This window comes from Nelumbo nucifera, chromosome 2, assembly GCF_055504915.1.
Source record: "Nelumbo nucifera cultivar China Antique chromosome 2, China Antique-T2T, whole genome shotgun sequence".
In the NCBI taxonomy this organism is placed as follows: Eukaryota; Viridiplantae; Streptophyta; class Magnoliopsida; order Proteales; family Nelumbonaceae; genus Nelumbo; species Nelumbo nucifera.
The window spans coordinates 60,368,821-60,512,999 of NC_142650.1; the positions used below are offsets into that span (position 1 = coordinate 60,368,821).

The 144,179-nt window shown below is 38.3% G+C and overlaps 5 protein-coding genes and 1 long non-coding RNA gene across 13 annotated transcripts in view; 4 read left to right on the top strand and 2 right to left on the bottom strand.

Annotated features, from left to right (window-relative positions):
- Nucleotides 1-12,324: 12,324 nt before the first annotated feature.
- LOC148802261 (mitogen-activated protein kinase kinase kinase 20-like) lies at nucleotides 12,325-18,169 on the top strand. Its single transcript, XM_088897854.1, has 3 exons — nucleotides 12,325-12,422; nucleotides 13,276-13,477; nucleotides 17,539-18,169. Exons 1-3 carry the CDS (start codon nucleotides 12,325-12,327, stop codon nucleotides 17,935-17,937), a joined length of 699 nt encoding a protein of 232 aa, XP_088753980.1. The 3' UTR covers nucleotides 17,938-18,169.
- Nucleotides 18,170-20,543: 2,374 nt separating this feature from the next.
- NUFIP (GATA zinc finger protein) lies at nucleotides 20,544-34,028 on the bottom strand. The gene is made up of 8 exons (XM_010279906.3): nucleotides 33,505-34,028; nucleotides 32,436-33,398; nucleotides 29,061-29,179; nucleotides 28,885-28,961; nucleotides 26,573-26,645; nucleotides 23,175-23,265; nucleotides 23,035-23,097; nucleotides 20,544-21,366 (listed from the first exon to the last, which is right to left on the bottom strand). Exons 1-8 carry the CDS (start codon nucleotides 33,583-33,585, stop codon nucleotides 20,704-20,706), a joined length of 2,130 nt encoding a protein of 709 aa, XP_010278208.1. The 5' UTR covers nucleotides 33,586-34,028; the 3' UTR covers nucleotides 20,544-20,703.
- A 13,171-nt stretch (nucleotides 34,029-47,199) lies between these two features.
- Nucleotides 47,200-75,040, top strand: LOC104612481 (enhancer of rudimentary homolog). Its single transcript, XM_010279905.3, has 4 exons — nucleotides 47,200-47,370; nucleotides 51,288-51,381; nucleotides 72,724-72,844; nucleotides 74,584-75,040. Exons 1-4 carry the CDS (start codon nucleotides 47,368-47,370, stop codon nucleotides 74,675-74,677), a joined length of 312 nt encoding a protein of 103 aa, XP_010278207.1. The 5' UTR covers nucleotides 47,200-47,367; the 3' UTR covers nucleotides 74,678-75,040.
- Nucleotides 75,041-97,588: 22,548 nt separating this feature from the next.
- Nucleotides 97,589-139,249, top strand: LOC104612479 (protein RRC1-like). 8 transcript variants are annotated; one of them, XM_088898314.1, is made up of 19 exons: nucleotides 97,589-97,747; nucleotides 98,222-98,310; nucleotides 98,409-98,544; nucleotides 98,704-98,749; nucleotides 109,052-109,112; nucleotides 109,247-109,387; nucleotides 110,064-110,183; nucleotides 110,304-110,469; nucleotides 115,531-115,643; nucleotides 115,860-115,931; nucleotides 122,916-123,137; nucleotides 123,268-123,326; nucleotides 123,443-123,527; nucleotides 123,946-124,083; nucleotides 130,537-130,761; nucleotides 130,841-131,670; nucleotides 131,786-131,952; nucleotides 138,424-138,528; nucleotides 138,636-138,816. In XM_088898314.1, coding segments are annotated over exons 2-19 (2,763 nt in total). In that variant the 5' UTR covers nucleotides 97,589-97,747; nucleotides 98,222-98,235; the 3' UTR covers nucleotides 138,638-138,816. The 8 variants fall into 8 exon arrangements, with proteins under 8 accessions (XP_088754440.1, XP_088754441.1, XP_010278201.1 ...); XM_088898315.1 differs by having other exon boundaries at nucleotides 138,466-138,528; XM_010279899.3 differs by lacking the exon at nucleotides 138,424-138,528 and having other exon boundaries at nucleotides 138,636-139,249.
- LOC148802262 (uncharacterized) lies at nucleotides 131,978-133,802 on the top strand. Its single transcript, XR_016082585.1, has 2 exons — nucleotides 131,978-132,541; nucleotides 132,685-133,802. It is a non-coding gene; the product is annotated as an uncharacterized LOC148802262 (long non-coding RNA).
- A 4,576-nt stretch (nucleotides 139,250-143,825) lies between the features above and the next one.
- Nucleotides 143,826-144,179, bottom strand: part of LOC104612476 (CDT1-like protein a, chloroplastic) — a 4,015-nt gene continuing 3,661 nt past the window's right edge. The window contains exon 7 of the mRNA XM_010279897.3: nucleotides 143,826-144,179. This exon is cut by the window's right edge and continues 135 nt beyond it. The gene's annotated coding sequence lies outside the window, so the exon portion shown is untranslated.

Genomic DNA, 144,179 nt, shown 5'->3' on the forward strand with positions numbered 1-144,179 from the left:
AATACTTTGGTTGAGTATGCTTCCAACAATTAAAACCATTCACCTTAGAATTATTCTTAGGCCAAAAACTGTTGACTTGGTCAGTAATCTTGTTATTCGGGCTGTTAAATCATTGTAACATCAACCCGAATAATGGTTTTTGATTATTTTTTATTTTAATTATTTATTTTTTAAAATTAGAACAAATCATCTATTCAAACCGAATGATCAGGCCATTTGATCTAAAAACTAGTGGCTAAAACGGTTCTGTATCCGATCCAGTTTTTAAAACTTTCATCTAAATTACAAAGAGGTTCATTTCAAGCAGGGGTGTTAGGGTGGGCTCCAATGAAACAACAGAAAAACCAGGAAATGTTTTTGGGTGTGGGAGGTGAGATCAGATTGGCACCCAACAGAACGAGCCCCATATGCACACCTGATGCAAATTCGTGGGATGTGGGGGCCTGGGGGTTGGGGTAGTTGAGTCAAAATTCCTCAAGGGTCTTCAGGTGTTGCCTGGGAAGCCCTACTCACACGTCAAGCAGTAAGAACAAGAGGATAACCAAGAGATAGCCAAAAGTCGGTCCATGAATCTCTTTTTTCATGTGGCCCTCCAGTTGATTGGTCATGATCCATGTCATAAAAAAGTGGGTTCTCTGTTGGGAACTTTCTCATTTGCCAATGTGTAGGAAGCTTTGTAAAATCATCAAGTATTGAGTCCGTTGGTAACTCGTTGCAAAGTTTCTCTTTTTTTTTATAACAAAAAGAAGAAGAAGAAGAAGAAAAGTTGTGTTCGGATGAGGTTCAGACTTTGTGCTTTTGAAGTCAAAAAGCAAATAGTCTTAAGGTTCTGTTTGGTTTGTAGGAATAGGGCCTAGAATTAGAATTGAAATGGGCTATTCCAGTTCCAACTGTTTGATTGGGCAGAATCAGAATCACATTCCTATTAGAATGGCATTCCTTATCCCTCCCTTAGAAATGAAATTCCATTCCTGCTTATTCTAATTCCCATTCCCATTCCTGTCTGAACCAAACAAACTATGGAAATTGATTTTGATTCCAACTAGGAATGAAATGAACCTTAATTTTATTAGCCTTTATGTATATGTTTGGCATTGATGCTGCAGTTGCGGTGCTGCTGATGTGTGGCTTAGAGCACCGTTTTTTTGTTTTGAATCGTTGTTGCTAGGTAGGACGTTTCCTGGAACAACAATTTTTTCTGTTTGGCACCAATGCTCCAGGAAACGTTTTCTGCACTTCTACCCATTATCCACTACCACATCATTGCCCTATTGGCAGCAACGAGCTGCAGCTCCAGGAAACGCCAAATTTGTCATTGATCCAAGCATGCCTTCCCGATTTCCAAGGCATGGCTTAGAACACCGTTTTCTATGGAAAAACGGTTCCAAACAGAAGGCTATTTCCTGGAGCACCGTTTTTTCCTACACGGCGCTGATGTGGCACCGTTCTAGAGCAACAACAACGTTTCAAACAGACGCTATGTTTTAGGGCAAGTGTAACTCTAAGGCTTAGTTTGAAAGGAGTATAAATGCAAATATGTAGAGTGCAAAATTTTATATTTTGTATTTTGGAAGGAGTACAAACACAAATATGTACAGTACAAAACTTTGCATTTTGCATTATTTTGTATGTATTTATATTCTTTCCAAACTAAGCCTAAAGGGATGTATTCATCAATGTAAATAGTTTAGTTTTCAGTAAATAAAAACCACTGGTATATACACAAAAAATTGCGGATATATTCAATTATTAATAAAAAATCTGCCAATTTTTATATTTTCCTAAATTATTATACTTTCATATTGACCAAACATGCCATATATTCAATTAGATTTTGGTATTAAAAAAATATCTTATAAAAAAAGGTTGGATTGATTAATACAAATCATTAACACACAATCAAGTAGTGCCAAGCAAAATTTATATGGTCTAGGAATTCTGGAATTGATAAGTCCCAATCCAATGGTTTCACTGTTTGAGGCTAAGAAAAGACAAGCTCAACCGTCCTAAGGAGGACTCTCTCACAGCTCATCTATGAATGAAGTTTCAGCCCGATGGCTTTAATCTGACTACTCAGGGAGACTACTCCTTTTTTCTAGGACACCCATATACCCCATCTTTCCTTCAATATTGGGGTCCAACAGCTACACGACACAGTACCCAACCCTACAAAATTAATAATATACCGTTTGGGCCCAAGAAAGTGAAACTACAAGTGTCTTGCATCCAATTAAATGGTTGGGTTAGGTGATGAGCATAGCTACAAGTGTCTCCGAGAATTATTCATTAAGGTTTTGTCATTTGGTTTATAAACTTAAAACATTATGGATCTTGAAATTCAAAGCATGTACAAGCATAGATTAATCTATACCATTTGCTGAAATTTAATTGATTATAATTAAAAAAATAAAATTAGGTAATTACCGTTAATCCTTTGAAAATAATAATAATTACTTTTGAAGCTCATATTTTAAGAAATTTTTGTTTGAAAGTAAGAATAAACCACTTTAAGATCCTCTTCATATATGTTTCCATTTCACGGGAGATGGTGTATTGTAGGTAGATGTGGGCAGGAGATCCGGAGTCTGACAAATAGACTCTGATATATTTTCAAAAATTATTTAACTTTTTGAGTTTAAACCCTTAAATGAGGTCACTGAATAGGCTTTTATTCTTTAACACGATACAATTGTGTTTGATCTAATACACCAAACACGATTCAAAATACTCCTTTTTATGTGATGAATTTGAAACACACCACACTACATCACAACATGTAGAATAAGTGAGGTTTGGGACCATGGTTTTCAAACACACGATAGTGGGGCCCTGTATTTTGGAACAGAACACACTTCTGCTGTAACCATGGTGCATAACACCCACTAAGTTGTTCTCCCAATGCTGACTGCTGCTTGTTGGATTGGGTCTTTTTTTAATGGGTTAATCAATTCAAGTGGAATTTATTAAATTTATGGGTGGGTTTTGATTTGTCAAAACTCTTTCTGTACCACGTCATATTATAGATTTTCCTTTTTATAATATTTAAATTAATTGAATCTATGCATGTTAATGGAGTTGTAGCCATGGTTCCAAAAATGCTATATAATAGGACTTAAGGGGTTTCTAAAAATTAAAAAAGAAAGGAATAAGTTTCAGATGCTGATATTGAACGAAAATGCCAGTACCAAACGTTGCCCTATGAACTAAGAGCCCATTTGGAAGGTCTTCTGCATTGGAGGCAAGGTCAAAGTGGATTGATTCAGTCGTGGTGGTTGAGCACGAGTTCACATCAGCACCCTATAATGCCTCACAACACATCCTGACCTTGTATTGAAAGCACCTTTCAATGAAATCTCGTAATCTCCGGTACTATCGTCGGAAGATGTTCCTAATATAAGGTCGGAATATGCTGTGGGGATTTGTGAGGTTCCCCCTTATGGGACGCTGATGTGAATTGAGCACACGTATTCATAACTCTGGTGTTTCTTTATGGGACCCAAGTCGAAACGCCATAAGCCACACTGTAAAAGCCCTCCCAAAGAGGCACTCAACTATGTAAATGTGGGACGGATTTAGTCTTCTGCCAAGACAAAACGAAAAAGTATAAAACCCACTGCTCTACTAATTTTCCAAAGTTGTGATCGGATCTAAACTATGAAATATGGACTACAGTGGATCTGTCTTTCGGTTCAGTTTACCAATACAAATACAAATATGTATTTGCATTATTTTATATATAGATATAAAGTGCAAAACCTTATATTTTATATTATTTTATATATATATTTACATCCTTCATTTTCACCCCTCAACTTAGGACTGCAAATGGATCCAAATTCAAAATGTGAACCCAATCGGATTGAGATATTTGTTCGGACAAAATCGATTGAATTGGCCCGGAAATTTTTTTTTTTTTTTTTTTATTTACTGCACTGAATTTGGATATTGCATTATTGCTTGATGACTAAGATTCATTAAAACCAAATTGATATGTTTATTATTTTCCATATCTATCAGACATTACTAAAATTCAGTTATCTTGGGTGCCGATCTGCTTACAGTCCTACCTCAAACTCTTTATCTACTTCAGTCTAATCATAACCAAAGAGGGGAGTGCTTTCAATCCAGCAGGTTTACCCAAAAGAAGAATCATCTCATATGTAACAGCTCTTATATCAACTCACAATGACTGCGCCTGGCTCCGTAGATACCATGTCGCCAAGTGTTATTCTGACATTTAATGATCCTGAACTCACGGCCAAGGTCATAACTATGAAAGGGGCTCAGCATTGAGTCCGGATATCTTGCCCACAAGAACTCTATCCATGTCTACCCACATAATATGGCAGTCATATATGGAGAACATCTCATCCTCCTACATAGTGTTATTCAGTGTCCTCAGCGTTAAGCCCAGTGTTTTAAAAACCGACCTGGAGGTCGAACTGTTTTTGCCATATAGTGTGTGTGTGTATGTGTATGTATACATGTGTATAAATATATATTTTTACAATAAATAATGTATAAATATGTATACTCAAATTTTAATTTGAAATTAGATTTTGATTCCCTAATAGAGAATAAAAATCCGGGCCTCACATAACAGTTTAAGCTTTAAGGTTGAATGGTTAAGAGTCCTAAATCGAAAAGTGTGAGTAGGGAATTGGCTACATTAACATTTTTTTAAGAATATTTTGTTGGAATCTGGATTTCTTCCTTATAGCATTTGTAGCATAAGACCAGGAACATCTCCCATGAATAAAAATATACAAATACAGAGATATTCCCGATGTGTGGCTGCATGGGCTGTGAGGTGGGTGTGAGGACCAATTCTACGAGGAAATCCAAATTCTAAATCGATCCAAGCTTTATTGGGCCAGATTGGCTTTTCTAACTGGGCAGTGAGACAATCAAAACCATAAAGAAAACCTATCAACAATAGGTCAAAAACACTATGGGCCCGTTCATTTTTTGGATTTTGGGAGGGGGAAAATTTGGTCAATGGAATTTTGGTTCCCATTGGCCAAGATATCCATGTTCTTTTTTTAGATTTATGTGAGGTCCATGAAAAATTTATTTTCCCTGGGTATCAGTAAGTGATACCCATCTCCCAGGTGGATAAGTATCTTTCCCACCTAGGGGGGAAGTTGCCAACACTTGGATGTGACAAAATTACCCCTTTTAATAATAGATTTTTATGGTCAAAACGGTCATTATCTTATTTACTTTAGAAATAAAATAACATGGGTAAAAGAACTTACCCACCTGGATAAATGCATTTACTTGGATAAATAACTTCTGAAAAGCAAACGGGGTCTATGGTGAAAGTGGGGGCTTATCATGTTCCTATGATCTAGATCACCATGATTATGTATATTTAGATACCAAGTACCGGTTTGGGTGGGCTTTCATGTTGCTGCTTTTGGCTTTGAGAGGTGGTTCCCAGAGAAGCTATAAGCAATGTTTGGTGAAAGAGCCTGAAAAGCCCATATTGAATGTTGTGTTTGTGCAGCCACTTATATGGCTTTTCTTTGAAGTTTCCTTTAATGGTTCTTCATAGTTCAAAAGCATCTAAGCTCCAAGTAACCCTAGCCTTTTTCCCGGAGGATTTTGGTAAATGCTGATTACTGATGGGATCACTCACCACTGGGCCCCGTTTGGAAAGGAAGGGTGATGAGATCCCTCCCTTAAAATCCTCATGAGCTCTACAATTTCCTTTTTAAGATATCCATTCAAAATATAAGGTTTTAGCTCATTAGACCCGCTAGTTTCCAATTTAGGAATACACCAGCAGCCTAGAGAGAGATAGAGAGAGAGAGAGAGAGTTGGTGGTTTGTCTAAAGGATTGGATTGAACAGTGTTTGACAAAGTAAAGGATTCGTTTTCATGATCAAGGAAAAAGGAAAAATGAAAAGACTTAGCTTTCTACTTTGACATGATTAGGCTTTTCAGCCTCACAAACCACTTTTAGAATGCAATCAAGAAAAGCTAAGGGTAGGTTGGCCACCTCCCCCAGATCCTGTCCAGATGTTTTCTGCTCAATTATCAACTCAAACCCTCTCTCCTTCACTGCTCTCTTATTTCCAATCCAACCTCCATTGCTGCATTTCTGTGGGCTTTTTCTTGATAACCCATCACCAATACAAATCTACTTATGGATGTACTAATCCTTGACAAATCCCTCTGGTTTAGGTAGCTTTCCTCTTTCGTTGCAAAGTGTAGTCAAAACATAATTTGATCAGATGGAGACAACCGAATTGCTTTCAGCCTGCTGCTGCTTTTTGTTTTTTCTTCAGACATGCATTGTCCAGCTACATGAATAATTGACAATTTGGCCTTAAGATGCTTTCCATTTAAAATCTATTATCTATGGCTACACCGCATCAGTATAGGCCGGTCTACCTATAGATCACTTTGCTTTTGCATGCTTAATTTATCTTTTCTCAACCTATATTCCATGTGATTGTCAACAAGAATTTTCACCTAACATGGACTAGGCAGATGGCCGGTCGGACCATTTGACCCGGTGCCAATACAAAATTTGGGTCTGAAGCTTAGTGGAAAAGAAGGGCTTGATTTAATTATAAAAGAAAATAATTTGATGCCCAGCGGCTTTTGTAACAAAATCCTAAAGAGTTAACTAGGCAACTGTTCTAGGGTGGAGTTGCTGGTCAGACCAGTGAACCTATTTCCGGCCCATCTCAGGGCTTGGTTTTTGTGTTGCAGTTTGTGAATGAGTTTCGAGATGGTGAATCGGCCCACCTTGGACCTGGTCTGCTTTTCCGGTCTAAACTCCAATTAACCTATGAAATGTTTTCTGTTGTCAGTGTTTGTACAGGATGAAAAATCTACTGAACATGGACACATTAAGATCTGAAGTGGTTCATACGAAATGATGTTTTATTGCCCTGGTGTGTGTACATCAGTTCATGGGCAGGGCTATATTAAAATCAGGCCAAGCCCATTTAATAAATGGACCTTAAAATTTTTATAGCTTCCGATCGTGTATAAGGGTGTCAATGGACAGGTTTATTGGACGGCCAACGAGATATATTGGATTGGATTAATCCAATTCAAATTATTTATTAGATTGGATTAGACTTGGACCGTCCATAATAAATTTATATTGGATTGGGTTGGATTAAGTTAATATCTGGTCCATTGATATAAGATAAGAATATAGGTGTCAATTGACCGGGTTTGGGTTGAAACCAATTTAAATTAAAACAAATTTGGACAGATTGTACAGTCCAGACATTGAATTGGACCAGTCCAAAATGATCCAAAATATTCATTGGATTGGACTGGACCTGGTCCATTTGTAATTGACTCACATTGGACTGGATTGGATTCAACTAAATCCTGTCCAATTGACACCCCTAAATTCGTGTTCAATTCACAATTGGGTTACAAGCCTGTTGCACACACATTGTTTGTAGTAGAATGAAATATGCAGACAGTTACTGTTCTATTTTTTATTTATATTTATTTACTTTTTTTTACAATACCAGGGTTTAATCTAAAGGGAGAATGACTGATAAGTCCAGTTCAAAAATTTTTTAGCCCCACCTTATAGGGAGATGAATCCTGACCGTGGATTGACGCTAAATCCACAGTCAGGATTTTTAGCCCCACCGTCCAGCTCAGAATTTCTTGCCAAAACTAACCTGTTAATGACTAAATGCCCTCTTGAGAGGGCTTTCGGGATGGCAGTTGTGTTCTTTCAAACTGGGCCTTACATGAAAACCTCTGAAGTTGTGTTTGGTGAAAATCCATAAGCATTCTGAATGTCAAAATTGTAGCTGTAACATGAAGCTACTCTGAATAGTTTATTTAAAACACGGGTGCTTAATCAAAACAGCTCACCCAAATGCAGAAGGCGTCCCAAAAGGGGCCTAAGCATGGCTGATTAGATATTATTAACTGTGGAAACATCTTTTATGAGAATCCAGATTAGTTGAACGCTTTAGCTGTGTAATAGACTGTGGAACCAATGGTAATGCTCCACATCAGTGATAAAATAAATGGGGCCTACAATGAAGGGTGAATGTCCAAGGGTCCCATGCATTTTATAACTGATGTGGACCATTATCATTGATTCCACGGCCTATTGAGCAGCTATTGCCTTCAGCTAAACCTATCTCCTTGAATGGGTCTGAGTCCACACAACTTTTCCATAGAGATAATGGGTTTTATATCTGATATTGGCAACATGGGTGGAGCTTTGCTTAGCTTTTTAGACTTTCTTTCTTCCATCCACTTCCACTTAAATATGATCAAATCACATGATGATAATTTTTGGTTCAATAATCAAGTGGGTGGGATTCATCCATCATGATGTGGCACCATATACCTCAGGAAGTGGGTGATACTTTTCTATTGGTATGTTTGTTTCCTACATGGGCCCATCAATTTCTGCCACATGGAGGAATCCTATGGCTGGTCTATACCATCCTTACATAGGGGACCCACTTGATTGACTCTGTCTTTTGTGTTCATTCACATTTCATCACTAAACGACTCAAATGGGAAACCAGTTCTATAGTTTGGAGGATCTTAAAAGTTGAAGGAGGTGGATGGGATGATAACCTTATCAGATTTCAAATTCTGAGAAAATCTGAAAAGAAAGATGTGGGCATGAAATGGCCGAGTGGTTGAAGATTTTTTTTTTTTTTGCAGGGAATGCACTTGCATGGAAAAATTGATGTTGGAGAGGCTGTATGTTGGGTGGAGAACACTACCTGTGACCCAACTGAAAAATCCACGGATGGGACTTCTAGATGCAACCAAGTGGTGGTGGTGGTGAAATCGGCCACAGTGGTGGCAATTTTGCTTTGGCTTTCTGTCATTTCTATGATTGTTTTTTCTTAAAGTGTGGCAGAAATCGGATGGAGTAAGGCGATAATGAACATACTATTTGATTGTCATTTGTGAATGACGGATTTGATGTATTAGGGTTGTAAACGGATTGGATTTGAGTAAGGCGATAAATGAACATACTATTCCTTTAGGCGGTGATTAGATAATCAAAGACTAAAATACCGATACATACAATACCCTTAGGCTGAGTTTGGAGAGAATATAAATGTAAAAATAATATAAAATATAAGATTTTGCATTTATACTGCTTCCAAACTGAACCTTACCGATATTCCACTTATTTTATTATTTTTTTAGTTTTTTTATTTTATTTTATGAACATTAGAGGGATGAGAGAAGGCTTTGGTATGTTTTAAAGGTTTTAAAATATCTATATTAATATATCTATTCAGATTTAAGTAAGTATACCAATATAATATCTAATATTAATATCGTATTGATATTTTAATCCTTATATTTAATTATATATCATGCCAACATATGAAAATTAGCCCATTACTCGAAAATTCAAAATTGTTGCGTCATGACTCAGAAATTAAATTCAAGCCTGTCATGCATCCGTTTTGGCAAGCAGCTAATGTAATAATTGAACCTTAAATCGGGTCGAATTCAATCCACATGCTGCAATTTGCTGTGCAAAACTGGTCCATATCCTGGGAATTAAATGGGTTAGTCTCTCCAATTAGCTATCAACCAGGCAAGGCCCAACTGTAACTGGGCCTCCACTTACTTATTTAGGAATGGGCCAGCCACGCCGCTTCTGTAGTCCCCGTCTATTACATATGTTAGGACTTGGGGGGATAACATTAACAATGTATACTATATTGGGAAATTTAAATTCTTTATTTGGCTAAAAATTTTATCAAATTTTGGATCAAAAGTGATATGTCACAGCCATACCTGGTTATATACAAAGATTCTTATGTTTTTTTGGGTCAAGAGAGAGAAAGGAAGTTAGTCTAGGAGACGAGAAATATTTGGTAATAAATCAATTTATCAAAATTAACTTTGGTTTTTATATCATTCATGGATTCACCCCCTAAAAAATAGTTACCAACTTACCATTGGTCTCTATGACTATGTTCTATTTACTTCATTACCAATAAAAATAGTTCTATGCTCACTCCTATTTACCTACCTACCTATCTATCTACCTGCCTACCTACCTACCTACCTACCTACCTACCTACCTACATACATACATACATACATACATACATACATACATACATACATACATACATACATACATACATATGTATCTATGCATATATATAAGTGGGGATTCTTAGAGAAAAGGGATTGCTCTCTCCATTCATGACAAGTCCCTACAAAGATTGAGGAAATGGGAAAATTATCATCCATGAGTTCACATATGAGAATTGTCATCCAAGGCAAAGCTTTTGTTCTCATTCCTAAACAATGTAGGATTTGGGACAACACTCACTATCCCAACTCCACAATGCTTGGAAATGAAAATGAGGGCCTTGCCTCATATATAAAAGGATAAGTAAAAAAAGTCTGAAAATTAAAATGATGCTCATATGTTATGTTTTGTGTCATAGGTCCAAATCCTAAATCCTAGCCAAGCTTGTCCTAACTTGGGCTTGTACATTTTTTTCAAGTATTTGTACATTATTTAATTTAAAACTTTCTAAATAATTAATTTTTTTATTAGAAGCCATAGGCCCAATGTTTGGCCAAGCCTTGCTAGGGCCCAGGCTTATATTATAGCCCTGGGGTCCAAGTCAGAACAGGCGGCCAGGGCCTAGGTATAACCCTTGGCCTAGGCCCAACCCGGATGAGCCCATGATCACCACTTCTACTATAAGCATCGGCATATGAATCAGGTTACATAGCCAATCAGGACTCAGGAGTGAATACAACATTGTTCAGTACAGATGGACTGATTGATCATCTAGCCTGGTTAACACAGATCCCGACACTTTATTTTTGGCTGCATTTGGAAATGATGTAAATAGAGTGTAAATCCCGGTTCAAGATAAATTTGCACTATGGTTCAGTTTTGCCTGTATTTTGCAACATTACATTTATGTATTGACAAATGACAGACCAATACATATTTACATTGATAATAAGATATAAAAGTACATTAATAAAAAAGAAGTAAATTTGCATTCAAGTGGGCTTTTAATAAAAAAAGCATATGCTTTATTGGAATTCATGTTTGCATCCATTACAGCTAAAAGTCTATTTGGTAAAAAGTAAACTTGTCACTGCAAAACTAACCCAATTTTATAATTTATATGAACCGATTTACACTCTACATATTTGCATTCACACTTATTTGCATCGTTTCCAAACGCAGCCTTTACTTCAGTTTTGACTTTGTCCTTTTTATTTGTCAACGGTAGAATGAGAAGTAAAATTTGGTCTCCAAAAAATATGAAAAGAATGAAGGAAAGGCTTAAGAGGAAGGTAGTTTGTCTAGGAAGAGTGGAACAAAATTAAAATGTTGGCCATGAGAGGAAATATTTGAGGAAGGTGGTACAAATTTTGCATGTTTCTAGGATGCAAAATTGCATTGCCATGAATGCAATGCAAATGAAACAAATTGCAAATTTTGCATCAATAGGAATAAAATCATAATTACAAACAAATGAATACAAATTAAAACCAAGGTTCAGTTTGGAAGAAATACAAATACAAATATGTAGAATGTAAAACTTATATCTTGTATTATTTTGTATGTATTTATACTATATATTTGTATTTGTATTCTTTCCAAACTGAGCCAAAGTAAAAAATTGTTTCTTTCCCTAATCAAATACAAGAAAAAAAAAGGAATAAATTGGGCCAACTCTTGTGCTTGTGCAATTTACATTACTAGAGCAATTTTTATAGTAAAAATCAAAATAGAAATATGCCACAACGACGCGCAATTAAAGTGTACAAGGCCACTCCGACTCCGTCACTGGCGCCAAGTGACGTGTTGGAAGCAGTTATTTATTTGGTCACAAAAACACCCTCAAATTTTCTCTGCATTGGCTAAATTACCCTTGGTGCTCTTACTGATTAGACGTCATAACTCATAAACGCGGGAATAACTTCCAACCGCCACTGTTATCGAAACTCAACTATCATTAGGACTGCTTTTTAGATACAAATGGGTGTATAAATGTACTTCCAAAAAACGTGTTGATTCTCTTCTTGAAGCTCTACTTCTCGACTGGGCTTTCTTGTTCGATCGATTCTTTCATTCTCTGCTTTCAGCTTGTAGTTTAGAGCGGTATTTTCTGATTTCTCTAACTGGGTTTTTCAACTTTGATTATCTACTCTGCATCATTGTTCTCTGCTCTCTCTCTCTCTCTTTCTCTCTCTCTCTGGTTTCTTTCTTCTTAATGCTCTCTGTACGTGAACCCTACACGGGAGTATTTTGAGCAAAGGGAAGGCCGCAACAGAAGCTGCAGAGAATGATTGACGGATATGGAGGTTCAGGGGCAGACATGGATCAGAGGTGCAACGATCGGTAGAGGAAGCTTTGGCACAGTTTCTTTGGCAACCAGGAAGAAGCGTAGAAGGGTGTCAATCGGCCGGTTTTGGGTTGGACCCAATCCGATCCAAACCTTATCAAATCGGATTTGGACGGTCTATATAATTATTGGATTGGGCCAATCCAAAATAAATTGATTCATATTCTTATTGGTCTGAATTGGACCTAAACCAAATTTCCAATAATCCGATCATGAGGCCAAACTCTTGTCCAATTTGAAATCGATCAAAACTGAAGCCAGTATAAAATCACTTTTATGAAAGTACTTTTCTGAAAGCATTTTTATAAAAGCACTTTTACAAAAGTACTTTTACACGAAAATACTTTTACAAAAGAACTTTTATGGAAGTACTTATATAAAAGCACTTTTATGGAAGTACTTTTATAAAAGCACTTTTACGAAAGCACTTTTATGAAAGTACTTTTATAAAAGCACTTTTACAAAAGCATTTTTATGAAAGAACTTTTACGAAAGTACTTTTATAAAAGCACTTATATAAAAGTACTTTTACAAAAGCATTTTTACAGAAGCACTTCTACGAACAAAAGCACTTTTATAAAAGCACTTCTATGGAAGTATTTTTATAAAAGTACTTTTACAAAAGCACTTCTAGAAAACACTTTTATGAAAGCACTTTTATAAAAGCACTTTTATGAAAACACTTTCAAATTTCATCATTTTAATATATTTTTGTAATTTTTATATGTTTCATTTTTTATATATAATTTTTGATATTTCATTTGGATCCAATCCAGTCCATTCACATTGTAATGGATTGGATTGGATTTGGACTGGATTGGGTCCAGTCCATTTGTAAGTGGACTCACATTGGACTGGATCGAGTTGGACCAAATCCAGTCCAATTGACACCTCTATGCAGAAGCCCATTGCCACCACTAATAGCCGTAAAGTGGGCAGAAGTCTCTGAGTCGTATTCTCTTCAGAAGGAGAAAGAATTTATTTTCAACCTCAATGGATGTCCTCACATCCTTCACTACTTTGGAGACTTTGTCACTACTGAGAATAGTCAAATGATCTACAACGTGCTCTTAGAGTATGGAGGAACAATTAGCTTGGAGCGAAGAGTAAAGCAAGGTGAAGACAAAGGCTTAGTGAAGATATTAGCTACTTGATCAATGGAAGTAATAAATTGAACAATGAAAGATTTCTTTGAAACTTGTTCACGTACAAAGTGGAAATCAACCTCAATGTGCTTTGTACACGCATGAAATACTAGATTAGCAGTAAGATAAGTTGCTCCTAAATTATCACACCATAAAATAGGAGGTTCTCTATAGGAGACACCAATCCCAGAGAACAAAGAATGAAGCCATAACAGTTCAGATGTAACAAGAGCTATACTACAATATTCACTTTCAGTGTTCGATCTAGAAACTGTGGGTTGTTTCTTGGAAGACCAAGAAATCAAGTTAGGGCCCATAAACACACAATAATGCATAGTGTGTTTAAGGTAACACAATATGTGTTTGACAACAACCTAATGAACAGTAGTGGGCTTTTGAAGAAACTGGCACACATTGTTTATAGAGAAGGCAAAATCAGGCCTAGTGACTGTGAGATATCGCAATGCACCAACAACACTGCAAAAAGTAGAAGGGTCAGTGAATGGATCATCATCAGATTAAGAAAGTCGAATAGATAATGCCATAGGTGTAGAAATGGGCTTGGCTCCATCCATCTTTACTCGGTGTAGTAAATCCCCAATGTATTTGCATTGAGACAAAAACAAGCCATCAGAATTTTTCAATGTCTCAATGCCAAGGAAATAGTGAAGTGGGCCAAGATCTTTCACTTCAAAGGCATGACCCATAGCTGTAACAAGATCCATAACTTGAGAGGAACTAGAGCCAGTTACAATGATATCATCAATATATATATATATATATATATATATATCAATACGTACAAGACTTGAGAGTTGTTCTTAAGAATAAACAAATAGGTGTCTGCTTTGGAGGCTTGAAAACCAAACTCCAATAAGAAAGAATCCAATTTATGGAACCAAGCACGAGGGGCTTATTTGATTCCATACAATGACTTGCGCAAGTGGCAAACATGAGAAGGAAAATCCTGGCTTGAAAATCTCGGAGGTTGTTGTATAAAGATATCCTCATGTAAATCACCATGTAAAAAAGCATTTTGGATATCCAACTGATGGATGATCCAATTATGTGTGACAGCCAAGCTTAGAATAACCCGAATAGTGGGTTTAATGACATGACTAAAAGTATCAACATAATCAAGTCCAGCCCGCTGAGTGTAGCCCTTAGCAACAAGCCTTGCCTTGTAGCGTTGAATAGAACCATTTGGGTTTCATTTCAAATGAAAAAACCACTTACAACCAATTAAGTTCATACCTAGTTAACAAGGAACAAGTGTCCATGTATTGTTGCATGCTAATGCATTAAGTTCATCTTGCATAGTCGCGTGCCAATTGGGATTTTGAAGAGCCAAAGTGTGTGATGTGGATTCAGCCATTTCAAGAGGACAAGAAGTAGCAAGACAAGTCTTGGGCTTGAAGATGCCACTCTTCCCTTGTGTTATCATTGGATGCATCATTATGAACCAAGGGAAATGGAGGGGTGGAGCTGGTGAGGACAAAGAAGACGAAGATTCGTCACTAATAGCCAATGGATCAGCAAGTGTTCGACAAGTGGATGATGTAGAAGATGTTGGGGATGGAGGTGATGCATGACTGTCAGGCGCAACACTGGTGGATGGTGGTGGTGCAATATTATCAATGAGCTGACGATGAATAATAGGAGGCGGACCAATGGCACACATAATGAGAGATGTCAAAGTGATTGAAGAAAAAGGAAAAGAAGCTTCATCAAATCTAACATGTCGTGAGATGTAAATCCGTCCAGTTGGTATGTGTAAACAACAATAGCCTTTATACTGATCACAATAACCCACAAAAATACAAGAAGACGACCTGAACTCCAATTTGTTTGCATTGTACGGTCTGAGAAGTGGAAAACACTCACACCCATAGACTTTGAGAAACTTATAATCAAGAGGTTTCTTGAATAAAACTTCACATGGAGATTTCATGTTAAGCACCGATGTAGGAAGCCGATTAATAAGCTATACAGCTGCTGTATGGTGTGCTTCCCACCAATAAGAGGAAAGCATAGAAGAATTAGCAAGTAAAGTTAAACCAGTTTCCACCACAGGTCGGTGACGCCTCTCAACAGAACCATTTTGTTCTTGAGTGTAAGGACAAGAGAGACAATGCATGATACATTAGTTTCCAAGAAATTTTTGAATGCATAAAACTCTCCACCTCCATCAAATTGAAAACTCTTAATGCAAATGTTAAACAATTTCTCAATATGGTTTTTAAACTTGATAAACACACTCAAAGCATCTAACTTCTTAACCAAAGGATATAAATCCATTGATATTTCCTAAATGAACGATATTAGGTGCTGGATGTCCTAATCATTCATGCCATTTATTGATTGTGGTTTTCTCGCCCAAAAAAGCACAATGAAAAGAAGTTGCATTTGAGTCCACATTGTTGAGATCAAGATGATAAAGGCCTTCTTTATTCAGTCCTTGCAACAACACTTCCTTGGTCTCCTGATCCTCCACAAGAAATTCAGAAGGATGAAACTCAAAGAAATAATGGTTGTCCCTAGAAAACTTTGCAATTGACAGTAAATTCTTCTTTATACTTGGAACATGAAGTAAATCGTTCAAAACAAATGATCTAGAGTTGGAGATACAAGAAGAACATCCAGTGTATTTAATATACAAACCTGCCCCATTGCCAATGGTGATATTATCTAATCCAAAGTAATCTGATTGTAAATGGAGATTCTCCAATGCAGATGTCATATGATGGCTAGCTCCAGAGTCCAAATACCAGCTACTATCAGTAGGAGAAGAATGTGATGCAGTGTAAGCAGATCCAACAGTTTGGCATTCAACAGGCTTGAAGTCTTTATCAAATTGTGCTCTACACTTGAGAGCAGTATGATTCATTCTTCTACATATCTGATATTTTACCCCTTGGAATGGATTAGTCTTCTTTGATTTTTAATAATCTGAATTTGTTTTGATTTTTTTTACGTCATGCTTAGTATCCTTAGCCTTGTCATAACGTGAAGCAACATTAGCAATAGGATGATAATTATCAAAACACAACTTAGTGTGTTCAACACGAATTTCATGATTCAGTAATAAGGCTTGCATATAATCAAAAGTAAAACCATTAGATCGAACCATAATGATTGTGACCAATGACTCAAAGTCAGGTCCAAGTCTTCCAAGGACATATTGTATAAGTTCTGAGTCAGATATTATCCCTCCAGTGGCTGCTAGGCTATTAGAAATAAGCCTGACTTTTTGGATATAATCAGCCATGCACTGGTTACCTTTCTTAAGGTGTGACAATTCAAATCTCAACTGCATCACCCTTGCATTGGATCTGAATGCAAACAATCGAGCAAGAGCATCCCATATACTTTTGGATGAAGTAGCATGCTCTATGACCTGGGCAAGAACACCTTCTGACAGTGAGGAAAGAATCCAACTTAACAAAAGTTTATCTTATTGTTCCCAATTTGCAAAATCTGGGTTGATAGTCACTTCAGTGCCTTTGTCTTTAACAAATTTGGGCAGAGCAGAGATAGGCTCATCAACATAACCAAGAGCCTTGAATCCTTTCAAGACTGGTATGAACTGTGAACGCCATAGAAGATAATTGTTTCGATCTAATTTGATCGAAATCAAATGAGTAATGGTCAAGGGTAGGTTCAGATTCACAATAGAGGATTGGTTGTTCACTGAGTTTGAAACCTGAGATGATATTGACATATTCACATGTACTTTATATTTGGCTCTGATACCATAAAACAAAGACCAGTTTTTGTAGATCTCGTCTCAGATAAGGCGAGATTAAGAATTGTATATATTTATAAATAGAGGAACTGTACACTTGTCAAAAATTAGAGATACAAAAGATGTTAATTACAATGATAAGAGTTAGTTCTGTCGGTTAAGAGTTAGCTCTACTAGTTGTCCACAAACATTGGTATGCTGTAATTCTATGCTTGAAATCTGGTCATTCTTATCTCCATTATCTGACATGACATGTAACGACACTGATCTTTATCAGGAGCCACCCTGTTTAAGAGGCACGCCTATGTATATGTCGCCAGTATCCATTACTGTCACATTTAGGAGCCTCCACGTGATTGTATGCGCTCTTGGTTGCACTGTACTCGAGATGCTTAGTGGGAAGCTAGTATGGAATGATGGATCAGAGTCTGAAGATGAGGACCATGACTCACCTTTGATACCAGAGGAGATATCAAAGGAGGGGAAGGATTTTCTGAAAAGATGCTTTGTGAGGCCCAGCTTCAGGTGGACGGCTGACATGCTACTACTTCATCCTTTCATTGCAGAGAAGGCGCCAAGCACTGCAGAAGGAGCGAGTATAGAAGTTCAAGGAAGAAGAATTGGAAGACCAACTACTGGAAGTGTAAGGAAAATGGCAAGGGTTTCGACAGCCTAAAAGTGGGAAATATATAGACAGAGTGAATTGTAAAGAAATAGAAGGAATGAGAGAGAAAATCTAAGTGGGTAGCTTTTCTTAATCAAGGAGAGAGATTTTTAACTATAAATCAAGAGATTTTTACAATTCTTTTTCTTTTACTTTTGGGTGTATGAAGATTGAATTGCATTAATCGATTCATTGTAATTCTCTGTAATTTGATTGATATAATGAAATTCTTTGTTTTCTTTCACTTTTCCTTGGGCAGGTTTTCTTGGATTCTGATAGAATAGATTTTTGTGACATTTCATGGATACAAAATGCAATAGTTCTTTACTCGCGAAACATTTTGGGGTTGCGTTGGATCACACCTTTTCAGATGCCAAGAAAATGAAATGATTTAACTATACTCGCTTCTTTTGTACTAAGATTTCGGATGCCAAGAAAATGAAATGATTTCGGATGCCAAAGGGATTCGGATGCCAATAAAATTAATAGATCCAGTCCTGGTTTGTAATAAACATTTGTACTAAGATTGTTTTTGGTTTACTAATGTTACGACGCAGTTGTCTTATGTTGGTAGAATGGGATGCTAATGTGAGGTATCCCATATGGGCAGAATGGGATGATGTGGGGTATATATGTGATTGGGTTCCCTCCCTCTAACAGCTAGCTTTTAGGGGTGAATTTTCCTAAGTCACGTATCAAATGGTATTAGAGCCTACATTATTTGTTATATAAATAGTTTATATACTTTATATTAATAAAATATTTATTTTATATATTTATTAATTATTTAAATAATTAATTAATCGAATCGGATATTCGAATTCGGATATTAATTTTCAATATCCATTAAATATTGTATCGAATTCGAATATCGGATTTTCTAATCGAATTCAAATATTGCCTGATCCGTTCGAATTCGATGCATGTACCCTATATATGTGCTTGGGTTCCCTCCCTCTGATCAGAGAAATAGACCATTTCCGGTGCTCAAGAAGGTTGTTTTTCGACCAAAAGATCTGAAACATAACTACGTTAATCCATACCCTGTCAAATCATATGAATGCAAATGACTCACAGCACCACACAAGCAGCACTTGCAATTTTTTTCTGCTACTCTCTGAATTCTCATCAACCATAGAATTTGTTCCAAATGACAAGAATTCCAGAACTATAGCAAAACTGGTGCCAAATTCCATTCCATTGAGATGGATGCAGAAACAAAATGAACCCATTTGAGTTTTACTCTTAACATCTAAAATAATTGAAATTTCAAGGTGGCTTTTAAAAAGGTTATTATAGCATGTTTAGACACAAATTAATGAATTTTTTTTTTATTTGGGAAATTGTCTAAAACTCACCATGAATTTTCAATATTTCTCATAAACCCACAACTTTTGAAAATGTCTAAAACTCACCATGTCAGTAAACTTTTATTTTCCAAAACTCACCTTCTGTTAGTGCACCGTTAATGCTTCTTAAGAGAGGTGTCCATGTCAGCATAAATAACAATTTTCATGACCAAATTACCCTTGAATGGTGAGTTAGAGGAAAAATGGTCTTTTTCATTTTTCAATTTTCTTGTTTTTTTTTTTGCATTTTAGTGTTTTGTCATAATTTTCAATGTTTTTTATAATTTCTTTTGTTTTACAATTTTCTATTTTCTATAATCCATAAATTTTCCTGTATTTTTTGTTATTTATTTCTATGTTTTTCTATAATTTTTGGTGTTTTTTCTACAATTTTTATTTTGATTTTGTTTTTCAATTTCTATAGTTTCTATAATTTGAAAATAATTTTTTATTTTGTTTGCAATTTCTATATTTTTTTATATTTTTTTGTAATTTCTATGTTTTTATGTATTTTATATTTGAAAATATTTTTTTGAACATTTTCCTTTTTTCATGTTAAATATTAAAATGGTAATATATTAACACCCGTTAATTTATATTAACACCCGTTAGTCTGTTTAACGTCAAGTTAGTGACATGGTGAGTTTTAGACATTTTAAAAAGTTTTGAGTTTTAAGAGAAATGCTGAAAACTCATGGTGAATTTTAGACAATTTCCCATTTTATTTTTTGGCACATATTTACCATCTGTAATTATCTATTCATGATTGTAAAAAAATTACTCTGATGTCATTTCAGGTTCACCGAAAATGAAATTACTGGTTATGATAATTTGTGATCAAATGCAATGTGAAAGAACTATGAAAGAGGAAATCCATTTGACGTGACACCTTATCAGGCTAATTCAATGGGCTTACTTTAGATACATTTACATTTTTTTCTTGAGATAACACGGATTTTAACCTTTAAGCCACTGAGTTCAAAAATTAGTATTTCTTAAGTAATAATTTCTTCCACCATTTCGCATTGTTGGCCAAATTCTTAAGCCATAGTTCACATAAACCACTAGATTATGTTATTTTTTCCAAGTATTTATACCTTATTATGGCCATGTGAGCGCTATTTATGTATTTATGGGATTTATGAGCTCCCCTGGTGTATCTAACCTTATCATTCCACCGTATACTCGACGCTCTATGATAGTGATACTACGAACCTTGCATAAAATAAAGAAATTTTCACCACGCACTAAAAAAGCACCACTTCAAGATAAAATAACCAAGGGGTTGAGAGAAAACGTCCCCAACTGCTGTCATAAAGAAACAAGTGATCATCCCCATTCAGTTGCTATGGCAAAAACATTTTCCTTGCAGTAAATTAAAAACTGTATAGAGACTAATACAATACAACTAAGAAATCATTTCTCCAGTCTAATCTATAATTTCTCCCTCTTCTGCCTCAGATTTCTCAAGCTCCTCTCTGGCACAATCTCTCTTTCCTACATGCTTATAAGCCATATTTTCAACCTCAACATCATGTTTGCCATCATCGTCACTGCTGCCATCACCATCATCTCCGTTATCTGCCAATTGATCATTTGTACCTTGCAATTCCTGAATTATGGAATTCTTACTGACCAAAAGATCATCATTTGTTTGATGTGAAGGTTTCTCAATAACTTCCTTCTCACTCACCATGTCTTTAACTATAACTGATGGGAACTCCAAAGGCTTGTCAGGGCAATTTTTGAAGAAAGAATTCAACACCATGAACCTGAACACTTGTAAGAGATGACTCTTATCTCTCTTAATGTCTGCACTAAGAAGCTTCTGCAAAAGAGTCGGTTTACTCATCTTCAAAGCAGGTTTATTAGATAAATCCTTGCCTTCTAACTTTTGCTTCTTAGCAAACCGGCGATCTTGACCATATCTTCCTCTTTTACCATGATTTCGTAATCTCCCTTTCTTAGCAAACACCTTTTTGTCCTCTTCCCCTTCACAAACCTGCCTATCCGGCTCTGACAGATATTCCGGGGGTATTTCAGCAACTTCAACACCCAACTCAGCCTGCTTTGCAAGAATTTCCTTTAGTTGCTGCAAGCAAAGTTAACAAGTTAATCAATGAGAGAAACTATAAAGAGATTTCCAAGATCCCACATTTTAGATACTGCTATTGAATGGGAGAGCTACCAATCAAATAAAAGAAAAAATATAGCACTAAAATCTGAAGTGTCAGACACAATGTCATTAAATATGAGAGCAATTGTAAGAGACTATTATTCAAAATAAAGTAGTTTTCAGTCAAATACAACCATGTAGTTAGGAGAATTTTTGCATTTTATCCCATGCAAAAAGGACAATCAACTTTCTGAATTTTGCCCATTTCAAACACTAGGACATAGACATACTCATCATTACAAGTTCTCAAAATCTTATGATTTAAGATACAATTCATGATTTGAATCATGAATCGCACGGGTTTTGATTCAAATCTTATGTCTGAATTCTTTTCTACAAAAATCTTACAATTTTCATTTGAATCCTACAATTTGATTCATAAATTTTACGATTTATATGATTCCTTCTATATAAAATCACTTCAATATCAAATTAGTTCTTTACTTTGTCATTTTGCTTTATTTATATTTTTGCTAATGGTGACTTGTTTCAAAGACTACTAGAAATTGATTTATTGCAGTTATTTAAGACCATATGTTGAGTTTATTTTCCATCATATGTAGGATAACAAGCCATTGTATGTAAATTATTAGACTTTCAAGTCAAACTTGATTATGCCATCTTAGACTTCTATTGTGCAAGTGGTGAATTCTATTATTTTAAGTACATATATGGTAGATATAGATTAAAATAGGGTAGAATCTTTTTAGTATATCCGCATTTTATTTTTTGACAAGTTTTTAAAAAATTTAAATAATTATATTTACGATTCAACTTTCTTTACAACTTTACATTATGATTACGATTTTTAGAACATTGCTCATCAAACATGAGATAACTTCATTTATTCAAAAAAAAAAACATGAGATAACTTCTATTTTAGAAAATCATAATTAATTTATATACCAACCACATCTTTGCTAAGTAACAAAATTAAATCAACCAAGTTAATTTGGAACAAAGTTCAGGATTTGAGATCTGAAGGTTGTTTGTTTGATTTACACTACTGCATTTCCTAGAAATATTGAGACGGATGAGTAGGAAAACTAGAAAAGATAGGATTGCAAATGAACATATTTGTAAGAAAATGAGAGTGACCCCCATAGGTAATTAAATGGGAGAAAGTAGAACAAGATGGTTTGTCCGTGTACAGAAGGAGCATCTACAGCCCAAGTAAGAAGTGACCTTTTGTAAGTTGAAGAGTCAGGAAGAGATAGGAGCAGGCCAGAACAGGCTAGTGAAAAACGATTTGAGAACCCATAATTAAGCAATAGATATAACAGTAAATAGAGTGGAATGGCAGAATAGGTTGGATGTAGCCAATACCATATAGTTGGGACAAGGCTTTGTTGAGTTGAGTTTAGTTTATGAGATGAACTGAAAGGAAATATCCACATTCCAGATTTGCTGAGGCTAGTTTTTCTGGTACCTAGTATTCAGGTATGACACTGCAAGGTAGAAACCACATGAATTTCATACATTCCATAAGGTACCCATCTGACAGAAAGCCTAGATTAAAGACCTGATCCATCATTCTGTCAGCCTCCCCAAGTGTTATTTCTTGAGATTAAAGAATATATGTACCTGACGGAATGCTTTGGCATCTCTATCAGTAACTTCAGCATTTTCAGCTTTCTCAGTCAATTTCTGCAATATGCACACAGGATTTAGGGATGCCTGTTTATGGTTCATATATAAGAACAGTCAATCAAATTAAAGCAAACCTTCTCAATGTTAGCTCTGGACGGGTAGTTCCTTTTGCGTGCTTCACGCCATTGTTGGATTTCTTGTTCCGTGTAGTTCAAAGGAATAAACCTTCATTTAAAAAAGTTTAAAAAAAAAAGTCATCATAAGTAATTACAAGTATCTAAAACAAAAAAGAAAAACAAATGGAGATAAAAATAGAAGAAAAGATTTATGAATAACAAATCTTTGTGAATCATTTCAAAACACTCTATGAGAGTCCAAGGAGGTTTAGAGAAAACTTAGAAGACCTGGACTGAAGGGTTGGGAACAGAGAGCTGTTGAACTCCTTGGAAAGGAAATTTGAGGTTCAGGAAGTCAAAAATGCAGTCTTCTTCATGGCGAGATCTAAAGCCCCAGGACCTGATGGTTTTACGATGGCTTTCTATCAAGATTGTTGGGAAATAATTGAGGGTGACTTGATGGAGGTTTTCGATGAGTTCTATGAGAGGGGCAAATTTAACTCAGGTGTAAATGCAACCTTCATCGCTTTGATACCAAAGAAAGTGGATGCAATCCAGCCGAAGGATTTTAGGCCCACAAGTCTGATAGGTAGCATGTACAAAATCAATTCCAAGGTTTTAGCCCTAAGAATAAAATATGTTCTTCCCTCGATGATTTCTCCAAATCAAGGGGCTTTTGTGTTTGGGAGACAAATAATTGATCAAATCCTTATTGCCAATGAATGTGTAGAGGTTAGAAGAAGGAAAAAACAAAAGGGATTGGTGTGCAAATTGGATTTAGAGAAAGCCTATGACATGGTGGATTGGGAATTTCTGTTGGAGATTCTTAAGCGTAGGGGTTTCGGAGAGAGATGGTGTAAATGGGTGAAGGGTTGCATTACTTCACGTCATTTTTCAATTCTGGTAAATGGAGCAGCAAGAGATTTTTTTTCCTGCCAAAAGGGGCCTAAGACAAGGAGATCCTCTATCTCCCTTTCTCTTTACTCTGGTAACTGATGTGTTGAGCGAGTTGATCATAAGGGAAGATGCCAACAATATGATTAAAGGCTGGAGAGTTGGAAGGGATGAAGTGGTGGTTACACATTTACAATTTGCAAATGACATTATTATGTTTTGTGAAGGGAAAACAGAAGAACTCATGAACCTAATAAGGATAGTCCATAAATTTGAGAGGATCTCTAACCTAAAGATTAATTGGGGCAAGAGTTGTGTGGCAGGAATAAACTTAGGAAGTGAAGAGGTGATTCGATTAGCTGGAACATTGGGGTGTGAGGTAGGAGATTGGCCATTACAAGATCTGGGACTACCTTTGAGAGGAAATCCTAATATGGATAGTTTCTAGTACCTAGTGATTGAGAGATTTACAAAGAGACTTGCGAATTGGAAAAGAAACTACATTTCTTTGGAAGGTAGGATAACCCTGAAAGTAGCAAACCAGCTAGAGAAGTGAGACCACCTAGTGAAGTGAGAGGTGGTTTCTAGAAGTAGAGATGAAGGGGGACTAGGAATAGGAAATCTTAGGCTAAGAAATACAACATTATTGGGGAAATGGCTGTGGAGATTGCCTTTGGAACAGGACAGACTTTGGCATAGAGTGATTATTAGCATTCATGGATTGGCAGACAATGGTTGGGATGCAGGAGTCGACCCCAGGGCTTCCCAGTGCTCTCCCTGGAAGGCTATTCATGGTATTTTACCTTCATTCCTTCCTTATGTTAAATTTGATGATTGTGCAGGAAATAAGATCTTGTTTTGGGAAGATGCTTGGGTTGGAGACATTCCCCTTAATGAAAGATTCCCTTTTATTTATTCTGAAAATAAGAGAAAAGTGATCTCTTCAGTCTTTATTGATAACTCTTGGGGCTTGGGTTTGAGGAGAGGTCTAAGGGAGTCGGAAATGACAATGGTGGATGAATTAATTAACCTTCTAGAGTCAACTTACCTAGATCAATCTTGTGTGGACAGTAGAATTTGGAAATCTTCCCCTTCTGGTGTGTTCACTTGCTCTTCCTTTTTTGATATCCTCATTCAATCATCAAACCCTGTAAGGAGCTTTCCTTCAAAGGAGATTTGGTGTCAGCCTGTACCCCCAAAAGTTTGGGCTTTTTGTTGGGAGGTGGTTATCCGAAAAATCAATACTCTAGATATGTTGCAAAGAAAAAGGCCAAATGTTTGCCTATCACCCCATGTTTGTAACCTCTGCTTGGGATCTGGTGAGACAACCACACACCTATTGATTTCTTGTCCATTTGTATGCTTTATTTGGACTTGGTTCTCTTCTATCTTTGGTTGTAGGTGGACACCTCCCCCAAATGTGACAAGCCTTTTTGACCCAAGCTTTTTCAGCCTTTTTGACCACAAGAGCAGCTCTCTTATGGTCAGTTTGGAAAGAAAGGAACAATAGAATCTTTAAAGGCGTGGAGAAATCCAAGGAGGCAATTGTAGAAAGGATAATTATTATGACTATTCATTGGTTGAAAACTTTGGATTTGTTTAAAGACTTCTCAGCTGAAGACATTTACAGGAATTGGGAAGTGGTGGCTTCTACAACTTCCATGAAACCTATTGTGCAGGAATTGTGGTCCCCACCAACACAACAAAGAGTGAACTTGAACTTTGGTGGGAGTTCAAGAGGTAACCCGGGCCCTTCAGGTATAGGAGGAGTTTTCAGAGATGGAAATGGCAGAATTGTGGCTTTCTTTTTAGTACCAATAGGAGTGGGGGACTCATTGAGAGCGGAGGTGATGGCCTTGCTTCAAGGTGTAAGATATGCAAAACAGTTGGGGTTACACCAAATTGAGATTGAGGGAGACTCTAAATTGTTGAGTGAGTGGCTGCAATCTGGTAAGTTGGGAGCCTGGATTTATAGACAGCCCATAAGAGAAACCCACAACATAACAAGGGAGATCGGTGCGTGCTTCAAATGGACAAGGAGATCAGCTAATGGTTTAGCTGACACGTTGACTAAACAAGGGACTGTGAGGGAGAGTATGTTTTGGGCAGTTTTGTAAGAAAGATAACCGGGGGCTCAACACCTACTTAGGGGTTGACAGCTGTACTTAAATCTGGAAAGTTATTTAACGAAGTTACCGTTTCCAATCAAAAAAATAAATAAATAAATAAATAACAAAAACACTATGTGAAAGGAAGGATCACATGCAATAGCTCCATCAAACAAGAAATTTATTCATTAATCAAGCCTAGGAACCTAATGATTATCTTTAAATAGATTTAGTAGTTTATTCAGTCAAACAATGGAGTTACAGAGGGTTTCTATCACATTTCCTGCTATACTTTGTTCATTAGATTTCAGGTCATTGTTCCACTTCAAATAGGTGGTTAGAAATGTAGATTTAACAAAATTTGTTCCAGGAAAAATCTCCTTCTAAGAACATGGGACATAGACTTTTCAGTACCTTTTACATTCCACTTTGGCTTGTTTGGTAGAATTAGCTGGATGAGATTTTCTCACTCCCTCATTGCCACTTCCTGTCTCCAACAACAAAATATTTCAGACCATAATCAAAATTTCATCATGTATATGTGATCAGGCAAGACAGAAAAGTAAACTGGGGACACAAGAAAAACAAAATATAGGATTTTCTATGTGTATCAAATGAATGCATTTTATTTATTTAATTAACTATTTATTTATTTAATTGTTTATTTATAAATGTATATAGACAATCCATTCGTAGAAACTTAGGAGTAGCTCCACTAAGTGCTAAAATGAGAGAGAGTAGGCTAAGATGGTTTGGCCATGTGCATAGAAGACCACCAACATCTCCAGTTAGAAGAAGTGATTTCTTAAAGTGGAAGGGGCTAGAAGAGCTAGGGATAGACCAAAGAGGACATGGGTAGTAGTAAGGCTTGGATGATGATGAATGTATATAGCCATGTGAGTGTGTGTGTGTGTGTGTGCACGCACGCACGCACAAATAAGAACAAGCTGCTATAGAGTCAAGAAAAGGCCGGCTATCTTTCTATTCAAAAGATATAATAATAAAAATTAGAAATGAAACTAATGAAGACCCAAGTGGTTTTGGAAAAATATATGAAAAATACTACAACAAGATAACTTTAAAAATAGCCAAATCTTGATATCATACCTGGAAAGCTCACTGATACTATAGTTTACTAGTACATAGCATGTCCTTTGCACGTGGATGAGTAGGTGTCTGGGACTTGCGAGAGCTCTTTTATATTCAAACTAAAGACTGGCTGGGGTAACGGGTTACCTACAGGCATTCCTCTAGAGGCTTTATGGGTCCCAAGGGCATTCAAAAACAGTGCTTCATACATACCTAGATACACACAGGCACGTGAGTGAAGAAAAGGTGTTGGAAGAGTTGTTTTAGATTTAGAAATAAGTGGCATTACCATGAAACCACTTGGCAAAGCATCTTTTGACACTGTATGCTAAATAAGTTTGAAGTAAAGACTGGCTAAGGGCTAATGCATTTCCTAGAGGCATTCTTCTCTGATGATTCAATGGATCTTATGGAGATCTCAAAATAGTACTTGCATACATATTCATAAATACATGCATATATGTAGTATATGTTTAAGAAAAAGAGAAAGGGAAAGAAACAGAAAGGAGGGGAATAATTTGTCTTTAGTAGGGTTCTTACTTTAGTTTGATTATATTTTGTCATTTTAGATTTCATAAATCTTTTAGGATAAAACTTAGTGGGGGAAAACATATAAACAATATAAAAGATACTCAAATATTACAGGTTTCTTTATCTCTCTGCTGTATTTCTAGTAGTCTGTGCTGCAAGAGCACTATTGTAATTTTATCTCTTATTTGCTGCCGCTCTAATATAAATAAAACACTAGGTGCTGCCAGCCTAGTTTTTTGAGTCTCTAAATGTCTCTCTTCTCTTCTTCCTCCTTCCCTCTTCTTCTCTCACTTTTCTACTCTTTTTCTACTAGATAATACTTTCTTAGCCTCCTTTTTCTTTTTTTTTTCCTCTTTTTCCAAGTATGCAGGGTGATTTAAGACCACCAGTAGATAGTTATTAGCAATGTTATCATACTCAGACAAGACCTGATGGTTGAACCAGTAACTTGGTGACCTGGTAACCTTTTCAGGTCTCAGGTAATTGACAATTATCATGGTAATGAAATAAGCAGCAGTTAACCAGTAAAACCATGGCCCAGTGAGTTTTTTTTTTATCAATAATTTTGAAACTTTTATTGATTAAAATACTTTAGGATACAACAATAAGTTACAAAAGAAATCAGCATAGTAAGCTGACCCAGTACAGAATTACAAGTGTGCCCAAAACATATCTGTTCTGTGAACCCCTTGCTTTGCTAAGCTATCTGCCAAACTGTTGGCAGATCTCCTTACCCATCCCACCCTGAATTGACAAGTTCCTTGACATCCATTTAAATCTTCTGAATTCATTCTTCAGCCATCGCCCGATGAGTATTCCGATTTTTTTGTCCAATCTGAGTTGGACAATATTGGTTATTAGGTTCTGAGAACGGAATATTTGGATTGAGAACAAGAATAAGGTCTTGAAAATAATGTAAGCAGGATAATAAGAATCAAAGAATTATTTTGATTCTTTTAATTATGCGGAGTGAATTCTCTTCAACTGATTATGTGATGTCATCCGTGCCAATTATCAACTTCAATACTGTCATAGATACACTTATAATACTACTTATACAAAATCAAGAAACTAGTAAACATGGTAAGGAAACACAAAGCCTAAACCTTTTCCCCGTTGCCTGTTAAAAGTCCTGAAGTTTCCCTTTGCAGTTGCCATGGGATGATTGCTGGATTTCTGGAACCTGCATAAATGTAACTTCAGTTTGGAGCATATGGCACAGACTCAAATCTTCCATAAGAATAAAAAGGAAGAAATTCACAAAATATTATATGAAATATACTTGGGATGTGCTGAATCTCTTTTCCAAGATTCATGATAGTTCCTTCTGAAGTTCTTGCTTTCAGGATTCCCCTGGATGGTGTTTGGGATATGATTTTCTCTGCCTTTAGCATGATTCCCCTGATAATTTCAAAAACATGTCAGCACTATGTGTATGTATGTTTGAGAGAGAGAGAGAGAGAGAGCCAAATGTCCAGAGTTAGATACCAGCATAGACAACTTACAAATGTTTTGCAGATTTTTTTTTCTTAAAGGGTCAAGAAATTGTGATGTTCAGACAGCATTGGCAAAGAAAAACAAGCAGTAAGCTTCCTGGACTTGCACATTAAGATTTTTTTTTTTTTTGAAAGTTTGCACATTAAGATGGATTTGACCTTTAAAAAGTTAAAATTTTATGCTTTAAGCACCATAAGGCATGTCATTTACTTAAATATGAAAAGGAACCAAATTTTGTTGCATCACAGACGAACTGAAATTGATCCAACCAAATATTTAAATGTTTTTTTTTTATAAGTGAAAATTAATTCATTAATCAAATGATGGATCAGTTACAAATAAACCCAGAGAGAGGCTCGAGGTGCAGCCTCGCTCTTAAGAAGATATCAGATCTACAACAAAATACAAATAACCCACTAGAAGATAGATTAAACAATTACAAAGCTACCCAGAACAGAGAATCCATGTTAACCCCTTGTTTTGCAAGAGAATCAGCCATCTCATTAGCCGATCTTATTACCCAGAGGATGTTCACTATCATATTTGTTAACCAAACCACCTTCTTAAGGAAATCTCTTAAGAACAATCAAGTAATAGCTCATTTGTTTAAATGATTATTCCTTGTTTAAATGCTTATTTGAACATAAAAGATCCAATCAGGTAATAGCTCAACCATCTGTTTACAGAGTCCTCTTTCTCATACAAACTATTAAAAGGAAATTCACTAGCTAAATTAAACCATCCAAGCAAGAGTCCAACTATGGTGCATTCCAAAATTTTTACAGCATGTTACATCAAAATTCCAACCCATCATCACGTTAAAGACGTCACATGGTCTATTTACTTTTCATTGGTTCATATTCCACAAGGTATATTTTCACAAGCCACAAGGTATACTTATCATTAAAGACTTTAGCAACATTAAAAATGTCACTGTGATGTGTCTGTCACTTCATCACTGGCTAGTTCACATTTAAATTATGTTGCAGCAATTTCCATAGAATGCACCATATATTTTTCTTCTAAACAAAGCTTGTCCACAGATATCAAATATAAATAAAGTTGACTCTACCATTATGGCAGTCTCTAATGAATTTAGTTGAATAACACAGATATCATATCAGCTATGTACAACTACTCTAGCAGGAATTCATCTACCATAATTCACAGGTTGCTTCTTCCTTGTTTCCTTCAACCTTTAATATATAAATCAGGAATTCATTTACTTACAGACAAAAGCAAAGAACCTTCCCTAACCCACCACTGAAAAAAAAGAAGGAAATGACACGAACTTTACCAAGTATGAAAGCAAGCTGCTCAATAAGGGTCTTGGAAATAAAGCCAAGCCCCAAAAAGAAGTTTATACATGAAAAAAGCTCCCACTATGGAAAACCCCCTCCCTCAAATAGAACCACCAATTTTAGCCTAACTGTCAGCTGAAATACTATATTCTCTTAGAAAACACATGGAAAAAAATGGTAAGAACATGAACCAATGCTTTTATCTCGAATGCACTGACCAGTTTTCATGCCTAAAGCCTCTCTCCCATCTGAGAGTATTGCTTGAATTGCCTTCCTCCACTAGCAGGCATACTCTAGGGGTGCAAGTTAGGCCTGGTTAGGTCGGGTTTAGGTCAACACTGATCCAACCCAAGTTGTTGAACTCCTAACACTAATCCAACCCAACTTCTTCGGCTTGGACTAGGATTGAACTGGGTTTGGATTGGGCTGGTTTCTTGCATGTAAGAATGCACACATATTTATATAATATTCATAAATACAAATATGAAGGCAGTGTCAGATTCAGATCGCCCAGGGCCTCAACCCTAACCATACCCAAAGTTAAGTAAGATTAATATTTTTCAACCCTAACCCCAACCCAAACTTCAAACCCACCCAACTTATTGGGTTTGGGCCAACCCAGCTCAAGTTGTACCCTCGTACTCTCCCTGACTTGTGCACCCAGAATTTATAGGAAATCCCCAAAACATAAAAATCTATCTTGTTGAGTAAAAGTGTCGCCAGTCTCCTCATCTTTTTTATGCTACATCCCAGTTTTTTCACATACGACAATGAAATGTCTCCAAATAAAATATCTTTATAATGTCTGGTTTTACATCAGAACTCCCGCCTACTACAGGAGCATTATTAACCTACTTATTGCTGAAAGCCTCTCTTTCTTCTCACGCATCATATGACTGAATCATGAACAAACATAACAACCACCTGAGCTATTCTATCGAGAGTTAATAACAGATCTACATGGGAATCTATATTCAAGAATTTTTGAAAGGTCTAATTAGCAATGTGTTTCTTTTGCAACTTTTAAGAGAATGAAAACAAATATTTTCAATTATCTACCCAGAAACCCCATCAAAGGTGTACATCAATCTTTCTTAGTTGTTTGTCTATCTCCATGCCTGGATTGCCTAATGTACTCCCATTTATTGCTTCTGAAGAACAGTTAGCTGATGTCTTGACAAAGTTCTAATTAGCAATGTGTTTCATTTGCAACTTTTAAGAGAATGAAAACAAATATTTTCAATTATCTACCCAGAGACCCCACCAAAGGTGTACATTATGTTCTTCAGAAGCAATAAATGGAAGTACATTATGTTTTTCCTGGATTTACAGGAAAAACATAAGAAAGGTTGAGAGTATTGCAAAGGTGTTTGGACCACTTTCAGATGGGTTAAGAGAACCGCAAATGAGATGGCTAATTCATTAGCAAAGCAAGGGGTGCTTGGGGAACAACTATTCTGGGCAGAGATGTAATTTGGATTGTATATAAACATAAAGGGTGGCTGGGTAACTAATTCCCAGCTTTGAGTTGTACTTTTAAATATAAATTAATGGAATTACTTGTTACCGATCAAAAAACAAATAAAATTACATAGCATGGAAAGTTGAGGCAATAAAAATAACATCTATTTATTTCAAAAAAAAAAGTATGAAACAAAATGGAGACTAAACCCAAAAAAGAAAAAAAAAATAAAAATGACCAGGACAGCATATCCCAAAATTAAATTCAAAACATAATGGAAAATACTGAACTAGGCACCAGTATCTTGTGTAAAAAAAAGCAAAATGAAGACCATTGGTGGAACAAACGCAAGAAATCCTATCAAAAACAGAATATGTATCACTCAGATGAAAGATACCTGTGACTTCTGGAGATTGACTGATTGCAAATTCATCTGGGATTGTTGCTGTTGGGCTAGACCACAAGCAAGTGACGAAATTCCTTGTAAATGTTGAGAAGCAATTGGTGTCTCTTGCAAGCAATTCTGACCGATGGTAGGTGGACCAGACAAATGATCTTGTTTATTTTGTTGTGCTACTTCACATGGGTTCATCATTCCCAACTGTGGGTTCATGAGGAAAGTAGGGTTCTGATTACCTAGGATCTGAGTTGCTTGACTCATTTGTCCCAATGAAGCATTGGAACAAAGAGGCAAATCATGAGAAACTTGAATTGGATTCACAGAATTTTGCGAGCATTGCATGGGTGCATGTTGGTTCACATTTTGCATTTGATTCTGGGGGAAACCCGCAAGTGGGTTCAAATGTTGAGGAATTTGAGGACAGGGCCCCCCACCAGGAATAGTTGCAGCTGCATATGGCCGCATAGGCATAATCTGGCTTACAAATTGTGGGTTGTTGTGCATAAACAACTGCCCATGTGGTTGAGATGGTGCCATCTGATTTAAGTTCTGTGGTAAATTAGAGGATGGATGCCCACGAAGTGGAGATGCTGCAATAGGATTAAAATTGTGCGGGGCATTTTGTGGAAAAAGCTGCCCATGGGATTGAGCAAGATGTTGATAAGGAGAAGGAGAACCAAAAGTAGGCATACCCAGATGACTATTTTGAACCGGAAAGCAATGGTTAACCCCATTTATCAAACAAGGAGAAGGCACCATAGGTGAACCATTAGGCATAGCCACAACATTTCCATTTAAATTATTTAAATGAGTAGTTAAATTATTAAATGGCATTGGGCACTGGGGATTTCTGAAAGCTAACTGATTGTGGCAAGCACAAGAGGAACATGGGAATTGGTGGGCAAGAGGGTTACCCAATAAATTATTCGAATTTGTGAGACAAGGATTAGGCATAATAACCTGAACCATCAAAACAGAACCAATCACTAAAAGAATAAAATCAAATATTTCCATTAAAACCAAAAAAAGGTTAGAAGCTCAAAAGAAAAGGAAGAACAAGGATTACCTGTTGGGCACCCGGATTGTTGCCTCCTTCAGTCTGCATTTTGTTGGGCATATGGGGAAACGAAGGTTGTAAAGGGAACATATTTCTCCAAAAGACAACCGAACTCTACCTACACAGTACTCCAAATTTCTTATGAACCAATGGATTTAGTAGATTCAGACTAATATTTCGTAACAAAAAATAAGCGGAGATAGAAAGAACGAGTCCTGGCAAACAAAAATGTATGCAAGCAGCGCTAAGTCTTTGCTCTTTGCTTAAAGATGAAACTGACCCTTTTTCTATTCCGCCTAAACCACTACAAAACCCTAAGAAGAGGATGAACCCTATCTCTTCTGATCAAAAAGCCCTAGAGAGTTTTAAGCAATTTTCTGTTAATCTATTCCTGCGTGGCGCTTGTTTCCTACTCTTGAACGTCCTTAACGGTCGATGTGATGCGACCGTCGAAGGACTGGAGCTGACACTGGAGTGGCGCGAATGGGTTTTCAACTGAATTTTCTTCGCCGGTCTTTGGTCATAAGCTGATTTAAACCGCCAGGAGGGGCAAGTATTACTATTACGTAGGGCTGTCAATGTGTCGGGTCTACGGAGAACCAGCCCCGAACTGATTATTCTGGACATTAATTGTCGGGTCTATCAGACTGTACCCAATAGACCTGATTGTACTGAAAATTATATTTTCATTTAAATAATACATAAATAATATAACCCTAATAAAATTGATAAAAAATATTAAATTATTTATATGTTAACAAATTAACATTTTTAACTAATATTACCTTACAATTATCTAACAAGCTTATTATTTTAAATATAAAATATGATAAAATTATAATAAAATTAAGAAAATATTATATACATTTAATAAAATAATCAGTTCAGGGTCAGAATCGTTTCAAGACAGGTAAGAAATAAAATTAATCCAATTATGTGGTTTTCACGAGGATAATGGCCTAATTAAACATTCTTATCATTAATCCAATTTCTTAGGCATAAAACGAATGTCATTGATCAAATAGTTATTGGTTCTTGCAAGTGATGATTCACACACGTTGGATGGAGATTTAGTAGGAATTTTCAGGTAGTTAACCCGCCCCGACCCTAATAGGACCGGTTTGTTTAAATATTAAAATTTTATAGGATTGGTAACAAGATTCAGTTTTGATCCTGTATCACAAGATACCCAAACTTAAGTATACTAGTAAATGTATATGTGCATTTGCACGTGGCAGTGCCTTCTATAAAGGTAGATTTTGTTTTGTTTCATATTTTCATGCATTTTCTGGTTTATTTAATTCTTATCTATCTATTGATGATAAAGTGTGGGGTGTACATGTTATTTCTCTTTTTGACCCCCACGACACTCTTTTTGTTTCATACTTATTTAAGTGGACAGTTTCTGAAGTGAGAGTAAAGGACATATATGTCCTCTTTATGCCCGTTGTATGCTTAGATAAAGGGATAGAAAAAGTTTAGTGAAAATTATCGAAAGAAATGCATTCACTCTTTTATAGGTAATATAAATTTAACATAAATACCTACTCTGGATATACTAAATATATCTTATATGCTTTATGAGAAAATAATATACATAGTAAAAAGAGTTAGAGAGGATTCAAACCTATCCCCTTTGCCCCATTACAAGTGTGCGTCTTCACCACTAGCCTATCACACCATTTTTGCTTAAAAAATACATCACATTTAACTTATGTTATAAATTTTCAATAATATTAATGAATTTAACCAATTATTAAAAGTGTCTTGGACCTCATTTCTCCCTTTCGTTAACTCTCTCTACACGCATCGCCCCTCTACCTCTCATTGCTCGTCCTCTACTATTCTCTCTCTATCATTGCCGTGAAGTCCTTTGCTACTCTCTCCCTAGCACTTCCATGGAGTGAACTGTGCCACTCTCTCCCTTTGCCACTCATTCATTGGTTCACTTGCCTTTCTCTCATTTTTAAGTACCTTTTTTTCTTGTTTTTCCTTTTAATCTTGTGGTTTTTATCCACATGATTAGCATTGTGGTTTTTATCTACATAATTAGTCCTTCTGATTGAGTTGAACACTTCATAAGCAATGTAAACATTGTTAGATATTAGCCTGCTACTGATAAAAGCACTTTGGTTCTCATCCACCAAATCATTGGGCTTTTCTTTTAGTTTGTTCACCATGCATTTTGTTTAAGGCTCTATAAATTAGATCGGTTAGGCTAATTGGCCTAAAATCTTTTTAAGAACAAGCTTGGGGATGTTTTGGGATTAAAGCAATATTTGTTTTATTAATCATTTTTGGCACAATACCTTGATCAAAACACCACTTAATACAACTTTCCACCTCTTGTCCAACCGTGTCTCAAAATTTTGATAGAAAAAGGCTAGGAAGCCATTCAACCCAGGTGCCTCCACATGGTCTCTTCCTGATCAAAAACTACATCTAGCGTGGCTTGGAGCTCAGCCTCGTTGTATAAGTTAGACTGAGTCGGGTGAGGATTGGATGAGCTCAATTTGTTTCTTCGGCTCCCTAATTTTCATATTCACAACCCCAAAAACCTCCCTATTCCAGGCCTTTGCTTGCATCAATTGACCTTGTCAAATGTCAATTAGTTTTCTTGTCGGGCTAATTGTGATATTACTCTCCTTCCTCCATGAATTTTGCATAATTTCCTTGCAGGCCTCCAAACGGAATGACTTCCTTCCTCTCCATCTATTTGGACAAAAATCCACGATAGCAAGTAGCAGGGCAATGATCAAAATGAAGTCATGCCTCATGAGACACTCGAGCATCAGGTAAAGCTAGTGCCATTTAACATTTGTTAGAACTTAATTAAGCCTCTTCCTAGGGGTGTCAACATTATTCAAAAATCCGATTTTGAATTCGAGATTTGACATAATCGAATCTAACGTAAGGGTATTTGTCCGACCTGTAGACCTTGACACGTGGTATCGGTCGGATCCATCCCGACTATCCTGTAGATCTTGACACGTGGCATCAGTCAGATGCACCCTGACCATCCATCACCAAACACACACTAGAACTCAATCTCTAAGTCACCTCTCTTGCTTGGTCTGACCCCTCAGAGCCCACTACTAACTTGATCGTCTGAGCCTTCGCCCCTGGGATAACTCCCGGGGCCTCTGACATCTTCTTTCTTTCACTCAACAAGTTGGACCCGTCAACCTCGGACACTAGAAATTATGTTATTGCCCTCGGCTCCATATTTGGCAGCAACAATTGGCATTATCCGTGGGAACGTTTTCAAAACTTTTCCTTAAGAAAAAACAAACCTAATTTAATCAACTAGTGTACCTAAAATGGCTGACAAGCAAGACCACATCCCTAACGTCCGGAATCTAGTCACGATTAACCAGTTCGAACTAGTCCTGAACAAACTGGACAACCTAGCCTAGCGGTTGGACAACATAGGGTGTCTGGCAAGAAGCCACCCACAGGGTGGCTGCCCTATTAGAAGCCATGGACAACATAGTGGGCAATTCGCCTTTACCCCACTATAGCACTTGGATGGCCCGGAGAGAGTCGATCCCTCAGAGTCAGATAGCAGCAGCCGACGGGTTGGCAAACCTCGTTCCATGGGGTTCCACGTCGAGCACAAGAACCTCGACCATCAACATCATCGTGCGACGACCAATTGCGACGACGGTGGGCACTCGGGCCACTACAGTCCCCCTCCAAGGGTGAGAGGCCGGCGCCATGCCTCTCCCCCACCAGTTTTTGACCTTCACAACCCACTCAACGATCGTCATGCCCGCAAGGCTCAGGACATGTCGGCATTCGAGCACTCCGGGAACGGGGCTAGCCCGTCTTGTGTGAGAGAGAACCAGGACCAGGCCAAAGCAACAATGTCATACGTCGACCAATGCCTCAGAGATATTCAAGCGTAGATTGGCGCCCTTCAAGATCAGCTTCGACAAGTAAAGAAGGGTTGAGATGACGCCTCCACCAGTTTCCCTACCTCATATAACCGAATGGAGGCATTTGTAGATGTTATCCTCTCCAAGCCCTTTCTGCCAAATTTCAAGGCCCCGACGTTTGAGACCTACAACGGGAGTACAGACCCCGATGACCACCTAAAAAACTTTCGGGCCCTCATGATCCTACACGGATATTCTGGCGCCCTCATGTGTTCGACCTTCCAAGACACATTCAAGGGAGCAACGCGCTGATGGTTCTCCACACTCCAACGCATCTTAGGAATAGTTCGCAGACCTCTTCTTAGGTCACTTTATGAGTAGCCAACGGTGTCAGAAAACCTTCCTCTCCCATATGTTTGTCAAGTAGAAGCACAGGGAGAGCCTTTGGGCATATATGAAGAGGTTCAACCAGGAAGAACTTGAAGTCAATGATCTCGACCCCTTGGTCTCCATGCACGCAGCCATCAGTGGCCTCTGGCCTAGACCCCCCCAACTGGTCCATTTCCAAGACTCCGCCTAAGACTAAAGCCAAGTTCTTGAAGAAGGTTCAAAAGTACATCGTCGCAGAAGAGGCTGAAGCCAACAAACGTATCCAAGAACCAGAAATCGATGCTAGCCGAGGGCCCAATGACAAGAAGAGGATTGAAAGAGATGGCCATAGTGACAATCCCACCAACAAAAGTGGAGAGAAGAAGCCATCAGTCCCTTCCTTCAATAAGTACACACCACTAAACTCCTCTTGAACACACATAATGATGCAAGTAAGTAAGGAGAAATTCATGAAGTGGTTGGCCAAGTTGAAAAGGAATTCGAGAAGGGGAACCCCAAGAAGTACTATAAGTACCACCACGGCACCGACCATGACACCAAGGACTGCTACAAGCTCAAAAACGATATCGAGTCCCTCATCCATCGTAGGCACTTGAAGGATTTTGTCGAGGGCAATGCCCCAGCATCATCCTCATAGCAGCCACAAGCCAAGCCTCACAATCATCACCCCCTGGTCGGAGTCATTGAAGTCATAGCCAGAGGCTCTGCCTCAAGGGGAGCATTTGCCTCGTCTCGGAAAGAATACGCCCAACAGCACAACATCCAGAGCCAAGCACCAAAGAGGCCAAGGTCAGAAGACCCCATTTCCTTATTAGACAATGACCTACGAGGGGTATTTGTGCCCCACAACAATGTGTTGTTGGTGTCAACGACCATCGCCAACTACATAGCAAAAAGGGTTCTCATAGACAATGGCTCCTCAACTGACATCCTGTTCTATGAGATGTTTGAGAAGATGCACCTGACGTCGGACCAACTACAACCCATTGGCGTTACCCCTCATCGGCTTCTCTAGGTAGCTGTCAAACCCGAAGGAAAAATAACTCTATCGATCACCGTAGGGACTAAACCTCGACACATCAAATGAATGACTAAGTTCTTGGTTGTGAAAATAGGCTCACCTTACAATGCCATCATAGGGAGGCCGACCTTTCACACACTCAAGGTGGTCATCTCGTCTTAACACCTCGCCACGAAGTTCCCCACAGAGCATGGTGTAGGGGAGGTAAGGGAAAACCAGCAAGCTGCCAGACAGTGCTACGTTGTGGAGCTAAAAGGCAAGAACAAGGAAGCCCTACCACTGAAGGGGCTCGACCTCAAGGATGAACCATTGAGTCGAGGCCAACTAGCCGAGGACCTTATCTCAGTTCCAATAAATGAGGCTGAGCCCGAGAAAACAGTACGAATCGGGTCTCGCCTCCCTCAAGACACACTTTCCGAACCGGTAAACTTCTTTAAAGCCAATACCGACGTGTTTGCTTGGTCCGTCGCTGATATGCTAGGAATTGACCTCTCGGTCATTACTCACAGGTTGAGCATGGACCCGAGCTATAAGCCGGTTCAACAAAAGAAGAGGAACTTTGCACCGGAGCATTGGAAAGCCATCAGAGAAGTGGACAAGCTACTCAGTGCCGGCTTCATACGAGAAGTATACTACCCTAAATGGCTATCTAATGTGGTCATGGCAAGAAAGCTAATGGGAAATGGCACATCTACATTGACTTCACAAATCTCCACAATGTCTACCCCCAAAGACAATTTTCCTTTGCCGAGGATTGATCACCTCATCGATACCACCACAGGGTACGAGCTATTAAGCTTCGTCGATGCTTTCTCCAGCTATAACCAAATAAAGATGCATCCAACCAACGAGGAAAATACCTCATTCATCACCGAGCACGACATCTACTGCTACAAGGTGATGCTTTTAGGACTAAAGAACGTTAAGGCCACTTACCAAAGGCTGGTGAACAAGATCTTCAAAGAGCAAATGGGGAGAAACGCCAAAGCCTATGTCGACGACATAGTTGTGAAGAGTCTTAAGGCTAGCTAGCACAACTCAAACCTCAACGAGACATTCGAGGTACTAAAAGAATACAACATGAAGTTGAACCCCATCAAATGTGCCTTTGGGGTCACCTCAGGAAAATTCTTTGGTTTTGTGGTCATCCACAGAGGCATAAAGGCCAACCCGGAGAAGATAAAGCCATACTAGACATGGAACCCCCTTGGTTAATCAAAGAAACCCAGAGGCTCATCGGTCGAGTCGTGGCCCTTAACCAATTCATGTCCAAGTCGGTCAACCAGTGCATACCCCTTCCTCCGACCCATCAAGAAGTTGAAGGATTTGCAATGGACAAAAGATTGCTAGAAAGCCTTCGAAGAATTAAAGTCCTACCTCGTGTCACCATCATTACTTAAAAGGCCCCTCCCAAGAGAAACTTTGTTCTTATACCTCTCAGTAGGGGACGAGGCAGTCAGCTCGGTGTTGGTTCAGCAAAACAAGGGAATTGAAAGGCTAGTATATTACATCAGCAAGGTGCTCCACAAGGCTGAGACCAGATACCCAAAAGTAAAGAAAGTAGCCTTTTATGCTAGTGATCTCGACCAGGAAGTTGAGTCCTTACTTTCAAGCCTACCACATCTCAGTGTTAACCAACTAGCCCCTTAAGTCAGTGCTCTTGAAGCCAAAGACCTCGGGTCAGCTAACCAAATGTGCTATCGAGCTGTCAAAGTTTGACTTACACTACTAGCCGAGACCTGCAATAATGGTGCAAGTATTGACAAACTTCTTGGTTGAATGCACCTTCAGCCATGGCCACAACCAAGCCCCCAAGAATGAGAATGAGCAATTGCCAACCTAGACCTTGTTCATGGATGGATCCTCCAATGCCAAGGGAAGCAGAGCCAGCCTCATACTTCTCACCCCAGATGATAACGAGTTGGAATATGCACTACGATTTGGTTTCCCTGCTTCCAACCAACAATGAAGCCAGGTACGAGGCCCTGCTAGCCAGCCTCCAGCTTGCAAATGATCTCGAAGTTAAGAGCATTGAGGTCTTCAACAATTCACAATTGGTTGTAAACCAGGTGAATGGAGAGTATGAGTCCAGAGAACCAAACATGGCTAGATACTTGAATAAAGTATGTGGGCTAACCAGCCACTTTTGACACTTTGCTATGCACCAAGTCCTGCAGGCCAAGAATACACAAGCCAACACCCTATCAAAACTTGCAAGCTATTCAGGGTTGACCCTCGACCGCACTATGCACATCGAGAGCTTAACACATCCTAGCATCAAAGATAGGCAAGTGTGCCCCATCTAAGCTGAGCCTTGCTAGATGGATCCCATTCTCACCTACTTGCAACATGAGCAGTAGCCATCCGACAAGAATGAGATAAGGAGAGTCCGACGACAATCATCATGGCACACCATAATCAAGGGCAAGTTGTATAGAAGATCCTTCACCCTACCCTATCTCAGATGCCTTCGCCAAGAAGAGGGTGAGTATGTGCTAAGAGAAATCGACGAAGGCATCTATGGCAATCATCCGGGGGGCAAGGCCGTGGCATAGAAAGCACTAAGGCATGAATATTTTTTGTTGACCATCCAAAATAGAGTATGAACCTCCTTGGGCATTGGACCTTTCCCCCCGACCATGGGGAACAGAAGGTACCTTGTCATGGCAATACACTACTTCACCAAGTGGGTTGAAGTTGAGGCCTTTGCAACAATTATGGCTAAGACGATTCAGAGCTTCTTCTAGAAGAATATCATCTGCTAATTCGGCATCCCCTACATGCTCGTCACTGATAACGTCCAACAGTTCGATGACGCCAAATTCAGAGAATGGTGTGGAAGCATAAGGATAAGGCAACAGTTCACCTTGGTCAGCTACCCTCAAATTAATAAGCTAGCTGAGGTCACTAATAGGATGGTCCTAGATAGATTGAAGGTAAGATTAGACAGAGCCAAAGGGTTTTGGGTGGATGAGCCATACAGCATACTCTGGGCATAGCGAATGGCACCTCAGACTGCCACTGGTGAAACCCCCTTCAACTTGACATATAGGACAAAAATTGCCATCACAGCAGAGATCAGCCAACTAACACTTCGAACTGAGACATATCAGGAAGACGAGAACAGTGAAGAGTTAAGGAACAACCTTGACCTATTGGAAGGTGTCTAAGAGCAAGCCTAAATCAGGGTCGCAGCATACCAGCAAAGAGTTGCAGGATTTTACAACTCTCAAATTAAAGAGCGTCACTTCAAGGAATGAGACCTCTTCCTCAGAAAAGTCAAGGTTCCTAAGTCCAACAACAAAAAGCTTGGCCCAAACTGGGAAGGACCTTACAGAATCAATAGAGATGTAAATACCGTAGTGGAAAATTCTAAATGAAAAGTGCAAGTTCCTCTCACCTTTAAATCTTTCTTTGTGTAAACGTTCTCATCTCCTCCAACTGCCAGGACCCATTGGCCGATCGAACGCAGCATAGAACATTTCTTAAGGTTATACACCCAGACCAAATGGTGGCCCCCCTCGGTCGGCCGACCGCAACATACAACCTTCCTTAAGGTTATACGCTCAAACCAGACGTCGGCCCCAAGGCATACGACACTTTGTGAGTCATATGCCTAACTACCTTTTGACCTTTTATGACTAAGGCAAGAACTTCCGAGACCTCAGCAACTATTGATAAGCTAGGCCACAACCCCGACCTCGGCCTCAAAGATCCTTAAATAAGTGAGTCTTTGGAGGCCAAAGAGCGACATCATCCAATTACTTAATAAAAAACACGATGAACGACACACTAACTAAACAATACTTTCCCACTAAGGCAATCACTTGTGACCTTGGCCACAAAGCCCTTACGCAATGACGCATTAAGCATGATGTCGGCCTCGACCACAACCGATTTCCTTCTTTTTTGCTAAGGCAAAGAGTTCCAAAGACTTTGGTAGCTACTATCGAACAACTCGTGGTGTTGACATCGGCCTAAAAGACTCTAATACGAAACATCCTCATGAAAGACTAAGTAAAGAACACTTCCGAAATAAATAATTACTTTTTTAAAGAATAGCAAGGTTCTTTACAAAGATGCCTCTTCGAGGGAAGGCATTGACCCCTTGCACAAAACAAAGAAGAAGAAGATAAAGAAGAGAAAAGGAGAAAGGTAGAACATCTTTTAGCAAGAAACATAAGTTGCATTTACTCGAATATCTTTACAAAAAAAGGCCTCTTATGGGGGAGGCATTGGACCCTTATAAAAAAGAAGAAGAAAAATTATTCAAGTTTTAGGGGCACGCAAGCCCAAACAAAAGAAAACAAGGAAATGTTTATTGGCCCCCTCTAGTCTGAGCGACGACCTGGGTAGTGGCATCGATGGTTGGGTTCTCATCTATCCCCAGTACGTCAACTATCTGTCAAGCTTCAATGGCGAACGGATCCAATTGGCCGATGTCGAAGCTCGGAAGGAACTTCATCACTTGGGCCTTTCAGTCGTCAAAGCCCTTTAAGTAAGCCTGGGAGGCAAAGGTGGTTAGATTCGTCACATGCTCCTTTGAGGTCTTATATTTTTCAACTACCTTTGCAGCCAACTCTTCCAACTACTGCTCCATTGATGCCAAGGAGGACTTTAGCTCCTTCATGAGCTCCCTGTTATTTGCCACCTCGGCCTCGGCCTTCTTGCGATGCTCATGCTCGTTGTGTGCCCAACCCTTGACTGCCTCTTGACCGGACTACACCTTGGCCGCTTGCTGCTTTAGGTGCTCATTCTTCTCTTACACCAACTAAAGTTGCTAGATCAACACCTCAACCTTATTGCAAAGGCCGAAAGAGCAAGAGACCATATATGCACATGAAAAAAGAAAATCGTCAATCACATACTACCAAGAAGACCCCAGCGACACAACATACTCGAAGAAATGTATGCATACCTCAACAGACTTGTCCCAAAGTGTCCCAAACTGAATCCATCGAATACTACATCTAGGACTGGAAATCCCCAGGAAGGACCATGTCGACCGCTAGCTACTAGCTAACACAGGAACCAACAAGGAGTCCCCTTCTCGGACACTCCACGTCAACCGGAAGATCCGACAAGAGGTGAGCGACTCATTCTCCCATGGATCAGATGATCGAGGCTCCCCTCGGGTTGGCACTGCTCGCACAACTGAAGCCTTTTGACCTGAGGGTCTCAGATCATTTTTGCAGGGTGCTTCTACGCTTGTTACTTGTCTTCTTATCGGTCGCCTTGGCCTCAACTCGCTGTCTTGTGGCCCCCTCCTCCTGCAGACGCTGAGGCATGCTCCCGATAGCTCTCTTAGACATCGCCTCCAACAACTTCACCTTCCTATTGCCCTCCATTTCTGCGAACAAGAGAAGCAAACAAGTCAAAAGAGTGCCAACAAAACTTAATCAATTTTACAACTGGCAGATAGTGGAAGCGCCCGTACCAAGGGGGCAGGACTAAGGCCCATCATCACCAAGACCTCATCCTTCATCAAGGGTTTGGCATGAATCATCCCGCTTAGTCGAAGCCAAGTCATCACAACCTTCTCTTCATCACTGCTACGTGGCGTAATCCTCCCAGTCATCATGTCTAGGTTCCCCCAATTGGACCAAAAGGACCAGCCTTAGGGGCAACTAACGAAGAAGAATTTCTTCTTCTAGTTGTGAACAGAAGACAGGTTGTACCACAAGCCATCTCGTCGGCCTTGGAATTTCCACAAGCCATCCTGTCAGGATGCTTTCTCAATGCGAATAAACTCCAAAATATATTCAGCATCACTAACACCTCTTGGAGATGGGTCATCACCAATATGGCCACTATCGTCCTAATGACATTGGGAGCGAGCTAGCTAAGGGTAAGGTTATAATGGTTCATGATCTCAGGAATGAGGGGGTGCAAGGGAAACTGTAACCTGAAGTGAAGGTAATGCTTGTGGATGCACACCGCCCCTTTAGGATATAGCCACAACCTGTCACCCATGCAAGGGACTCTAACCCTATAGTCCCCTGCAATATAGTACTTCTCGCTCAATGCGCTACCTTACCCCTTGTCGAGAGTGCAATCTAAGTCAGAGCGGGGGTAATGCCCCAACGTCGCACCTCGGCGCTTAGCCTTGGCCCGCTCCTCGGTCGTGGGTTCCTCAGCCTCATTCATGTCTACCACATCAGGGTGCCCAAGAACATTCCCTAGGGCATCGGCCCTCAGCTGTGTGGAACCGGTATTCTCATTGGTAGAGTCCCCACTCTGTTGGTCATGTTTGGCCCCATGAGGCACAACCCTGACATCCGAGAGGAGCCCTTAGAGTCACTACTATCACTCCCATCACTACTAGGAGTGTTGTTAGGAGTATTCCAGTCATGAAGGTTATAAGCCTCACAACCAGAATTCGAGGCTGACATGTTGGAGTCAGCAATTCTTTACCTAAAGATGTTAATTGAAGAAGGTCTAAGGGATTGATTGTTGATAGCCAAGGTGTCCTCAGATCCAAGGTGGAAGGTTTCGAGCAAATGGTGGAAAGTCACTCAACCAGCCTCCCTATTTAAAGAAAAAATGTATGGCTCATATCCAACTGATCCAACAATCGTGGACCTGTCGACCTGACAGCCCGAATAGACGGGTTCAACGTGGCACCGACCTCAAAGGTCAAACGACACCAAGAGACAAGGCCGGTTCACCCATCGACTCCGGCTCAAGGATTTGTCGAATCAAACCCCCTACACCATCTCGTACATGGCTTCATTCAGTCGACCACAACGCCCGACCTCCGTATGGACATACGATGCTCGTTCTGCGTAAGGACATACAAAGCCCATCCTACGTATGGCCATACGACGTGTGACATCAATGCCCATGCAAAGCATGGACAACAAACGCAGATAGCTTATGCCTGTACGGGCCACGGTCATGTCCCCTCAGCCTCGGATAGTCCTTTATTGACGCAAAGGGTGAACGGAGGAGCAATTGCCACATAGCTATTGAGAAGAGCTCTACAGCCGTGGCCGACGCCTCCACGCAAATGTACTATACTCTCTTTGGCCGGAATCGAGGCCTCCACACAAATGTACTATACTCTTTGCATTCAAGAAGAGCTCTGCAGCGAAGGAGCAGTTGCCAACCAACCTCGGTCACTATGGCCTCGAGAGTGGGGGTAAATGATGTAGGGGTATCTGGCCGACCTACAGATCTTGACACATAGCGTCGGCCAGATCCATCTTGGCCATCCCACGGATCTTGACACGTGGTGTCGGCTGAATGCACCCTGACCATCCATCACCAACTGCAGCCACCTGTTCCCAACTACTCATCCTCTCAGGTAACTCTAATTATAAAAAGGGGCTCCCACATTAAGGTAAACACACACTGGAACTCAATCTCTAAGTATCCTCTCTTGCTTGGTCCAACCCCTCAAAGGCCAAAGCCCTCTGCTAACTTGATCATTAGAGCCTTCACCCCTGGGATAACTCCTAGGGCCTCTGACATTTTCTTTCTTTCTCTCAGTAGGTTAGACCCATCAGCCTCGAACGCTAGAAATTACGTTGTTGTACTCGACTCCATATTTGGCAACAATAGAATCAAATTCCAATAATTCGAATATCTAATTAGTTGAATTCAGATATCCTATTCATATCGAATAGTTAATCAGATTCGAATTCGGATATGACCTTATTTGATTCAATAAATTTCCAAATTCGACCAATTATTTAATTCTTATATATAATATATAAAGTATTTAAATGCTTTATATAATATATATAATAGTTAAATTATATAAATAACTTATATACTTTGTATGCTTTATATAAATCATTTATAAAATAATTAATTGGTCAAATCGAATATTTAAATATTTAATTAGTTTGCAATTTGAATATTAATTTTCAATATCCGTAAGATATCGGATTTTCTAATCGAATTCAAATTCGGATATTGCCTAATTTGATTCAGATTTCAATTTGTTTACACCCCAACCTCTCCCTAATATTATTATCTCCTACTCTTTTGTTAGTCCAGTTAAAGGGGTTCTTATGGGCCCCAAGTCAATCAATTGGCACACATCCAACATATGTGCAAAACAACACATGTTGCAGCTAGTTACTTTGATCAAACCACCCGTATTCTCACCACTTAGAAAAAACTTAATTAAAGTCTCCCAAAAGAATCCAAGGGATATTTACTGAAGTAGCAATCAAGGTTGTTCATGGGTTGGGGTGGTTTGGTTTCACATGTTTTTGTCAGCCGAACCCACCACCTCGGGGTGGTAGGTTCATTGGTTCAATGGGAGGCATTTTGCAAGGTGTCCAATAAATGTTGGATCTATTTTGTAAGATAAAAATGTGAGGGGAGTAAAAATAAATAAGATTAATTTTAGGGTCATGTTCTAAAAATCCAGAAAGTAAAGGGGGTCCCATGGGTGGGTGCATGGAATAAGTGAATAACCAGTCTCTTTTCTCTCCCGTTCTGCGGTTCTGCCGTTCAAGACCCGAGTCAATGATTCTCTCTGCAATTCTTTAATAACCTGTCTTCGTTTTTCCCTCGGATTCTAATTTCTGCAACAAATACGCGCTTTCTTATCTGAGTGCATCGCTCGACATGGTAAGCATTCTCTCTTTCTGTTTGATGTAAAAAAGATTGTGTTTTTTTTTTGCCCCTTTTAGCAGTGTATTCTTTTAATCGAGAAACAATTTGTAATGACTAATTGAAGGAAATCACGGTTTTTCTGTTTGTAAATGTTGAATCTGTTCATCTGGTGCAAATTCGGTCGGAGCATTAAAGATTAAAGTCAAGATTTTTTCCTGCCATTTTTTATTATTATTTTTTGTTCGGGGAAAGAGTGAAATTCTATGGTTGAACTTTTTTTTTTCTTTGATTTCTTGATGGTGAAGACTAAGAGCTGATATTCTGAGAAAAAGGCTTCTAGGATTAGGTTGAATTAGATTTGCTATTTTCCCTGCAAGACGTGTCATTTGAGTGCTGATGGCTTATTTGGAAGTTGTGCTGGTTGGAATAGGGCGCACTTATGCTATTTTGATCAATAATGCCTACTAATTTTAGCTGTAGGCTCAAGAGCCCTTGGGTTGTACTTGGATGTTAAGTGTCTTTCTATGTCTGCACTTTTAATTGAAGATAGCTGTAGTCTTAATGCGGTGAGATGTGCAACATCTGTTGATTAGTGTTGTTGGTTGCCAGTACTTCATGGGAGAGGTGCTGGAATAGACAACATGTTTGTCTTTTTGATTCTTTTTCTTTTCCTTATATTCATGGAAAACCAATGAAGGAGTGTTCTTTGAACATTTTGATTATAGTGGGCTTCATTTTGCTTTTGTAGGTCTCTCTCTGTTGAAATGCTTATTGCCTTAAGATAAGGTGAAAAATGGCACAAACAGGAATTTTTTTGTAGCAACATTCATTTGTTGTACTTAGCATACAGCCCTCTAAAGCGGTAGATCTTTCTGTTATCAATAGATCTTTTACTCATTAAAAACATGCTTTGACAGTATGTCAGTGCTATGCACTTTTGTACACTCTGTTTCCCTCCTAGTTGGAAGGTAGGGGGTTTATCTTATCTTCAGTTCCTATAATTCCAGTGATGTCTCTTTAATCTTCTTGATCATCAGAAAAAGAAAATAGGGGGGTATTTTTGTTGGGCTTTTCTTTTTCACCAATTTATAATTAGATTAGATAAAATGGACCTTTCCCAAAAAATAAATAACTAAATAAAATGGACAAGGTACCAGAAGATGCTGTATTGATTAGAGTTTCATATGTAGAAGAGAAGTCCATCTGCAATAGGAATTGTGAATGGATCAGCAATTACATTTTTTATCAGAAAAGAGATTTTATTTATTAATTTATAAACAGATTACAAGTGCATTAGCTACTCTGCAGTCCGGAGTATAGCGACACACAATTTGCCCCAGATTACAAGGATCGTCATCTCTCTGTTTTGATACAACCAGCTACAGTTTTGCCGAAAATAGAGTAGGCCTATCAACTCCCTGTTTTGCTAGAGTATTTGCCAATCCATTTTCTGTCCTTTTAACCACCCAAATTTAGAGTTAAAACTCTTAGCAAGAAGGGCAATCTCCCTGAATGCAAATCTATACTTCCTGCTTTGTTTACTTGCTTAGCCCAAGAGATGACCAATAGTGAGTCCCCTTCTACTTCCAGCTCTCTAGCTTCTAATTGTACTGCTAATTTCATGCCTTGTAAGAGTGCCATTATTTCTGCCCGAACTGAGTCTCCGTACCCAATTGGTCCTGAGAACAAAGCCACAACTTCTCCCTGATGCTTTCTAAAGACTCCCCCCTATACCTGCCCTCCCAGGGTTACCAAAAGAGCTACCATCAAAGTTCAGCTCCAATTTATTTGGCTCTGGAGGTTTCCGATCCATCTTTATAATTTCTATATGTGTGTCCATTTGTGGCACTTCCTTCCCTTTCCTTAATATTTCATTTGTTGAGACATCTTTGAAGATATCAACAGTTTTTACCCAGTGTGCAGATCTGATTTTGATGGTTTCAATTACTTCCTCCTTAGGTTTGCTCTTCTCCTTGAAAATCCTTTGATTTCTTTCTTCCCAGATGGTCCATACCACAGCTGCTCTTGTTATCTTTCATAAGCATTTTGCCCTTTTTTCTATTTCCGCAAGAAGTTGGAGCTGAATAAGCTGATCACATCTTGTGGGGGATCCCGTCTACAACCAAAGAGTGAAGAGAAGTATTCCCAAATGCAAGACACAAAAGAGCAGGAGATTAGTAAACGAGGAAGGGTCTCACACTAGCCAAACAGAGACAGAGGATACAAACGATGGATCAACTATTACATTACTCCTTAAAACAAGTCTTAGCACTCTTACATTTTGAAACATTTTATTACTTTTTATGTCTTTTGTCTCTATGTAACAAATCCAATAATCAGAAACAACGAATGTCTGAACTATTTGTTCAAAGGCATCTTCTTCTACCTTAAAGAGTTGAATCTATGTATTGTTGATGTGTCAGTGCAGGGATTCTTGCTTGGGAAATCCTAGGAATGGAATTGTGTCATGGAGTAAAACTGAAGAGTTATGCCCATCTTTTACTTCAAAAACCCATTAACTATGTCTAGTTATGGTCTGGGGTGCAACTTGGGTCAAGTCAGGTTGGGAAACTATTAAATTTTCATTGGGTCAAAACTCTAGCCTTGTGCTCAATGTAGTTGAAATTCTTCAAATTGAGCAACCCGACTTGCAGCCCTAGTTATGATGCCATTTTTTCCATATTGACTTTGGATGCTTGATTGATCTTCTGTTGCTAAAGCAAATAAATAATTCTGAAGTTGGAGGTGAATGGTGATGAACCTATAATTACTGTTAGTTTATGTAATTTATTTTGCTTCATTAAGACTGATGATTAGTGTAGCAAACTTTGAGTTTTTGGACTAAAGGTCATTTTTTTTTTATAAAAAATTTTAAAAAGGAACACTCAAATATTATCAATTAATTGGGATGTAATGAAGGAATTTCACTTCTTTTTACTCTTTTTGTTTTTTAAGATATTAAATGAAGGATTTGGAGAGGGACTTTCTACCCTGGAAAGGCCTTATAAGTTGAGTTTATTTAATGTATTTTTTTTTTCTTTTTTTTTTGCGTAAACAAAGTTTGCAAGATTTAGTTGAGTCAAATGACCTGAACAGACTTCAAGGACTCATTGAAGCCAATCACTTGACATGAAAGAGTGAGTCATTTAATTAAGAGGAGTCATGAACTCATGAGTACCTGGAGTCATCACCATGTTTAGATTCCATATACCAGGGAGAACTCAACTAGGTAGAGCTATGGACCAATGCAAAAGTCAGCAAAGTATGGTATTCTGTAAATCAATTAACTATTATAACCCATAGGGTTTCTGTCAACATTAATATGCAATACAATCATTTTACTCATGCTCCCCCCCAAAAAAGCAATTTCTTGCCTTCTAATGGACACTTTAATCCAATATAGATAATACATTTACTTCTTAATCAACCAAAAACTTAGTTTATTTGAAATCCTCGAGGAACGAAAACCTATATTGCTCTCTGCATCTCTCTAGTCTAGATTCCTAGTGATGGTGAGCGAGAAAATTTGAGAGTTGTCTTCATTGCTGCAAGTTAGTAAAAATGAGACATGGAAGGGAGCATCTTTACTATTTATCAGAGAGAGAGAGAGAGAGAGAGCATCTTTACTGAAATTCAAATGGAAATATCAAATACAGAAGTTCTTTGGGCACATTATTGGGTGAGCAATCACCAGCCTGTTTATGGGCTGAACCTATGTTTTCTCTCCCTTTTGGAACTTGTTTATTAGAGTGAACTTGCAGGTGTGTGAACTTGCAGGAACCATTTATCAAAATGCTTTTGGCTATGAATTTGGAAAGTTAAATATTCCACAAAATTTCTATTTTAGCTATATATGAATAATTAACCTGTACATTCTTAGACAATTGTAGTTCAGCATGTAATGAGTGATTCTCTTTTCCTGTCCTGTGCAGGCCAATAGGCATACCATTATATTGATGCAGACATCTCAGAACAGAGCAACCAGAACATTTATGGATTATGAATCAATAAGTCAAGCGATGGATGGTATTGTATTCAAGCCTTTGAACTTTATCCGTGTTTATATTCTCAAAATGCCAATTTATAGATGGCATTTGTTATGGAGCTTCATCATCTTTATGCTATACAATTATGCTCTTTCTGATATTTATTTATTTTTTATCAAGACCACAAGAAATTAAATCTTATATTCCATCTAAGGTGGTATCCAGCTCCAAGCTACAGACCCCGGAATACTGTTCAATACATGCAGACACAGGCAATGTGGTTTTGTTACTGGAACCATGAGATTTGAAAGTGGCTATGTCCTTGATGTTGCTATCTTTTCCTTTGGAATTAAGTAGATTAGGCTTAGTCATGATTTTCCCCCAGTCAGTAGCAGAAAGAGTCTGTTAGAACATCAGAAAGATGGTTAAAGCAGAAGAGATGCTTTTGGTTTAGTAGTATAGTTTCTCATAGAGTGAATTTCAAAATTATATATTTTATCTATTATCAATTTAAATATGCTGAAATTCAATTGATGTTGGCGTAAAGATCAATTGATATTTTCCATGTGGTTGTAACTTGTAACTTTAAATGTAAATACGACATAGTCAATGCATATGGTAACTGATGCAAGTGGACCCATTTATGATAATTGTCATAGCGTATTTGATTTATCATGCAAGAAATTGATGAGCAGTTTGGTTCTCCTTGCTAGATTAATTGGTTAATGGAATCTTTGTTTTTATAGATATTATATATAGAGAATATGCAAAACTAAGGCCAAAGACTACAAACTTCAACTCATGAGAGAATACAATAATCTGGGAAATATATAGTGGTAGATGGTACAGATCCTCCTTAGTAACCAGTGAAGAACTAAGAAACCAAGTGAAGGTGAAGAAAGATTTTTCTTTAAGGGAAAATTGATAAATGAAAAATGAAGATAGTATAAGAAGTATCATGAAGATGGACAATGAGGATAGGTGCTTTGTTTGAGGTAGGATTTTAAGCAATTAAGCTCTAGTAAAGATGAAAATGTAAAAGGCATTGGACTACATTGTGCTTTATAAATGATAAGTCATAAATTGACACAAGTGGAAAAATTAGGTGTAGTGCAAACTGTCAATCAGTAATCAATTAATGGTGTGTGTCCATTGAGATATGACTCACACAATGAAGACCAAAGATGGGATAGGTGAGACCGTGGGCACCTTCATAACATACCCCTAGGCAACAACCAAAGTATTAGCAGAGCCCGAAGTGGGACCCAATTAAACAAGCTATTGATGAGTGATGCCAAAATGCTGAAGTCCATGATCTGAAATATGAAGACACATGTACCATCCTCAGTTGTAGACATCCAATCAAAAACCACCTGACTATCACCTCAATCATAAGTATATTCCAACAAGAACAGGCCAGCTTAAGACCTTCTAAAAGTGCCAATATTTCAGCTCTTAAAAAGTTTCCATCTCCAGCTGGGCCTGAGAAGCTCAATGAGATGCTGTTTTCATGATTGGTTGGAACAACTACCCTAGAAGGGCCAGGGTTGCCTGGGGACAGACTTTCAAAGTTGAATTTAATCACCCCACTGACTGGAGAATTGCAAACGTGAATAGTGCACATTCTCTTTTGTGAAAAAGCAGCCAAATCCACTGTCATCCAAGATAGATACATCCCAGAGCTGCTGCTTAATATAAATCTAGGGGGCTAACCTCACCAGAACGGGATCAGGTCCAATATTGTGAATAATAGCATTTGATATTTTATTTACTAGGTGAAACTATTTACAAATTTATGAAGAGATATACTAATAAATAAGAAGGTACCTTATGTATGCAAAAATGTTTTAGAGAATCAGCAATCACCATTATCATCTAAGCCTTGTCCCAACTATTTGGAGAATCAACGATAATACTATTGAAATGTATGGACAAGTTTTCTTTGAGAAATCAGAACTCAACTAATACTAGTTAAGCCCCCAACATGCACAACGCATAGAGTGTTAGGCAACCACAGTCCACATGGCAGATGGGAACCTGATTAAGTGTGATGATATATGCTAGAATGTTTTATTCCGGTTGCAAGGCTATGAAGTCACTGCTGATTTATATCCCCTTCAATTTAGTGGAGCTGATGTTGTCCTTGGGGTTCAATGGCTGAAATTATTGCAGCTGGTGCTCTGTGATTGGGGCAGAATAATTAGGGACTTATCCATAGATGAGGAAGCTTATCATTTGTCAGGGGAAGTGAGCCCATTGGGCTGCAAGCTCAAGGGCTGTGCAGTGTACACTGTCCTAAAAGGCAGTTTACATGATCACCAAACCCATCTTTATGAAGCTGGACCTAGAACCCTCTGGCCCAATTTTGTCTTCCCCTAGTCCAAATCTGTTGGAAACAAAAACACACAAAGCACTTCAAGTTCAAGCCTTGTTGATCAAATATAGTAGCATCTTCCAAGAGCCATAGGAGTTGCCACCTCAACATCCCATGGACCATCAAATGCCCATTACTCCTAGTGTCCCAAACACTAATGTCAGACTGTACAAATACCCATGTTTTCGAAAAACAAAGATGGAGAAGATTGTCCAAGAATTTCTGGCTAAGAAATTTATTCAATGAAGCTCCAACCCATATTCTTCTTTGTTTTTTCTTGTCAAGAAGAAAGATGGTACATTGGTACTTGGAGATTTTGTGTAGATTACTTGTCTCTCAATCAAATCATCATGAAGGATCCTTGATTGGAATGTGTTGGGAGTTCATCAGGTGGAATTTTTAAAGAGAAGATTTGAGGAGGAAGAAATTAAGGAAGCAATGTTCTTTGTTTGTTTTTTTTTTTTTTTTTTGATAATTAAGGAAGCAGTATTCTTTATGGACAGATCAAAGGCTCCAGGGCTTGATGGGACATAATAAAAATGGACTTGATTAAAGTTTTTCAGGAGTTTCACAGAATAGGAATTATCAATCCAAGAATGAGTTCAACCTTTATAGCTTTGGTGCTGAAGAAGAATGATGCTCGTCACCTGAGAGATTTTAGGCCAATCAGTTTGGTTACTAGCACTTATAAGTTGATTGCTAAGGTGCTCTCATTAAGAATAAGAAAGGTGCTTCCCTCACCTATCTCCTAGTCTCAAGGGGCCTTTATTCAGGAGATGCAAATTGTGGCATAGTGGATCAAATTTTAGTTGCGAATGAATGTGTAGAGGCCCAAAAAAGATCAAGGAAAAATGGGGTTGCGATCAAGTTGGATTTGGAGAAAGCCTATTATCTAGTGGATTGGGAGTTCCTTATTAATATCATGAAGTGCCGTGGGTTTGGAGATTTATGGTGTAAGTGGATTAATGGATGAGTAGGGGCTGTGATTTATGTTTAAGTTGGTGGTTTCTAGCGGCATGACATATTCAAGAAGGTAAAAGGAGGACGGCGATGTGTATTCGAGTCTTAGGAATCCCCTTGCATGCGTGGAGGGTTGAATCGTTCAAAGTGATTGGGGATGCTTGTGTTTAGTTCTTGAACGCTGATGAAAGGAATATGACATGGGAGAAAATTGACATTGTGAGAATCCTGGTGGAGGTCGACGAGGTCTCTGCCATTCCAAACTCTTTAGCTTTGGCTTTTACAGGTGAGAATTATGATCTAAGGATTTTTATTGAGGGGGGCGACACCACTATTTTTAGAGCATATGCCGAAAGGAGAGTAGGAAGGAAGGGTGAGAAAGACCGAGTCAGGTTTGAAGTTGTATGTTGGTTTCTTAGTTGAAGAGGGGAAGACGAAGGGTTGTTTGAATGAGGAAGATGATGGGGGGAATATTTGAGGGTCGAATTGGTAATTTTGCATGGGATTGAGACTTTAATGGAGACACACACGTGGATGGGTTTGGCAAGGAGAAAATGGAAAGACACTTTTTAGAGGGTGGGAGTTTAAGTGAGTTTCTCAAAGGGCCTTGGTCCTTGAATGAGGCCTTAGGTGTTGGGAGTGGGGACCACTCTCTGAGTACGAGGCTTCAGAGTGGTAGTAGTGGTATTAGGCACAACAAAATAAAGGCTCGGAATGGATAAGGTGCCAAGATTAAGCAATTTAAGAGGAGGAGAACGAGAAATTTTCACAAGCTTCCAACTAGCAAGGTGGAGGAATGGGTCTGGGTCATTGCTAAATTTCATAGAACTGGAAGAAAAATTGTGGGCCTAAAGAACGAGGAGAGTTGAGTTGATGAGGTGCATCGTCGTCTTGAGTGCAATGAATCTAAGCTCAGTCTTGGGGAGAAGGTGTTGGGAGATCTGAGAAGGAGCAAACAAAGCTTAATCAGCCAAAAGGTAAGTTTATTTGTTTCGGTTCTTTTGTGCTTGAGATCCCTACTGATCTGACTCAAGTGGGGTGGCTGGTTTTGTATGAACTGGGAGATGCTAGGTTTGAGGGAGACATGGAAGGAAAGGAAGCTGGCTTAGAGGAAGAAGACGAGGAGGGTGTAAGGGGGGAAGAACACACTCAAAAGGGGAGGAGAGAAGGGGAGGATTTCGAAGGAGGTGAAGCTAAGAGGTTGGAAGCAAGCAGTCATTTTTGAGGAAGTGGGTACAAAAGAAGAGAATGGTGGACCAGAAGTTTGAGATGAGTGTTCAAGATTTGAAGTCCTAGTTGGAAGGCTTGGAGTTGATTTAGGCCAAAAAAAGATTTCTGATCAAGGAAAGGGATGCTGCTGCTCTAGAGACATTGAAGAAAGTAAAACAATCAAGCAAGTTCCATCTTGTTCATGTGTCAAGAGTTTTTTCACGTTTGAAAGATGGATTGGTTGGTGCTGGTCCTACTAACAAATTTAAGAAAGTTTATAAGAAAAGAGGTTCAAAGGGTAAAGGTTCAAAGATAAAGAATGCTGAGTTCCGGGGAGCCAAAGGTCGAGAATCAGAAGGGGTAGAGTTGCAACAAACATCGGCGTCTGAGGAAGGTTTGGAGTCAAGGTTAGAGTTTGAGGAAAAGGAGGAAAGGGGCGATAGGGATGGTAAGGAGAACTTATCTGCATCATCATCAACCGGTGTGAGTGAGAAGGGAGGGGGGAAGGTGGAGATTGAATGTTTAGTTGATAGGGATGTTAAGGTAGGCAAGAGTTTAGGTCTATTTTATTGGGTGGGGAGGAATTCGCTAGAAGGGCTTTCAAAGCATTTGAAAAAAAAAGCAAGAGGGGAGAGAGCTTGAGGAAGATCGTTGTTGGGGAAGGAGGAGAGGCGTGGAATGATGAAGGAGATGGACAAGAGGAAATATTTGAAGATGTTTAAGATGCTGTGTTCGGGGGCTTTCTTTTGTTCCCTCTTGTTTTGTGCTATTGATTTTGTTTTTGTCTGATTGTTGGGCGGGTGTTTTCTTAACACCTGAATGTTGCTTGTAATTGGCCTGTTCTTTTATTTTTAATTTATTTTTGATTTTTTTTGTTATGGGGAGAGTAGAGAAGATGTGGCAAATTTGAAACCAGTGGTAACCTGTTTGAGAGAATTTCTAATTTGGGTGTAAATTGGAACAAAAGCCTTTTGGCAGGTGTCAATTTAGCAAGCGAGGAGCCGAGGAGCTAAGGGCTATGACAGAAACCTTGGGGTATGAGAGTGGGGAGTGGCCATTAAGGTATTTAGGTTTACCACTAGGAGATAACACTAGATTGGTTAGCTTTTGGAATTCAGTGGTAGTAAGAATTGAGAAAAGATTGGCCAAGTGGAAAAGGAACTACTTTTCTTTGGGTGGGAGACTTACATTGATTAAATGCACTCTAGCTAACCTCCCAATCTATTTTATGCCAGTCTTCAGAATGCCTCAAGCATTATGAAAGGAATTGAGAAGCTTATGAGGGATTTCCTTTGGGAACTAGGGGAGGGAAAGAGAGATCATTTGGTGAGATGGGAAAAAGTGGTTACGAAAAAGGAAGAAGGTGGGGGGGGGGGTTGGGGATTGGTAATGTGAGCATGAAAAACCATGCACTATTAAGCAAATGGCTTTGGTGTTTTCCTGTGGAAAATGAAAGATTATTTTATGGCATAGAGTGGTGGCTAGTATTCATGGGCTGTCAAGAAATGGTTGGAATGTGGATTGTCTACAAAGAGCAACTCTTGCTACACCTTGGAAAGCAATTCATGGCATTCTTCCCTCTTTCCTCAATCATGTAAGGTATGACTTGGCTTCTGGTAGTAAAATAAGGTCTTGGGAAGATGTGTGGCTGCATGGATCTCCTTTGAAAGATTTCTTTCCTTCTTATCTTTTTGTTCTTTCAAATCTCAAAGATAAACTTGTGGCTGATTTTTTACAACCTCACCCTTCTTGTTTGAATTGGAATTTGGGGTTCACTAGAAATCTTAGAGAGTCAGAAATCTCTTTGGTGTCTAACTTGTTGAGTGTTTTGGAGTCATTTGTCCTTGTTGATGACGGGAGATGCTCGGTGGTGGTCCCTTAACCCTACTGGGTAGTTTCTTGTAAGTCCTTTTTTAGCTCCCTTTTTTCCACTTCCTCTCCCCCACCTTCCTTGTGAAAGAAATCTGGTGTTTTCCTATTCTTCCAAAGGTCAATGTATTTTGCTCGGAAGTGTTCCATGGGTTCATTAATACTTGTAATTTGCTACAAAGGAAAAGACCAAATTGGGCCTTGCCCCCCAACTGGTGTTTCTTGTGTAAATTGAATGGTGAGACTGCCTTCCACCTCTTAATCTCCTTTCCCTTTGTTTGCTGTATTTGGGAAGGGTTTTCTTCTCTTATTGGTTGTAGGTGGAACCCTCCTATCAGTTTGAATGGACTGTTCAGCCCTTTTGTTTTGAGAAGCACAAAAAAAAAAAGAGGTAGGATTTTGTGGAGATGTACAGGAGCAGCGGAAGCTAGACAGTGTGGGGAGAAAGAAACACAAGAATCTTTGAGGAGGAGAGGGGCTTGGAGAAACTAATTGATTGTATTACCTTTAAAGTTGCTCATTGAGTAAAAACCTTGGAACTTTTTTTAGACTTTAGAGTGGAGGAATTTTTTTTCTGGAATTGGGGAGCAATTGCTGGCTCTTTCTCTAGGAAACAAAAACCTCTAGAGGTTTGGTCACTCCCAATGGCTGGTTGGAAGAAGTTGTACTTTGATGGTAGTAGTAGTATGGGTAATCTAGGCCCCTCAAGTATTGGAGGGGTTATTAGGGATGAGGGTGGCATTATTTGTGCAATATTTTCAGGCCCAATTGAGCAAGGTGACTTAGTGAAAGCAGAACTTATGGCAAGTGGTTTACGGGGTAGAGAAGGCCAAAGAATAGGGAATTGATTGTTTGATTATTGAAGGGGATTCAGGACTTGTGGGATGGTTGGAAAAAGGATATGGGGTGACTTGGTAGCTACGGAACGAATTCAGTCGATTTTGGTGGCTGTCAAAAAACATGAACCTGCAAGTTTGTTGGGTTAGAAGATTTGCTAACAGTTTGGCTGACAATTTAGCTAAGCTAGGGGTTCAAAGACAGATTATGTATTGGGTACAATTGTAATAAGGGTTGAATGGTATCCATTTCCTTTAATCATTAATGAAAATCTTTTTTGTGGTTGCTGATAAAAAAATCATGTGAATGATCACTTTCCAACAATCCTCATTGACAAGTTCTTGGACAAGTTACAAGTTGCAATTGGACTTGAGAGCTAGGTACCATAATATAAGAGTATTTCCAGTTGATATTCCCAAAATGACGTTTAAAACCCATGGTGGGCATTATGAATTCATTGTCATTCCGTTTGTGTTAACCAATGCACTAGTGACTTTCTAGACACTCGTGAATGATATATTCAGGCCTTACCTTAGGTAGTTTATTCTTGTATTTTTTGATGACATTCTAGTGTACAGTGAGGATTAGGATTCTCATCTCTGACAACATTGGCCACATTGTGATGTCATTAGTTGTATGCAAAGGCCTCTAAACATGTTTTGGTTAGGCCCAGATTTAGTACTTGGGCCATGTGGTCTGACAAGGGAAAGTGATGGGGGACCCAAATAAAGTGACTTGTCTTTGAGGCTTCTTGGGCCTCATAAGCTATTGTTGGTGCTTCATTAAGAACTACGGGCTTCTTTCAGCCCCTCTCAAATAGTTGCCCAAGGACTCTTTCATATGGTAAGCCCAAGCCCAACAGGATTTTAACACTCTTAAGCAAGTATTCTCCTCCTCACCTACCCTAAGATTACCCAGGTGTTAGTGAGATGTTTGTCTTAGAGTGCAACACATCAAGTGAAGGACTAGGAGCAGTGCTCATGCAAGAGGAACAACCCATAGCATATTTCAGTAAGGTATTGTCAATCCAGGTTCAAGCCAAGTCCACCTAAGAGAAAGAGATGATGGTGGTGGTGCTGGCCATCCAAAAGTGGTTGGCTTACCTTCTAGACCATCAGTTCGTCATTAGAACCAACCACAAAAATCTAAAGTTCCTTTTGGAGTAGAAGATCCGCACTGAAGAACAACAGGCCTACAAACTAATGGGCTTCGACGATGTTACTAAATATAAACTCATGTTGACCAACCAGCCAGCTGATGCTTTGTCTAGGGTCAATGAATTCAACCAACTTACCGTTTCCAGGCCCAACTACCCCTTACTAGATCTCCTATAATCAAATCCAATATGTTCCAAGTTGGACAGGTTTCTTTTTTCAACAGATTGGGAAGAACATCGGGGGAATCTAACTTCTAGGACACTTCCTAGACTCACTTTAGATAACTGGCCCATAGTGATTTGTAAGGAAGATTTGAGGAATGATGGACTTGCCCCTTTCAGGGCTGAGAACATGTGGTTGACCAATAAAATTAGAGAGTGGTGGGAGCAATGTATCGCTCAATGAGTTGGGAATGTATGGGATTCCACAAGAAGCTCCAATACTTGAAACTGATGATTAAAGAGTGGAATTTATTGGAGTTTGGCAGATTAGAAGAAAGAAAACATGTTTTTTTTTTTATCAACAAAAGATAAGATTTTATTAATTTAAAACAGATTACAAGAACTTTCTAGAGAAGAAATAAAACATGTTTTGGTTGAGAAGATTGAGGAATTGGATTTGAAGGAAGAAAGGGACTCCTTTGGAGAAGGAGATAAAGAGCAAAGATGGAGTTTGAGGAAACAATTGGAGGATCATTTGCATAAGGAGGAAATCAATTGGAAACAAAAATCTCATTGTAAATGGTTAAAGGGGGGGGGGATAAAAACACTAGATTCCTCCATACTATGACAAATGGTAGAAGAAGAAAGAGCTTCATCTCAAGATTGGCAATTGAGGGGTCAACCGTATCCCATTCGGCAGAGATAGCAGGGGCCTTTGTAGACCACTTAAGATCTATTTTTAGAAGGCCATTAAATGAGAGGGTGTGGTTAGAGGGATTGGATTGGACAAATGTAGGGCCAGAGAACAAGGAGCGGTTAGAAAGGAAGTTTCAATTGGAGGAAATAAAGGAAGAAATGTTTCCTATGGATAGAACAAAAACTCTAGGATTGGATGGATTCACAATGGCATTCTCTCAGGATTGTTGGGAAATTTTGGAGAAGGATCTAGTGCTGGTGTTTGATGAATTCCACAGGAGGGGAGTAATTAACCTGGGTTTGAATTCCACATTCATTGCTTTGGTCCCAAAGAAGAGAGATGCCTCATAGCCAAAAGACTTTAGATCATTTAGCTTGGTAAATAGTTTGTATTGAAAAATTGCACAAGTGTTGTCTCTTAGGATCAAGCAAATTCTCCCTATTATTGTTGCACCTAACCAAGGAGTCTTTGTGAAGGGAAGTCAGATTTCTGATCAAATCCCAATTGCAAGTGAGAGTGTGAAGAATTTTAAGAAGACCAAAAAGAAGGGAGTGGTTTGCAAACTGAATCTAGAAAAGGCTTATGACTTGGTTGGTTGGTCCTTTCTGATGGAAGTGTTGGTTAACTTTGGATTTGGGGGAAAATGGTGTAAATGGGTATTGGGTTGTATTAGGAGCTGTCACTATTCAGTGTTGGTAAATGGAACAGTGGTGGATTTTTTCCTAGCATTGAGAGGAATAAGACAAGATCCACTTCCCCCCTTTTTGTTTACCTTGATTGTAGATGTATTAAGGAGATTGATCCATAGAGTTGATTTGAGAAATTTGTTATGAGGATGGAGGATAGGAAGGGAGGAGATACCACTTAGACACCTGCAATTTGTAGATGATACAATCTTACTCTATGAAGGTGGGAATATGAGTTGGATTAGGAATTTGAAATTGGTTATATAACTTTTTGAGCAAATGTCCAATCTTAAGGTGAATTTTGAGAAAAGTTGTATAGTGGGAGTGAACATGGAGGGAAGGGAGATTAGGGAGTGTGCAAGTATACTAGGATGTGTAATTTCAGATTGGCCTATGAATTATTTAGGCCTCTCCCTAGGAGATAACCTTAAGAAGGGAAGCTTCTAGAATCCAGTGGTGGAAAGATCTGAGAAAAGACTTGCTTCTCGGAAGAAAAATTATCTCTCTTTAGGGGGGAGGATTACACCGATTAGGGTGGGTTGGGAGGTGGTAATTAGATGTAAGAAGCAAGGAGGTCTTGGGATTGGGAATTTTAGGAAAAGAAATATGGCATTAACGAGGAAGTGGTTATGGAGGTTCTAGAAAAGGATAAGTTGTGGGCTAAGATAGTGGCTAGCATTCATGGGATGGAGGACAATGGTTGGGATCCTAGAATTCTGGCAAGGACTACAAATGCTTCTCCATGGAAAGCCATCCATGACCTTATACCGGTTTTCTCCCCTTGGATCATGTATGATTTGAATTTGAGTAACCTCATTAAATTTTGGGAACAAACTTGGGTCAGGGATTCTCCATTGATGAACCAGTCCCCTTCCTTGTATGCTTTCTCTGACTTGAAAAATGAGCCCATTTCATCCTTCCTAGTTCCTTCAGACTTGGCCTCTGGTTTTGGGTGGAATTTGGGCTTGAAAAGGGCTGTCAGGGATACAGAATTAGGCAGCACTCTGACCCTCTTGGTCACTCTCGAAAATGTTTTCTTGGACCCTTCAAAGGAAGACGATAGACTTTGGAGCCCCTCTCCCTCAGAACCCTTCTCTTGTGCCTCGTTTTTTAAAACCTTAACAACTTGCTCCTCCTGGTCTGTCTTTCCATGTTAAAGAGGAGTGTAGGCTCATTCCTCCTGGGGTTGGGAGTTTTTGTTGGGAAACTTTCTTGGTAAGAATCAATACAAGTGATTTGTTTTAAAGAAAGAAACCCAAGACTTGTTTATCCCCACATAGATGCACTCTCTACAAAGCTGATGGGGAAACTAGGAACCAACCATTGGTGTCTTGCCTTTTTGCTAAAACTATATGGGAATGGGTTTTCTCCCTTTTTGGGTGTGTTGAGTTTTGGGCTGATATGACATGTTTTTTATTTACATAGCATAGTTAGGGAGTTATTGGGTCTTAGGCCCATTAGTTTATGTTTTAAGTTAAGAGTGTTTTTAAGTTCTCACAAGTAGCCAACTTACTAAGGGCGCATACTTGTCTTTCCTTTCTCAATGGGCACTTGCAGGAGGAGGTGTATGGTCCTTCCAGCTGGCTTCTACAATAATATGGAAAAAGGAAAGGTATGCAGGTTGAAGAAACCTCTATATGGTTTAAAACAATCACCTAGAGCTTGGTTTGACAGGTTTAGAAGTGCATTGGTTGTATTTGGCTATACTCAAACTTAATCTGATCATACTCTTTTTGTGAAAAGGAGGGGGTCACTAGTGTATGTGGATGACATTGTAGTCATAGGAAATGATTTGAGTGAGATTGATACCTTGAAGAAGAATCTACACAAAGAGTTTGAGATTAAGGATTTTGGGGAGCTGAAGTAGTTTCTGGGCATTGAAGTGGCAAGGTCCAAGAATGGGATCTTCATCTCATAGAGGAAGTATGTTCTAGATCTATTACAGGAGACATGAAAACTTGGGGCAAGGGCAACTGATACACCTATTGATCAGAACCACATGATAAATGCTTCAGAGGGTGAGCTAGTGAAGGATGTTGAAAGATATCAGAGGTTAGTGGGGCGGTTGCTATACTTATGTATGACACGACCATACATCTCCTATGCAGTGAGTGTGGTGAGTCAATACACGCATGCCCCGCGAGTTCAGCATTGGGAGGCTATTGATAGGATACTTTCCTATTTTAAGGGACACCCAGGTAGAGGCATATTGTTTGCTGCCATGGATAGTTGAAGTTAGAGGCTTACACAAATGCTGGTTGGGTAGGATGTCTAAATGACAAGAGATCTACATTAGGAGTTTGTACTCTTGTTGGAGGTAATTTAGTTTCATGGAAGAGTAGGAAATAGACAGTTGTGGCAAGGTCAAGTGCAGAAGCTGAATACAGAGCCATGGCACATGGTGTTTCAGAGCTCCTCTGGATCTGTTTCTTGTTAGGGGAGATTGGAGTTGAGGCCGAAGAACCTATGATGCTATATTGTGACAATCAGGCAGCAATTAACATTGCCCACAACCCAATTCAGCATGATAGGACGAAGCATATACAAGTGGATAGACACTTTATAATGGAAAGGGTGACATTAGTGAAGTTTGCTTGCCATATGTTGCATCTGACTTGTAGCTTGCTGATGTTCTTACAAAAGGAGTTGCAAGAAACAAGCTGGAGCATGATATACGCAAGTTGGGAATGTGTGGCATTTATTCCCAACTTGAGGGGGAGTGTTGAGTTTTGGGCTGATATAACATGTTTTTTATTTACATAGCATAGTTAGGGAGTTATTGGGCCTTAGGCCCATTAGTTTATGTTTTAAGTTAAGAGTGTTTTTAATTTCTCACAAGTAGCCGACTTACTAAGCGCATACTTGTCTTTGTACTCTCTTTTATTTATGAGTATGTAATCTAATGAAAGGGGCTACCAGACCTAATTCTGAGCTTCTCCCATAGCTGAAACCTTTTCTTCTCTTTCTTTTCTTCTTTCTTTTACAATTTTTATATCAAAATAGGTTATTCAAACTTTTCTAGTGGGTGTAGTTGGAACCCCCCAATGAATGTACAAAGCCTATTTTCTCCCTTTCTTCAGGTGGCCAATGAAAAGAGTTAGGATTATGTGGAGGTGTCTTAGGGCTGTTGTATGTTGGACCTTATGGGAAGAAAGAAGTTCAAGAATTTTCTCAAAAAATGAGAGCAACATTGAGAATATAATAGAGTTGATCAATATAAGGGTGACACAATGGCTGAAATCCTTGGTCTTATTCACAGATTTTACCTTGGATGACCTGTTGAGAAATTGGAAAGAGAAAGCAAATTCTGCCCAGATTAAGAGGGTTCCAAGTCCTTCTTGGATCTCTCCCCCCTCTGGCTTCATAAAATTGAACTTCGATGGCAGCAGGCAGCAACATAAGGAATCTAGGCTGTCAGGTATTGGGGGAGTTTTCAGGAATGAGGAAGGGAATGCTTTAGCCATTTACTCAGCCCAATTGGAGAAGGTGAATCTCAGGGCTGAGATTTTTGCGGCCTTGGAAAGGAAAAAATTCAAATGGATGGCTAAGGACATTGAGATAAAATGCAGTTGGGTGAAGAGAACTGCTAACTCATTTGCTGCTGGGCTAGCCAAGCAAGGGGTGAATAGGGATTCTTTGTTTTGGGCTCATTTCTAATCTTGTTTTTTTGTTTTGCTTGCAGGGGAGTTAAGACAATTTACCTCCCTCTGCTTGTATGCATTTTTTCCTAAAATTTAATGAAGTTACATGTTATTGATAAAAAAAAATCTCCTATAGTAGAAAGGCCAACAAGATTAGAAGCTTGGGTAGATCTACTCTAAATGGGCCCATGACACAACCCTAGGATATTCTATTAGGGATTCTACCCTCTTTTACAAGGGTTGAATCATGCTTCCATTGGCTTAAAGTCATCTTCGGGACCCCTTACAGGTGTTCCATGACTCGCCTCAAGGTAGCCCATTTTGGGATCTTGTGCACTTACAAGTGCATAGCAACCCATTTTTCTTCTCTAATGGAACAAGCGGTGGCCGTTCGAAGGCCCAAAACAAATGGCTGCTCTTCACCCGCCAAAATTGAGATATGACCATTTACCATGTGTCTGTTTTCTTCACCATTGATCTATTAAATACGTGTCGCGCATCCAGCTCCATGCAAATGATCCAACGGTGTATGAGTTCTCTATCACTTGGGGGAGATTTCCTACAGTTGGATGATAGATACCATCTGATTTGAATGGATGGATCGTCAACGGGTGACACTTGACAGTGAAGGTCTCCCTGATTGATGGGCCGAGGCATGGCATTATTTCCCTAAAATTTAATGAAGTTACATGTTATTGATAAAAAAAATCTCCTATAGTAGAAAGGCCAACAAGATTAGAAGCTTGGGTAGATCTACTCTAAATGGGCCCATGACACAACCCTAGGATATTCTATTAGGGACTCTACCCTCTTTTACAAGGGTTGAATCGTGCTTCCATTGGCTTAAAGTCATCTTCGGGACCCCTTACAGGTGTTCCATGACTCGCCTCAAGGTAGCCCATTTTGGGATCTTGTGCACTTACAAGTGCATAGCAACCCATTATTTTTGGCCTGGGATTAATAAGGTCACACAAGAATTCATCTTGTCATGCTAGACCTGCCAATAGCAAAAGTATGAGGCCCAAGCTCCTGCAAGCCTTGGGCAACCTCTTTGAATTCTAGGCCTGGTTTGGGATGAAGTCTCTATGGATTTCGTAACTGGTTTGAGTGACAACAAAGGAGAAGTCTGTCATTTTGTGTCATAGACCATCTCTCTAAATAAGGTCATTTTATTGCTCTCTCTCTCTCACCCCTATATTGCGACAACAGTGGCGGAAGCCTTTATTAAGGAAATTATTAGGCTGCATTTGTCCCCTAAATCTACCATGTCCAATAGGGATGCCACTTTTCTTAGTAATTTCTGGCGAGAGTACTTTAGGTTACATGGGACATGCTTTCGTCATAGATAGAATCCCTAGTTTGATGGCAAGATTGAGGCTGTCAACTGATGTCTTGAGACATAATTGAGATGTTACGCTGGAGACTATCCAAGACATTGGGTTTAGTGGCTTCCCTGGGCGGAACTTTGGTACAGCTCCTCATTCCATCTAGAAGTTTGGAATGACTTCATTGAGGGACTTGTATGGCCGTGACCCTGAGGCAAGTTCATCAGCAGTTGCAACAGTGGATGACACTTTGACTATCAAAGATAACATCTTGAAGACACTCAAAGGGCAATCTCTTGAAGACCCGGTAACAAATGAAAGCCTACTATGATTGAAGACATCAGTCCGTTGAATACAAGGTCGGTGAGTTTGTGTATCTTAAGCTTAAGCCTTATAAACAAACATTGGTGGCCAAACATGTATGGCATAAGCTTTTGCAGCTACTACAAGCTTTTTTTCTATTCTTGAGCGAATGGGCATGGTGTCCTGTTATTTGCAATTTCCTGCCTCCTAAAAACTCCATCCTCTCTTTGACGTCTCCCTCCTTGAAAACAATTTAGGCCCATATACACCCATGTGCAAGGACCTGTCCGAATTCACTGGGGATGGAGAGCTGAACTAGTAATGAGTAATCATGGATTATTGTCAGGTCAAGCCAGGCAAGCATATTACTCAAGAAGCTCTTGTAGTTTGGGCCGGTATGACATGAGAGGATGCATCATGGGACCCTTGTTCCATCCTCCACCAGCAGTATCCTAAGCTATTCCTCGAGGAGGAAGATGCTCCTAAAACGGGGGAATTAACAACCAGATGGGTCCAGTTGGATTCTAGATTGTTTGAGTGGTGCAAATACAGCCAGCTCAAGGCCCAGACCTATTATGTTGAAGGAATATTCTAGAAGGAAGCCACATTAGCATGTAACCTTAACCAACTAATTGACAAGAATCCAAGTGGTTACAATCCAGCTGTAATTTTTTGCAATCTGTTAGTTGGTGTAAGCGCAAATTATATGAGAGTTGGTATTGGATGAAGCAATGGAGTTGTCATGAACTCGAGTCTTCTCTCCCTCTACAGGTAGTACCATCCACAAAATTGGTACCTAAGTTGGGCAATAACCCAACATAGACAGCCTTATAACTAATTTTCCTCCTTTCTTGTTGGAATTTTGTAAACTAAGTCATTGTTATCGTCTATAGGAGGCACAACAAAATGGTGGGCTTTTAAAATTTAGATAGAAGAAATTTAAACATTATAGCATTTAATGTGTTATTTGCTTCAAGAAACAAATGTAATACAAACTTATCAATTGACAATTGGTACACTAATAACTAAGGTTGTTTTTAATGTACCATTAACTTAAAGGGCAAAAATGTTTGGGCTAATTGTGTAATTATATTACTAAACTGGATGGGCAAAATTGTCCTTGAGAAATCAGGATGCAACACTTGTCTGATTTAGCAATATAAAACAAAAGGAAGAACTATGTAACAGGTCAGAAAAGTAGAAGAGAAAGAGAAGAGAAGACAAGAGAAGAGAAGAGAAGAGAAGAGAAGGTGTTAGGGAAAAAACTGAACATGGGGCTTTTAGGTTCCCCACTTAATTTTATATTTCAGAAATAATTAGAGAAGCAAATTACATTAAAGCTCTCATAGGGTGGCAGCAACTAAAGGGGGTCAAGTGACCACCCGTGTGACAACTTAAAAAGAATAAGAAATAAATACAAAAAAAAAACAACAATTGAATTATAGGCCCAATAAAGGACAAACATAAAGTAAAAAGAGGGGGGGGGGAGGGCAAAATGATAGCTCAATACTCCCCCTCAAGCTGAGCATAGATGTCAATCTTGCCCAGCTTGCTTACATATTGCTATAACTTATGTCTGGAAACCCCTTTAGTAAGCATATCTACTAGTTGTCCTTCTGAAGTCACAAAAGAACACACTTCTCTAGAAGCAATTCTCTCCCTTATGAAGTGTCTATCTACTTCAATATGTTTTGTCTCGTCATGTTGAATTGGATAAGCTTTATTGATGGCAGCCTAATTATCACAATATAGCATCTTAGGTTTATCATGGACTTCCAACTCTCCAAGAACTGGTCTCAGCCATAATAGTTTCGACACTCCATGGGTTGTTTCTCTATACTCTACTTTTTCTGAGGACCCTGCCACTATTAATTGCTTCTTACTTCTCTGAAAGACTAGGGTGCCAGTTGGTAAGTCTTTTTTGAAAGATCTTTTGGAAGATCTGACAACTAAAAGACAATGTGAGCTTTTGCATAAAGATTTTGGTAGCCCACAGACTATTTGGTGGAGGCACATCTTTCCGCATGAAGACGAGGCAAAAAAAAGCGAAAAACTCCATTTGGAGCTTCCCAAAAATAGCCCAAAACGGGCTTCTTGTGTCTTTTCGGGTTTGCATCTTTCGACGGCTAGATTTTTTCCCAACCAAATGGGAAAAGACGAAAATGTGGGCTACTAAGCTTCTAAAAAGCTGACAGCTCACGCAAAAAAGACGCACCAAACAGGGCCTAGATTTCTGGCAACAAGATTACAATACCTAGATGTAGATTTCCTGTCATCAACACAACCAACCTGCCTAGCTAGCATTTGTGCAAGCCTCTATTCTCCTGTGTCCATGATTAGCAAAAGGAATTCCCTTTCTTGGAGTTCCCTTCAAATAGCATGAAACCCTCTTGGTGGCTGCTAAGTGGGTATCTCTAGAAGCATTTCATAAGCTGACTAATCACAGTCACAACATAAAAAATGTCAGGACTGGTCATGCAAAGATATAACGGCTTCCCTACAAGTCTCTAAAATGCTCCCTTGTCAAATATTATGGTTGTAGTCCATAGGAGTAGGAGCTAGCTTAGCATCAAGTCTCCTTGTTTTTGTCAACAAATCAAGGACATACTTCCTCTAAGAGATAAAAATCCATTCCATGGAGTGTGCTACCTCAATATCCAAGAAATACCACAACTCTCCAAGATCCTTAATCCCAAATTCAGTATTAAGGAATTGCTTAAGTCAATCATTCTCTTCAACATCATCTCATGTGATAACAATATCATCTACATAAACAATTAGAATAGTCATGCATCTTTCCTCTTTACAAAGAGGGTATTGTCTGATTGTATTTGAAGATAACCAACACCAATTAAGGCATTCCCGAATTTCTCAAACCAAGCCCTTGGTGATTGTTTGAGTCTTGGAGAGATTTCCTTAACTTACACACCTTTTCCTCCATATTCTTACCATACACCCCAAGAAGAAGAGACATATAAACTCATGAAGGTCTACATTCAAGAAAGCATGTTTAACATCTAACTAATATAGTAGCCAAGAAAAAGAGGCTACCAAGGACAATAGAACATGAACAAAGTTCATCTTGGCTATAGGTGCAAAAGTCTCCAAATAGGCAACACCATAAAACTGGGTATATCCCTTTGCCACAAGGTGAGCTTTATATCTTTGAATGGATATACCCACCTGTAACCAATTGGTTCCTTCCCAGCAAGCAAATCAACAATGGCCTATGTATGATTATTATCTAATGCTTTCATCTCAATCCTCACAGCACCCTTCCATTCTGGTTTGGATAAAGCTTCTGAGATAGACTTGGGGATAGATTGAGTAGGGACAAAGGTTAAGAATTAGTAAGAGGGGGACAAAAGGCCATAGGAAAGGTGCTTGGAAATGCAATGAGTAGTACACTTACGTTATCTTTCCGGGCAGCGATGAAAAGGTCAAGGTCTAGAAATTCAGTGCAACCCACATATGCATGGATACAACGATACATAAATGCTTTAAAATCTTTAAACCTTGGGATGATAGAGCTAAACATTGAGGTGCACATCCAGTGGAGATTACCACAACATTTTTTTTTTGTTTTTTTTTTTTTGAGAACGGTAACTTTCATTGCAAGGAAAAAAGGGGGTAGGGGATGTATGTGAGAAGATCAACAAAGGCAAAAAAGCAAAATCTGCCTAAGAATTATAAAGGCAAAGAATTTGCACTATACAAAAAGATCCTGTCCGCCCTTGATTTTGCAAAGCATCTGCTGTAGAATTCATCTCCTGAGGAATTCATCTGAAAGAGCAGTTCGAGGAATTTGCAATCTCATAGATCTCATCAAGGAAGTGAGCGAATCTCGGAGGACCGGAATCTATGTTTGAAGCGCATCCTATGGCATTCTTAGAGTCTCCAACAACAAGAGAGCTCACTTGGATTCAAATGGCAATCTTCAAGCCAATAAAAAATGCTCTAACTTAAGCCTACGAGGCATTACCCCAGCTGGCCTACTAAAAGCCCAAATAACACTACCATCAACTCTGAGGATTAAGCCTCCCATACAAGCCATTCCCAAGTGACCTGAAACACTTCCAAAACTACCATCAAACTTCAAAATGAAATCAGTGGCTGGTCTTGGATAAAGGTCAGGTCTAAGCTGGGGATAAAAATTGGATAAGTGCAGCACTTCTATGAGATTCTGTCCAAGTTACAATAGGTAATCCCTTTGAACTCACTGCAAGATAGCATCCTCAAAAAGATACAAGGCAAAACTCCTCTAAACCCTTCCAAGGAGATGGATTTGTTCTAAAAAATTCTATTGTCCTCCTCCCAAATGCACCACTTACAGCATGGGGAACAGGTTTCAAAAGATTCTAACCCTAGATTCCCAGCTTGCAGACCATCCATTGAGTGACTAAGTCAGTAATGGAATTTGGGGGAACCCAATAAAAGCTGTATTCATGATCAATATCAAGGAAGAATTGTCATAGGAAATAAGAAATCCCACAATTAATAGGAAGATGACTAATAAATTCCCTACCCTTCATACATATTATGCAAACATGAGGAGACATCACAAGCTGACCTTTTCTTTTCCTTTCTGGAATGTTGCATGCATTAATTCAACCCCAAGCAGCCTCCAAAATGAAAAAAGGAGACCTTAGAGGGAATGTAGGCCAAAGTCTTCTCTCCAAGAGGACAAGAGATGAGGATCTAGCTATGAGATGATGGAAATAAGATTTAATGGAGAATGAACCATGGGAGGTTGGGAACAAATGTGTTTTATAAGGGAGGTTGGGAGAAAGAAAAACATCTTTTGGGGAAGTCAAGAGGAAACAAACATCCTGCGTTTCAGAGCCAGTGAGAGATCTACGGAAGTTGAAATTATAAGATAGGCCATGAACTCCTCTAGACAACACTGAAGAGATCAAACAGTCCTTGTTCAAAGTAGGAAGATGCTAGGTACTCATCAAAAAAAGAAGGAAGATGATAGGGTATGTGAAACATAGAGGTTGAGAATCCCATTAGAGATCAGTTGAGAATCTGATGAGGTTACCATCACAGAGAGAGAGCCTCAGAAAGGGGGAGAAAACATAGGTTTGAACAATACCTTTCGAAGTATTGGCTGGAGAGATTAGGGGTAAGTTGCTGTCCCATCCATTGCTGTTCCTACCATATTTGCTTCGAATGATAGAGACCCAAAGGTTAACTTGTTCTATCAGGAAGCACCAAAGCCATTTACCCAGCAGGGCGATATTCCTTTCAAGCAGATGACCTTATTCCAAGCCACCTTCTTTAGCATGCAGACCACTGTCCAATTAACTTAATGATACCTTCTATCACCGCTTCTCTCCCAATGAAAATCACATTGCAGCTTCTCTATATGATTCCTCACCTTGGCTGTTATTGCACAATTCAGCTTAGTAAAGTTGAATTAGCATCATTCCTGTGCTTCCTTTTGGAGCATTGCATTAGACTGTTATTGAAATAATTTTAAGGTCTGAGTGGATAGTCTTTTTGGGATATTATACATTTCTCCCAAATAAGCTGCTATGCTTTTTTTTTCTGAAGATATGTTTTTTGGTAGGTTTTCTTTTTTTTTTTTTAATGTGAATTCATGTATAATACAGAAATTATATGGAGATTTACCATGGGCAGACACAAAAAACTGTCAAGCAATAAATTGTTGTCTTTGGTTTGTGGTGGATCTTGTATTGGTAGGACATACTCGTATCTTTGTTTTGTTGGACTTTTCTTGGTCAAGTGGTTTCATGATTAATTTTCACTGAGGTCTCATTTTTACTGGTATGACATTCTTTCAATTTTTTTTTCTGGCTTGCTTGTCATCATTTGATTTTTTATGTAAGCTTTTGACGGAACTTTGTTTCCATCAACTGGTAACAACGAGAATTGGTTAAGCTTAAGATCTGAATTTTCAAACTTGATCATTAATTAGACCACTAATGAGTTAAAGTGCCTTCTCATATTCAACATTTCAAATTATTAGACTGGCATTTTGGTAGCTGATTTAGCAGTGCTTCCATCTCATTGGTAATAAATGTCCCGATAATGTCTTCTTTTCTGTTTTCAATGAGATATTTCTCAAGGAAACCCTGTTTTTTTATCTTGTTAATTATTGCTTGTAATCGATATGATGACATCTATCTAATGTGGTTAGGTATCTGTAGTTTGTATGAAAGAAAGCTGAAGGATCTCAATCCAGCTATCAGAAACATCACTTATGACATTGCAGATCTCTACAATTTCATTGATGGCCTTGCAGACCTGAGTGCATTAGTGTATGTCTTACCTACTCTTCAGGATAATTTTATACTAGCAGAAAAGTATACCTATTTTTCTTCTCTCTCTCTCTCTCTCTGGCATGCATGCTTCTTGCTTTCTCTTGTGTGTGTGAATCTAAGGGGCCTGTTCGTTTGCTCTGAAGTCTGACATCTGAAAGTGTAATAATTACATTAAGAGGTATATTGGTATTGGTGAACTTTTATTTCCTCTGAACTCTAAATGCAGAGAATGTTGTTCTGAATTCTGAATTATGAATTCTAAAAACTATCAAATATCCATTTTGACCCCATATATGAGAGTTATTGTTTGTCTTTTTGGGGGCATCATTGGAAAACGAAAAGTTGTATGATTGCACTTTAAGAGATAAGAGGAAACGAACAACCAATTTTCTTTTGAAGTTAAAAGATTCCTCTTAAGAGATAAGAGTTAAGAGGAAATGAACAGGCCCTAAGGGCACAAGTACTGCACAGGCTCTTCTAAATGGATGATGTGTTCAACATGGACATGAATCAGAGTCCAGCACTCCATGGACTCTTGAAAACACTTCTATGTAACATTCCCTTTTTATCTCCAAGCTTATTTGACATAAATGAACAGTTAATGTACAAGATTATGCTATTTATCTGATGAGTCAGACTTGAACACACGTTGGATTCCAACTCATGTCTGTGTTCATGCAACACTGGGAGACATTCAAAGTGGGTCCCACCATTTTATCCATATGAGATCTCCTGTATCAGAAACTAGTTTATATGGGAGAGTGATAACCTCAGCTTTGGCATTCTGTTGGATGCAGATGGGTTGGAGGAAACCACCCCAAGAATATGCATATAATCTAGGAGCAAAACCATCCCAAGGAATATGCTTGATTATTCCCAAGGACAATTTTCATATCAAGACCCAATCATAATCAGGTTGCTAGTACACTGGATCCATGATTTCCGACATCTTGCTTTTACATTAGTTACCATTTGTTTCAGACATCTATACTTTTTTTTTTCAATATATATTACCACCAAAAAGAACATGCTTGATTCTTTCCCAGGAAAATTTTCAGAACAAGACTCAATAACAGAGTGTGGCAATTGCTGACCTGTCCATCATTCCATCCCATCCAAACTAATTCATTCAAGATGTTAGTTGAATATGGATTGAGCCACCCATTGGGTCAAACAAAGGGGTTAGATTAGGTTGGGTTATAGGTATCCATTTGGGTCAATTGTATGAAAACATTATTTACATCATTCTATCCTAAATCCTCTCTCTCTCTCCCCCCCCCCCCCACAATTTTCTTTCATATCTCTCCTCTCTCCCCATTTTCTCTCATTTCTCTTTCCCCTCTCATTTCTCTCTCCCACTGATTTTCTCCCCTCTCCTCTCATCAGTTTCGCTCTCCTTTTGATTCTCTTGGTTGTCTCGTCTCTCCTCTATCTTCTTTCTCGTCAATTTTTTTATCGACTCCTTGGATTGAACAAACAACTAGGGACATATGATAACCAAACCCAACCTATTCATTTGCCACCCCTACCAATGAGGCAATAGCAATCAGATTTCAGTTGGTAAGACTGGATCCATGAGAACATTATGCCTGGCCTTGTGCCAGCCTGGTCTTGCCTGGTAAGTTGTGAGCTTTGTTTGTAGGAATCTTTCTCTAAGTAGAGACAATAGAACTGGTATTTTGTCAGGGAAAAAAAGGATTGGACTGATGCCTGTGCTACTTGGTTTGGAACTGCAGCTATGACCACTCAATTCAGGCCTACCTGCCGTACGATCGACAGTGGATTAAACAGCGAACCTTCCAGCACCTCAAGAAATTGGCAGTACATTGAAAGTGATGCTTTAGTCTGGCACTAAATTAACTAATACCTGAATCTGTGAACTGAGTCAAACAGAAAGGAAAGGTGAGGTTAAAGATTTGGACTTTATTGTTTGGGCTTCAGTTACCATATTTTGGGAATATGAACAACATCATGGATCAGTTTCTCCCAGCTGTATGTATATTTGATACTGATGGCCGTCCAATTTGGTTTGAGATGGATGTCCTTACAGCAACCATGGTTTGTGTGATTGTGTATCTTGTAGCCATGAACTTTTTACAGTGTACCAGACTTTGAATTTGCTACTTATGGCATCTAAAGACATGTATTGAATCAACATATTAATGGCTGGCTTCCTGCACAGAACTTGTTTAATCTTGGGCTTGATGTTGGAAAGTCTATTAACTTCGTTATATTTGTTAAAAGGTGGTTATGTGATGGACCTAATATCAACAAGATGACCTATTCCTATATTATTGAGGTGGATTAGCAGCCTTTATATGCCTGTGGTGTTACAAATCTGTAACCTCGGCAGACTTTAGCCAAGCTGATAGAATTTTTCTGGCAATTGTAGGCTTGTGGCCTGTAACCTGCAGAATTTATGTTTTCATTCAATAGGAAATTTCTATATGGATTCTTTCTCTTTTTTCTTGCAAATTATATTTATTGATATTTTTCCTTAGAAAAATTGGTCCAACAACGTGGATGCACCTAACCTCTAACAAATACAGTTTTAATAAACCAGTTTGTTTACCAGTTTTATTTAACCGTTTTATTCACTTGATTCTGATTCTCCTCTCTGGGATTTATAGTAAAGCTTATATATGGAAAATGGGTGTGGCATTTTCTCTCTTCTGCTTTCAGTGATAAATTGCTTGAAATGAGAATAGGACTTCATTCAATGGCAGTTGCTCCATTCTCCTTGCGTACAAGTGAACCACAAATTAAAAGATTGTTCTCCTTCTAGCTCAAGCTGTAGGAAGATGGAGAGGGAGAGAGGTTTCAGAGCTGTAGGAAGATGGAGAGCTGAGGTGTCGATTGAAGCTAAGACCTTCAAGTTTGAAGAGGAGCGGGTAAGAGGTAAGGAAGGAGTGAAGATAAGAGAAAACAATAGGGTGACAGTACTGGTTCTAAGTGAAGTCATCATATGGATGAAAGGATTTGTTGATGGAGCTATCAACTCCGGCAAGGTGAATGGATGGAGAAACTCGATGACAGTTCTAGGCAAGAAGTATGTTATAGAACTGAAGAGAAATCGGAAGGGGTGGTTCATCACAGTGGAGTTCTTTGGAACATCTGGGAAACAGATGCTCTGTGTACCGGAAGGGAAATTGCAGAAAGGATGGAAGGGCTTTGTGAAGGTGCTGCAGTCTTTTCTTGAAGTTTTGATAAATAGAAAGTTGGAAGAAGTGGAGGAATCTGGTCAAAACTTCAAAGACCAGGGGTGGAGGAGACAGGAGGAGTCAGTGGCAGTAGAAACTACTGGAAGTGAAGAAGTCCAACATCCTCAGATGTCTGAAGTGGTGGTGACTTGTTCATCTATACGTTGACGAATTCTGGTGGGAGCAGGGAAAGAAGCTTGGACGAAAAGAATGGTTCTGGTGGCTGAAAAAAAAGTGAAAGATTGGAAGAAAGTCCTGGATGTAGTTGCCGGTGAGTTAGGTGTGGAGATGAAGCTACACTGGAGCCATTCACAGATACGAAGGCTGTGTTGGACGTGGGCGAGCAGGAACTGAGCTTTAGAACTGTTGCAGTGGACGGGGGCCTTATTCAGGTTCAGAAATGGAGCCCCATTTGCAGTGAAGTTGCTGTCCATGATGGGTGTGTTAGGCTGAAACTTATAGGTCTCCCATTCCACCTTTGGAGTGACTCTGTTCTTGAATACATTATACAGAGCCTAGGAGGTGTCTTGGTGGAAACTGATAAGCAGAACTTGGTTGCCATCGAGATACAAGTGGTTGGTATCAAGCATGAGAACATGCCGAGGTTCGTTGAGGTGCTCGGATGGGGTGTGGTACAAAGTTTGGGTTGCTGTGGAACTTGAACAGGCGTGGTGGGGAGGGGGGTCCAAGGTCGAAGACGATGAGTCAGCGGGGTGGTGGACACGTGGAAGGAAGATAGTGGGCGGTGAGAAAGAGGTGCAGGTGGACATTGAAGGAAGGTTTAATGGGCCGGCTGGGGCAGCCCAAACGTTAGGCCGGTTGACTAAGGAAATTAATTCAAAAAATTTTGAACGAAATAAACTAAAGGCGGGATTAGTAACTTATGTTGACGTGGCAAGGAAACCGATTAGACCAGGGGCAGAATGGTTCAGTTCGAGCCGGTTGAGGTGAAACGAGGGTTGGGCGGTCTAATAACTAAACTGGGGCCTCTTTTAAGTGACCCACGTGACTACTTAAATGGTCACGTGGGTCGGGGGGAAGGGGAGGTCAATCCGCACGATGATAAACACAAGTAATGGTCTATCATCGTCCCAAAAGAGAATGGAGGTCCGAAACTCTTACCAGTAGCCGCACGAATTCGTTGGGAGAGTTACAGTGGGTCCCTCGTTGGAACTTGGATGAGGGAAGCTCCAGGCGGCGACTCTCAGAGAGGCCAAACCCGAGATACTCGAGGGAGAGTGCCGAAGAGAGAGAGGAGGCTAATGAAGATTGGGTCATGTGCAGCAACGACGAAGATGATTCAGATGAAGGGGTAGAGGATGGCACCGGTATCGGTAGTGTGGATGAAGATTCTGGTTACGATACAAATGACAGGGGAGAATGGAACATTGCGAAGGTGTTTCGGGATGACTCAGAGGAGGACGGGAGGTGTTTAAGCAGATGCCAGGAAGGTCAAATAGAGGTAGCAAGAAGCTTGAGACCCTATGAAAATAGCAAGACTGGAAGTCTGAAGTGGGAAAACCTATTTCCAAGACCTCGGATTGTGCAAGGCATAAATGAAAGTGCAAATCAGGAGGACTTGAAGCAAAGTTGGAACAAACCATCCAGGGGTACAGAGAAGAGATCACCTTATTGACCAAGGGACAAAAGGTCTCTCCCACCAACCTAGGGAGACAGACATTGACCAACCTCGGGAACTAGAAAGGGAGGCCGGGAACACTCTTAATCCATTTTCCCTCTCACACCCAGGTAACCAAGTGAATTCGGATTTTGGTACTAATGCTTTTTCTGTGTTCTTTGTTCCAGATTTTGCTTCCGATCCTTGTCTTGATGCCCATGTATGTGCAATCAATCAAGAGAGTGGGGTTGCAAGGGAGGTGAAGAGCAACGGAGAGGAGTGGGAAGGGAGGTATAGAAATGAGAAAGTGTGGGCAATTATTGAGAGGGTATTCAAAGAGGTGGAAGAAAATGGGATATGGGGAAGGGGTGAAGAGGAGAGAAGGGGGGGTTCATTGGAGAGAAGGAAAGAACAGGAGGGCAAGGAAGGAAAGTGTGGAGTGTACTATGGAGGAGGGAGGAAATGTGGCAAGGGTGAGGAATGGAGAGGGGAGAGGACGGGAGGGATCAGAGGAGAGGGGGGAAGGAGAGGTGGATAGGGCCGGAAAGGAAGGTGGAGAAAGGTCAGTGGGGGAGGAACCTAAACATGAGGAGTCACTAGCAGATTTTGTGGGGAAGTTGGGATGCAGATTAGAAGATCTGAATATGATGAAGGAGGGATTACATAAGAGGAGGAAGGAAGTCAGAATAAAAAAGAGAAAGTTGAGTGAAGTTGAGAGGCTGAAAAGAGATGTGAAAGGTGATAAGGAGTTTGGGGCAAGAGGGGATAGGAGGAAGGGGGCAAAGTAGTGGGTAGGTGTGGAAAGAAAGTAAGGAAAGAGTTTGAATGAAGATACTAAGCTGGAAAGTGAGGGGAATAGGGAATGCGAGGAAAAGAGCAACAATAAAAGAGGTAACAAGGAGGTATAACCCAGACATTGTAATGCTACAAGAGTCTAAGAGGATGAAATTTAATGTTAGATGGGCCCGGAGTGTATGGAAAGCGAGGGGGATCAGTTGGGTGGCAGCTCCATCCTGGGGTGCTTCACGGGGGATAGTGACTATGTGGAAGAGGGAGGTGGTAAAAGGCTTGGAGGAATTGATTGGGAAGTTCTCAATCTCCATGAAGTTCAAACAACAAGAGGATGGATATGTGTGGGTTCTTACAAATGTTTATGGGCCAAATGATTATAGAGAGAGAAAGGAGTTGTGGGAGGAATTGGCTGATGTAAGAGGACTATGGGATGGGCCTTGGTGTGTGGGTGGAGATTTCAATGTGATCAGATATTCAGAGGAAACAAATAAGAGCAATCAGAGGGTGGCAACTAGCATGAGGAAGTTTAACAGGTTTGTGGATGCCTTTGAGCTTAAAGAGATACCTCTAGCCTAGAAGACTTTTCACTTGGTCAAATCTCTAATCTAGGCCCATTTGCTCTAAGTTGGATATGTTCTTGTTTTCTTTGGATTGGGAAGAACATTGGGGGAACATGGCATCTAGGGCCCTTTATAGGGTTATCTCGGATCATTGGCCTATAGTGATTTGCAAGGAAGAAAGAAGGAATGAAGGTCCTACTCCTTTTAGATTTGAAAATATGTGGTTACTCCATCCCGAGTTTACTATTAGGGTAAGAAAGTGGTGAAATGAGTGTAATCTAGTGGTGGAATGGGAGGGGGTGAGATTTCATAAGAAGCTACAGTTCTTGAAAGCTAAGATCAAGGAGTGGAATATATTGGAGTACGGGAGGCTAGAAGAAGGGAAGAGAACTTTGATGGACAAAATTGAAAGCCTTGACTCTAAAGAAGAAAGGGGAGATTTTGGAGAGGGGGACAAGGAATGAAGAGGAGAATTGAGAAGACAGTTCGAGGACTGCCTACATAAGGAGGAAGTTAGCTGAAGGTAGAAATCTAGGTGTAAATGGTTACAAGAGGGGGATAGAAACACTAGGTACTTTCACTCTTTGGCAGATGAACAGAGAAGGAGAAACTACATTTCCAAACTGGTTGTGGATGGAGTTGAATTAACTCAATAGGAGGAGATTGTTGGGGCATGTATAGAACATTTTAAATCCATCTTGAGAAGACCTGTAAGTGAAAGGATGTGGGTGGAGGGATTGGACTGGCCAGATGTAGGGCGGGGGAGAACAGGAAAAGTTTGGAGAGGGGGTTTGACTTGGAAGAGATTAAGGAAGCAGTTTTTTCTATGGATAGAACAAAAGCTCCAGGGCTGGATGGTTTTACAATGGCTTTCTATCAGGATTGTTGGGATATACTGAAAGAGGACCTACGGATTTTTGAGGAGTTTCATAGGAGATGAATTATTAACTCGGGGATGAATTCCACTTTCATTGCTCTGATTCCCAAAAAGATTGAAGCCTCACACCCAAGGGATCATTGCAAGGGTATTATCTTTGAGACTAAAGAAGGTTTTGCCAGATTTAATTGAACAAAATCATGGTGCCTTTGTGAGTGGAAGACATATTATAGATCAAATCCTCATTGCCAATGAGAGTGTGGAGAGTTTCAAGAAGGATAAAAAGAAAGGGGTGGTGTGTAAATTGGATTTGGAGAAGGCATATGACATGGTGGATTGGGAATTTTTGAGGAAAATCATGATCAAATTGGGGTTTGGGGCTAGATGGTGTAAATGGATCATGGGGTGTGTTCGGAATTGTCATCACTCAACTTTAGTGAATGGGGCAGTGGTAGATTTTTTCCCAGCCACTAGGGGTATAAGATAGGGTGACCCCCTATCCCCTTTTCTATTCCTTCTTGTTGTTGATGTGTTGGGAAGGCTGATCCACAGAGCAGACTCTAGGGGGGTAATTAGAGGGTGGAGGGTTGGTAGGGAGGACATCCCACTCACTCATTTACAATTTGCTGATGACATGATCTTGTTTTGTGAAGGAGGTAATGTGAGGTTCATTAGGAATTTGAAGTTAGTGATTCAACTTTTTGAGCAAATGTCAAACTTAAAAGTGAACTTCCGGAAAAGTTGTGTTGTGGGTGTGAATTTGGAGGGAGAGGTTAGGGAGAATGCATCAGTGCTTGGGTGTGAAGTCTCAGGTTGGCTGTTGAGTTACTTAGGGTTACCTCTAGGTGACAATCCCAAGAGAAAAGGTTTTTGGAGTCCAGTGGTGGAGAGGTTTGAGAAAAGGCTTGCCTCCTGGAAAAAAGAATTATCTATCCCTTGGTGGAAGGACCACATTGATCAAAGCTACGCTTGCAAACTTACCTATTTACTTCCTATCAGTGTTTAAAATTCCAGTGAAGGTTTCCAATAGGTTGGAGAGATTAATGAGAGATTTCCTTTAGGAGTCGGGAGAGGAGAAAAGTTAGCTGGAAAATGGTGACTGGGAGCAAAGCTTGTGGAGGTTTAGGGTTGGGGAATATTGGGAAAAGGAATTCGGCCCTCTTAGGAAAGTGGTTGTGGAGGTTTCCTTTGGAACAGGAGAGGCTATGGGCTAGAATAGTGGCAAGCATACATGGGATGGAGTAGAATGGATGCGGTACTGGAGTCAGAGCAAGGACCACAAGCAATTCACCTTGGAAAGCCATTCATGATTTGCTTCTAGTCTTTTATCCATTGGTTAGGTATGATTTGAACTCTGGCACCCGCATAAAATTCTGGGAACATACATGGGTGGGGAATAGTCCTCTTAAGGACCTGTTTCCTTCCCTGTATGCCCTCTCGGAGTTTAAAAATAAGCCAATTTCTTTTTTCATTAGCTCTTCATCCTCCAGTTTTGGGTTTGGGTGGAACCTAGGATTGAGGAGGGCTGTGAGGGACTCTGACTTCCATAGTGTCTTGAGCCTTCTGGATCTCCTTGATAGTGTTTTCATTGACCCCTCAAAGGTGGACTCTAGAACCTGGACCCCGACTCCTACGGGCTCTTTTTCCTGTGCTTCCTTTTACAGAGTTTTGTGTCAGTCCACCAATCCTGCAACCTCTCCTTTCCCGATTTATGAGGTTTGGTGCAGATCAATCCCTCCTAGGGTTGGGTGTTTTTGTTGGGAAGCCTATCTGGAAAGATTCAATAATGGTGACTTGCTTCAAAAGAAGAGACCCAATACATGCTTATCACCCCATTGGTATGTTGTATGCAAAGCGGATGGGGAGATTGGGTTTCAATTACTGGTGTTGTGCCAATTTGCAGAGTCAATTTGGGAATGGGCTTTTTCTCTCTTTGAGCGCAGGTGGAACCTTCCATCAGATTTGCAGAGCCTATTTTCTCCTTTGTTCAGGTGGCGCCGGAAAAGGGGAAGGATAATGTGGAGAGGTCTAAGGGCTGCAATTTGTTGGTCCTTATGGGAAGAGAGAAATCTTAGAATCTTCTCGGATAAGGAGAGAGGGGCTGAGGAATTGAGGGTTGTGATCCATATCAGGGTTGTACAGTGGCTGAAATGAATAGAGTTATTCACAGACTACACAGTGGATGACTTGTTAAGAAAGTGGGGTGAGGTTGCAAGTTGTATGAATTCCAAATCAGTCGTGAAGGGGTTTTGGACACCCCCACCTGCCGGATTCCTAAAACTGAACTTTGATGGGAGTTGTAGGGGGAATCCTGGACAGTCAGGGATTGGGGGTGTCTTTAGGGATAAGAACGGAGTCATTTCAGCCATGTTCTCAGGTTCAATTGAAGTGGGGGACTCTCTTAGAGCTGAGATCTTGGCAGTTATGAAAAGTGTTCAGAAGCTAAGGAAATGGACGTCAGAAAACTCATAATTGAAGGGGACTCGGAGATAGTAATAGGGTGGTTGAGGAAAGACAACTTTGGACTATGGAAGTACAGTAATGAGAAAAGAAAGTTAAAGTGGCTGGTGCGGGTAATGAAAATCAGGTTGAGTTGGGTTAATAGATAAGCTAACTCTATAGCTGATGGGCTAGCTAAACAGGGGACTGAAAGGGATGTAATGCTTTGGGCCAAGTTGTAATCATTTTACTTCTTTTTTTCATTTATTTCTTTAAGGACTTAAGCTGTCCTTGGAAGACAAGAGTATTTGTTTTCCTTGATGTAACTATTCCTATCATATTTCAATGAATTTTATGAAGTTGTTATTGATAAAAAAAAAAAAAAAAGTGAACCACAAATTGCATTCAGCCCTAATTCCTAAAGCCTACGTCGATGCCCCGACTTGGTCATTTTTACCAAACAACTTGTTGCTTTGTCTTTTGGTGATTAAGTGCTTACTTCAAATAGTGGGGGCCCAGGCCATACCAATAAACACCAACTATTAATTTAATTTCCTAATTCAAATAAAAGGTTCATAAAGATTTTCAATTGGTTAATTGATGTCGGTCTCATTCTTTTTAAATTGAGTCATTAATTACAAATTAAACTTGATTGATCTCATAAATTAAGTAGGAAATAAAATCCAAATTTATCACATTAGTAATGGATTGCAAACAAAATAATGGATGTGGCTGCCCATACATGGTGGTCATTAACTATTAATAGCTGAAGCTAAAGTTGGGTTGGTTACTCTTCAATGTTATTGTAAATTTAATTATTTTATCTACTATACAAGGCAATGACTCGTTCAGTTCCGCTACTTCAGCTCTGAATCAAGTGAATCTTTAACCTATATTGTTAGAGGTATCAATTTGATTTTTTTTCTTATGAGTATGTTATACGATTAATGAAATGTCTGGGCAGGTTTTTTGGGGGCCCATTTTCTAAACCAGTGGGTAGGGAAAATAATGCTATGGTCCCTCTTACTCCGTATTGGGAAAGATTGAAAGAAGTATTGGATCTAGGATGATGCAAGGCCCATTTCAGGTTACAATGAAATTTGCAGCTACGGGGGTTCATTGGGAAGCCTCTAGGCAGGGGGTTGCTCGGTTGGTTTGATACAATCCTCTTCTCGGAGATGAGAAGAGTTCTTGGACTTCCCTTGAGCTAGGCTGTGTTTGGTTGCAGTGCAATTTTATTTGCACTAGTACAAATGCATGGGAATGTAAATGAAAAAAATTGCAAATTCTCATTTAATTTTGTTTTGGGTTTTACTTTATTATGCTTCATGTCTTAATTTACTTCATTTGTAATGCCATCAAACAAAAAAAAAGCTAAAATTTGATACAAAAATAGGTCAGAATTTACACTCAAATCATTTGCACTACTATAGTTTTGCATTAGTGCAAATTTATTTGCATTGCAACCAAACACAGCCATAGTTTCTAAACTGCTCGAAGAGGGGGATAACCTACTCAGCAAAGTAAGATTAGGGTTTGAGATTTGAAATAGCACACTTTATTCACTGATTAAGAGAGATTATATAGGCCTTATATGGCCATTATAACGATATTCATCCTTAAACGATTATAATGATATGGAGGATAACAATGACATGATCTATTATAACCAACTTTGGAATCTCTGCTACTATATAGCTATCATAGTGTGCTGAGTCAGCTAATAGTGGTTGCTAACTGATGTATGTAACATCCAGGATCAGGTAGGCACAATGTTGTAAGCACGTTCAATGAGCACTTAGAAAATTTTTTTGACACCTAGCTTTTAAATTAGCCTACCATTGAAAAGATTAAAAACCACTTTTGACAATTGTCAAAATATTTATCAAGTGCTCATTGAACGTGCTTACTATATTGTGCCAGTAGAACATTTCCCTCCGGATTTGTCTTGTCCTCAATACACATATTTGGTAACTTATTCAAAAGTTATTCCCACTTCTCCCATGTGGCATCAGCTACCAAGGTGCCTTCCCATTGGAATGAAACTTCCATTTGAACTCAATTTCCATGCATGGTCATTTTGCGATTGAGAATAGCTTGAGGAAAGGGTTGTAGTGACCCATTGGCTAACAAGGATGGGTGCTAGCAAAACAAGGAAATATTTCCAATACCTGATTCAACGCCTCTATCTGTTTATTTGTGAATGACACACAATATTCATGTTAAGGGTTGTTCCTTGCAACCTGAAGAGTTTCTTCCAAAATGCCTCTGTGAATAAGGAATCTCTGTCACTAACTATGCCTCTTAGATAGGGATGGCAATTTTCCCCATTCCTGACAGGACCTGACTTCCCTGACCCGATGGGGTCGGGGGTGGGGATTGAGATCCTTGCCCTGCCCTGACTTCAGTTATATATATATATATATATATAAACATATTTAAAAACATTTTGGAGATTCGGGTCCCATCGGGGATCGGGGGTGGAGGACAAATTTTATCCCCGACAGGAATCGAAGACGGAGATGAGAGTTAATTTCAATATTGGAGTTGGGGATGGGGAATATATATATATATATATATATATATCAAAACATATTTAAAAATATTGTTATTTAAAAACATTTTGGGGATTCGGGTCCCATCGGGGATCGGGGGTGGAGGACAAATTTTATCCCCAACAGGAATCGAAGACGGAAATGGGAGTTAATTTCAGAATCGGAGTTGGGGATGGGGAATATGGTCCCCGCCCATTGCCATTCCCACTCTTAGAATTCCATGCAACTTGAATACCCCCATCTAAGTAGCATTTAGCAACACCTTTGTATGTGAAGGGATGAGATAGATTGAGGAAGTAGGCATATTTGGGGAATATTCCACAACTACTAGGGTTACAGATTTTCGATTAGATGTAAGGAGGCCTTCTATGAAATCCATCGAAAATAAACTTTGATCCAAGCCTTCTCAGGGACTAGAAGAGGTTGCAATAGTCCAGGTAGAGGTACATTTTCAATTTATGTGTGTGCCAAATCTCACATTCATGGACACTTTCTTTGATCTTCTTGAGGTAACCTTTCCAAAAACAGGCTTCTCTAATTCTATACCAAATGTAATGGAAACCAGCTGAATGCCCTTCGTGGGTGAAATATGCATCTCATCTAACATTCTTCTCCTGTAAGTAGAGGTAGAACTGAGAACCCGTTTCCCCTTATGCCAAAATAAACTGTCTTTCACTTCATACCTGTTTGAAACTAATTTCCCTTCCTTCAACTTCTGAATAATGATTTGGAGCTAGCTATCCTTGGATACCTCATCTTTGATTTCTGCAATCCAGTCAAAAATGGGTATAAATATAGTAGAGTGTTCCCATTATTCCTCAATTCTAGAAAAAGTATCCACTACAAAATTCTCTGACCCTTTCCTGTATTGGATCTTGTAATCATATCTAATTAATTTGCTCAGTAGTTTCTACTGCATGGGGGGTACTATACTATTATCTTGTGGTGGAAATGTCCTAAGCTTTGATGGTCCGTTTTAATCTTGAACCTAGGACCAAGAAAGTATATCCTCCATTTTTGGGCAGATGGAACTACTGCTAGCAACTCATGTTCATACGTGTACAACCCCAAGCTTCATACCTTCAAAGCCTTATTGAAGAATGCTACTAGCCATCCTTTCTGCGAAAAAGTGGCGCACTTATTCCAGATCCACTACATTGCAGTCTAGAGTGATGGGTTTATTATTGAAATTTGGCAACACCAACACATGCAAGAGCTTCAGTCATAAATTGCTTAAGTTGAATGCCACATACCCTTATTCAATAAATCAGTGAGTGGCCGAGCAACTTTTTCATAATCCTTAAAAATTTTGCGATAGTGTCGTAATTGTTAGGCCTAATCAAGGCTGCGTTTGGCAAATCTTTCGGTAGTGTCTTTTGGGCTACTAAAAGCCCGAAAGCCCGATTTTTTAGCTTTTTTTCATTTGGCAAAATAAGATCAGAAGCTGAGAAGATGGGCCGCCCAAAAAGCTTGTGCAAGCCCGAGAATCCCCAAAATTGAGAAGCTCCAATTCGAGCTTATGCAAATCCCGGACTGTCTAAGCTACATCATACGTGTGCCAAGAAGCACACGATTAAGAAAATAACGGGAGTTCTTCGAAGAAAACCCTCATTCGTCTGTGCATGCTCCTCTTCAACTTAGGTATTTTCCTCCCTCCCTCTCTCCCTCCTCCTCCTCCTCCTCCTCCTCCTCCTCCTTCTTCTTCTTCTTCTTTTGCTTTCTTTTGCTGCTTCTTCTTCTACTCCACCGTAACCCATCCGTTTTCATTTACAGGGACCTACAAACAATATCATTCTATTCCTAGGTACAACACATCTGCTTTCTTTGTCTTAATTGAAGTTTTTGTTGTTTGTTTTCCCCTATTTATTGATTTAATATCTAAGAACTTCAATTCGTTTCTTTCGTTGTTCAATTTTCATTTTAATTTAATTAGTGATTAATTATCCTTTCATCAATTACATACCTGTTAGGTTTGATTTAACTTGCCCTTGTTCAGCTATGCAACCAATCGTCAATCCAAATCCAACAATAGGTATAAATGGGAGAGACTCCCAATACAGTGACTGATTCTACATTCTTGGACAACCTTGCAAAAAAAATCCAAACAGTGTTCTAATTACAAGAATAAATCTTCCGTAACGTTAGTTGTGCCAGCCCAAGAGATAATCTTTGCAGCTACATCGTAGCAGATTTCATCCAGTTGTGAGTGCATCTTTTCAAATATTCTGCAATTCCTTCCCATCCAAATGGTCCAAAGGATGCAAGCTGGAAACAAATGCCACACAAGTCTGTCTCTTCTGTTCAGCCTAACAATATACAAACTGTTAAGGGTCATGGGTAGATTTTGGGAAGACCCAGCTCAAGTGGAGGCTAGCAAGAAAATGAGCCCAAAGTATGCCTGCTTACATGTCAATGCATAAAGAGATGATCTGCAGTTTCCAATTCATAATTGCAAAGAGAACAGTTGGTGGATGGAAGGTTTATACTTCTTTTGATAAGATTATCTTCGATTACACATTTGCCAAGAGAGGCTATCCAGACCAAGGTCACATTACATGGAACTTTACGCACCCAGACAGATATGTGGGGAGAGTTAGTAGGAGCAAATTTGTTATGACTGTACGTAGATTTGACTGAGAAACATCAAGATTTATTCCACCTCCAAACTCTGTTGTCCTCACTGTTATTGTTCACCTGGTAATTTTGGAGATTACTAAGCAATTCCTCTAACTTCCGAATCTCACAATCTTGAAGACTTCTTCTAAGGCACCCACCTTCCAAGGTTTGCTTCTTTGGACAGGTCTCAATGGCTATCGAACCATTGTGGTCTTGGTTCTAGAGAGATACATTTGGCTCAGATAAACTTCCTGTAATGTTCACTTTACAACTTCCTGTAAGTAACTGTATAAATGGGACCCAAGAGTACTATTTGCATATTTTAATGTGTTATTGGGTCTCACACTTGATATTTCACATGTGTATTAAGCACATGTTTATTCATCACTGTTATGGACTTTGCCAAACAATCTTCATGTCTACCTAGCTTTCTATAAGATCTGTTACAATTACTACAGCCAAACCATCTTCGGGCTTCCTAGATCTACCTATGAAAGCTCTTGTGGTCTTCTGGGTCTTTAGCTACTACAAGATCTTTTGTTGAAAGACTTGACAAACGCCCCCTAAGAATCCCCTTGGGTCTTAATTTGATTGTTCTCGGGTACCGTGTGGCTAATTTTTCATGCACTTGATTTTATTAGGATTTACTTCCACTCTGACTACTGAAATGAGGTGGCCTAACCTAAATAATTGATTCGTGAAACAACAACAAATTTACATTATTTCTCCTAGCATATAACTCATTATGGGTGTTGAGTATCTGGAAAACTTGTTTCAAGTGTTGAACATATTCCTTGAGGGACTAGAGCTGAACACCAATATGTCATACATTAAAGAAAACTTCCGGAGCTGCTCCTTAAAAGATACAATTCATTAGAGCCTGAGAGATGGAGGGAGCATTAGTCAGCCTAAAGGGAACGACTATACATTCATATTGCACCTCATCATGCATTAATTCTAAACATAATTTTGGGTATATCATATTCCTTCACTTGGATATATATCTAGTGGTAACCAGATCATAGATCTAACTTCGAGTATTGTGGCTCCTTACAGTTTATTTATCAACTCATCAATCACCAGCACGGGAAACTTGTCTTTGACGGCTGGTGATTTGGTTTATAGCTTGATATAATAGCTATTTGCAATTTGCCACCCTTCATCTTTCTTTTGCACTAATAATTAATATCGGCCGGTGATGAGTATGGACTCGTGTTAGTTTTGATAATTCCCATTCATAGCATTTCCTTTTAATGATCTTTTCTATTCATTCTTTTGAAATATGGACGAGAACCAACTGGTTTGAAGCCATCTATCAGAGGTATCCCACGATTAAGTTCCCGAGGTGGAGGAATCTTTGAGGGAAATCGAAAGACCTGAAATATATTCTTCAAGGAGAGACTTCATACATTCATCACCCCGGGTCTAAGTTATCTTTAGAAATAGCTAGCACACATCTAAATCAAAATCAGGAATATTTGACTGAATTTTCCCAATCCCTTCGCAACCTTCTTCATTGTTTAGAAATAGCTAGCACACATCTGAAAGTTAAGACTTGTTTCATTTTATTGAAAGTAGATGGCACCCCCATTGTTCAATATAAGAAGAATTTATGTATAGGATTCTTATTTATAAAATGGAATCTGGCTGTATTAAGCCCATATAGTTTAGCCCTTATTTTTGCTTGTATACGATATGTTTATCTATGTATAAAAGCTTTGTTTGGTTATTACATGTGTGAACTTGGGTTTTCAAATAGTAACAATAATACTATGCAAAAGTAATAATCAATGTTCTTTTATAAGTTTTCTTTTTTTTTATTCAAAATTCAATATTTAAGTATATCTTTAGTAATCCAACCAAAGGGTGACTCGTTGATAATTTAGCTGGTTCATTCCAACATTGATGCAGAATCGATTCCTGCAACCATCCATTTAGGGAAAATGGGGGTTATTAGTGGTGTGTAGCACCAAATACCCAAAAAAATATGTCTCTATTATTGATTTTAAGATAAATAGTTTATTCTCTTGCTTTGGGAATTGCCATGTTTCTTATTTTCCTAATAATCTAGCATCTAATTATGTGGTTAATTTTTGTGATGAAAGAGTTATTAATTATTGCTTTTAATAATGTTAATGCTAGTTTTTTTTTTGTTGTTGTAGAGGGAAAGTGTGTAAATAGCATTAGAGCTATTGAAGTAGAGTTTTTTTTGCTATTAAATGTGCTCTTCAATTGGTTGTGGATAAATGATATCATTCTGTGGTGATGATAAATCTGACTCTCTAGTGGTGTTTCCACTTTAAATAGAGAATCTTCATCTTTTCTTCAATCATGTAGTTTCTTGTTAGATGATGTAGGGTCTCTTTTTGTTAAGTTGGACAATATTGTTTTTTCTTATGTTAATAGGTCTCTAATAGGTTAATGCATTATTTAGCTTCTAAAGCTAAATCTTTTATAAAGGAGAGGATATGGTTGACTCCTCCATCTTTTATAGGCTTAAATAGTTGTTATATTATGGTTATTGTTTAATTTACAAGTCTTTTCTATGGAAAAGGTAATCAATGTTCCTTTTTTTTGTTGTATTTGCAATTATGAGTTTTTAAAATAATTTCATTGTATATATGCTAGTAAATTTAATTATTGCTCTCTTTTTTTCGTTGTGTGATCTTGAGTTTATGTTACAATAGTGTCACTAAAAGTAATCATTATTCTCTTTTCTTTTCATTTATTACTTTTCTCTCCTCCCCCTACCATTGTCAAGTTATATGTTGATATAACCTATTCAATTAATTATTTTATATTTTTAACATAATTAATTTATATTTTTTACTATTCTTTAACCTAATTAATTTAACAATTTTATTATTGTTGTTCTTATACTTTTTCATCATTTTTAGTACTTTTAATATCATACTAACAACATTTCTTAAAATATTTTTATTTTACTTTTATGTTTTTTACTATTTTTGAGATAGAATTTTTTGTGGTTTCTATTTATAGAAATGGGATTTAAATGTAAACAAAACAAGAAATGATTTTTTTAAGAAAACTCCTGATTTTTTTTTCATTTTTTAAGAGAATCAAAATTTTTTATGGCTTTTATTTATTGGCCTCCATCATTTAGACTTCAATGCGAAAGGCCTATTTTGATTGAATGACATTCGGATATATATATATATATATATAGATAGATAGATAGATAGAGAGAGAGAGAGAGAGAGAGAGAGAGAGAGAGAGAGGTTGTGTGGGACTCAATGTTATAATTGGGGGGATAGAGATGATATTAATATTATATTTTATAAATTTATAATATCTAATATCTATACCATTATTTAAAGTGTAAATGAGGTATAGATTCTAGAATTTTCTTGACTAAAATATCCCTATATTGAATTTGGTTCTTTATTAGAAGAGCAAAAACCATAATTTGAACTATTACCTATATTAAACTCATTACATTACCCTTATTAGATCCTATATTTAAGGTATTAATTCCCACCCTCTCATTAAATCATATGTTTAATGTATACTAAATAAATATGCTTTATGGAATTTTTCTTTCCTAAAACATCCATACTTTTGAATTTGGTCCTTCTCTAATTGCGAGGATAGAAAATGTAATTTAAATTATTACTTTTCACTTCTTTAATATTCTCTCATTAAGTTGTTAGTTTTCATTCTCCCTCCTTAGATCCTTTATTTAAAGTTTTTTTTTATTTTTGTTCTCACCAATAAAACTATAAGTATATACTTAAAGCATTGGGAAAGTTTTTTTTTCTGACACATGCTTTTTTCATTACTCCCTTTTTTTATGTCTCAATTCTCTCTCATTCTCTCTTTACCCTCTCTTTCCTATCAAACCTTTTTCTCTCTCACACAATTTTCTCATCTTATTTCTCTTTATTTTCTGTTTCCCTTGTTTATTTTTCTTAAAATAAGAGATTAAGGAAATATACCGAAAGAAGCAAGATAAAGAAAAAAACTTAAAAAAAAATAATAAATGACTAAATAACTAAATCATTTTTTAGTTAAGATGTTGATCCCAAGATTGTTCATGCCCACAAATAAGGCTATCAATTGGTTGGGTCCAGGTCGGGACTAGTCATAATCAAAACTGATGGCCTAACATAAAATATTGAGGACCCATAACCGAACCGGACCCGATAGGGTCTATAATTTTTAGACCCAGAATCAAATTGATTGGTTATTGGGACGGAATTAATTAATTAATTAATTAATTAATTGTATAGCTTAGGCCGGGTCTAAATAAGTTCGGGATTGGGTGGAACCGATTATTATTGGGATACTATATCAAGACCCAAAACTGGCCCATCGGTTCCAATTCCTGTAACGAGAATTGACCTAATCAGTTCGGTTCTGTTGGGTCAGGCTCGACCCATTAACAACCCTACCCACAAAGCAGGAAATGTGAGACACTTCGACAATTGCTCATAATGGTTGCACACTGGCAAAAATTAAGACTCAATTTGGAAGGAGTACAAATACAAATATGTACATGTAGAGTACAAATACATACAAAATAATATAAAATACAAGGCTTTGCGCTCAGCATATTTGTATTTGACTATTTGTACTCATTCCAAACTAAGCTTAAAAAACAAAAATTGTGATGGACACTTTTATGCCCAATGATTAATGTATCAATATTGGGTATCGTATCGGACCACTCTGATACGGATACACTTTGGAAACACATGGATGCGAACAAAAAAATATGGATACACAAAAAATGCAAATAAATTTCATAAATATATTAATAATATTGTTTTTAAGATCAAAATAACCATAATTGACGTATAGATACATAGAAAATGTATATTCTAAAAGTATATGTGAAGAAATATACTACAATTAATATAGTGGGATGCATAGAAACCATAAAATTTTATTGATATTGTATCAATCAAGAATCATGGAACATATTATATTATCTTTTTTACAAATTAATACATGCACAAAGCTATTATTATGCTATTTTCTATTGAATTTCAAGGCACAAAACATATGCAACTATTATATGTGAATTACTATATCGATTATTTTATAGTGGGATGCATAAGAATCATAAAATTTTATTGATAATGTATCAATCAAAAATCCTGGAACATATTATATATTTTTTTTACAAATTAATACATGCATAAATCTATTATTAGGTTATTTTCTCCTGAATTTCAAGGCACAAAACATATGCAACTATTACATGTGAATTATTATATCGATTATTTTCTATTTTACTATTTTTAATTTTTAATATTAACCGAAAGTCAACTAAAAATTAATTCTCAAATGTTTAATTAACAATATTTTTATTTTTGTAAACAATAAACACGTTATTATAAAATGTAATTAAAATATAAGTTAAAATTTATAAAAATATATTATATTAACTTGAAATATATCAAATATATTAAATTTTCTAAGATACACATCATATGCAAATTCATAATTTTTAACTACTAAAATAATTTTTCCATTATTAATATTTTTATTTTTATAAATTTGAGATAAAAAACATTTTTTGATATAAATGTAGATTAGTGGATTTGACAAATTCAATTTATATTATATTCCTAAGGTTTTTGTAAATAATTTTTTTTATAAATAATATATATACTTTTATTTAGTTCAAATTAAAATATTAATTAATAATTTATAAATTAAATATTAAGAAATAAAATAATTATTCTATTATTAATACCTTTGTTCTTATAAATTTATTGAGATTAAACAATTTTTTTGGTATAAATGTGGATTTAAGAAATTATTTATTCTATTAGTTTTGAATATTATTATTTTTTATTTTGTTGGAACCGTTAAACACAAATGTAATTTGTCCACATTACATGTGGACACTATACTAGAAAGAAGTTATTTTATTTCATTAAATTTCAAAAGATTAAAAGTGGCCTAGTGGATCAAGTGCGTAATAAGGCTTTAATGGTAGATGATTTGTGTTCAAATCATTCCAAGGGCACTTTTTACAAATAAACAACGATACACCCAAACCTATTAATGAGTAGATCAGAAAATGACTTATTGTGTGTTTTATTTCGAGTGTATATATATTAAATTTTTTATAATTTTTATCATATATGTATGTTTGATAAAAAAAATTAGGAACAACTATAAAATTATATATCTATCATGTTAAACAAAAATAAGTATGGTAAATAATAAGTGTTTTTATGAATGATGGAAATGAAATACTAAATTTAAAACTGATCTAGAAACAAAACCATTTTCCTATTCAAGCGATGGATCAATAGTTCAACTTTTCTAGCTCAAATTGGTTAATCCACATTGTCATAATTAAATACCGAAATTTTTAAAAGAAGATAGAGACAAAATTTATTAAAAATACAAAAAAAAATCATAGAAAACATTTTGGCATGTCTCTAATATTATGTTTTCATCATGTTAAACAAAAAATAGTGTGATAAATAAATATTGTTTTTAGTAATGATGAAAAAAGATTAAAAGTGTAGCCTGCAAATTTAAAGGGCTCAATTTGAGTTTTGAACAACCCAACTTGCAATTTTACACAAATTGGCTTGGATTTTTGGTCCTCAGACTTGACCTAGGCCTATGCCCAAAAGTTTGGGTTCTATTTTATTGAATTGCACACAAACCTAACCTAAGGTTGCTTGAGCCTTGCTTGACTATATATGTACATCATAGACACATATTTACATAGTGTATACATATACACATATTTATGTCAAATTCTATTAGCATGGCGATGATTGATTAGTCTAAGCCTAATGCATAGGGTTGGGCTTAGGTTAAGCACTAATTCATTCCAACTTGCACAACTTTCACTTTGACGGCCATCCAATCATTTAAGCATAATGGGTCAAACAATAATGTCATATTTAAATAATAAATAAATTACAAAAATTATATGGAAAATTTATAAAAAATTGGGATATTGAGAATACCATAAAGTTGTCATATTAAACAAAGATAAGTGTGATAAACACAAATTATTTTTTTAATTAATTATGAAAATGTGATAGAAATTTTAAAATTTCCCAAAAAGGAGATTGTTTTCTCTTTAAAGTCAATTAGGTCAACACATGATGCCATAATAAAATTTAAAAAATAGATAGAAATAAGAAATATAGAAAATTCAAAAATTGTCAAGAAAATTGTGCACTTCTAATATTATATGTTTACCATATTAAAAAAAATAAATATGATAAATAACAAGTATTTTGGCTAAAAAGCCCATATTTTCTAAATTTGGTCATTCTTTATTATAAGGGCAAAAATGTAATTTCAACTGCTTTTATTAAATTCATTTTATTCCCTCTCATTAAGACCTATGTTTAAGGTACTAAATCTCATTCCCTCTTATTAAATCCTATATTTAAGGTACACTAAATAAATGGGCTTTGTGGACTTTTCTCGAGTAAAACACTCCTACTTATGAATTGGGTCCCTCTCTAGTTATGTGGGTGGAACTTGTAATTTAAATTAGGGCTTATGGATGATAAGAACAACATTTCGCTCTTAATACCAATAAAAAATAACACCTTTTATATAATAACTCGGTCAAGATAACTTTGTTGAAAAAATATCAAATAAGGGCATTGTCCACAAAAGCGGTGATATTTCGGTCAGAGGATCCATCGTAGGCCATTGCTCTTCTCTGCTACATTTTTATTCACTCCGTACACATCAACCAAGAACTTTGTGTTGGTCACCTAATCACTCTAGTGAGGGAAGGCGAACATAGGCACACCAGAGGCCAGACACTCCATAAGAAGGGCAATCTGTTTATCAAAGCCATGTCTCATTTGTTTCTACCACTGTTAAGAACCATTGGTTCATTGTTCAAATCTCTAAAAGGAAGCAACAGTAACTCCTCCAACGGTGTTCATGGTGACTTTTGAACTGCTACAGAGGGCTGCATAGAATGGCCATACACAAAATTGGTCTCAAGTTGATGTAGCAGGCCATAAAATGACACGAGAGAGAGAGAGTTGAGAATGAAACATTGTCCTTATTTGATGTTTTTTCAATAAAGTTATCCTATTTTGGTTATTATATAAAAGGCATTGCTTTTATTGGTATTAGGGATGAAAAGTTGCCTTTATCGACTAGAATCCCTTTAAATTATTATTACTTTCCACTTCATTTAATTCCCTATCTTTAAGGTGCTAATTTTCATTCTCTCCTTAGTTACTTTATTTGAAGTATTTTTGTTTCTCACCAATAATTCTACTAATTAAAATTGTATCAATATTTTTAATAATAAAACATGTGTCCAAAACCAACATTAAAAATAAACCATCATTTCATCTAGGTGAGGGGTAAATAGTTCAATCATGATCTATCCACATCAAATGGATCCATGAATGGTCTCATAGTTAAATAAAAAAATAAAAATATAAGTATTATAAAAATTACAAAATTTTGTGGAAAATTTAAGAACACTATAATATTATTTATTTATAAAATCAAACACCAATAAGTATGATTAACAAGATGTATTTTTATTAATGATTGAAATGAATACAAGATTTAAAACTAACCAAAAAATGAAACTGTTTTTCTATTCAAGTGGTGGGTCAATGATTCAACCTTTTAGGTTAAATGGATCAATTCATGATGTCATAATCAAATAATACAAATTACAAATATACAAACTTTTTAAAAATATAGAATTTTTGTAAAAAACATTTGGGTGCATCTCTAATATTATGTATTCATCATAATAAACAAAAATAAGTGTGATAAATAAGAGTTATTTTTATTAATGATAGAAAGAGAATGAAAATATAAAGTATCTTGAATAGAAAACTGTTTTTGCATTTAATTTGTGGTCAATAATCCACAAGAATGCAAATTGGGTGGGTTTAGCTCGACCCCAACAGATCTGGCTTGCAATTTTGGACAGGTTGCGGGCTTGGATTTATGGTTTTGGAGATGGACTTAGGCCTAGGCTCAAAAGTTGGGGTTTTTTATTTTTTAGGTTAGACCCAAGCCTAACCCTTAGGTAGCCCAAATTATATACACACATACATATATAGACATGTATTTACATGCATGCATTCATATACAATTATACACATACATTTATGTCAAATGTTGTTGTATGGTTAATTGACAAACCCAAGTGCATCAAATGTTGTTGAGCTTAAACTCAACCCAACCTACTTGATTTACATCATAACATTCTAATAAATTGGGTAAAATAGGTCAACCAATGATATTATGATCAAATAATAAAAATTAAAAATAGATAAAAACATAAAAAATAAAAAATAAAATTTATAGAACTTTTGACATATATAAGATATAAGCAATTTATCATATAAAACAAAGAGAAGCATGATAAAGAATAATTATTTTTAGAATTAATTATGAAAATGAAATAGAAAACTTAAAGTTGCCCAAAAATGAGATCACTTTTTTTAAGTTAAATATGTCAATACATGGTGTCATAATTATATAATAAAAACTAAAAAATAGATAGAAATAAAAATATTAAAAACAAAAAATATACATATCTCTATTATTTTATATTTATCATATTAAACAAAAATAAATATAATAAATAAGAATTATTTTTATTGATAATAAAAATAAAATAAAAATTTAAATTCACCAACACACCATGCTTTAATTACTTATCTTTTTAATGGGTTCTTAAAAAATGGAGATTATTATTGTTATCTGAGATAACCACGTACAACACATGTCATATTTACTAGTTATATATATACATAATATATAATATATAATATTATAAATATAATATATAATACTATTATATTCTATATAGTTGATATTGCACGTTTCTCATATACCCGATTGTTCATTTGTTCTCGAACATTGGAAAACCCGGGTATGGAACAGTCTTAACAAACCCGGGATCCGGATTGCACCCAACTAGATCCGGAACCATGCCTACAAAATAATGTCCAGGTACCAGTTTTTTATTGGATCCGGATATAACCCGACTGTTGGAACCAAATATTTGAGTAGACTTCTTTATAGATGGGACCCATCATCCCCGACCCAGAAGCATTTCAAACGAATAGACCATAAGAGAGTCAGCTGTCTTGGTTTATAACCTTTTTTCTCCCGTTTTCACAGCTCGTGTTAACGCAAATCGGCAGCGCTCCAAAGTGCAAACCCCCCATACAAATCTCTGCAGATCATTCTTCCTGCAATTCCTCAGATTGTAAAAGTCAATCTCCAATTGGGTCCGGTACAGATTTTGTATCCATTTCCGGATATATCAGTACGATTGTCATCTTCGTGCTTGCCCATATTTTCCCATCTGTTTTTTGAAAAGTTGTTTTCAAATCTAATTCCTTCTCATTGTAGTCTGCGAGCATTTAGTTACGCATCTGTTGTTGTTATTATTCAAATTTGTTTATTCTAAGTTTTATGTACATTGGAAGCCTGTAACTTGCTCCGATTGATGCATTGAGTATTTTTGCTTGTTTGTGGCTTTTGCTGGTAATATGAAACGGTTAATTGGAGGAAGTGAATTTAGATATGGGCTTTCGCTTTTGGAACTGGTTGTATCTTCGGTAGCTCTTATGGTTGGTTTTCTTAACCATGGCGTTACCTGAACTTGATAAAACCCTATTTTCGGGCGTGTTGTGGGATTTAGCTCTTGATGCAATTTGTCAACTGGGTTGTGTTTATTAATGTGTTTAGCCTATTGGGTTTGTAGCATGTGTTGAGAAGATGAATTCGTTTTCTGTTATACGGAAGAAAACCCCATTTCAGAAGCATAGAGAAGAGGAGGAAGCAAAGAAAAAGGCATGTTTTTCCCCTTCTTCTTTTCTTTCTGGTTAGCTGTGGGTGCTCACTGGACATGGCTGAGTTAAGTAATTGCCTGTGAACCATTGGTTTTGCAGAGGGCGGAAGATGAAACTGCTCGCTTGTACGCGGAATTTGTAGAGTCATTTCAAGGGGATAATACTCCTGGCTCAAAGACATTTGTTAGAGGAGGAACGATCAATCCCAATGAGAGGCAGAAGACTGATTCCGAAGGTTGGTGTTTGTATTTTTCAGCAGCTTTGTCTTCATTGGATTCGTTATTCTTCAGTAACATATCTTATTTGATTTTGCTTTATGCATATAAGAGTGAATTTTCTTTCACGGGCAAATTAATAAAGATACGAGCCTTTTTTATTCATTCAACAATCGCAGGTGGGAATTCCAAAGATGGGGCATCTGTTCCAAAGAAGGGAAGTAGGTAAATGGATGTACCTAATTCTTAAAGATGAATTTGGAGTTGGCCATTTTCCATGATTAGAAATGCTACAGTGCACATCTTTCAACGCATTTTATTGGAAGATTATAATGGAGTTGTATATGCCAGATGAAGCTTGTTTCATGTTAGGTTAATGAATGAAAGAAAATTGGAACAATGAAATGTTTTATGTTACTGATCAAAATTAAAAAGAAATTGGAGTTAGTGCTTACTCTAACCTGCATATTGATATGTAGAACAATTAAGTTTAGTTTTATGCCCATTATATGCTTAGTTTCTCAATTGGTCTAGTTGAGATCTGTAGTAATTCAGAAAATATAGGAAAAGAAAGAAAGAAAGGAAGAGAAAGGAGAAGAAAGAGGTTTTGGCAGTAGGTTGTGGAAGAAGAAGAGAAGGGAAGAGAGAAAAGAAGAGTTCAAACCTCTCTCTCTAGCCCCCTTGATCTCTTTTATTAACTTAATTCTAAAATTAAGTACAATTACTTGGATGCCCTTAATGGGGCGGTTAACACTAAAGAAATAATTAAAGAAAACAAAAAAGGCCCATAACCAACAAATATAACCCTAAAGACTACTTAAAAGAAATAAAAAACACTAAGACCCATTCAACCTATTTTCACTACACTCCCCCTTAAGCTAAGCATAGATGTCAATCATGTCCAACTTGCTTACACAATGTTGAAGCTTTACCTTTGGAACTCCCTTGGTTAGAAAATCTACTAGTTGTTCTTCTAATGCAATGAAAGGAAGGCACACCTCTCCTGAAGCCACTCTCTCCTGTATAAAGTGTTTGTCTACCTCAATGTGCTTAGTTCTATCATGTTGAATTAGGTTGTGAACAATATTAATAGCAGATCGGTTAGCACAATGCAACACAAGTGGCTCGTCACATGAAACACCCATCTCATTAAGGAGAGATCTAATCCATAACAACTCAGAAACCCCGTGGGCCATAGCCCTATACTCTACTTCAATTGAAGATCTAGCAACCATTGACTGCTTTTTACTTCTCTAAGAAACAATATTTCCGGCTACCATAGCACGATAACCTGATGTGGATCTTCTATCATCCACATTTCTTGCCCAATCGGCATTTATATATGCTTCTACGTTCATGTGGCCATGTTTAGCAAACAATATACCCTTCCTTGGGGTTCCCTTAAGATAGCATAGCACCCTTTCTACATCAACCATATGTGTACCTTTGAGAGCATGCATGAATTGGTTGATGACACATCATATGAAATGTCTGGACGAGTCATACATAGATAAAGGAGTTTCCTTGGTAATCTCTAAAACACTCCCCCTGTCAGCTAAAAGTTCCCCATCATTAGTTGAGAGTTTATAATTTACATCAATAGGGGTAGAGGCAGGTTTAGCACCAAGTTTTCCAATCTCAGTAAGAAGATCCAACACATACTTTTGTTGAGAAATAAAGATAACTTCCTTGGACCTAGCAACCTCAATGCCAAGAAAATACCGCAACTCTCCTAAGTCTTTGATCTTAAATTCAGATATGAGAAACTTCTTGAGAGCACTAACTTTTTTGTATCATTGACGGTAAGGAATTTCACCAAGGTGCTGCTTCTTTTAACAAAGAGGGTATGATCTGATTGAGTTTGAGTGTAGCCGAACTGAATAAGACTAGCCCTAAACTTGTCAAACCAAGCAGTCAAGCACATGGAAATTGTTTCAGGCCATAAAGTGATTTCTTCAATCTGCATACCTTACCTTGTATCTTTTTGCCATATATATTAGGAGGAAGTGACATATATACCTCTTCAGTGAGATTACCATTCAGGAATGCATTCTTAACATCGAACTAATACAAAGGCTAATCATAGCTCATTACTAATGATAAAAGAACTCTCGCCAAAGTCATTTTAGCAACTGGAGAAAAAGTCTTAGTGTAATCTATCCCATATACTTGGGTATATTCCTTAGCAACAAGATGGGCCTTATACCTCTCAATTGACCTATCTGCATGATACTTGATAGTGAAAACCCACTTGCAGCCAACAGGTTCTTTCCCAGTTGGCAAGTCAATAATATCCCATGTATTGTTTTATGAAGGGCTTCTATTTCAGTTCCCATAGCATCCATCCATTCTGGTGTGGCTAAGGCTTCTAAAACAAACTTTGGAATGGGTTGAGAGGAAATGGAGGCTAGAAAGGCATAGTAGGATGGGGACAACAAGTTGTAGGAAAGGTGTTTGGAAATACAATGAGTTGTACATTTCCTCTTACCTTTTCTCAAAGCAATTGGTAGGTCAAAGTCTAGACACGAGGGTGTTGGTAGAGGAGGTGATGGATACGTCCTCTCTTCAGTAATTGGAAGCGTCTAGGACTCAAGTAGAGGTGTGGGATCAACTTGTTTGCCTTAGCCTTTGCCGCTGGTACCACCTCTAGAGAATAGGATGAGTGGTAAAAACTAGAGGATTAACAGGAGGAGGGGGAGGAAGAGGAATGGAAGACCTCAAAGAAGAGGATCCCTCTATGGGAATCGGGGTAGCTATGGAGGGCTCGACACAAGACTTAACTAGAGTTGGCAAAGAAAGGGATGAAGAAAACAACTAAAGAGATTTCTCCCCCTCAGAAGGACAATTATAAAAGGGAATTGACTCTGCAAAGGTGACATCCATAAAAACAAACCGGGTGCCAGTAATGGGATTAAAACAACAATACCTTTTTTGTGTGGAGGCATAACCAAGGAAGATACACTTATGAACCTTGGTGTCAAACTTATGTTTCTTATAACTGGGAATGTGGACATGACAAGTGCAACCAAAGACCTGTAGAGGAATGGAGAAAATCTCAACACTAGGAAAGAGGACTCCAAAAGGAGATTTTAACCCCAAGACTTGAGCAGGCATGCAGTTAATAAAGCAGGTAGCTGCTAAAACTGCATCACCCCAAAATTTCACAGGAACATGGGTAGCAAAAAGGATGCTCCTTGCAACTTCCACAATGTCTGTTTTTCCTTTCTACTATTCCATTTTGTTGTGGAGTGCAGGCATAAGAACTTTGATGAACGACCCTAAACTTCTCAAGATAGGAGGTAAGGTCATCAAAATATTCCTTAGCATTGTTTGATCAGTATATTTTGATGCGGGTGTTAAACTGAGTTAGTATGTGTTCATGGAATTGTTACACAAGTTTAGGCATTTCAACACGAAAGCGCGTAAGGTAAATTCAAGTATATCATGAAAAATCATCAATAAACAGGATGAAATATCTATAGCCACCTATACATGGTAAATGGTAAGGCCCCTACACATCAGAGTGAACAATGTTAAAAGGAATAGTCGATCTCTTATTACTTGAAGGATACATGTTCTTACAATGCTTTGAGAACTCACTAGACTCACAATGTAGACTGATTCCTTTAAATAACTCAATGAAGAAAAAGACAAATGACCCAGATGACTATGACATAACATAATACAACTAGTGAAGGGAAAACACAATATGAAGATAGATTCCATTTGCCTCATGGCCACTCTCAATCACCTTTTAAGATTTCATGTCCTGAAAAACACAATATGAAGGGAAAAATGTCACATTGCAATTCAGGGATTTAGTCAAATTACTAATTGAAAGCAAATTGGTATTAAGTTTAGGTACATGAAGAACAGATGATAAGGTCAGGGCAGTGATTTAAAAGGCGCACCTGAGGCACGCCCCTAGGCGCACAGGCGAGGCACATTTTGGGGTATGCGCCTTGCCTAGGTCCTAGGCACACCCCTTTTGGAAGCAATGCAATTAAGGAGGGGCGTGGTACAAAGGTGACTCATAGAATCAAGAATGCAATATATTTTACATCACATTAGCTACTTGAAGCAATGCAATTAAGGAGAAAAAGAGATTGTGGGCTTTACATGCTTGAAAAATGCTTTATATGTTTGCTTTTATTTTTAAATTTTCATTTGAATATGCTTTACATGTTATGTTTATGTATTTTAATTTTAGATATTAGGTTTTTTAAAACATTTATTTTAAAATTTAAGTTTATATTTTTTATTAACATTATGTTTAATATTTTTTGGCATTTTTTTTTGAATTTTCTGACTTTTTTATTGATTTTTAGCTTTTTTTTTTTGTAATTTTGCGCCTTTCTTAAAAAGGCACGTGCCTTGCCTTGCGCCTTGCGCCTCAGGTGCAAATTGGCCCTTGCGTTTTTAAAACACTAGGTCAGGGCATTAGAGGTCTTAATGTCTCTTTTTCCTGTAATAGGGGCAAGAGAGCGATCAGCAAGGGATATCTTATCCCGACCAAATAGGAGTTGGTAAGAGGTGAATAATTGTGAAACACTAGTCTTGGTCCATATGGTTAGAAGCACCAGAATCAATTATCCAAGGTCCAGATGAATGATTATTCGGTAATACTTCTCATACTTAGCCCTGGCGGCTTCAAGCTGTTCTCCCACTGACTTCTCTCCACCCTGTCCTTGTTCACCTTGTGAGGAGGTGGCTACATTTGAATTTCCACCTTTTGTAGTTTCAAACCTTTTTCCACCATTTTTTTTCTTGAGTTTGGTAGGAATGAGCTCTGGATGCAACTTCCAACATGTCTTTAGTATGTTTAGGCTTCTTGCAGTATTCACAGATAACATCTTTCTTCTTAGTGTTATCCTTCGGCTTCATCCCGAGATTGGCATAGTGATCAACCTATGGCTCAACAAATTTAACTTGTCTTTTGCTCTCTTCACTGCTCACCATAGCATACGCCTGAGACAAAGTCACCTCATCCTTTGCTAAAAAATTATGCCTCACAATATCATACTCCGAGTTGAGTCCAATGAGGAACTCAAAGACCCGATTTTTCTCCACGAACTTCCTATATGTTTCTACAACCTTTGTGCAACACCAAACAACAGTCTCAATCAGATCAATCTCTTGCCAAAGAGATTTCTGCATAGAGAACTGATCGGTTGATCAATCAACAACTTATGAAGCTGATGTGCATGCGTTTATTGGGAAGAAGTATCGCCACCGGCAGTAGCAGTAATTGGGTGTTCTCAATTCTCATCTTATCTAATTCCAACTAGATACAATTCTATCTTATTTATTCAACAGTCTTATCTTATCTGTTTTCAGTAGTAGGATTAGTAGGGAGTCTTATCTATTAAGTGTTCTTATCTTATCTGTTCAGTAGTATAGATTAGTAGGGAGTCTTCCTAAAAGCAAGACTCTTATCTCTTGTAATCTCCTATTTAAGGAGCTGATAATATTCAATAAAGGCATCGAAAATTTCAGTTAAGAAAAGAGTGAGGAGAGTTGGTGATCTCTTGAACAAATCACCATTAAGGCGCCAAAATAGGTTCCTCAAGAAAAGGGAGGAACAAGGGAAAACAGGAGGTTTTCCCCGTGGACCGACCCGTGACGAGATCCTATTCTCGGGCCTATAACAATTTGGTATCAGAGCCAAACGTCATGGGCGATCTGGAGCAGTTGACATCTAGGGTCCACGAACTGGAGCACAGGCTCGTGGAGAACAGCACGGAGGTACGCGAAATCAAGGATGATGTCCGAGAGTTACAACGCTTGATGGAGTTGTATTTCTCTAACAAGGAAAGGAATCTAGAAGGGGCTACAACCACAAACAGCCGCCGACCAGACTTGACGGAATCATCCAGCGAACAGCTGGTCGTTGCCCCGGTAGCCGCGGTCGTTCCCAAGTACAGTAGACTGGAGTTCCCTTCTTACAACGACACCGGAGACCCTTTGGGGTGGCTTTACCGATGCGAGCGGTTCTTTCGCAACCAGCGGACAGAGGACAGAGACAAGTTTAGCCTAGCTGCATTCCACTTGACGAAAGAGGCGCATCTCTGGTTCTATCGATTGGAACACGTGGGACCCGGGCTCAGTTGGACCCAATTCAAATCTTACTACCTTCTCAGGTTTGGGCCCCCATTAACAAGCAACCCATTAGGTGAACTGATCAACCTCAAACAGACGGGAACGGTGGCTGAATACTAGCGCTAGTTCCAGACCCTCCTTGCCAGAGCAGCATCGGTACGACCAGACCAGCAGGTAGACATGTTCACCGCAGGGTTAGAAGAACCCTTGAGGGTGGATGTGGAGATGCAACATCCCCCCAACCTAGTTACAACCATGAATCTAGCTCGCGCCTTCGAACGCAAGTTGCAACTCAGCCGCGAAACCTTCAGTACAGGGTGGCCGCCAACATCATGGGCACCCCCGAAAACACCCGGAATGGCCCCTTCTTCTGTAGCCAGCCAAGAACAGAAACCATAGACGAGCAACAATTCCAGATCGACATCCAGTGTGGGGAGCAACGTTGTTGCACCCCCTATTAAGCACTTGTCCAGGGCTGAGATGGCGGAACGCAGGGCGAGGGACAGTGTTTCAATTGTGATGAACTTTACTCAACAAGGCACAAGTGCAAGAGACTTTTCTGCCTCCTGGTGGAACAAGAGGAAGATGAGGATGAACCCCCTTCATTGGAACCCGATCCATGAGGGCAAAATCATTCTACCTATCTTGGATTCCTTTGACTTTGTTTCAAGACACCTATCCTGGTTTCAAGCTTGAGGACAAGCTCTTAGTCCAGGAGGGGAGTAATGATGTGGACGCGTTTATTGGGAAGAAGTATCGCCGCCGGCAACAACAGTAATTGGGTGTTCTCAGTTCTCATCTTATCTAATTCCAGCTAGATACAATTCTATCTTGTCTATTCATCATTCTTATCTTATCTGTTTTCAGTAGTAGGATTAGTAGGGAGTCTTATCTATTCAGTGTTGTTATCTTATCTTTTTTCAGTAGTAGGATTAGTAGGGAGTCTTATCTATTCAGTGTTCTTATCTTATCTGTTCAGTAGTATAGATTAGTAGGGAGTCTTCCTAAAAGCAGGACTCTTATCTCTTGTAATCTCCTATTTAAGGACCTGATAATATTCAATAAAGGCATCGGAAATTTCAGTCAAGAAAAGAGTGAGGAGAGTTGGTGATCTCTTGAACAAATCACCATTAAGGCGCCAAAATAGGTTCCTCAAGAAAAGGGAGGAACAAGGGAAAACAGGAGGTTTTCCCCGTGGACCGACCCGTGACGAGATCCTATTCTCGGGCCCATAACAGAAGCCTAGTTAGGAGGGTTTTTGGAGAATTTTTGTGGAGGTTTTCATCCTTAGTTGAAGCCCAAGGTAGGTTCTTGGAGATTTTCCCAAAAACCCTAGATAACTTTAGAAATTTTGTTATAGGTCGTAGGGACAGTTTGAACCAGGCGCTTGGGGATCAGAGATAAGCCTTTTGATTTCTATTGAGGACGGTTTTGGTTAGACTGAATTTTGGAACCTCTAGTAGGAGTGGTTGAAGTTTCTCTCTAATCCCCTTGATCTCTTTTATTAACTTAATTCTAAAATTAAGTACAATTACTTGGATGCCCTTAATGGGGCGGCCAACACTAAAGAAATAATTAAAGAAAACACAAAAAAAAGCCCATAACCAACAAACATAACCTTAAAACTACTTAAAAGAAATAAAAAACACTAAAGCCCACTCTCACTACAGGTCTAGGCTATCATTTCTTTTGTTTCCTGTTAAAGATGCCATTTAGGGCACTCTCTACTGTTGGAATTAGATATATTCAAACACTTCTCTTTTAAAAGATCAGTAACAGTGAAAATATCATTAAATATAAAATAACAATTACAAAGTAGCAGCAGGATGGTCAGCCTCAACTAACCATTCCTTTTACAATCTAATATGACAAGAAAATATTATAACTTGGCCTGAAAAAATGATCCCTTGTTTTGCTCAATAATCAGCCATAGAATTGGCTTTTCTCTGTACCCATTGTACAACAACTGTCATGTTACTTGTCAACCATCTGAAGCATTTAATTTCATTCCTGTAGGTCCACATAGCTTCCTCGTTGTTCAGGAGGCATTTTATCACCGCCTTTGAGTTCCCTTCTTTTTGTTAGTCTTTATATACTGAATTCCATTGCTCTTTTAACCCCTTCCAATACAGCCAACATTTCTGCCCTCAGTGAGTTCCCCACCCCAATTGCTCCAGAAAACAGAGATATTATGTGGCCTTCTTCATCCCTGAAGACCCCACCTACACCTGAAAGTTCCAGGTTTATATATGCTTCTTCCATCAAAATTTAAATTTATAAAGCCCTCATGAGGTGGTTTACATTCTTTAAATGTGGTACTCTTGGTGACTGAGGTTTCAGCTGTCTCCTTCCATTTTCCCATAATATCATCAGTTATTGAAAAAGGGGAGAATAGGTTGGAAATTTTCACCCAGTGTGCCACCTTCACAATGATACACTCAAGTAGTGTCTCCTTGTCTCTTGCTCTTTATAAATTCTTGCATTTTGTTTGTCCCGTACCATCCATAAAACAACTACTCTAGTACACTGCCGCAATAGCCTTGCTCTCTTCTAACTGTTTCCAAATACAATGCACAAAAAGGATAGGAGATTAGTAAGTGATAGCAGCTCTCACCAGAAGCTTTGCATAGAAAACACAAGCTTGGGGATGGACAACAATTGGTCACCTTTTTTTGTAGAAGATCAAGACGGTTATTTTTTTTTTCATGGAAAACTTCCTGACAAAAAGCCTCAACTTTGGGGGGGGGGGATAACACTACACCAAACTTCCTTTATTGGGAATGGCTGCTATTGCATGAAAATCCAAGTCCTTAAAGAAGGGCACACACGAGAAAACCCTCAAGGAGTTGGGTCAAATGTTGGCATCTGAGGTAGAAGGATCAAGAAAGATTGCCTCCAAACAATGAAGCAAGGAAATAACCACCTGTGGCTCAGAGTCTTTAACCCTCTTCTAAGCCCCAAGTCCCAGTTAAACCCATTAGAAGACGAGGAAGAAGGCACAGTGAATTTCTTAAGGGCAGAGAGGGAGAACAAAGATAGAAAATGGTCTTTAAGGGTAAATCACCCAATGGAGCTTGTTCCCAAAACAAAATTTTGTCCCTAGAGTGGATATCATATTTGACCTAGTTGAGAAAAGAAGGTAGGATGCTGTAAATTGCTTACCATGGAGAAGAGTCAGGAGACCTTGTTACTTGAGCAGAGAGGCTTGCATCCCAGCCATTGTCCCTCACACCATGAGTGCTACTTACCATTCTGCTCCAAAGTTATCTCTGTCTCTAGGGAACCTCTATAACCACTTCTCAAGCAGGGCGATGTTCTTCTCAATCAACCCTCCCCTCCCTCTCCCCCCAATTTAACCCGCCTTGCATTTTACTTTTGCACACTAGTTCCCACTTCACCAGAAATATATTGGAACACACTTCTTGTCATCTATGTTAGTGTTTTATTAGTCTGGATGGGCCATTATTTCTGTAAAGTATATGGTTTTAGTATCCTCATGGTTATGAAGTCATGGATTATTTTTGTTGGATGGTCATGCTAATTGTGTAATTGTCTATTTCTGCACTGGCAGATAGCTTTTCCAATCTTCCCCTTTTGATTTATACTGATTAGATCTTTCCTCAATTTTTGGGAGATACACTGTCAACATCGGCAATACTTTTAGTTTATGAATGCTATATCTTTGAGATAAACATAGCTAGTATAAGGTTTCTTATAGTTGTTACAAGTCATTTTACTTGAAATTTTAGTTGCTCATACTGTGCGTTGTCTCATTGATTTCAAGGTGCCAATGTGAGGCTAGGCAATAGGGGGGCACTTTGTTGCCTAGGCACCTGGGTAGTGGATTTTTTTTTTTTTCAATAAAACTTTGAATCCCTGGGTTATTCCCTAGGTTCCATTAATCATCTTTCATTAGTAATTATCAACATTTTTCATAAAAAATAATAACATTCATATTAGAAGTTTAGAACAAGAAAATCAACAAAGAGCGAAGTAAATTAACATATTCATGAGAAGAGAAATAAGAAAGAAGAGAGAAATTTGAAAATATAGGGGCTGAATATCGTTTTACTTGGAATTTCTTTTATTGAACATAAAGTTTCATTCAGACCTTACTTCTTAGAGGTTCATGTTGCTCTAACATAAAGGTGTGATTGCTTAATGTTGGTTTTAGCTGTCTTTCACAAATGGCTCCTAAACCTTTGGAATTTTATTGCACAAAGGGCTATTTCTCAGGCTCAATCTTGCATTCTAACGTTTGTCAGCCTAACATTTTACCATAGCACAAAGCAGTAGCCCCTGTTTGTGTTGCTCTAAAATGAGATGGGAAAACAAATCCTGTTTCGGCATTTGCTCACACAACTCTTTTCTGTTTCAAAAGAATATTTTGATATCATGAGATCAAAGCCTAACCTTTTCAGCTTGCAGGTATGTTCCATCTTTCATTCCACCTCCTTTGGCAACCAAGGGGAAAGAACCCGAAAAGAAGGTCAGCATGTGACTATGGGTGCTATTTCTTTACTGGATAAGTTATTCTATTTTATGCTATACAAGTTCCTGAAACCCTATAAAGTGGTTTTTCTTCTCTTCTGTTACCTGAACTTTCTAGATTATAACTTACAGAAGGATGAGGAGAGGCCAAAGGATAGAGAAAAAGGGAAGTCAAGGAACATAGACAATTTTATGGAGGAACTGAAGCTTGAGCAAGAAATGCGGGAAAGGCGGAATCAAGAGCGAGAAGGACGCCATAGTGAGCATTCTGCTGTAAGTAGTTTTTGACATTAACTTCCTAGTACATGCTTCTGCTCACTGTTGGCAGCAATTGTGATTGTTTCCACAGTATCATCATAGTTATTGTTGTTTTTATTTGCTAATTCACTGAGTTTGTATCTGAAGCAGTTGCTTATTGATTTGGGTCTTATTTTGGTAAAAAAGAAAATTTATTAAATAAAAAGGAAGAGTACATTAACCAGGGTGATGAGGAATCACCACAACTTTGACTCTAAAAGCAACTCACAAAGAGAAAAACAGCAGAGTAAAAAGAGAAAGTACAAAGTTAACTGCTTGAAAAATCCCTCTCGAAAAAACCCTAAACCAAACTAAGAACCTCCTTTGACATCCCTTTAAATTTTGGAAGTATAAGACCCAAAGTGAAGATCATCTCTTCTTCAGAGAATGGATTCAGAAAAACTTTTGTTCTTTAAGACCCAAACTTATTGATTTGGGTATTTAACTGCACTTATTTATGATTGTTTCTTTTTTTTTTCCATATGATCTTTTTTGATTTATGGTTCTACATTCCTAATGGTATTGAGAATGAATACTTTGTGACTCCAGTTCTATTTCATTTCATGTTTTATATGTAATGGATCATATGCCATTTACTTAATATTTCACTGAGGCATAGATAATACCTTACATAACTGATATTCTTCTGTAGCCATCTAGCCGATTTGATGAGCTTCCAGATGATTTTGATCCGAGTGGGAAACTTCCTGGGTCCTCTGATGATGGGGATCCACAAACTACAAATCTATATGTTGGAAATCTCTCACCACAGGTGACATAATATTCTTCTGTATCATTCTCTTGTTCCTTAATTTGCTTTGGTGGTGGTGCTTTGGCAATTTGGGGTCTGGGGAAATACTAATTGTTTTTTACTTGGTCCAACTCTTGTAAGGTGGATGAGAATTTTCTCTTGAGGACTTTTGGAAGGTTTGGGCCCATAGCCAGTGTAAAGATAATGTGGCCTCGGACAGAAGAGGAGAGGAGGCGGCAAAGAAACTGTGGTTTTGTTGCCTTTATGAATAGAGCTGATGCACAGGCTGCAAAGGATGAAATGCAAGGTTTATACCTCTCTGGATGTTGCATGGGGAAGACACTTGTTGCATGATTGTTCTCATAAATTGGTTCCACATTTTCTATGGATGAATACATGTATTTATGTGCATCTTCCATTTTACCTTGACAGATTATTGTGGATGCAAAAATGTGGCCTTCCTAAACTGGTGAAATGATTCTATTTGTCCCAATAAAAATGACACCCTAACTCTCAGTTTGGAATTGGATGTTAAAATTGCACAATTGCCAAGTACCTTTCGTCTAACTCAAACAGTTAGGGTTGGGTTCAGATCTTTCTGCTGGTCAGTTTAACTAAAGCTACTCTGAACATATATTTCTAGTGTCCCTGATTGGTATATAAGCCCTAGGGTTGGGTTCAGATTTGTATATTGTGATCCAATAAACTCTGCATCCTCCACGATCCAATCTGACTCTCAGAAATTGTCAACTAGTCAACTAGCTATTCAATTCATGGCCATAATGACTAAATCACCAACTAGTCAGTTGATACTCAAGACTGCTGCATAAGACAATTAAGCATCAACAAAGTCAACTAATGAGTACTCGACCTACTCAACTACAAAGTTATTTTAAAGCTGTACTTGCATGGCTTTGTTTCTTGTTATGTGAAATAATTCCATACAGAGGCCATTATCCAATGTTTTTTTTTTTTATCCAATGTTATTCCTAGGTATATGGGGCATTGGGAGGGGTGGATTGGTATGGACCTAACCTTTTTTTTGTTCAATAAAGGGCCTCTCTTAGGCTTGAGCCTATTTTCTCATGCCTATTGGCCCAATATTATACCTTTGTATTGAGCAATGGTCCCTATTGAAATAATATAATATATTATTTTATTTTGTCATACTCATGTTAGTTGCTTTAAGTATAAAATAGAAAGGGGGCATAAAAATAAAGAATGAACAGTGGAAGCATTCTTTTAGGCTTTATTCCAATTAGTGATATGCTGGATGGATTTGCTACAAATAGGGGAGAAATCAAATGGTCAAGGTTGCACTTTTCTTTGAAAAACAAAGAGCATTACTCTTACCCAACTTTATTTTTTATGTTTACAAAACAAAACCTGTTATTTCTTCATTGCTTTCTCAAAAGTCAAAACAAATTTGAAAATTGGCCATTGTTGATTCTTGAAGTATTCTCTATTTCAGGAAACATTTTTTTTATTTTTAATTTTCTCTCGTGCCAACTTTAACTCTTTTGCTGATGTAATGTGTGGGGTGCAGTTGAGAAAACATAAACAGGCTATAACCAAACCAAGTATAAATTGATCTTTTTTTCCCCTGTAGAAAAAAAAATGAGGAAAATAGAATAACTGTATGGGGTCTGTTTCCTAGAAATTACGATTAGGAATAATGACCATGATACTGAAACACCCCTTAAGTGTTCTATTATTCTTTATCATTTTATTACATATTTGTAGTTAGAGAATATCTTTCCTGTGGTAGACTAGTGAATTCTTAGGCTCCTACTAGTCATTGCATCAACAAGGAAAGCCAAACTAGTAATCATTTCTCCTTGTTGAGTTGCTTTCCATCTCTTTTTATTTCTTGTTGTTCATGTTGAACTCTTCGTAATTGGGAAATTACCTTATATATTGACAAACTTAAAGTGTGTATTTGGCCATGTATGGTAATCCATTGAATATGCCTGCTTATGCAGAACCTCATATTGTATTGGGTCCATCTTAAGAGAGTCAACTCAAATCAACTAAGCCTTGTCTCAACTACATGAGCTTGTCTCATATTAGGAGAGAGTCTAGAAGGATTAATTGGCATGGAACTAGTGCAACTGTTACCCTGATCTGATTATGATATGTCAACAACCAGCTGACAGCCCTAGCCTCACCCTGCTGTTGGCACTAGGTTCACAAATGGCTGAAGGGAGAATTCTTAGTGATGCTTTGTCTTCTTTTCCAAGTAATATGGTTATCTATTGTTTACTGCATAGACAAAATAAGTAATAAAAGAAATATCGTGTTCAAACATATTGGTGGTATTCTATATACAGAAAGAAGGCCACTTATCTCTATGTTGAATTGATGGGAACGGATTTTTTGGGTTTCATTGAGTCTTTGATTGATATTACACATTTACATGGTTTACTGATTCATTTGGTCTGTTCTTGGCTTTATGCCTAGTAATCACAACCCTTTTTTTGTAGTCTATTTTTGGAAGAGGTTTTTGTAATTCGCATTTTGAGTTTCTAGAAGAGTCAAGCATAAACCTCCTCAAGAGGAGGGGGGGGGGTTAGGGGGAAGGAGGAAGGGGAGGAGGATGAAGAGGAAGAGGGAATCTCATTTTTTCTTTATTTTTAATAAAAGTTTTTATATTAAGAAGAATAAAGATGCATAACCTTAGTTGAAAGGGGGGTCTTGTTGAAGCGGAGGCGAGCGAGCAAACAAAAATGGAGTACCCTTGGAGTCTGTTTTGTTAGAGTCTATTGAGACAAGGGGAGAAGAGTGTAGCGGTTTACTACTCCATGTTGAAGTTACTATGGCAGGAAATTGATGTTATGGAGACAGTTGTATGGGAGAGCACATAGGATGCATGAAATTTGAGTTTCTTACAAGACTCAACCCTGAGTTTGACATTACTAGGTAGAACATCCTGGCCAAAGATGAGGTCACTCTTGCTCAAGCATATTCTATTGTAAGTAGTGAAGAGAGTAGGCAGCAAGTACATTTACAGGGACTACCTACAGAGCACTTTGCACATGCTGGAATAAAGCCGAAAGGGCCGACTGAGAAGAAAGAAGTGATATGTGAATACTGCAAGGAACCGAAGCATACTAAGGACACTTGTTGGAAACTTCATCCAGACCTTCTCCCAGATAGGTTTCGGAACAACAACAATAATAACTTTAACCATTCCCTGTCAACCATCCATTACAATTGATCCCATTACAAATGATCCCTAACCACCCCGTGTTTAGCCAAAACATCTGCCCATTCATCAGTTGACCTCCTTTCCCATTGTATTTTTAGATTCATCCCACTTGTTAACCATTTAAACTGCTTCATCTCCTCTCTATAAACCCATCTTACTGCCAATCCATTACCTGTTCTCATTTTATCTGTTTCCTTGTCATAAAGGCAAAACATTATGTGTCACTGTACAAGAGCTGCAATATAGTGGAGCTTTTGAGGCAAAAGAAATGCAGGAACTTTTGGGAATAAGAAATCAATTGTAATTATCTAACATAACTCATCAAGTAAGAAGCATCCGTTGGATACCAATATGTGATGATTTGAAAGGAATCACCATGGATAAGTTAATGCAAGGTTGGTGATACACTAATAGAAGACAGCAAATAATAGTAGATTAAGGAACTCCAAACCAAGGACGAAGTAAATGAAATTTTGATGGGCACAACTTAGGCAACTTTGTTTGGGGGGGGGGGTCAGGTATTGATGGTTTAGTTAGGGATGATAGGGGAAACATCTTGCTTAGTTTCTTAGGGCTTTTTGGTAATGGAAATTCTATGAAGGCAGATCGGATTTACAGGTTGAAGGGGACTGTAAAATTATGGTTAATTGGATGATTTCAGGGGAAGAAACAGTATGTTACTAAAATTTCTGATTAGAGAAACAAGGGCTTTGAGTACAAGTCTGAACTGCTTGTTCAGGTGTTTTCCAAGAGCTGCTAACAGCTTGGCTGATTCCCTAACAAGAACAGGGATCATAAAGGATAATCTAGTATGGGGCACACCAAGGTTTTGGGTGGTTTGTAAAGATTTTATTATGTTAAGAGCTGCTCTACTGTAACTTCTGTGGATCACCATTCCTACAATAGTTTCTTGGTGCATTTGGAATGGAAGAAATCAGAGAATGTTTGAGAATAAGAGCTGCTCTACTGAAGAAGTCACTAGAAGGGTGATTCGGTCTTATTATTCCTGGCTAGCTACAACAGAACATACCTCATTATTTATTTATTTATTTTTTGAGAATCATATGCTTTTTTCTGATATTTTGATCAGACCAGGTGGTTTAGCCTGGTGGCATTTTTTGTATAGTGATTCACTGTACATGGTTGCGGCATATAAATGAATACAATACTTGACCTTTTTCTCAAAAAAAAAAAAAAGAAACAGAAAGGGAACTATTTCATGGTGTAGCAGGAGCTTTTTCCCAATAAAGTTACATGTTATTTTTGCAAATAAAAAAGGAATACCTGAAAGCCTGCATGTTCTATACATCCGTGTACATTCAATATATAGAATGGCTTTAGGAGTGGAAGAGAGCTACTTGTGAGTGGGGAGTTTTTAGGTGATTTATTATCGTTTGGGAGTAATTTTTTTTGTTTTTTGGATCAATAACTCAACCTTTTATTAATTAATATAGTGGAAGATACAATGCATTAATACAGTCGGACTGTGAGAGATAAAACCTCTTATTTCTCCCCCTACAAACAGGTTCCTTACAGTTGTGCCCAGAAAAGTGAATCTCTATCCACCCCTTGTTTAGCTAAGGCATCTGCTACAGAATTAGCAGATCTTTTAACCCACCCAACCACTATTTCCATATCTCTGGTTAGCCACCTGATCTTCTTCCTTTCATTGTTGAAAACCCACAGTTCTGATCCCCCATTTTGTAACCAGCTAATCACCAGTTTGGAGTCTCCTTCCACAAATAACTTTTGGATGTTCAATTGTTTTGCCTTTTGAATGCCTTCCACTACTGCCAACACTTCTGCTCTCAGGGAGTCTCCTCCAACTGGCCCCGAGAACATAGCGATGACTTTTCCCTCCTCATCTCTAAAAATACCTACAATACCTGAAGGTCCAGGATTCCCCAAGCTGCTACCATCAAGTTTAAGCTTGATAAAAACCTCTGTTTGGGAGTAATGTTTTATTAATATTTACAAGCTTATTCAACTTGAGTTAGGTGATAAAAGGTTATCATATATTAGGGGTAAGAGGCTAATAACTGCATTTACCTGGGTAAGATTTTTGCAAATATTTCTCTTGGTAATTGCTTTTGTCTGCATTTTTGCTTAGATATTTTTGAGGCATACAATCTTAGCATTAACAAAAATTAATGTACTCAGGTGTTGTTGTTTACGAATACGAGTTGAAGATTGGTTGGGGTAAGTCTGTCTCTCTTCCAGCACAAGCTTTGCCTGCTCCTCCACCTGGACATATGGCCATCAGGAGTAAGGAGGTTGGTTATGATACCATTTTTGCATTATTTTTCCTCTTCCTTATAGGCATTAATGTCTTCCAATGTTTATGCCTACGTACATGGTTTCCATTTAGAGTATAATTGAAATGTTTTCTTTTTCTCTGAATACTCTTGGCTTGCGTTAGCATGCCTACTTAGTCTTGTTTTCCCACAAGTCCCTTATTATGATACTGAAGCCCATAGAATGTTTGACAGGGTGGCACTGTGATTTTGTCTGGTCCTGATGGTCCACCAGTTACTTCCGTTACAAGCCAGAGTTCTGAACTGGTATGTTAGATGAATTACTTAGAGTTCTATTTCAGTTATTTTTTTTTCTTTTTTATTATATTTCTAGTTATCAAGGTTATTTTTGGCGTATATGTACATGAACTAGTTTCTTATGTTAACATTATATGATAGGTGTCATGTCTGCAACATGTTAACTGCTTCCATTAATCTTGTAATTATTCATACTTAACTTGGAACCAACATATCCTGTCTTTTACCATTGTTACTGGCTGAAAGGTAGATCCTACATCAACTGTAAAAGGGATGGACCTCACTGTCAAGGAATTCTGTTAGTTTTGAAAGGTTTTACACCATATGGTTTGATCTTTTGCATTTTTTTCTCTTAATCATCTGCAGATAACATGCAACTGTTGTTTATAATTTCACATATTGGAACACTCTCCCTTTATTATTTTTTCCAATGTTTTGGCTCCTAATACTAGCTCATCTGTTGTTTATTCAGAAAAGACAATAAAGAGATTTTTTCAAGCAATCATTTTCTTATTTTGGAAGAGTCAATTTTTCTTGGTACTTCTTGATTTCAATTCCCATCTTGTAAATCTTGACAACCTCTACTCTTTTGTTACATTAAACCCAGTAATAAATATTTGATTTGACTTTTTTTGATCAATAACATAACCTTTTATTAAATGAAGGGAAAAAGTACAAAGAAAGCTAGGGGAGAGGTAAATTCTCATAACCCTCCCCTAGAAGAAAACAGAAAAATTTACAACATAGCACAGAAGTACCAAAGGAGTTGGCACTTCTGAAACAGAAAAATTTACAACACAGCACAGAAGTACCAAAGGAGTTAGCACTTCTCTTTATCCACTGTATCTGAATTTCCATACCATGGACTAACCATTTGAACTTCCTTTTTTCATTAGAAAACTTCCATAACCCATTATCCTCCTTTTGCAATCATCCTATAACCAATTTTGAGTCACCTTCAACAATACACTTTCAAAGTTTAGTTCCTTTGCCTTCTTTAACCCCTCCATTACCGCCAATGTCTCAGATCTAAGTGAATCACCTAAACCAATAGGACCAGAGAATAAAGCAATGACTTTTCCTCCCTCATCTTTGAAAACTCCTCCAATGCCAAAAAGCCCCGGGTTACCTTCACTGCTTCCATCAAATCCAGAAGCTGGTGGGGATAATAGGATTAGTTTCGGTTTTGAGTGGAGCTGAACTAGCCACTTCCTTCCAATTCCTAATTATCATATCTGCAGATATATCCTCAAATAGTTCCAGAGATTTCACCGAATGCACCAGTCTAATGGTTACTACTACAATAATGGCATCTGTATTCCTTTCCATTTCTGAAAAAAAATCCTTGAGTTTCTTTCTTCCCAGATTGTCCAATAAATTGCAGATTTTATACATCTCCATAATATTCTACCTCTTTTCTTTGGCAACCTAACAAAGGAAGAAGTAAACTAGCTTTGTACATTTGGCAAGGGGTGGGGGACCTACAATCAAACAAAGAGAGAATAAGTGATAGCAGCTCTCACCATTAGCCTTAGAAAGATACACCAATTAGGGGATAAGCACCAATTAGCTCTTTTTCTTTAGAGTAAATTGCAAGTGTTGCACCTTCCAAGAAAGCTTCTCAACAAAAAGAACTGGTTTGCCCCCAAACATCCATGACTGGAAAGGTTTTCCCAATATTATAATTATTTGATTTAATTGACTAATTGGAAGACCTGACTAGGAGCTATTTGAAAAAAAAAACTTTTGGCTGGTGTTTTTTTCTTTCTTTTTAAATCAATTTGCATAGCAGAAAGTGATAGGGCTTGGTTTCATGTTATGCAACATTATCAAAATGTTCCCTAATTAGTTCCAGCAGACCAGTATCAATTCAGTTTTACATGGATAATAGGTTAAGCACATTTAAGTATCTTATGAAAAATTTCCTTTTTAAGAAAATGTGGTTTCATGATGCTGAAGCATCCTGCATCTGGAGGCCTTTGTGTCTAATCTTACATCTTTTGCCCTTTTTTTTTTTCATTTCATCTACTATGCCTTCAGTCTATAAGATAACAAATATAACCATTGACAGCTTTTTCTTCTGATATGATGTACATTTTTGTTTTTTGATAGGTAACTACAACTTTTATTGCAATGTATGTAATAGATTAAATATGTACATGATAGCATGCAACACACTATATAGGCTGCATATACTCCACCTATCCCATTACATTATGAGGGTCCTACATTTCTGTCCAAAAGAATTGCTGTCTATTTGCCCCTGGTTTTAAATTTGGATATGATGCACCTTATTTATCTATTTATTTTTGGGATACCAAAGTGCAAGTGAATCGAGAAGGGAAAATCCAATGGGATGTTCAAAAACTTTGACATTTGAACCATGAAAAGAATCAAAGATAAAGAACTTGTAGTTGGGGGACTCTTCTACATATGCATGACTAGATCAGTTATATCCTATGCAGTTAGTGTGGTAAGTCAGTACATGCATGCACCCTTTACATCACATCTGACTGCAGTAGAAAGGATTCTTGCCTATCTAAAGGGAAGTCCAGGTAAAGGGATTTTATACACAACGCATGATCACTTAGAGGTAGAGGTTTACATTTGTGTTGATTGGGATGGATCCCTTGATGATAAAAGGTTCACCTCTGGGTATTGTGCCTTTGTTAGAGGAAATATGGTGTCTTGTAATAGCAAGGAGCAAAATGTGGTGGCAAGATCTAGTCTTGAATCAGAATATTGTGCCATGGATGATGTCTCATGGTTTGTTTGAGGCATTGTGGCTGAAATCATTATTAGGGAAGATAGGTGTGTCTGTTTAGTGTCTAAATGCCATTATAACAATAAGGCAGCCATTAATATTGCACACAATCGGTACAGCGTGATAGGACCAATCATATAGAAGTTGATCGGTATTTTATATGGGAAAAAGTGTTTATTGGTGATGTTTGCATTCCTTTTGTGAAGATAGATGAGCAGTGGGCAGACATAATAACTAAGATAGTTTCCAAAGCAGCTCTAAGATTCACACTTAGCAAGTTGGGCATGATTGGCATATATGTTCAGCTTGGGGGGGAGTGTAGGAAAGAATAAATTGTTTTATGTTTCAGCATATTTATGTTTGTTAGTAGGTGTTTGTGGGCTTTTTTACTTTGTTCTTTTTATTCTTTAGTTATGGGCCTGTTTTTAAGGGTTGGTGTGTTGGACCTCTTTTTAATTGTTATGAAGTTTTTGTGTTGCTGCCTTTCCAGGGGCAGATCTGTAATTTTACTCCTGATTGCTAATGCATAAAAAGAGATGGGTTCTCAATTGAGTCCCACAATCTGTTACTCTCATTCCCACTTCTCTTTTTTCTTGTCTCTATCTCTCTAATCTATTGTCCTTCTACTGAAACCTGTCTTACCATTAGCCTATTATGATTGGTGAGGAAGAGTTGGGAAATACAGGGCCTGCCCGGTTCAGATTTGAAAATATGTGGCTACACCACCCGTGTTTTATTAATAAAATCAAGGATTGGTGGATAGAGAGTGAGCCTATAGTAGAATGGAATGGAATGAGGTTCCATAAGAAGCTACAATTCTTGAAGGGTAAAATTAAGGAATGGAATAATTTAGAATTTGGGAGGTTAGAAGAAAGAAAGCAAGCTGTGATTGGCCAACTGGAAGATTTGGATGTGAAGGAGGGGAGGGGTTGTATTACACAGGAGGGCAAAGAACAAAGGTGGAAATTGCAAAAACAACTGGAGGATGTTCAAGGAGGAAATTAGCTGGAAACAAAAGTCAAGGTGTAAATGGTTGAAGGAGGGGATCACTTTATCTAATCAGGGTGAGATTGCTAGGGTGTTTGCAAACCATTTCAGATCTATCTATAGAAAACCCTTAAATAATAGGGTGTGGGTTGAGGGGATGGAATGGCCAAACCTAAGCTTAGAAGATGGGGAATGGTTGGAGGGAAAATTTGAGGTGGAGGAAGTAAAGGAGGCAATATTTTCCATGGATAGGTCAAAGGCTCCAGGCCCAGATGGTTTTACAATGGCATTTTATCAGGACTATTGGGTGATTTTGAAAGGAGATTTAATGCTGGTCTTTGATGAGTTTCATAGAAGAGTGATTAATCCGGGGTTGAATTCCACATTCATTGCTTTGGTTCCCAAGAAAAGAGAAGCAACACACTAAGGGATTATAGACAAATCAGTCTAGTTAATAGTCTGTATAAGATCATTGCAAAGGTTTTGTCCCTTAGGATTAGACAGGTGCTCAATACCATTATTTCAAATAACCAAGGAGCTTTTGTGAGGGGAAGGCAAATAACCGATCAAATACTTATAGCAAAAGAGAGTGTGGAGGATTTTAAGAAATCAAGGAAAAAGGGTGTGGTTTGTAAGCTAGATTTGGTAGACTGGTCCTTTTTGCTGGAGGTGATGACCAACTTTGGGTTTGGAGATAGATGGTGTAGGTGGGTTTTGGGGTGTATTAGGACTTGCCATTACTCTATTTTGGTGAATGGAATGGTGATGGACTTTTTCCTAGCATTGAGGGGAATAAGACAAGGAGACCCCCTTTCTCCTTTCTTGTTCACTTTGGTTGCTGAAGTCTTAGGGAGATTGATCTTTAGGGCGGATTCTAGAGGGCTAATCAAAGGGTGGAGAGTTGGTAGGGAGAACATACCACTTACACATTTGTAGTTTGCAGATGATACGATTCTCTTCTGTGAGGGAGGGGACATGAATTGGATTAGGAATTTGAAACTTACAATACAACTCTTTGAGCAAATGTCAAATTTGAAGGTAAACTTTGATAAAAGTTGTGTTGTAGGTGTCACTATGGGGGAAAGTGAGATCCTTGCGTGTGCAAACATTTTGGAGTGTGAAGTGTCAAATTGGCCTCTAATTTATCTTGGTCTTCCCCTAGGAGATAATCCTCAAAAAGGAAGTTTTGGGATCTCAGTCGTGGAGAGGTTTGAGAAGAGACTTGCATCTTAGAAGAAAAACTCTCTCTCTTGGAGGAAGAATCACCTTAATTAGCTCTACTCTAGCTAACTTGCCCATTTATTACCTTTCAGTTTTTAAGGTGCCTACAGGGGTGGCTAGTAAGTTGGAAAAGCTAATGAGAGATTTCTTGTGGGAGCCAAGGGAGGAGAAAAAGGGCCATAGGGTTAGATGGGAGATGGTGTGTAGGAGTAAGCAGGATGGAGGGCTAGGCATTGGGAACATAAGGAAGAGGAATTTGGCTTTACTAGGGAAATGGCTATGGAGATTTTCATCGGAGAAGGAAAAATTGTGGGCTAAGATAATTTGTAGTATTCATGGGCTTGCAGAGAATGGTTGGACTTTGGGATTCTGGCTATGTCTACAAGAGCATCACCTTGGAAATCAATCCAAGCTATTTTGCCTCTATTTTCTCCTTGGATCAGGTATGATGTACACTCGGGTAACCTCATAAAGTTTTGGGAACATGTTTGGGTTGGGGAGTCTCCTTTGAAAGACCAATTTCCGGTTCCACTTTCAAAAATGAACCAATTGCCACATTCCTTGTTCCCTCAAATTCAAATTCTGGGTTTGGTTGGAATTTGGGCTTGAGAAGAGCACTCAGGGATACAGAATTGGATAGTACCTCAACTCTCTTGTCCATTCTTGATGGGATTTTCTTGGAGCCTACAAAAACATATAGAAGGATTTGGACTTTATCTCCTTCCGGATCCTTTTCTTGTGCCTCCTTCTTTAAAGCCCTAATACAACCGGAAATTCCTATTGGTTTGTCATTCCCTATTAAGGAAGTGTTGTGTCAACCTATAACTCCGAGGGTTGGAAGTTTCTATTGGGAAGCTTTCTTGGAAAGAGTTAACACAGGTGATTTACTTCAAAGAAAAAGACCCAATAGCTGTTTACCTCCACACTGGTGTGTTCTTTGCAAAGCTACTAGTGAGTCTGGTTACCACTTACTAATATCCTGTGTTTTGGCAAAAAATATTTGGGAATGGTTTGCTTCTTTGTTTGGATGCAGGTGGATTTCCCCAACAAACGTGCAAAGCTTGTTTTCCTCTTCCTCTGTTGACTGTTCAACGAAAAGATCAAGAATCATGTGGAGATGTGTGAGAGTTGCTGTTTGTTGGACAATATGGGAAGAAATAAATTCAAGGATCTTTTCAGAAAAGGAGAGGTTTGGAAACTATGCTAGAAGTGATTCATATAAGGGTAATATATTGGCTGAAAACAATGGATGAGTTCACAGATTTTTCAACAGATGATATGTTAAGAAAATGGAAAGAAATTGCTAGTTCAGCCTCAAGTAAGAAGACCTCGAATCTCACATGGAACCCTTCACCTCCTGGTTTTATCAAACTAAATTTTGATGGCGGCAGCATGGGAAATCCAAGGCCTTCGGGTATTGGGGGAGTGCTAAGAGATGAGAAAGGTATTGTAATTGCTATGTTCTCTGGCTCTATTGGAGTGGGAGACTCTTTGAGGGCTGAGGTGTTAGCAGCTTTGGAAGGGGTACAAAGGGCCAAAGATCTTAATGTCAAGAAGTTGATTGTAGAGGGAGATTCTGCGATTGTAGTGGACTGGCTAAAAGAAGACACCTCTAAGATGTGGAGCTACAGTAATGAAAAGTGAAAGTTCAAATGGCTGATCAAGAATATGGAAGTTCAGTGTACTTGGGTAAAGGGAAATGCCAACTCTTTTGCTGATGGATTAGCTAGGCAAGGGGTTAATAGGGTTTCTGGGTTCTGGGCTCAATTGTAATTGTTGTTTTAATCAGTTTGAGTGCATTCCCAACTTCTGGGGAGTTAAGATACGTTAGCTCCTATTCTTTGTAAGTTTACTACCATTTAATGAAATCTGTGGTTATTGATAAAAAAACTTGTCTTCACAATTGAAGTTAAGTGATTTCTTCAATCTAAACCAGGTTGTTTGGTTGACAACTATTATATACTAAATTTGTTTTCGTTTCTGATGAAATTGTGTTTGTTATGTTTTAACATTGTTTGTAGGTTCTTACTCCAAATGTTCCTGATATAATGGTTATTCCCCCTAAAGATGATCACCTCTGCCATGTGATTGATACAATGGCTCTGCATGTGCTTGATGGAGGATGTGCTTTTGAGCAAGCTATAATGGAGAGAGGTCGCGGTAATCCACTTTTCAACTTCTTGTTTGAACTTGGGTCAAAAGAGCATACATACTATGTTTGGAGGTTGTACTCTTTTGCACAGGTACAACTTGTTGCATTTCTGATTGGACTTCAAAGTACTATAAATTTCTTTGGGTCATTTGTGTTAGCAATGGAGGCATGATATCTCAAATTAGCATAGCTCATAAATTTCTTGTGCTTCACAAATGTAGGGTGATACTCTTCAGAGGTGGCGAATAGAGCCTTTCATCATGATAACTGGGAGTGGGAGGTAATGACCTTGTGCAATTTACTTGTAATTAGCCTTTTATCTGCAAATTATTTAGTCTTATGTACATGATAACCTAATTATATGGTTCATTTCATCTTTTCCATTTTTGTGTTCAGATGGATACCACCACCTCTGCCACAAGTCAAGAGCCCAGATCATGAAAAAGAGTCTGGTACAACATTTGCAGCTGGAAGAAGCAGGGTATTTGTTCTTTATTTTGCTTTGAAGTGCTTCTGTTCAATGCTTGGGATAATTCCGGATACAGATAATCTAGTCATAAGAAGGGCTATTACCCAATGTCAGTCTCACAGTTTTGGGAAGGATGACTTAAGATAGACTAACCTCTAGCCTTTTCTTTTTCTTTCTTTTTTGTAAATTTTTTGACACAAAGTTGCCTCTCTCAGACTTGAACCCACATTCTCATGCTTGTCACCCAATATTTTACCATTGCCCGTGCAATGACTCTTTACAGATAATATTATCATGTCCCTCTCTTTTCGAATAAAGTTAGCCTTTTTTCAAAAAAAAAAAAAAATCATGTCATATAAATATCTTGTGGACTGTCAGTGAAGAATATTTATCTGATTATGTATTATTTTTCCCTTACTGGCCTCTACAGCGTGTGGAACTGGAACAAACATTGACAGATCAACAGAGAGATGAATTTGAGGATATGCTACGAGCCTTGACATTAGAAAGGAGTCAGATAAAAGAAGCTATGGGATTTGCTTTAGATAATGCTGAAGCAGCAGGGGAGGTAATTCTGATACTGCATTTATTCATAACTGTTCTTGTTTCCAGGTCTGTGCATGGAGGGCTAACTATTCTAATTAAAGCATGGGATTTTGGAACTTGGAACGTTTAAGACTTTATGCAACTCAATATTCTTCCTCATTTCAAGGTCTCTGAGATATTGCGTGTGTTGTAAGGCTTAAGTGTTCCTTGTAACTGATGTTAGTGGGACAGTTTCAGCTACTAGTCCTTTCTTTCTTTTTTTCTTATTGTTCTTATCCTAGGATATGCCGCTAGGGGCATACTTGTAATTTTGTCTTTTTTATAAAGATTAATATAAATAGAAGACTGGCGGCAGCCAGTACTGAGTTTGCTTTTCTTTCTATCATCCGTACCTCTCTTTCTCTCTCTCTCTCTCAATCACCACAAGGAACATGGTATCAGAGCAGAATTTCTGGGCTGGAGAAGACCTACGATCCTAGCATCAGCCTTTCAAAAGAGGATTGGACGTGGCTACTTTTCTATCAAAAAAAAAAAAAAAAACCCTAGCGGCGGCTGGTCTCAGTTCTCTCTGGCGGCTGCACTTACAAAAACCCTAGTGGTGGCTTGTGTTTTCAATCTTCTCTGGCGGTTGTGCTTGCAGAAACCCTAGTAAGTCCTGCGGCTGTACTTCTATTGAAACCCTAGTGGCCCCAAGCGACAATTACTGAAAAACCCTAGCTGTGTTTGGCCGTGGGATGGTGCTGGTCTGCTGAAACCCTAATCGAAGGAGGGTGTTGATGGTGCAATGAAACCTTAGCAGGTTCTGATCTAGTGCTGAACAGGTGTGGTTTTGTTTTAGTTTATCTCAATATTCTTTATCCAATGGTGCGTAGGGCTTATGCCTTGATTATATGATTACTAGTTTGAATAATTGGATGGTTAGAGTGGGGGAACCACAATCAGACTGACAGTAATGTCTGGATTGGTGGTGTTGAACCGATGACCGGACTATTTATTGTTCTGTTTGGACGTTGTAGTGACTGATCTCTTATTCTTAGCAGTAGTTTTTGTGCTCTCAGCAATATTCACTAGTTTGTTGCTCACATTCTAGGAGTAAACCCTGAGTTGCCACATTCCAGTTGTGGCGGTTGTGCTGTTAGGTGGCATTTGGACTGGTTAGTTGTAATATTCAATGGCAAGTCATGAACTGACCTCACCGGGGAACACCCCAACCCGCAACACAGCAGGTATGGGAGGTCAAACCATGGTTTTTTCCATGCCAATTACCCCCTTGAACGGTCTGAACTACCTGGAGTGGGCTAAGAGTGTAAAACTCTATGTAACGGCAAGGGGTAAGGCTGGTTACATCAATGGAAGGGTGAAAGAACCCAATGGTGAGACAGCTGAACATGATAGGTGGGACCAAGAAAACAGTATGGTGATGTCTTGGCTCCTCGCAGCCATGGAACTTGATGTGAAAAAGATTTTTATGTGGGCAGACACCGCTAGTGAGATCTGGGAACAGGCCAGAATTACCTATTCTGAGCAAAGGCATTATGCCAAGATTTACCTACTACAAGCTGAGTCCTCAACATGTAAACAGGGAAACCGTAGCTTGTCCTCATATTATTCAGCTCTTACCTCTATATGGAAGGAGTTGGACCATTATCAGGCCATAGAGTGGAAGCACGATGATGATGCTAAGGCCTACAGGAAACTGATCTCTCAGCAACGAGTGTTTGCTTTCTTGTTAGGGTTGAACCCTGTATATGAACCATTAAGGGTGCAGATCCTAGGAAGCAAAGAATTGCCTACAGTACACGAAGTATATTCCCTTGTCCAATTTGAAGAAAGCAGGCGAAGTGTGATGGTTACAGCTGAGGGGGAGCAACAAGTTGCCTTGGCTGCGGTGAATAATAGCTCAACAGGGAAGAAAAGTGATCATAAGAAGGCAGATGATAAAGATAAACTCTTTTGTACCCATTGTAGAAGGTCACGACATACACATGACACCTGTTGGGACATCCACGGGAAACCCAAGTGGGCAGCAAAGAATCAAGAACAGGGTAAAGGTCACTTGAAAAGAACGAGTGCAACACATGTGGCAACCCAAGACACTCAGGTTGCCGGTAGTACCTGGGACCCTCCTAATAAGCCTGACCCCAAGGAGGATATAATGAATTCATTCAGAGAGCATCTGAAATCTTATGGTAGGGCATTGTGGCAATTGGACATCTCAGTCACTGGTACTCCCTCTACCTCTTTTGCATCTACTTCAGGTAATGTGGCTTCTGCATTCCATGTCACTCCCACAGATTCCCCTTGGATTATTGACTCAGGGGCCTCAAATCACATGACTGGTAAGCCTAACCTATTCCATTCTTATAGCCTTTTGTCAGGAAGGGATAGAGTGAGACTTGCAGATGGTTCATTTTCTTCCATTGCAGGTCAATGATCGATATCCCTTCCCCATGGTCTTAACCTGAATTGTGTATTGCATGTCCCTCAACTTCCCATAAATTTGCTTTCAATTAGTGACATCTCAGTCACTGGTACTCCCTCTACCTCTTTTGCATCTACTTCAGGTAATGTGGCTTCTGCATTCCATGTCACTCCCACAGATTCCCCTTGGATTATTGACTCAGGGGCCTCAAATCACATGACTGGTAAGCCTAACCTATTCCATTCTTATAGCCTTTTGTCAGGAAGGGATAGAGTGAGACTTGCAGATGGTTCATTTTCTTCCATTGCAGGTCAATGATCGATATCCCTTCCCCATGGTCTTAACCTGAATTGTGTATTGCATGTCCTTCAACTTCCCATAAATTTGCTTTCAATTAGTGACATCTCAGTCATTGGTACTCCCTCTACCTCTTTTGCATCTACTTCAGGTAATGTGGCTTCTGCATTCCATGTCACTCCCACAGATTCCCCTTGGATTATTGACTCAGGGGCCTCAAATCACATGACTGGTAAGCCTAACCTATTCCATTCTTATAGCCTTTTGTCAGGAAGGGATAGAGTGAGACTTGCAGATGGTTCATTTTCTTCCATTGCAGGTCAATGATCGATATCCCTTCCCCATGGTCTTAACCTGAATTGTGTATTGCATGTCCCTCAACTTCCCATAAATTTGCTTTCAATTAGTAGCATTACAAGTTCTTTAAACTGTAGTGTAACCTTTTTTGCTGGCTCATGTGTTTTTCAGGACCTAACTTCTGGGAGGACGATTGGTAGAGGAAGCTTGGTGGACGGTCTCTACATTCTCGACAACAAAGCTGGTCTCTCCGTGTCATCCTCAGAGTCACATAGTCAGTCAAATAAGAGTCAAATTTTGTTGTGGCACAGTCGTTTAGGTCATGTTTCTTTCGAAGTAATAAAATGTTTGTTCCCACTTTTATTTAAGTCGTGTTCAGTGTTAGAGTTCATGTGTCAAATGTGTCAGTTGAGTAAACAATGTAGAACAACCTTTCATTCAAGCAATAAAAGATCAAATGTTCATTTTCATGTTGTGTATTCTGATGTATTGGGGCCTACAAATGTAATCTCTGAGGGTGGATATAAGCATTTTATTACATTGATTGATGATTACTCTCGCTATACATGGGTAATCCCTATGCGTAGCAGAGACGAGGCTCCAAAGATAGTGAAAGACTTCCAGAGGATGGCGTTTACACAGTTCCATGTTGAAATACAGATCTTCCAATCCGATAATGCGAAGGAATACTTCCATGGGGAGCTAAATGAGTTCTTCGCCTCCCATGGGTCTATTCATAAAAGCTCATGCGCCAGAACACCACAACAAAATGGGGTTGCAGAAAGAAAAAACAGACACCTCCTTGAGGTAGCCCGCGGGATAATATTACACATGAATGTCCCAAAAAGGTTTTGGATGGATGCTATACTTACAGTTGCATATGTCATCAACCGCATGCCCTCTAGAGTATTGAATTACATGGCCCCTCATCAGTTATTGTACCCTTAGTCACCTTTATTTTCCATCCCCATGAGAGTCTTTGGTTGTCGGGCCTTTGTCCATGATTTGTCTCCATCCAGAGGTAAGTTAGACCCTCGGTTCATTCCTTGTGTCTTCCTGGGGTACCCATCATCTCAAAAGGGGTATCGGTGTTTTGACCCAATTAGTCGTAAATATTTTGTGTCTATGGATGTGTCCTTCTTTGAGTCCGAGCCGTTCTTCCCTCCTCCTCAGGGGGAGAGCCGTAGTGTGGAAGAGGAGAAGTAGGTTCAGGTGTCTCTTCCTTCTATTCCGGATCTCACTCCCTTCCGTGTCTTCCAACGTACTCGTCGGAGAGATCAGCAGTGTGATAGAAACGTTGAGCAGCCAAACACTGAGCAATTGACATCATCAGAATCCCAGGAGGTAAGTCCAACCCCTAACCCTACTCCCACTGTGGACGACCTAGACATCCCTATTGCTCAACGAAAGGGAGTCAAGTCTTGCACTACCAAACACCCCATTACCCACTTTGTTTCCTATGACCACATTTCTCCCTCGTACCGAGCCTTCCTATCGGCAGTTGACTGCATCCCTGTTCCCAAGAATGTTGCAGAAGCCTTAAAATACCCTCAATGGATAGATGCCATGAAGGAGGAGATTGATGCCCTCCACAAAAATCAGACTTGGGAATTGGTGGATCCTCTAGAGGGGAAAGAACCCGTGGGGTGCAAATGGGTGTTCATAGTTAAGCACAAGGCAGATGGAACAGTCGAAAGGTACAAAGCAAGACTAGTAGCCAAAGGGTACACACAGGTATATGGAGTTGACTATGATGAGACTTTTGCTCCGGTAAGATGAACTCGATTAGGGTTCTCCTATCCTTAGCTGCTAACTTTGATTGGGAATTGCATCAACTGGACATAAAGAATGCCTTCCTGAATGGTGACTTGGAAGAAGAGGTATGCATGGTTCAACCTCCTGGATCCTCTGCCAAGGGAAGTGAAAACAAGGTGTGCAAGCTACGGAAGTCTCTCTACGGCTTAAAACAGTCTCCCAGAGCCTGGTTCAGTAAATTTCACATGGCAGTTCAAGAGATGGGGTTCCAACAGTGCCAGTCTGATCATACACTTTTTGTGAAGAGATGTCAGGAGCAGGTTGCTGTATTGATAGTGTATGTAGGCAATATCATCATTACAGGGAGTTGGAGTTCCGAGATACAGAAATTGAAACAATTCCTTGCATCCAAATTTGAAGTGAAAGATCTAGGACTCCTAAAGTATTTCCTTGGGATCGAAGTTGCCCATTCAAAAAGGGGTATCTTTGTCTCTCAAAGGAAATACACCCATGATCTATTACGGGATACAGGTAAATTAGGTGCAAGGCCGGCAGACACTTCTATGGATGCAGACCACAAGCTAGGTGACTGTATTGGTGAACCTCTGAAAGATGTAAAGCAGTTTCAAAGGTTAGTGGGAAAGTTGATTTATCTATCCATGACCCGTCTAGATATTGCCTATTCAGTTGGAGTTCTGAGCTAGTTTATGCACTCTCCTAAGAAGCCACACGTGGAGGCAGTAAAGAGAGTCCTTAGATACCTAAAGAAACATCTAGGAATAGGCCTACTATTCAGTAAACACAATCACCTAAAGGTGGAAGTCTTTACAGATGCTGATTGGGCAGGAGATGTGGATGATAGAAAGTCCACTAGTGGGTATTGCACATTTGTGGGAGGAAATCTGGTGACCTGGAAGAGCAAGAAGCAAAGTGTGGTAGCAAGATCAAGTGCAGAAGCCGAGTATAGAGCTATGGCACATGGGGTGGCTGAAGTCCTTTGGCTAAAGAACCTCCTAGGTGAGCTTGGAGTTGCTCTTCATAATCCTATGTCTCTTTACTGTGACAACAAGGCTGCAATAAACATCGCCAGCAACCCGGTCCTACATGAGAGGACTAAGCATATTGAGGTGGATAAGCGCTTCATAAGAGAGAAACTGGAAAAAAGGGAAATTTGTATCCCTTATGTCAACTCCAAGGAACAACTTGCTGATGTCCTCACAAAAGGACTTCCGTGTTCGCGGCACAATGAGCTATGTGACAAGCTGGGCATGATAGACATCTTCAGCCCAACTTGAGGGGGAGTGTTGTAAGGCTTAAGTGTTCCTTGTAACTGATGTTAGTGGGACAGTTTCAGCTACTAGTCCTTTCTTTCTTTTTTTCTTATTGTTCTTATCCTAGGATATGCCACCAGGGGCATACTTGTAATTGTCTTTTTTATAAAGATTAATATAAATAGAAGACTGGCGGCAGCCAGTACTGAGTTTGCTTTTCTTTCTATCATCCGTACCTCTCTTTCTCTCTCTCTCTCTCTCTCTCTCAATCACCACAAGCAACAACAGCGTGGTTTCCCAAGAAGCCACTTTATTTTCTACAAAATATAGGCCAGGCATTCTAACAATATCTTACTTTTCATTTTTCAGTGGCGTGATTTTATTTTATATTTCCTTATGGGTTTCTAACTTAAGTTTGGTTTTCCATGTACAGATAGTTGAGGTTCTTACTGAATCTTTGACGCTTAAAGAAACTCCTATACCAACTAAAGTTTCAAGGCTCATGCTTGTCTCTGATGTCCTTCATAACAGTAGTGCTCCAGTAAAGAATGCATCTGCATACCGTACTAAATTTGAACTGACCTTACCTGACATAATGGAGAGCTTCAATGACTTGTATCGCAGTATCACAGGAAGGATGACTGCTGAGGCACTGAAGGTAACTTACATTTGGAAATTTCCTTATGGAGTTCCCCATGTTGGTTTCTTAACTCTGATTTTTATCTGAGATTTTTCAGGAAAGAGTTCTGAAGGTTCTCCAAGTGTGGGCAGATTGGTTTCTCTTTTCAGATGCATATGTAAATGGACTTAGAGCTACTTTTCTTCGATCTGGCAACTCTGGTGTGAATCCTTTTCATTCTTTATGTGGGGATGCACCAGAAATTGAAAATAAAACAAGTTCTGAAGATCCAGGTGAAGGGAGGAAGCTCAACCAAGATGCTGCATTAGCAATGGGGAAGGGGGCAGCAATGAAGGAGTTATTAAATCTTCCACTTGCTGAGCTGGAAAGGCGTTGCAGACACAATGGACTTTCACTTGTTGGTGGTCGTGAAATGATGGTTGCACGGTTACTTAGTTTGGAAGATGCTGAAAAACAGAGGGGGCATGAACGAGATGAACTGGGATATGGTTCAAGCTATTCAAATTCAAGTAGATATTTAAAGGAGGACAACTGGAACACAAATAGTGGTAGCTATAGGGAGACCAACCTTGGGATGGAACCAGTTGGATCATCAGGATGGAGTCATTATGGGGATGATGGGATGCATTTACAAGGCAAAGTTTCTTCTGCACCTTTGGCTGCAACTCTTCCTATTCCACAGCCTGAACTAAAAGCTCTCTCCAAGAAGGGAAAATCTGATCCTGTTTTACCTGCTTCAAAATGGGCTCGAGAGGATGATGGCAGTGAAGATGAAGATAGGAAAAATACTCGAGATCTAGGGTTAAGCTACTCATCTTCTGGGAGTGAAAATGCAGGTGATGGTCCTGGTAAAGATGATGGGGCAGAGACTGCAACAGAGGCAATATTTCCCTCTCATCCCGAGAGTGGTATGAATGAAGAGCAGAGGTTGTACATTAATCGTGGAATGATGACTTTTTCCAACTTCCATATCTTCATTATTGAGGAAAATAGCTCTGAGGTTGTGTCCAATTGTATTGATGCTTGATTTTATGCTTTGCAGACAAAAGCTAAGGCGTCTGGAGGTTGCTGTGATAGAATATCGTGAATCGCTTGAAGAGAGGGGAATTAGAAGTTCAGAGGAAATTGAAAGGAAAGTGGCAATACACCGGAGAAGGCTACAGTCAGAATTTGGATTGTCAGATACTAATGAGGATGGCTCAGGGAGCAGTAAGCACTCATCTCACAAGTATAAACAGTCAATTGATATTTCAGTCTCAATTCACCCAAATTATTTACTATTCATCTGCATTGTTGCATTATATATGGTGGTATTGATCTTGTTAACTGGTCTTTGTCATTCTCATAGATGGTACTCTGTCTTAGGTTCATACTGTTTGTGTTCAGGGTAATGTTAAGACAAATGATTTATAAGGATTTTATTCTTTACATGGTTTTAAGATTGATAGTCTCCAGAAAGTCTATCATCAAATGTATTGGTTTTATGGGAATTGGGATGTGGAAGGAAATGGCACAACATCAAAGAGGCTGGATTCATGGCATCAAGTGAGCATCTCATTCAGATGGATCCTGAAATTGATTCCTTAATTGCCAGCTTGGTCAAGGGAAGAGAGCATGGGAGTGAGCTGTATTGGGCCCTCCTAATACTGTTTTTTCTTACCTTGGAGTTTTTTTGAAGGTGATAACACTGTATTAATAACACAACCCTCCATGTACATCAAGATACTATACATTGTCAGCCAACACCATTTACAGAAAGAAGTCATCTATAAACAAAGAGGGATTTGAACTTATAGAGGTAAGTCCCAACTCCCATGCTCCTGAAATCCTAGAATGTTCACTTATTACGCACATGCTTATTCTTATTCGAGAATGCACTTTTTGGTTTCTAGAATATTCCTCCCTTAGTTATTAATATTGTTATTGTGCTGGAATATTCAGTATTTAGTAAGATGGACGGAATTGACCCGGTTTTGGGTTGGTTGGATTGTGTACCACCCTCTTACAAGTAGATTTCCAAATGGCTTTGTGGGGAAAGCCATTAAGGGCCGACTCTTAGATCATATGAAATGACTTAACAGTGAAGGTTCCAGAATGGTCACTGGCCCAGATTCTTCTGTCATGGTTTCTAGGATCTACATGTCGTTATGAAGCATATGTTGCTGAGAAGTGAGAAGATCTTCTACTTGGCCATAACAGTGTCTGAACAAGACATTTTGAAAATTGGAAAAGATTCAGCTGCATTGCGGTCCAAGTTTCTTATGTCATATTTGGTAGCAATTGCCTGTTCTCCATTCGAAGGGCCACCCTGCTCAACAATGAAATGCGAATGGTACTTGCCAAGAAAGAAGGTGTTCACATCCTTCAAGTGCTTGAAGTCGGGACCACTGGCACACATTGGGTACAGATATTGTCCTAATCAATTAAATAATATTTGAATTGATCCTTTCACCCATGCTACAAATACGCTGAACTTTCTATAGCTTATTAGCCACAGCCATGCGCAGGGGAAAGACAAAAAAGTCTTTAAGGAGATTAATCAAGGCATTCCAAATGTGAATGACCTGCTTCTTTAGAGATATGCATAGTTTTCCATGAAGCCAGCTTCTTCTGATCTCTTTCATAATGGGTTTGCAAATAGAGTTGGAAATAAACCAAGTACAAGGCAAGCTGAGATACTTTGGTGGCAGATAATGAACTTTACAACTAAGGCATGTAGCCCGATCCTTGAAACTATTGACATCAGCAACAGTCAGTGCACCATTTTATGGAGTTTGATCTTAAGGCCTGAAATGACTACAAACCAGCACTGTGAACATCTTAGATATAGGAGCTGTTTCTCAACAGCATCACAGGAAATTGAAGTATCATCAGCAAACTGAAGAAGAGAGATGGCAGGGGAGCCTTCAACTTGAAGAAAATCACCCTCAGAAAACTTAGATGCATTTCTCCTTTTTGATCATTAGTGAAGTTTCTTATCATTAATAAAATCCAGTACATTTTTTGTCAAATTTTGTTATGGTTTTGTTGAATCAACTGCAATGATCTCTTGTGCCCTATTCCAAATCCATATTTTTTAATTTATTATGGGCTTTTTTTCTGGTTAAGACAAATGCCCCTTCTGAAAGATAAGAAAACTGAGGTGATAAGCTGATGTTCAGAACAAAAAGATATGGATCCACATCTAAGGGTTTTATTTTTATTCTTTGACTGGTAACTTGAAACTTTATTTATTGTGATAAAAGAATAACGTGTACAATGATCTTAATTGGTATTTTTACAAGTTATCATTATCGTCACTTATCCCCAAGTTTCTTTCAACACAACTAGGTCACCCCCCAAAAAAGTTCTTAACCCCCTGCTTTTCTGGTGAATTAGCTATGCTGTTTGCATATTGATATTATCTGTGGAATGGAGATGGAAATTTCCTTTGCCAACCACTTGTTTTTTCTCAAAACATGCTGGTAATGTCATATTCCCTGCCTGTCATTTCTCAGCCAGCTGATTACTACCTTAGAATCCCATTCAGTTATCAAGTTGCCCAAGTTCAACATTTTCCCAGCTTCATCCCTTGCAATAGGCCTTTGTGGAATTCCCAATGCCATTAGGTCGAGAACTTTCTTTAAAATGCAAAGGTGTGATGTGAGGCATTCCGCTATCTTGAGGCATGAGGTGTAGTTCAGAATGCAAGAGGTTTAAGCCACCCAACCACAGGGAGGCATAAGCCTCCTCAAGAGGAGAATATCATTATGTTTTTCTTTTCTTTTTTTTTTTCTTCTCTTCTTTCTTTTTATTTCCCCTTCCCTTCTCTTTTCTTTTTTTTTTTCTTTTCTTTTTGCATGAGGCATATGCTCCTAGTACACCTCATGCAAAAGGTGTTTGAGGTGTATGCGTTAAAGGCATCAATGCCTCTGGCATATGCCTTGGGGCATTTTGGGGGCGCTTTTCCTGGAGCCTCCCACACCTTTTGAAACATTGATTGAGACCAGAGAGCTAAAAAATCTCCTTGACTATCTCTGAAAACTCCTGTGCCTAAATTACCTGGGTTCCCCATGCTACGATTTTCAAGATTAAACCTTACTTGGTAAAGTGCTGGCAGTGTCCAAGCCAACATCAAAGTAGTCTTAAAGGAAAGAAGAATAGCCATCATCTACCATTCTCTCAGGATGCCATCCTTTGTGAAAGCCGCAAAAATCTCCAGTGTTTTTATCCAATTGATCACTTTTGTAGACCAAAGGATTACTGGCCTAGTGCATCTCCACATAATCTTTCTTTTCTTAAAAGAGTGAAAACCTCTCCCAGGTTTTAGAAGTGAAGGGATGGGAGATCAGTAGATGGTATGTAGATTTCTGACTTGCATCACAGAGAAAGCATTTATGAGGGAATAGCACCGATTGGGTCTTTTTTTTTTTTAAATTCTCACACATGTTGATTTTGACATGGAATACTTCCTAACTTAAAGCCCTAACTTTAGGAGGAATCGGTCCAAGCCAAATCATCCTAACAGGATAAGTATGCAAGATGGGTGGCGCAAGACCATTAAAACTAGAGGAATGTGAGTAGGAACACAAGGTAGAAAGAGTCCAAATTGTAGAATGAGGTCAATCACATGAGACTCTTCAAAGTCCCCAAAACCTTTCTCAATCCAAGATCCAAGTTCTAAAAGAGATCCAAGCTGGAAAAGGAGGCAAATTGGGAAATGGGCTTATTCTTTAATGAGGGTATAACATAGACAGCAAGTAGGGCTCTCTCATAGAGGTTTGTCTCCTCACCAAAGGTCTTCCTAGAATTTCACCTTGTTGCTATCGGGGACATCATAACAAACAAATTGGATGGGCAAAGGGTACATCAAAGAGATGGATTTCGAACGAAGTACGGGCTGCTCTATAAGCCACCCCATCATCCCTGACATTAATGACAGCCGGACCATGAATGTTGCCAATAATTTTGTGCCATAGATTGTCCTGCTCAAGTTGGTATCTCCACACCCATTGACTAAGGAGAGCTTTTTTTTTTTTTTTGGCCCAACCTACCAATTCCCAGTCCCCCATTTTCTCTTTTGCAAACCAAGGTTTTAAAATGTCAGACATCCAAATATAAGAAGCATATCGAAAATGTTGGAAATATCTTATGAAAATATTGTAAAAATGTGGTAGACACATTGTAAATTATGCAAAATATAGAATGATATTTTATGATATGATGATAGAAGCATAAGCACACCTTTTAAATTATGATCTTGTTCCAAATAACTAAACAAAGCTAAGAAGCTAATGTTATAGACAAAAGAATACGTTTGAAAGTTGCCTTGTATACCTTAAGATTTAGTGCTTCATGGTAGAATGAGTTAAAACAAAATTTAAACTCATAGAAAATGTAAATGGTTTTAATAGATCAACCATAGTTTTCAAGGCACCTAGGCGATGCTAGGCGACACTAGGGCGCCTAGTCACCTAGGCGATAAAAATTTTATAATATAAAAATCTAACTTTTGGCTAGTTACCTAGTTTTATATACCATCCAGCATGTATATTAATTGAAAAAACAGTAATTTTCTTTATTAAGAACATTAAATTTCCTCTAAAAATGTGGCAAATCAACACATCTAAAAGACAAAAATCTTTTATATATATATTAATTTAATTATTTTCAAATATAATAGTGCTATAATAAGGATTTAATAGAGAATTTCGTATCAATTAGCAGCTAAAGAAGGTCAACTTTATATGATAATATATTCAAGATTTAAAGTTAAATAGAAAAAACAAGGATGGAGTTTCTGTTTTATTTAATTAGAGAGAGAGAATAGTAAAAAACATAACCTCTTTATAATTCCATCTTTCTTTCTTTTTCTCTCCTCAAAACCCTTTGCTCTTTTAAATTTCAGTTGTAAAACATTAAAACAAAGTATATATATATAGCATATGATAAAATGTATTAACACATACATTAATAAGATACAGCAATATAAATGATATTATAAAAGGCACCCACCTTATCATTTTTGTCGCCTAGGTGGGTGCCTAGTCGCCTAGAAGGGCGCCTAGTTGTTAAAAGTCAAGGCGTTTGGGTGAGGTGCCCAGCCAATGGCACCTAGTCGCCTAGTCAAGGCTCTCTTCCATGCATGGTAGGATGTTCTGTGTTGCACTAATACAGAAAAAAGTTCTATCCACTTGAAAAAATAAATAAATGGATATAGAACTGTAACAGCTGTTGCTATGGAAGAGAGCCTTCTCAACCCACAACTTGCAAGCCCATCGGCAACCAAATTCAGCTATCTTGGGATCCATAGGATCTGAATGGTGATGCTGGCCAGAATTTATGAGGGCAGAAGTCATGGCTGTAATGGAAGGCATACAAAGGGCGAAAACTATGCACATCAACAAACTAAGCGTGGAGGGAGACTCAAAATTGGTGATCAGCTGGCTACAGGATGATGGAATGAAAATGTGGATGTACAATGATGAAAGGAAGAAATTCAGATGGTTAACTAGAGACATGGAAGTAAGGACAGGGTGGGTCAAGCAGAGTGCAAATGCCATAGCTGATTCATTGGCTAAGCAAGGGGTGGAGAGATTCATTGTTTTGAGCACAATTGTCAGGGATTTGGGGTTTCGTGGGGAGAGATAAGAGCTTTTGTCTCTCATGAACTTAAACTGTTTTAATAGTCTGTACTCACAATGTGGAGTACAGATTATTTCATGGTAAGCTGGGTTTGCTTGGAAATCCTAACTCCCTAAAGAAGGGTCCTTGCCTTTAGGTGAACTGTTTCTATGGTGTTTCTTGGAATTGCTTATTTATTGATTTTTTTATAGTTTTCAGTCTCTGTGATACTTGTAACTTTTCTATGAACTTCAATTTGCACAATTCAGTTGCACTTGATGGAATAAAAAATTTTCACCTAGGCCTTTCTTTCTTTTCAGCATAAAGGGGGTGGAAAGGTTTTCACGTGAGATATTTCAGCCATATTCTTTGTGAAGAAAACATGATTTCTGCCCCTTTAATTGAAACAGTTTCTACTCAATTTCTATATAAAATCTTGCATAAATTAAATTCTAGAAACTCACAATGTGGAGTCAGATTTATGATACCTGAATTTTATGTGAAAGTGACACTGACAGTTTAGGATACTCTACTATAGCTACTTATTGTTTAAGGGAGCTATTTTGGCATTATCCTGAAAACACTGCAAGGTTTTGATACTTGCTAGTTGTTATATCGTTTTATCTTGTGGTCTAAATGTATTTTTGCTAGAAAGATATTATTGAGAACATTCTGATTTTGCATGTTAAATTCTGGGTATCCCCAAAGTTGTTTCAAGTTGGGTTACTAAACTTTAGCCTGTCCTTGAAATGGTTGGTCCAATATTGGGTTCCAACTGAAGTTATTGGTACTGAATTACTGAATTTGAGTAACTGAAGTTGTTTCTATGATTCATGAAGACTCCTGAATTTGAGTAACAGGGGAAATGATGTTTTAACATTCTACCTCCTTTGTTCCACACTCTGCATTATGTAATATCCTCTACCTCTTTCTGAGTTTTATCACTTTTATGTTATTCTTTAATAACCGTTGTAATCCTTAAATCTCGCTTGATTTCAAATTGTCAATCTACGCTGTTGTACTCTGAAATTGATCAACTAGGCAACTTCAATTTGGTTTGTCATACAATTAAAGCAGGGTATACATGCACGTGTCAAATGCTCAAGTTTCCATGTACAGATAAGAAACTTCACCTTGATCAAACTACGCATTGGCCTCTGGATGTATACCTCCACGTCTCTTGTGTGTTCCTCTCAAGTCCTTGTGAAAAAATATTGCTGATAATGTAGCATATAGCATTCATTGTATGTAAATGCCTAAAGGTTTATTGAAATGTTTGAAATCTGCAGAAAGGTCATCCATAGAGAGGAAGGACAGGAAAGATGATTACCGTGACTCTTCAAGAAAGCGACATCGCAGCCAGAGCCGGAGCCAGAGTCCACAGCACAAATCAAGTAGAGACAGAGAAAAGGAAAATGATGTAGAGAAGGATCGGGATAGGCACCGAGATAGTGGTCATGGACCAGAAAATGAAAGGGGGAGGGAACGTGAAAAGAGTGGAAGCAGGGAGAGGGATGACCATGATAGGGATAAAGGCAGAGAAAGGGAGAAGGATCGTAGGAGAAGGGGAAAATAAGGAAACTACCTTGTAAGTGTACTTGGTTTTTCAGAATGCAAGTGAAACTAAAATTGAAATGTTCCAATATTAGAAAAAACTGAGAAAGGTACAAGGTGTTGTTTTTAGGAAGCCGGGGGCAGGGCTAGGGATATTGTCATAGATTACCTACAAAGTAGGAGCTCTGTAGCAACGTGTATACATTTTTCTTGATACTGGTTTTCAGTCTATTGCAGCTTGAGTACATGAGGAGATCTTGTTGAATCTTGAATGTACAAGATGTTAAGGTTCACTCCAAGAACCAGAAATGAGTCGAGAATAAAACATCATTATGATTTTTTTCCTTTCTGCTGAGGGCTTTCTTCTTCTTCTTCTTCTCTCTCTCTCTTTGGTCAAATCACATTTGTAGGTATAGCCTATAGGTCTGCTTCGAGCCTCAAGTTAGCAATGGTGAATGAGCAGAGTTGTGGACCTTGTGGTAGTGGAATTTGTTAATCATGTAAGTTTTCATCTCATAGCCAGAACGTTGTGGGAGGACTACTTGGCCATCATAACTGCACTTGGTTCCCCTTTTAAGCTAATTTTGGCAACGGGTACACTTTCCTTTTGGTAGTCTGCTTCCAAAAAGAATAAGTTCAAATCAGCCCCCCGCAAAATTGCCCCCCGCATATCCTTGCTGTGTATTGGGAACATCTCCCGATGATGATATCAGAAATGATGATGTCATCATCGGGAGATGTTCACAGGTAAGGGTGTCAATGGACCGGTTTTAGATTGGACCCCATTCAGTCCAAATTGACGGATTGGATGAACCAAAAAGATAATGGATTGGACAAATTCGGTCTAAAATATTTATTAGATTGGACTGGACCTGGTCCATCCATAATAAATTTATATTGGATTTGATTGGATTAAGCCAATATCCAGTCCATTGATATAAGATAAGAATATAGGTGTCAATGGACCGGGTTTGGGTTGAAACCAGCCTAAATTAAAATGAATTTGAACAAATTAGACAGTCCGAACATTAAATTGGATCAGTCCAAATGGTCCAAATTATTGATTGGATTGGATTGGACCTGATCCATTTATAATGGACTCACATTGGACTGGATCGGTTGGACCAAATCCTGTCTAATCAACACCCCTATTCACAGGGCAGCACCTTCTAATACTAATAGATCTGACCATTTGTTAACCTGGTAGATACGTAAGCTGGATGCGTATTGCATGGATGTTGTGAAAAGAAATGGATATGCCAGATGTACATTGTGAAACTTACAAATTGAAATAAATATGAATAGGTATAACCGTATAAAAACACAAGTGCAAACTTAACTTTCATGGTTTATATGAAGAGAAAAAGCTAAAGACCTTATAAAGACTGATGTGCTTTCATGGATAGATCTTTAAATACCAAAGACTGTTTGGTTGCAATTCTTTTAAATGACAATCTCGGACTGAAACCCCTTCATATAAACCATTGACACAGGTATGTAATCTCAGGCAATTTAATAGTTCTTTCAGGCCAATCTGTGTTTTTTTTTTTTTTTTTTTTTTAAATAAGTTATTCTTTTCGTATATAATTTTTTTTCTTGTCAAATTTGGTATCATGGTCCAAGATGGTTCATGTTTAGAGAATGATGCAAGAAAAAGTGTTTTAATATTTTTCATGATTATCAATAAATCTCTTTTTTATGGATTTGAGTTCTTAGGAATTAAAGGATAAAGTTGAGGTATAAACCAATTATTTTGCATAGGTGAATGTGTAAGTGGGACCTATAAGTGTTATTTTGCACAAATAAAAGTGTATGTAGGGGTGTCTGGTATTTGAAAATCCGATTCCAAATTTGAGATTAGATATAATCGAATCAAATTTGGATAATTCAAATATTTAATCATTCGAATCCAGATATTCTAATAATTTCAAATAGTTAATCAAATTCAAATTTGGCTATGACCTGATTCGATTCGATAAATATCTGAATTCGACTGATTATTTAATTCTTATATACAATATATAAAATATTTAAATGTTTTATAATATATAATAATTAAATTATATAGATAATCATATATATTTATATACTTTATATAAATAAAATATTTATTTTATATATTTATTAATTATCTAAAATAATTAATTAATCAATTTAAATCGAGTTAAATATTCAAATATTTAACCGGATTCGAATTAGAATATTAATTTTCAATATCCATCTGACATCAAGTCAAATTCGAACATCAAATTTTCTAACTGGATTCAAATTCAGTGCTAAATGTACTTTTGGATGTATCAACCAGTCTACCACAACATTTCATAGGTGGATAGTGCATTTTTATTTAGAAGTTCAACACTTGTTTCCGGTAGCACCCAACCATTGGCCCCAACTGTTACATGATGTGGAGCCTATGTGGCATCGACTTGGTAAGCTGACGTATTCAACTTTTGAAATTATCCAGTGCTTCGCGATGCACCACGATTTTCGTCTAATCGATTTTTTTGGCTTAGGGTTTCATTCCTTTCATTTTTCATTTTCAGCTACCGCCCATACTCAAGCCTCCTCCGCTCACTGCTGAACACCGTTGGGATTCTCGTCGCAACAAAAGCATTCCCGTCATTCAAAACTCCGGTACGTACGGTCGGTTTTCTTTCTGTTTTTTTTTTATTCTCCGGCGCATGTTCTTTTTTTCCAGCCGTTGGATTTCATCCATCTAAAATGCACTTCTGGATTTGAATCTAGATATTTGTTGATGTAAAAACAAAAATATGAGATGGAGTTTAATTATGGATCGTTAGATGAACGAGTAAAAAAAGCATAGTGAATGGAAGTTACTATGCAATAGTTAGCACAGAATCGTAGCTGTACGAGAGAAAACATGTTAACCATAAACCGTTAACCAAACAAAAAGCGTTGGGTTGGGGAAAACGGGTTCACATCTGTGCCCCACAATGTCCCACAGCACATTTTTACCGTGTATTGATAATATTTCCCGATGATAATATCAGAATCGATAATGTCATCATCGGGAGATATTCCCAATACACGGCACGGATGTGCTGTGGAACATTGTGGGGGCGCAGATGTGAACTTGGGGAAAACGCCCCTTCAATGCCAGCATGGCATTCACACCTAGGCAACCAAACAGTACATCCATAACCATTGCGTGGAAGTTTATTTTCCTAAATCACGCCAATAAATCATTTAGAATATATATAAAATAAATGAATTTTTAGTTCTCATCCCTTTTAGCCTTGCATTAAGAATATCTTCCCAAAAAAAAAAAAAAAAATACAAGTATGAAAATATTTTAAAACACTGTAGAAGGTTATATGAATGGTGTAAGCACTGTCTTGTGAACACTGAAGCCAATCTCAATAATAAATCTTTTGAATATTTCACAGATTCTTGGCATTTCCCACCGAAAAAACAAAGAATTGTATGAACTAACTAGTTGATAATAATGGAGATAAACCTTCACCTATTTCATTTCTCAGTTTTAGAGAATATATTTCGTTGTAGTCAATATACTAGTTAGGACCTTGTGATGCATAGACTTTTAAGTGAAATTGAAGTAGAAGACGCACATGCAATTGATCCATTATTATTAAATTTTAATTATTTTTATATATGGAATGTAACTTGGATTATTTTTATACTTCTAATAATATTTTTTTTTCTTATTAACTAATTTTAATCATATCCCAAATCAAACAAAATAAGTAATAACTCAGCCTAAGTGCACCAAAAATACCAAAGGCATAAGTTTCCACGTAGTCATGGGAAAAATACAACAAATATAAATTTTCATAGCAATTCGAATTAAAATGATAATTTTTGCAATGTAAGGGAGATATTAATTTGCTTCCATTTTGGTTATAATAAAAAGGTGGAGAAATCTTGTGTTATTAGGGAATATCATAATAATGAGATAACCACGATGAGATAAGGACGAGGAATTAAACTTTGATTAGTAGAGTTCATCTTATCAATCCACGATGAGATAACCACGCAAGCATTTTTAGAAAATCAGAACATATCAAATTAAACCAGTTTCTACAAATTTATTGGAATAAATCATCATTCAAGGCTTAAGTGACAGTTAACCCATTACAAAATCTGCCTCAAGCAAGGATTCTTGAGTCTTGATATCACACCATACATACATACAAATAAAATAAAATAAAATAATATTAATGATGATGATGATGATGATATTAAAGCATATACCCTTCATTCTTGAGTAGGTCCATTTATTTTCCCACTTGTTGGTACTTTTCCTTAACTACATGTTTTATTTATTGATTTATTTTCCCTTCGTTCGCATTTGGGAGACTAGTGATGTAGGCCTTTGATTCCATCTACTTAGGCCCTATCATTGAATTGCATTGGCATTTAATAGAGATGAAGCTATTGGAGAGTGCTGGTGTGTCTCAACCTTATGGATGCAATTTTACATGGGATGGATTTGGTTGTTTGGTCCTCGGGCTAGGCTTGGGACCAAAAGTTCAAGCTTATTAATACTTTGGGTTGGGCTTGGGTCTAGTCCTTAGTTATTTTGAACCTAGCTTATATATATATATATATATATATATACTATTTGAATGCATATATGCACATTTTTTATTAATAAACCATATACATACATACATGTATATGAATTTTTGGTGTGGGCTGGGCTGAGGCCAGATAGTTTAGGCTTACATAAGACTCAATTCAAGTGCACTTTGGCTGTAAATTACAAAAATACCACTACTGGTTTGCATCCAAAATCTTAAGAAAAAAAAAGATAAGCAGTTAAAAAAAGAGAATTGGAAGGGAAAACATGGCATTTTCATAATTTTACCCTTCACTGTAATTCAAGAGTTTATCCAAGTGTATATTTATGAAAGTTCAGGAACTACCATGGTGCCAATCTGCAATTCACCCTTAAAAATTTAATTTTGTCAACTTTTTATATACTTGACAGTTTCATGATATCTCTTTCAGTACCATATCTTTCCGCATAGATTTTCCCTTACAGACACTGTCATTTGAAAGAGCTGAATAGAATATTAGTGGCCTAGTGGGTAAATTTGGCATTTACAATGAACCAAACTGAATACATAGTTAAGAGCAAGCATCACTCTCACAGGTTTTCTGTACATCAATGGAAAAGAAGCAAGACAATTATTTACAAATAGACCCACATAGAGGGGTGAGATCAGTGGTAGTTAAATTAAATTGGATATTTGGTCAATGTAGATCACTTTGTCTTCCGCTACTTTGGACATCTG

Coding starts and splice junctions, on each gene's coding strand:
- LOC148802261 (XM_088897854.1), top strand. CDS start 12,325: ATGGAGGTTCAGGGGCAGACATGGATCAGAGGTGCAACGATCGGTAGA. Junction 12,423..13,275: donor AGGAAGAAGCGTAGAAGGGT/GTCAATCGGCCG, acceptor TCTATGCAGAAG/CCCATTGCCACCACTAATAG. Junction 13,478..17,538: donor CAATTAGCTTGGAGCGAAGA/GTAAAGCAAGGT, acceptor GATCTTTATCAG/GAGCCACCCTGTTTAAGAGG.
- NUFIP (XM_010279906.3), bottom strand. CDS start 33,585: ATGTTCCCTTTACAACCTTCGTTTCCCCATATGCCCAACAAAATGCAG. Junction 33,399..33,504: donor ACAATCCGGGTGCCCAACAG/GTAATCCTTGTT, acceptor TTGATGGTTCAG/GTTATTATGCCTAATCCTTG. Junction 29,180..32,435: donor TCAATCTCCAGAAGTCACAG/GTATCTTTCATC, acceptor TGAAATTATCAG/GGGAATCATGCTAAAGGCAG.
- LOC104612481 (XM_010279905.3), top strand. Junction 51,382..72,723: donor AATAAGTCAAGCGATGGATG/GTATTGTATTCA, acceptor TAATGTGGTTAG/GTATCTGTAGTTTGTATGAA. Junction 72,845..74,583: donor GCAGACCTGAGTGCATTAGT/GTATGTCTTACC, acceptor TTGGAACTGCAG/CTATGACCACTCAATTCAGG.
- LOC104612479 (XM_010279899.3), top strand. CDS start 98,236: ATGAATTCGTTTTCTGTTATACGGAAGAAAACCCCATTTCAGAAGCAT. Junction 115,644..115,859: donor TGGCCATCAGGAGTAAGGAG/GTTGGTTATGAT, acceptor AATGTTTGACAG/GGTGGCACTGTGATTTTGTC. Junction 131,953..138,635: donor TGAGGATGGCTCAGGGAGCA/GTAAGCACTCAT, acceptor TGAAATCTGCAG/AAAGGTCATCCATAGAGAGG.